Source organism: Mesoplodon bidens, assembly GCF_964165515.1.
Source record: "Mesoplodon bidens genome assembly, chromosome: 1".
Taxonomy (NCBI): Eukaryota; Metazoa; Chordata; class Mammalia; order Artiodactyla; family Ziphiidae; genus Mesoplodon; species Mesoplodon bidens.
The window spans coordinates 28,874,207-29,016,741 of NC_138176.1; the positions used below are offsets into that span (position 1 = coordinate 28,874,207).

The following is a 142,535-nucleotide window of genomic DNA, read 5'->3' on the forward strand; positions in this document are numbered from 1 at the left end:
AGCTTTATCTGTAATATTTGCATTTTAATAAGTATGTATTACTTGTGTGATTAAAAATAAATGAATGAATGGATGGATGGATGAATTAATGAATTAATAAATAAGTAAATAAATTTTTAAAAATGTGTTTAATATCCAGAACAACCTTTGGGGTAGAAGGTCATGTATGATGTTAACCAAATACAGAGAAAAGAGCTGCTACCTATCCTTTTTCCTTCTTTCTAGAGTGTTGAGAAAAATGACTTCAAATCAGAAATAGTAGGAAAAAATTTTGATAAAAAGATCTAGGTCCAGAAAGGCGTCAAAATCACATGTGATCAGGAATCTGCTTTCAGTGATCTTTGGGGAATCATGGAGGATCAGAGAGGTGCTATGGGATGGAAATGGACAAGTACTACCAATATACTCAGCGAGAAGTAGACAGTGGATCTGGAAATTACAGATTGTCAAGATTGATACTGATTCTTGGCAAAATTCTAGAAATGATTATTATATACGGGGTGCAGCAATGCCTAACAAGGAAAACAGGTCTACCTTTTGGCAAGCCAGCATGAGTTCTTTAAGAACACATGCCAAAGAGCAGAATATCATGCTTCTTTTGTTGATAAGGACACTGAATGAGGAGTTTAGGGAAATGCTGAAGATACTGTTTTTTTGCTTTCAAAAGGGCATGAAGCAGTTTGTCATATTATCCTTGTGGATTCAATGAAGAAATGTGAGCTGAGGATGACCCTGCTTGGAGGATTCATTACTGGTGACTCACTGTACCCAAAGAGGTGTGATGAGGGTAGGGTTTATATCTTCCCAGTAGGAGGTCTTTGAATCTGTGACTCAGCCCTGGTCATGTGATGTTTCTATCAGTGGCTCAAATGAAGATGTAGGCATCCAGCTCATCACACTTCCAGATCACACAAAGAGGAGCAAGATCACTAATAGACTGGATGACAGAATTGTGATTAGAAATGAGCTTGACAGGTTGGAACAAGGATCCTACATGAACAAATGACATTTGGAGGAGGGTGGATATGGAGTCCTACAGGCAGGTTAAAAAGATCAGAGGCACAAATATAGGGCTGGGAGCCCTGGTTTAGAAATGAATCACTTGAAAAAGACATAGTTTATGTGACAGCTGTGAGTAGAGTGACCATAAAATATTACCTAAACTGGGAAAAATTTGAGAGTAAAAGAAATTGTCATTGGGACTTCCCTGGTGGCGCAATGGTTAAGACTTCACGCTCCCAATGCAGGGGGCCTGGGTTCGATCCCTGGTCAGGGAACTAGATCCCACATGCATGCCACAACTAAGAGTTCACATGCCACAACTAAGGAGCCCGAGTGCCACAACTAAGACTGGGTGCAACCAAATAAATAAATATTTTTAAAAAAGAAAGTGTTATTAACAACTGCAATGTATAATAATTCTACTTTTGAGGCATCATTGGAAGAACTGGGACGTTTTGTACTAGAAAAGAAAAAAAAAAGAATACTAATAGCCAAATTGTTGTCGTATGAGAAGGGGACTAGATTTCTATGGCCTATTCTTCTTTAAAATTATTACTTAAAAAGTAATATCTTCTCATTGAAAAAAATTCAAATATAGACAACTCTTTTCTGTCAAATGGGGACAATACTAGTATCCACCTCAGACTGTTATGAGGATTAAATGAACAGTGCATGGTGTAAGAATTTATAAGATAAAATTAAATATATAGCTGTTTAAGGGGCTTCCCTGGTGGCGCAGTGGTTGAGAGTCCGCCTGCCGATGCAGGGGACGCGGGTTCGTGTCCCGGTCCGGGAAGATCCCACATGCCGCGGAGTGGCTGGGCCCGTGAGCCATGGCCGCTGAGCCTGCGCGTCCAGAGCCTGTGCTCCGCAACGGGAGAGGCCACAACAGTGAGAGGCCCGCGTACCACACACACACACACACACACAAATATATATATATATATATATATATATATATATATATATATATATAACTGTTTAAAATTAAAAAAAGTTCTCCCTTTTCCCATTACCTTCCATCCCCTATGTCAGTCATGTGCCTCAGAGGTAGCCATATTATTAATTTGTTGTGTGTATTCTAAATATTTGTTAATTTAAAAAATTTAAACTAATATGCTTACATGAAGCAAGTGTAGCAAAATCTTGATATTGGCTAGCTCTGAGTGATTAGAATATGGGAATTCATTGTAGTATTCTATTTTCATGTATCTTTGACATTTCCATGAAAGATAGTTATTTATGTAACTCAAAAATTATACTAATGCAAAGTTATAGCTTTCCCCTATTAGCTCCCCATAGGCTACCATTTTAAAACTGTTTAGCTACATCTTCTGATATTTGCTTCCCGATTTCTATTAAAATATCATGTTTATCTTGCTTTTTTGACTTTTCATTTTTTAGATACTTTTATTGACAGTCTATTATGGAAGATGAGAACTGGGCTCTCTTATACCACCATCTATATTCATTTTATCTTTGTTCATTCTCTCAATATACTTACATCACAATTTGGAGTAAAATCAATATTTTGTGTTTATGCATATAAATGTGTAAATATTTCTTGCCTTTCTTTTTTATAAACAGCTGAGTCAGGTTGTGACTTTCATTACATTTTATTTCTTGCATAAGTTTTTGTTTTTTCTGGAGTTAATAATAGCCTCGGGGGCTTCCCTGGTGGCACAGTAGTTGAGAGTCTGCCTGTCAATGCAGGGGACACGGGTTCGAGCCCTGGTCTGGGAAGATCCCACGTGCCACGGAGCAACTGGGCCCGTGAGCCACAACTACTGAGTCTGCGCGTCTGGAGCTTGTGCTCCGCAACAAGAGAGGCCGCGACAGTGAGAGGCCCGTGCATCGCAATGAAGAGTGGCCTCCACTCGCCGCAACTAGAGAAAGCCCTCCCACAGAAACGAAGACCCAACACAGCCATAAATAAATAAATAAATAAATAAATAAATAAATGAATAAATAAAAATAGCCTCAGGTCGTCCCCCGCCGCCCCCACCAGTTGTTTGCTGTTTCCTAGTTACTTATTCCTAATTCATGTCCAAATTCCCAGCAGAAATATAAAACATTTAATTTTTGTCAAGCATATTTTGTAATCTATTGATACCATATTTTTATTGATGGCATCCTTTTTGGGCCTACAGTTTTTCCATTCAGAGCCATCACTTACACAAATGTCCCTTACAAGTAAATTTTTTAAAAAGGCACCCCTTCTAGACAGATGGATTGTAAAAAGGAGCTTCCTGGGATGACAAATTACAGAATAGTGCTATCTTTGTGAAGATCAATTAGTAAGAGTGTGTTCTTCCTCTAGGTTTGATGCAGCCCTTCATCACGAATGTGGCTTGGCAAGCAGAGTGCAAGATGGACTTTGGTTCTCATTTATGGCCCCCAAATGAGACATCTTTTGTCAGTGAACAATTTACACAACTGTATGTGGTATACCTGTTCTAGTTCCTATCTGTACTGGTTACTCCGTGGATATGTTGTACACCTATCATTACAGATTTTTCCTTCTCTATCATTTTGGGAATTCCCCTCACTCTTCTCCTATGTTAGATCTTTTGCTTACTGAGTCCCGAGTATTCTTCTTTCTTGGTTTAGTCATTCATTTTTGATGAAGGACATTATCCAGTAATTTTTAAAGGAAGAATGCTTGGGAAATTTTGAAAAATACTTTATTTTAATCTCACAGTTGATTGATATTTTGGCTGAGTATAGAATTCTAAACTTGAAATCATTTTTTTCCTAAGAATTTTGAAGGTATTGCTCCTTTAATAGTTCCATTGTTGCTGTTGAGAAGTTTGCTGCCAATGTTATTTCCAAATTGTTGTATTTCCCCTCTTTCTCTCATTCTGGAAGCTTCTCTTTATCCTTTGGTGTTCTAAAATTTTATGATTATGTGTTTTGATGTGGGAATTTGTAAATTCTTTGTGCTGGGTATTTGATAGTCCATTTCAATCTAGAAATTCATGCCCTTCAATTTGGGAAAATTTATGGAATTATTTTTAAAATAATTTTCTCACCTTCCTTTTCTTTTCTTTTTTTTCTGGTCATGTCACCCAGCTTGTGGGATCTTAGTTCCCTGACCAGGGATTGAACCTGAGCCCTTGGCAGTGGAAGCACAGAGTTCTAACTGCTGGACCACCTTCATTTTCCTTGTCCTCTTTTTCTGAGACTTCCATTAGTCAGATGTTTATACTTTATACTGTATCTGTACTGTATACTGTATCTATCCTCTTACTTTTCTTATTTTTTTCTTTTTTAATTTTATCTCTGAGGCTATTATTCATTCTACTTTGTGGATATTTTCTCAACTTTACCTTGAAAATCTTCTATTTTTACTTTTGATATCATATTTATATCAATACATATACACATATTCATATATGCACATATACATATGTATTAGTTTCTAGGAGTTTAAAAATTATTATTATTCTCTGAATGTACCTTAAAAATACACTATCTTTGCTTCATAGATATGAGTTTCTTTTCCTATCTGAGGCTATTAATTATAGGTTTTTTGGGGCGGGATTGTTTTTAGTTTTCTTCTCTTCCCTGAATTGGCTGTGGTTCTTTCACGTTTTTTTTTCTTGTGGTAGTTAATTCTGTCCTTTATTTTTCATGTTAGAAGCTTATTTTAAACCATTAGTATCCTTTCCAGTCCATCAACACACAAAAGTAAAGCAGTAAAAGACTGGAAACTCTGAGTGCATGTTTGGGATCTGTTGATTAGTAGATATCACTGAAAAGTGGTAAGGTGGGGACCCAGACTTTTGTGGAAGACCCAACTGCCAGAATCTGGAGGTATTTTCTTTTGGGCTGGTCACTGTCTCCTTCCTGGACAGCTAAGCAATTGAATTTCTGAAAGTCAAGGTGGGGGTGATGGCGATCCCCAAAGTTAACTAGTTCATTTTAATATAACAATGGCTTAAATTTTTTATTGTTGAAAATTTCAAACATATATAAAAATATGCTACTATAACAAATCCAACTCTAGCAATGATCAATTAATAGCCAGTCTTATTTTATATAGTTCCCAACCACTCCAACCCCCAGATTATTTTATAGCAAATCGCAGACATCATATCATATAATCTATAAATATTTAAGTTTACGTTTCTAAAATAAAATCACTTTTTTAAATGATCGTAATATCACTAGCACAGCTAAAATATTTCATAATGTGCAATTAGTGTGGTATTTACATTTCCTTGGTTACCTCATAACTTCTCTTCCTGCTCCTCCTCTTCTTTTTAACTACTTACAGGATTCAATTATATTGCAGTTAGTTGATGTGATTCTTTTTTTTTTTTTTTTTTTTTTAAGCGGGGCTGTCACTGTTGTGGCCTCTCCTGCTGCGGAGCACGGGCTCCGGACGCGCAGGCTCAGTGGCCATGGCTCACAGGCCCAGCCGCTCCGCGGCATGTGGGATCTTCCCGGACCGGGGCACGGACCCGTGTTCCCTGCATCGGCAGGCGGACTCTCAACCACTGCGCCACCAGGGAAGCCCCTGATGTGTTTCTTAAGTCTCTTTTAGTCTATCCATTTTTCCCCTTTGCAATTTCTTCATTGAAGAAGCTGATTATTTGCATTAAAGTTTCTCACAATCTGTGGAAACTATACAAGCAAGAGCTTGGATCAGATTGCATCCTTGTGGTTTCTTTGTTTTTTTTTTCCTTCGGTACGCGGACCTCTCACTGCTGTGGTCTCTCCCGTTGCGGAGCACAGGCTCCGGACGCGCAGGCTCAGCGGCCATGGCTCACGGGCCCAGCCGCTCCGCGGCATGTGAGAATCCTCCCGGACCGGGGCACGAACCCGCGTCCCCTGCATCGGCAGGCGGACTCTCAACCACTGCGCCACCAGGGAAGCCCCGGTTTCTTTGTTTATAGTATTTTCTGTAAAATGGTAGTTACATCTAAAGGCTTGATCAAATTCAGGTTTGATTTTTTTTGGAAATGCTACTTTTAAGGATTTTTCGTTTTGTTTTTTGTTTCTTTGTATTTTCATCAAGAGACACATAGTTGTCTGTTGTTAGTCTTTTCGTGAAGTTAACAGCCATTGATGATCATTGCCCAGATCTATTATTCCATTAGGTGTTGCAAAATGGTGATATTCTAATTCTATCCATTCCTTATTCATTTATTAGTTGGAAGACTTCTATAAAGAGAAATGACCCTTCACCCACTATTTGATTTTCCTGAGTACAGTTCTTATAAGAAAGGCAGTAGAAATGCTTGATTCTTTTTATTTATCAGTTTTCCAAATAATGAGTTAGTTCCCTCCCTCCTCTAAAGAAGATCAAAAAGGTTTTTCTTTTAAGTATAATTATGTACTAATGATTTAGATATATTTGATGAGTTTCAATCAGTTGCAGCTATTATTCTCATTGATGCTCAATTATCTCATCATTAGTCAGTGGGAGCTTCTAATTGGCACCTAGGTCCTTTTGACGTGACCCTTGTAGTCTTTAATAGATTCCTTGCTTTCTGTTATGACAAGATTTCCAGGATCATCTTGTACATTTCCCGTTTCAAACTTGACATCTTCCATTTCCCCAAAGAGTCCTGGTTCCTTTTAGTGCAAAGTGGTATTTAAAGACCACAATCTGGGATCTAGAGGTGCTTACTGCTACCGAGTTGGTCAGTTTCTTGTCCTTTTCAGGGCACAGAGCCAGGAAATGCATTTTTTTAAAAGGTAGAATGCATCAAGAGCTACTACAAATACATCCAATTAAATCCAGGACTATAGGGATTTTGCATCTCTTCCTTGATCTTCCATCTGGTTTTGTTTGTTTCTCCCACACCAAAAAAAACTCCAAGAATATAAATATCATTACTTATTTGCTTTATCAGTGTATGCCCCACTAGGCAATGTATATATAGTCAGCTACTAGGTTTTAAATTACTTGGAATAATTTCTCTCTATGTGGTTATGATACCAGCTCAATAGAGAGTTAGGTTCATTTGTTTTTATTTTGCTTTTGCTTCTTTGGGGATTGCTTATTTATTTACTTAATTTTGTTGTGACATTATGTAAAATATTTACATGGTTCTAAAGTCAAATCTGCAATATGAGATATCAGTGATGTCAACCTTCTACCCTGTCCTCTCCATTTTGTTTCCTTCCTTCTTCAATAGATGAACTTAAAAAAAACCTTTTTTGTTTATCTTTCCATTTTGTAAAATATAAGTTAAAAGTATATGCATTCATATTCCTCCTTTCTTAGATAAATGTTTTCCTATTATACACATTTTTATCCACCTCAATATTGGTCTTTTAATAAAACATATGTCTAGGAATATGTTACATGTTTATGTTGTGACTCAGCCTGCTCCCTGTTTTGCTTCTTACCTAAGGGCATGCACTTCTTAAAGCAGATACCCAAAGTCAAGGTATGGATGTACTTTAAAAGGGAAATGGACCTGGGTTTGAATTCCACCTCTACTTGTTACTTGCTGTGTGACTTTGGGCAAATATGTTAATATGTCTTGGTCTCATTATCTTTATCTGTAAAATAGAAATAATAAAACCTTCTTAATAGGGTTATTGTGTATAATGCAGGAAGAACACTGAGCTCAGTGCCTAGTCCACACTAAAGGTTGGATAAATGTGAGTTGTTTTCAATCATGCTATTATTAGCTCTGAGTTTTCTTTCGTATTTTTGTCAACTTGATGATTCCAAGAATCTTACAATTACTGAATGTGATATACCATCCCTTTAGTTTCAGAAGAAGCAGATACCACTTGGGCCACGTGAGTACTCAGAGCACTGAATGCTGTCAGGGCTGCTCAGATACTACTCTGCAGTTAGGGGCTGACTCCTTCGGACCCCAGCCTGGGCCCCTGCATCCTGGCCAGCCTCAGAGAGCTGTGTCCTGGCCTGCAAACCCTGACAGGGGCCACTGTTTCTTGCTTCCCCAACTTCCCTTCTTGACTCAGCTCTTTCTTGTCCCAGGCTGCATCATCCCTGCAGAAGCTGCTTCCAGACCTCTGCTGTTTCCTAGGGAAGCTTCTTTTCAAGCTTAGAAAGAGCTCTCTCCCTCCATTCTCAGGGCCTTGGGCTCAGGCTAAGTGTTCCTTCCTCTTCCCTTCCACTGTCCTTGAGGCTTTATTATTGTGTGACATCATCACCATTCTGACTGTCACTGTATTAGTACACTGTTACTGAGTTAACATGATTACACTGTAAGTTTGTCATTTCATTGCTTGGTTGCATGGTTTTTACAGTCATTTCAGCCCTACGGTGTCCCTGATTACAGGGTTACCACATTACCACAATATTGCCCCATTTGTTAACCAGTAAATCGACCCATCATTTCCTGGTTGAAATTAGTAAATTATTGTATGGTTATCCTGTTTCTGGATTACACCATTACAGCCCTACCCTATCACTTATACCTGGTTACACATCTTTACTGCATTATATTATTGTAGAACCACTTTGTTTCAGTATTATACTATTACTTTGTCACAAAATTACATTGGCTCATCCAAACTAAAATACAAATTTGGAGGATAGGAGAGTGGGAGCAGGAAAGTATATCTCCCAATTCCACATCCCAAAGCCGATTCGCTCCCTATAATTCTGTCTATTGGACATCATGCCCACGTATGTTGCTCAGACGCGTACACTCAGCATACAAAGACATGCTCATTGTTTCTAGTCCCAAGGTGGCCTCTCTTCTTACCTCTGCTGATAGCCCAATCAGCCACCCAGCTTCTTGGATGCAGTCATCTTTGCCCTATCTCTCTTCCTCACCTTCAGGTCCAATTGGCAGCCAGGTCCAGATATGCCATCTCAGTGAAGCTGTCACTAGACCTTCTTGGGCTGCTTGATGGAGCCCACTCAGTTCACCTCATCCCCCTCTGTCTCTCACGGGAAACTTCTCCATCACAAACCTTCCTTCCACAGGTCAATCTCTCTTCCTCATTTCTCATAACTGCACCAGCCTCCTAAAGTTCTCCTTGCCTTAACCTTTCCCTTCAACCACTCTGTCTGGCATCCAGAATTACCTTTGCAAACAAAACTTTGCATCTGGCCATCTTAAGAAGCAACCAGTGACCCCCTTCCTCATCAAGGGCAGGAGAAAGGCCAAACTTAGCCTGGCATTCATTGCCCTTCACAAACTGGTCTCCCTTTCCTTCATCCTTTTCATCCAATCAGTATCTTCGTCCTGTCAATTCAAACTTAGGTAAATATGTCAAAATCAGTTTTGGAAAGTTCTCTCTCCAACCGTTTCTCCTTCTCCTCCACTGGTCAGCCCCATGTTTCGCATGCGCCCAACTCGCTGCACAGAGCATGCTTCTTCCAGATCCTGGGCTTTGCTCTTCTAGCAAGTCCTTCCGGTCATTCTCTCTACCATTCTAACCTCCAACTGTCTGCAGCCTCATCTGAACCCACCCAGCACAGCTGGTTTAAGTCAGTCTGCTGGGCTCACAGGTTGACTGAGTGTTCTCTGAGGGTTTCTTATCTCCCCAGCCACCCCAGCATGTCTTGGGCTGCCAGGAGAGATCTGACTCTGGGGATCTTGACCCCAGAGTCAGGCCAGGGATAGAGCCAAGACAAGATTAGGCCTTTATTCATTCATTTATTTATTCACCAAGTATTTTCTGGTATCCATTAAGTTCCAGACTCTAAGGATAAAGACACGGACTCCATTCTTGTGAAACTTAACATTTGGTGGAAAGAGAGACAATGCACAAGTAGGGTGACATGTTGATGAATGGGGAAGTTTGGGAGCTGTAAAAGCACCTCATGGGTTCAGGGAAGGCTTCCTGGAGGGAGTGACATTTAATCTGAAATCTCAAGGATGAATAGGAGTTAGTCAAATGAGTGGTGGGGGTGGCAAGGTAGAATTTTTCAGGCTTCGAGAAGAACAGCGTGTGCAGAGGCAGGAGGGGAAGGTCAGTGAGGCTGGAGCAGAGAGAGCAGGGGAAGCGTGCTGGAGGCAAGGCTGGGCTAGTGGCAGAGGTCGGGGCTTTGTGGCTTGTGAATCAGGAGTTTGGACTTGACCCCCTGCAGGCCCATGGGGGTTCCATCAAAGAGTGTTAAACTGGAAGTTAGTGTGTATGTGTATGAGTGTGGTGGGGTACATCAGGATATTATTTGTATTTTAAAAGATAACATTAGCTACAAGAAAGTGCATAAATCAGGAGAGCAGGCAGAGTCGCTGATAGTGGTGAGGGGGAGCTAGAAGCAGGTGGCCCAGATTTGCTATGTTTCCGGGAGGTTGAACTGACAGGACTTGGATTCTGATTGGCTGAGTGGGATGAGGGAGAGGGAGGGGTCAAAGACGACTTGTGGGATTCTGACTTAAGTAGTTGAGTGGGAAATGGTGCCATTCCCTCAGATTAGGATCAACGGTTGGGACAATCATGCCTTGGACTCTGCACAAAGAGCCACCCAAGATGGTTGAGGGTAATGATGGGGGGCACTGGGAGTTATGGGGCCTAACAGTCAAGGGGCCAAAGAAGCCTTCCTAATTAAGAGAGCTGATGGCAAGGCCTTGACTAAATGCGGCTGAGGGTCTAAGACATGAGGTTGGGCCTAGGGCTGGGATCTGGGGGCACCTGGAAGCTGAGGGAGCAGGATGCCTGGAGACTTGGAAGTGGACGTAGAGTGGCCAAGTCCTAGGTGACTCTAGCCTTGGTTGGTGACAGACGGCTGGGCTGGGCTGGGCTGCCCTCTCCTCCTCTGATAATTAATCCCGCACGGGGGCCGCGGGCGATGACAGGGCTGTCTAGCGTGCACTTAAGCATTAAATGACCAATTTCTGTCAGACTAACTTCCCCAGCCTCCCCGTCCCCTCCTCTGCTGCCCACCCCCCGCCTGCACCCCCTCCCTCTGCTCCCTGCACTGAGTTTTTCAGCAACTGATGGCTCCTGGTTCATTTCTGTGGAATTAATTGGTCCCTGAATGAATTCTGTTGACAGGGCAATTTATCATGTGTTTGGGCTGACAGTGCGGGTGTCGGGGGGTAGGGGGGTGGAGAGATGAATGGGGGGGCTGAGATGAAGGGGAGGAGGGGGTCTGGGCTGGGGTGAGTATTGACCATAGATAGGGACCTGAGAATTGCCAGCCCAAGGGTTTGGGGTGCCATAGAGCACCCCCAATCATGGCTGCATGCTTTGATACACATCCTTCATCCCACAAGTTTGAGAGAAAACACTAAATTGGAGAGGACCCTCCAAACTTTGTCTGACTTCTTCCCGATCCTTCAATCATCTCAAATAGGGTATCTTCATTGGGGGAATTCAGCACCACCCTACATTAACCTTCTGAAGGCTGGAATGGGGCCTGGGGCTCTGGGAGAAAATAAGGGAGTGTGTGTGTATGTGTGTGTGTGTGTGTGTATGTATGCATGTGTGTGTGCATGTTCGTGCACTCAAGGAGCAAAGGGACTGATTAGTCTGGGGGGTAAGGGGGCTGGTCCCCAGGGAGTTGGGCGCTCAGCCGGCCTGGCTAACAGGGGCCTAAGGGACTGGCTAATTAGGGTACTGGAATGGTTTGGGCAGGCGGGGGTGTTGGGAGGAGGCAGGAAATGTAGTTGGCCCCAAATAGCTGCTTCCTTTGTCTCCCTCCCATAGTCCCCTACCCTGCACCCTCAATGGTCCCCACCATTCTCCTAGAGATCTCTGGGCAGATACTGGGAAGAGAGATAGCAAAAGGAAGTACTGACTCCCAGGTGGGAGAGATGGCAACAAATTAATAAATCCATGCCTCCTTTTCTAGCTTAAAAAGTCCTCCGTCCCCTTCCCCATCTGAATGTATCCACCCCCCTTCCACAGAGCTTTCTTGAACTTCTCCGGGCCACAGAGATTGCCAGGCCACCTACCATATACAACTGCAGAAGCTTAGAATGTCAAAGTGGGAAGGAGTCCTAGAGGCTGGTTTTACCCACCATCTGGTTTTACACACGAGGAAACTGAGGCATGGATAGAGGGAGGGGCTTGTTGAAGGTCACACAGTGATCTTGTGAGCCAACTTCTGGGTCCCTTCTGCTTTCGGCTTGGAGATGCCTCCATACACACATGCTTTTTGCTCTGTTTCTAGGTTGCATCTGGAGGCTGAGAATTCCTTAGGGAGAGGGTGGCTCTTCTACAGGCCTCTTCTACCAGGAAATTGAGGTTGAGCCTGGGCACTTGGGGATGGACAGTCACAAAGATCAGACCATGGGAACGAGCCCAAGGTGCCGCTGGGGTTCAATCAAGTAGGGAGGCCACATGGAGGAGCGAGATGGGAGAGGGGAGAGCGGTGTAATGTTGGGCCCTGAACCCTGAGTCCTGAGAGGTAGAGTCAGCCAGGGTAAGGGGAGCCCTGGATCAAGGCAAGGGTCTACCACCCATGTGTGCTCTCCCTGCTGCAGCCTGGCAAAGTGCTCCTTCTGCCCTCACAGACTACCTTCTAAATCTCCCAGAAGGATTCTTCCAAAACTCTTTACCCTCCACAAGGCAGGGCCCAGCCCTGCTCCCCCCTCTCTCAGCAGATAGCAACTGTGTCTCCTGCACTCTGAGCAGCGATAGGAGCTCCTAACCCCTCATGATCTGCCTCTCCCCGCAGAATTCTCGGTTCCTCTCCACCCCTCACCCCTATGCCTCCACCCCATTCTTTCAGGCCTCTTTCCACAAGCCCCACAGTCCATCTCTGAACAACCCCTCTTCCCCCGTCCAGTTTCCACCCTCTGCTCAGCCCGCAGGCCCACGTACATAGCCTTAGCCTGAAAGGACCTTCCCTTGAGCTCACTGACTGCAGCATCTCCTGACCCTTCTTGTGTTCCCTTCCCTTCCAAACTTTTCTAAAGGATTGTTTACACTCTGCCTGCATCTACTTCCCCAGTTCTCAGCCACCCCTCCCCCTGCAGCTCTCCCTCCCCCTTCAGAAAGCACTAGCTTTCTGGTCACCAGGTGGCCCCTCTTCACCAAATCCAATGGTCTTTCCCTCAGCCATGCAACAAAAAAAGCAAAATCTAGCTTATTCATCAAACAGTTATGCTTATCTGTGTCAAGGAGCTGGTTGTCTCTTTACTGTTTTTTTTAATTTAAACTTTTTTAAAGTCAAAACTACATTAAGAAAGTGTACTCACAGAAATCTCACCCTTACCTAGTCCCCATCCACACTGTTCCCTGTTCAGAGATAACCATTTTTTATTAGATTATTAATCTTTTCAATGTTTATGTATATATAAGCAAATGTGTTAAAATCCTTATTTTCCCTCTTTCTCACACAATGTGTCCACTGTTCTGTATTTTTCTTCTTTTACTTAAAATTCTAACCTTGTTGTGTCTCCAAGTCAGTGTCCTCCCTGAGCTAATCCTTAGCATGGACCCCATCATCTCTTGCCTGGACCATTGTAGTGGGCTCGTACAGGTCTCCCCATACTCACTGTCTCTTCTTGCATCCCACTCCTCACATTGCAGACAGAGAGCTCCTCCAGAAATGCTGGTCTATTACGTCACTCTCTCTTGCTCAAAAACTTTCCATGACTCTCCTTGCCTATAGAAAAAAATTCAGAGTTCTTAAGAGGGCATCCATGCCCCCCAGAACTGTTTAAGTCAGAATTTTGGGGTTACAATTGGTAGACACTCAACACATTTGCTTAAGTGAAAAAAAAGGAGAAGGTACTGGCTAATGACCCTGGAAGTCCCAAAGTGGCCTTGCTTTAGGCCTAGCTGGCTCCAGAGGCTCGAATGATACCGCCAGAGCTCTCCTTCTGTCTCCCTTTCAGCTCTGCGTGTCCCTGCTTGACTCTGAATGTGACTGCACTGAGCTCGCAGGCAGGGACTCTCCACATGGTGGGGAGCTGTCCCTAGGGGTCCAAAGCCCTATCGTTGCAGCTCACAGACCAAAGGAAGAAGAAGCCCTCTCTCTTCCAGTCCCCAGTAAAAAGCCTTCTAAGAGGACTCTTCATAACTTGAAATCTATATGCTTTGAACCGGGATATGGGGTCCCCATTGGCCAGACATAGGTCTCCGGCCCACATCTATGGTCAGGAGCTGATGGGGCATTCTGATTGACAGTCCCATAAGAACTACACAGGATGGGGGAGGGACAGTTTCAAGTGGAAGAGGGGTGCGGAGATCTTAAGGGAAGTGGGGGAGCCAGTCATGGGGCTGCTAGGGAGAAAAGGCACATCAAGAGCAAACGTCTTGGGCATCCCTGGTGGTGCAGTTGTTAAGAATCCGCCTGCCAATGCAGGGAACACGTGTTCGAGCCCTGGTCTGGGAATATCCCACATGCTGCAGAGCAACCAAGCCCGTGCACCACAACTACTGAGCCTGCACACCACAGCTACTGAAGCCCACACGCCTAGAGCCCATGCTGCGCAACAAGAGAAGCCACTGCAATGAGAAGCCCGCGCACCACGATGAAGAGTAGCCCCTGCTTGTCACAAGTAGAGAAAGCCCCCGCACAGCAACGAAGACCCAACGCAGCCAAAAATAAATAAATAAAATAAATAAATTTATTAAAAAATAAAAATATTGAATGCTCTTTCTATTTTTTGGGGGTACGCGGGCCTGTCACCGCCGTGGCCTCTCCAGTTGTGGAGCACAGACTCCGGACGCGCAGACTCAGCGGCCATGGCTCACGGGCCTAGCCGCTCCGCGGCATGTGGGATCTTCCCGGACCGGGGCACGAACCCGTGTCCCCTGCATCGGCAGGCGGGCTCTCAACCATTGCGCCACCAGGGAAGCCCTCCAGCCACATTTTGTTTGGTATATTTCCATGCCTCCATGTCTTGGCTCCTGCTGTTCCCTCAACCCAGGACAGTTTCTAACAGTCATACTTGGTGAACCTCAGCTGGGAACTCTGTGGGAGTAGGGTGGGGGGACAGGGCTAGCAGAGTCAGAATTAGGTGAATTCTGAGGAACAACAAAGCTGGAGAATAGGCCCTGTTTGTGTTTGGGGTGGGTAAATGGGACTGCAGTTAGAACAGGCAACTGGTCAAAGATTGTAGAACATGTTTTGGGGGCCCTCAGGCTGATTCCAAGCAGAAATCAGCACCCCAGGAGCGACACAGCATGAAAGTCAGGCAGTGGTGGTTACTGTTGACAGCGGATCCTCGCTGTCCAATTTGGTATGAAGGAGACCAGAAATAGAACAGAAGGTAAGAAGTTCTGGTGGGAACCAGGTAAGAGGCCCTGGCTCCCAATCTGATGAATTGAGCAGGCCAGGGCTCCCATTCTGGGGGCACCTGGAGGCAAAACCAGGCAGTGGGGGCCAGACAGCCTGCTCTACGTGATGAACGCAGCATTGACTGGGCCAACCCAGTGCCCTGATGACCTCCAGGAATTCACTCACTGCGCACCAGGCAATAATCAGGAGTTCTGCCATGCTGGATTTCCATGGGTTCTGAGCAGGCTCTCTGAAGTGGGGTGCACATCTTCCAGGGCGAGCAAGATTAGTTATGCATGAGAAGAGAACACTGGAATTTCTATGTATTCCAATCTCATCCTTTTTCTATTTTATGTCTTATAAGATTCATAATATGTTAGTCTAGTAGTACATTTATGGAATTTGTAAACAAGTAAATATACCTATATTGCAAGTACACATTGACTTCTTTTTACTGATAGGGTGTACGATCAAAGAAGTTTGAAGACCACTCTTCTAAGAGACTGGTGATTAAAAGGAGTAGCACTGGGCAGGATGGAAGGTGGGACTGTCATTTGCTAAGATGGGAATAGGGAGGAGACACAAGTGGGGAGGGAGAAGGAAGGGGATGGACTTGATTCAGGGCTTGTTGATTTGTTGGGGGCCCCGCAGTGTCATGATGTGAGTAGGCTGGGCAAATAGGCTTGGGGAAAGACAGGCCTGTTGGAATCATGATGGAAAGGAGGTGCCTGGGAGACACTGACCACAGCCAGTGGGAAAGGTCACTCCTAGGTCTGCCTCTAGGCTCTGCTTGCAGCTGCCCAGCCACCCCTGGCAGCTCAGAGCTTCAAGAGGCTTTCAAGTGGGAGGAGACAGAGATGGAAGCTGAGCTGGGAAGGTTTCCCAGGGGCAGAGAAGGAAAGTATCCAAGGGCGGAGAACAGGTGGAGGCCGTGGCCTTTGTGGGAGGGCTGGAACTGGGAGGTTGCTGAAGGGATGGAGAGCAACCCCTTTCCAAGTATCTCAGAAGCAGCCTGGACAATCACTCCATTTCTCCCCCAAACATGAACAGAGAGACCCAGGGACAGACACTCATCCTTCACTGGACACCCGGGCACAAGAACAGTAAGGGTGTCTGAGAAAACCAACAGTTCTCCCACTTCCCCACCCTCAGACTCACACAGGGACATGTAGACCCACGCAGACCAACAGAAATGGGAGCCAGCGACAGACCAACCGACCCACAATATAGGCGCCTGTACGCCCTCAAGATACACCCGGACCGCACCAATCCTAGCAGCCGCTCGCCCAGGCCGGGACTCCGCCAGAATCAGGGGGTGCGCGAGGTCGCTTGAGCCCCCTGGTTCTTCCCTGGTCTCTGCGGGGCTGGACGCTGTCCCGGCCCGGAAATAAATGAGCAGCGAGGAAACTGGTGGCAAGCCTCTGTGGTATCTGTGCGGCCTGGGGGATAAAAATTGAGGCGCGGAGGAAGGAGACAGGACAGCAGACAACCCCCCACCCATGCGGAGAGGGCCTCCGACGTCGCGTTCTGAGAGCCTGCACCCTAAGTTTGGGTGTGGTTGGAGAGGTAGGGAGACCAAATCACTCACTCGAAGGTAGTCTCAAGTTTTGCAAAGCGAAAACTCCTCGCCCCGAGGGCGGGGTGGGGGGGCAGGCAGACTCGTCTGGGCCATTGCCGGCTTTCGGCTGCCGAGGAGAGGGTCCGCAAAGGGGTGGGAGGAGGGTCTCAGCAAAGGGGTGGCAGGGGGGTCGCAATGGAAGTGCCCTTGGGAGGATTATTGAGGGTTTATTTGAGATCGACCAGTGTGAGGGAAGGCCTGTCCCAGAGACAGGTAGAGACAAACCTGGAGCCATGGGGAGTGACATACAAAATTTTATTATTATTATTTATTATTATTATTTATTTGTCATGTGCAAAAAAAAAAAAAGAAAAAAAAGGAAAACAATCAAAACGAACCGACGCGCTGAAAGCGGCCAAGGAGACCAGAGCCATCGGGGGATCTTTCGAGGGTTCGGCTGGGTCCTGGGTCTGGGTCCCCTGTCGCGCCAGCCCCACAGGGACTGGAATGGGACGGGCCTCGGAGTTTGAACCTCGGCTCCCTCGCTGCCCGGCACGGGCCACCGGAGCCTGGCTGGGCACCGGCAGTTCCCTTAACTATTCTCTTCTCTCGTTTTCCTTTTCAAATAAAAAGGCTCGAAGGGGAGAGAGATCTGGGCGAGGACGCCAAGCCTTTTCGGATTTGTTCAAGGATTTTTATTTATTTATTTATTTATTCACTTTTATTGACTTTGTTTCTGTTATTTCGAGTCGTCACGATCCACGGGTGAGGAGACATGCAGGGCGCATCGCCGCTACCGAGAGAGCAACTACGGGGCAGGGCGGCCCGGCCGCCGGCGCCCCAGGGCGCGCGGGGCACGGCCTCGAGGGGCGAGCCTGGGGGCTGGAGCTGCCACCTCTGATCTAGTCTCAGGGGGCAAGGCAGCCAGGGCAGGGCTTGGGAGAGAGGCTGAGGGAGGGAGAGAGACAAGAGAGACGAAGACTGAGAGAGACAGAGTCAGGGGGAGAGAAGCAGAGAAGAGAGATGGAGAGGGGAAGAGATGCAGAGGAGAGAGATGAGGAGGAGAGAGCGAAAACAGGGAATCACAGAGAAATAGCCAACAAAACAGAGGCGAGAGGAGTCCACAGGACCATGTTCGTCATTTTGCATAGAGATTTTTTTTCGTAATTTTTTGTAACAGAAAAAAAAGCCCCCCTCCCCCAGGACGTGCTGTGCTTTAGTGGGCGTGTAGCTGTGTCCCCCCCTCCCCCCCCAGCGAGCGGCGACTCTCACAGTACAGACAGCGGGGCGTATTTACAGGCAGGACGGGTGGGCAACTGGGACTCTACCCGGCGGGGCGGGGCGGGGTGGGGCGGGGTGGACGGGGCGGGGTTATATACATAGGGGTTCGCCTTCACACGACACACACCGTCTTTCTAGGAAGCAGCAGCCTGTTGGGTTTTTGTTTTTGTTTTCCTCTTTTGCAAAAACCATCATATTAAATAAATGTAGACTTTTTGCGGCCCTGTTCATTTCCTGCCAGAGGAGGAGGCTGGAGGTGGGTGGGAGGGGGTGGAGTGGACAGCCCCCCACCTTCCACCCCGAGCAGCTCACACGCCAGCTCAGACCCTGCTCCCACCACCTGCAGATTGAGAGTCTGTGTCGGGGGAGTTGGGGGGGGCATCAAGCAACCGCTCGGGGAAGACCAGTGCCGCGGCCTGCGGAAACTGGTCCTGAGGCAGGCACGGAAGAGCCTTCGGCGGGGCAGCGAGTTAGGGAGGAGAAATGCAGAGCGTCGTGGGCTGGGAAAAGGACGGGCAGGAGGGGGAAGTGCGAGGTCGGCAGATGGAAGAGACGCTGAGGTAGGGGCAAGGCGGGGCTGAGAGTCTGGTCACTAGTAGGAGATGCCTGGGCCCTGGGGAACTGGGCAGTTCAGGTGGAGTAGGGAAGAGCCAAGAGTCGGGCTCCGTGGGTGCGGGCTGCTGGGGCCTGCGTGCCTTGGGTCACAACCTTGGATACCTGACAACCCAGCCGCCCCCCCACCACGCCCCCGTCCCTAGAGCCCGGCCCTCATGCCCCCATTCCATTCCACCTTCCGGGCAGGGCACAGGTGGGGGCAGTCCGGTTGGCGCCGGCGTGCGGACTTTTTCCCGAGGGCTTGGCAGGAGGCTCTTCCCCCTTCTGCAGAACATCGTTCTGTTCTTAATTTCCTTTGCCCAGCCAAGCCTCCCGGCGCCGGAGCGTCCGAGGCGGGCTGCTCCGGGGCTGGGCCGCGCTGCAGTCCGCGCTGATTGTGTGTCACAGAAACGTGTCCCCCGCGCAGCGGCGGGCCCGGCCAGAGTCCGGCGGTGTGGCTGGTCGGCTCCCGGGTCGGCTCGGGCGAGGCGGGGATGAGCTGGGTCGGGCCCTCCTCTCGCGATGCCGCGCAGTCCAGGCAGGCGGGGAGGGGCGGCGGGCGGGATTGGGGGCGGCGGGCCCGGGCCTGAGGGTCCCGCCCGCGGCTCCACCCGTCCTGTCCGGCCTTCGACGGGGTGAAGTGAAGGGCTGTAGGGGTCCTGGGATGGGGTGAGTCTGGGGCGGTGGCCGGGAGGCTTCTTGTCGCGTCGATCCTCCCTCCCTCCGGGGTGGGCGGTCAGACGGGGACGATGTGGAGGCCAAAGCTGTCGGCCTGAAGCTTGATGTGGTCCCCGCGGTAACTAGTGGCGGTCATAGGCAGCGGCAGCAGCGGCAGGGGCGGAGCCCCGGGGGGCGGCACTATAATAATAAGGGGAACCTGGAAGTTAACACAGGAGAAGAATGGGCTGGGTGAGAGGACAAACAGGAGAACAAAAAAGGAAAGAAAAGCAAAGCAAAGACCTCCCCGGGGTGGGGTCTAGCAGGGTCCGGGCAGGGAGGCATTGGCTGGGCTGCGGGGCTGGTTGCCCCCAGAAGAGCTGCATTCACCGGGTGGGAGAGGCACCCGATCGGTGTCGGGGTGTTGGCCGCCGCCCGACTGCGGACCTTCAGGGGGCCCGAGGGTGGGGGCGGCGCAGAGCCTTCCAGCGACGGGGAAGGGAGCGGAGGGGAGAGTTAGGAAGGGGCGGGAGGCGCGGGCGTCCTCTAGGGATCCCGGGGCCTCAGTGCTGCGCTAACGAGCCTGCCCGGCTGGGCACCCAAAGGGCGGGTCGCGGGGAGTCGGACCCGCGTCCGGAAGCAGCACTGCCGAGCTGGCCGGCGGGCGGACGGAAGCGCTGAGCCGCCGGCCAGCCAGGTGGCGTACTCACTTAGTAAGGCGGGGTTGCTGAATCTCCAAGCCTCGTTGTAGGCCGTGTACTGGGGATGGCTGTAAGGGTTGCCGGAGAACTCGCTCCCTGCGGGAGGGCGAGGGAGTGGGGATCAGACACGCGCAACGCCAGAGCGGACCCGACGTGCCCGGCCAGCGGCCTCCCCCGTCTCCGAGGTTCAGGTGCAGCGGGCAGGGTAATGCCCACTGCGGGCGGACGGCAGGGTAGAGGCGGAACAATCCACCTGGTCCAAATGGGGGGAGCCCACGGGGTGTGTGTGTGCGTGTGCGCGCAAAAGCACCGACCCGCCTCGCACACCGGCGTGGAGGTAACTGCGGGGCGGTGCCCGCCTGGGGCTCCCCCCGCGGAGGCGCTCCGGACCACCCAGGAAGGGTTTGTTCCGGGTCCAGGAGCGCCTACGCCGCTGCGTTGGGAGCCAGGGACTCTTTAGTGGCAACTCTGGTTCTAGGAGCCACAGCCCCACAGGGTGGAAGCGGGGGAGGGTGGCGAAGACAGGCCCTCGGGACACTTTGTCCCAGAAAGTCCTGAGAATGGCATCTCAGCATGGTGTCAGTACAAGGGGTGGGGGCTCTGCTGGGAAACACCCCCCTCCCTCCTTCCCCCTAGAGATTTGATAGGTGGGCCATGCAGCAGGGGAAGGAGGCGGCGGGAGGCAGGTGGGCTGCCCGCTGGTTCTCAAGCGGTGAGCGGAGGGCCCCGTGGGCTGGGAGCCGTCGGAAGCTGCTTCCCTCCCTTCGCGGGAGAAAGGCCAGGCCTCCGGGTTTCCCCCTCGCCCTTTCTCCTGTGTGATGACCCCAGACTGTTTACAGTGATCCCTAACCGCGGGTTAAGTAGAGGAGAAGGGGCCCCTCTCGGAGAGGGAGCTGGGGTGGGGGTGGGGGATGCAGCCACTGGAAAGCCTGTTTATTGACGAGGAGGGAAAGCATGCGTGCAGCAGGATAATGAGCTTCTGAGCTCAACTGTGACCAAGAGGAACTGAGCTATCTCCTTCCCCATCGCTAATGAAACAAGTGTAATTTCCTCATCAGCACTAGATTCTGTTTAACGACTCCCCCCTTGCCACCATGAGCTCTCTGAGGCTCCCCTCATCCCCATTCCCTTGCAGACTCCCCCCTCTCTCACCCCCGCCTCTCTAAGACCTCCTCCAGCCTCCACCTGCTCACTGCTGGAACCTTCCCTGAAGAACCTCCTGGCACCCAACGCTTCCATTCGCCCACACCAGCAGCTCTCCTTACCCAGTTCCTCCACCTCCCTTCAGCCCCTATTCTACAACACCCAGCAACAATCTCCCTCTTGGCCAGCCCCCTACATCCACCTCTGCTTACCCAGGGCTGTCCCTGAATGAACGGTCCAGGAATGGGGCCAGTCACCCTACTCTATCCTCCCCCTCCATGAGAGCTGAGCTTCAGGGAAGGGGCACACAGAGGGCAGCCAGCAGGACAGGAAGCAGGCCCAGTGAGTCTCATCCTCTTTAAGACAAGAGTTTTTTGGTGCTTCTGTGAATAGGAACTTCAACTCTCTTTGGCTTCAGGCCCAGCTCCCAATCTGGGGTGAGGGGTTGGGGAGAGCACAACCTCCAGCTGCCATCACCAGACCCCAAATATGGCCTCTGTCTCTCTGATCCACACAGCCCAAACCCAGCTCCTGTCAGATGGGGACGGGTCAGAGCCCCCAGGAGCAATGAGGGCCCAGGGCTCCTCTCAGGAGATGTGGAGGTGCTCCAGCTTGTCTCTCTCTGAAGCCAGTCTCTCTGGTTCCTGGCACAGTCTGTCTTCTGTTCCTCTTTCCTTAGGGAATAACTCCCTTCTCTCCCTGGGGTGGGGTCGGCTCTCGACACTGGTCTTCCCTGTGGGTTGGTGTGGACCAGGGTGGCTTTGTCTGAGTGACAGACATGCCCCTGGAAATGGTTCTTGGCTCCAAGTTTCCATGGAAACCAGGGCAGACTCTTCCAAGCAGTGTCAGCTGGCTGGGGGGTGGGCTGGGGCACTGAGTGTGGAGCTGAGGCTGCGTGCTCCCGGGCACAGACTGGGGTGGGTGGGCACTGCGGAGGGACCAGGACATACAGAAGGGTGCACACACTACTGCAAGCACTTCTGCAAGTTCCCTCCCTGGATTACTCATGAGGGAGGATGAGGGACCCCGGCTGCAGCCTCTAGGGCGAGAGAGGGATAGAACAGCAGTGGCTTGCAGGGGTGGAGATGCTGGGTCTCCCCCAGCCCCAGCCTCAGACTACAGACCACTCAGCAGCTCACCCACAGTTTAGCTACTCCCACCTAAATTAGGCAGCTGCAGCATTGTCACCTACCAGGCACCATTCCTGCCAGGGTGGAGGTGGGGTAGCTTCCCTGGCCAGTGGGGGGCACGTGAGGGGGGTAACCAGGCAGAGTGGTGCTCGCCATGTCACGACCTGGAAAAACACAAAGGGGAAGGGGTGAGGCCTGGAAGAGAGGGGCCTGCCTCTGCTCACACAAGGGTACTCCATGGAAAAGAAAGCGCTGAGTGCAGACATGTAGGGGCACACCTGAATGAGAAGGTCCAGGTGTGCCCTTACATGTATCTAAGCTTACCTAAATGTCCTATGATCAGCTGTGGGTATGCACCTCTGCTCTGTGTAGCTCTTCGTGTGTCCCTCTGTGTGTGTGTGTATGTGTGTTTGCCTTTGCTTGTGTCTCTTTGTAGCCCAAACCCAGATGGAGAAGGGAGGGAGATGACCTGGTTTTACTCCTCCTTCCCGGTGAGATATTCAGCTGTGGTCTATCCAGTAGCCAAATGGACCTCTATCATCTTGCTCACCTCTCCCCTCTTTAACACCCCATCTTTCCTTCAGGCTTGGAGGACACCCCACCAGCACCTGTACAGGAGCTGATGGGTATTCCTTGTCCTCTCCAAGTGAAGCTGCAGGTGCTGGGCCTGGCAGGTGTGAAGAGTGGGGGGCCAGCCAGTGGGCTATTTTGCTGCCAGTGTTCATGGCATTTAAATTATAGAAAACCATCCTTGAAGCAAACCAGGAGCTTTGAGCTAACAGTGCAAATGGATCAGATCAAGTTCCAGTGAGCAAAGTCTGCTCTCCCCACTAGCTGCTAGACTTCTGTCCCTGGAGGTGTCTATTAGCTAGAGTGTGGAGAGTGGGAGGAAGGGCTTTCCTAGTATCCTGGAGTGAAGGCAAAGCGAGCCAATCTTAGGGAGATACCCATGGTCCACAGATATCTCTGGAACACAGCTGTACCTGAACGGCCCCCCTTCCTTGCCTGCCCCCTCCATGGCCATGAAGCGGTCACCGCCTTCTTTGCAGTTTAGCATGCTCCAATCTCTAATGACAATAAATGTGTCCTCTCCCATACTTCCACGCCCTAGAGACTACTTCATCCTCTCCTGGGTCCTGGGTCCCCTTTCTCCTCTCCATATTTCCCTTACACGCCTCTACAGCCAGTGCCACTCTCCCACTCTAGTGCCTCTGTCCAACCCTGGGAAGAGGTGTGGCTGGAGGAAGGCACAGAACCAGGCATCTCTGGCCCACTTTCTTTTCGTCAGTTGCCCTAGACCTCATCCTCCCGATGGCTATTCCAAAGCGTTTCTCTCTCTCCTTGCCACTCTCCCCTTAAAGTCGACCTCACCTCCAACCTTCCCGAAACGTGTGAGTTTCCTCACCACTACCTTAACACATCTGAATGATTCAGCCTTCCCCAGGTAGACAGAGATGCAGCTCAGGCTTTTGCATTCCCAGCTGCCTGTGAACCTTTTCATTAGCTGTCCCACTGTCACCTCAACCCTGACAGGAATAAAAGAGATCACCTTCCCCCCAGTCAGTTCTACTGACCTACCTGAAGACCAGCAGACCAAAACCTCTGGCGTCGTTCTTGACATAGCACGCCCAGCTTTGCAGTCAGTCGCTGGGTGTTGTCAATTCTCCTTAGCAATATCTGTTACATCTGTCCCACCTTCATTTCCTCCACCACCTCCACAGCTCAGCGCCTAAGCACCTGCCCTTGGTCTGCCACAACAGTTTTCTTGCTTGTATTCCCTGCCTTCACATTCTTCTCCTTCAGTCTATCCCTCACAAGGCCGCTTGGCTAGCCCTCATGAGACGCTGCTTTCATCACATCACTTCCCTTGTAAGAGCCATCATGGATTCTCTGTAGTCTACAGTTTGGGTGTCTCTCTGGCAGTCTACACTCTGCCAGGCGTTCAAAGCCTCCCAGGTACTCTTCCCCACCCAGTTTTCTCAGCTCTGATTCTCACCCCTTCTGGTTTAGTGTGACTGTTTTCACTGGCTTGGATGCTGTGAAATCTCTGCTTTTGCCACGTCATTTTCTTCTCCTTGCTATAGTTTCCCTTTCCTTCCCTTATAAGCTCAAGGCTTAAAACCCCTACTATTCTACCCATCGGAGAAGTTTCTCTCTTCTAAACTTCCATAGTGTCTGTGCTCCATGGTTTACCACGTCACTACAGTTCATGAGACATCAGCCCTGTTGTTTTCCTCCTCAAACAGATCATAATCAAACGGAGGGCAGGCCCTGTCTTCTGCTCTGTCATACAGTTGAGAATATGGTAGATGCTTAATAAAAACTTATTGATTAATTCTCTATCACTCTATTGGACTTAATAGCCAATTCCAGGTGGGTTATATTGTTTTCTGTTTCATATATGTTGGTGTGCTTTGAAGAGGTAAAAGCTGGGCAAAATGTAAATGTTTGAATCTGCTTTTTTTCTACAAATAATTTGAACAATGGATCATGAATTTTTATAAGATGATGAAAGATTTATACAGGATGATGAAAGTGAGGGACTCATACGATGTGACTCAACTTTATCATACAATAGAATGATTTTCTCTCTACTTATTAATATAGCTAATATCTTACATTTTAAAACTCAAGAACAAACAACAGAGTAGAACTGTCAAACAAGAGATCATTTTGAACTCCCAGAGAGATAGCAGAGAGAATCTGTGTTTGCTCTGTGTGGGTTTTCTTTCACTGACTTCTATTGTCAACTAAATGTACAATCCTCCTGACCATCTCTCGGTGGAGAGGACTTCAAGTGGACAAGTCAGCAACATCTATCAATTCCTAGAGAGATTAATAATATGGCATTTCGTTGTCAAAAAAGACCTAAGACAGAGGAGAGTTAGTGAGGATGTAGAGGTTTTGAATAGAAAAATAGAGAAATCCAATTCTTGGTCTTATGATCCTAATGTCCACAAAGCAGTCAGGAAGAGAAGGACGCCTCTTTCTCAATAAACAGGAATTTAAATGCATCTGAATTCTGATTTTCAGCTGCATAGCTCCCTCAGCTTTTCACACACAAATTCCTTGTACTCTAAGGTTGTGTTACACAATCCCTTACTTAGCTTCAGGAGAGAAGAGGAAATGTGGGATGACTAGAAAGGTGTTGCCAGCTACCTGGAGGCACCCCTACTGCAGTGTTTATTTCCGCTGGATCTTTCTCTTGCAAATGGTCCAACTTCCAGCGTACAGAAACTTTGGCCTGCTGAAAGTCAGCCACAAAACTGTTGATTGAGAGACACATTTCCAAATTCTATTTTAAAAACTGAATCTGGGAAGTGCTATTCAAGCATTTTTTTTAAGTGCGAGAGAAGAGACCCATGATGAGGAAAAAGCATGCAAGCATACGGCTGTGATTCTGCTGCTGTGGATTCTGTAACATCAGTACAGCATCACTACCAAGAGGTGCCCGTTCAGGACCCCTGAGGCAATAAAGGTATAAGCCACTGCATACAAAGCACCCTCAATGGCTTCATTAGCACACAGGTGACACCTGAAGAACAGGAACAAATTGACCAAGCTCTTGCCAGAGCCATATATTCTTCTGGAACACCACTGTCAATAATGGACAACACACACTGCAGGAAGTGTTCAAATTACTAAGACCGTCATACCATTTGCCCAGCAGCATTCTGCGAGCAAACTTCTTTTAGTGAGTGAATATGAATGGGTAATGGAATCTGTGCAAGGAAGAATCGACAGAGCACTGGGCCTTGCATTACTACCGATGGGTAGACAAAGGGGAGCGGAGACAGACTCTAAAACTGTATGACAGGCAGATAGATAGTGGGAAGCAGCCGCAGAGCACAGGGAGATCAGCTCGGTGCTTTGTGACCGCCTGGAGGGGTGGGATGGGGAGGGTGGGAGGGAGGGAGACGCAAGCGGGAAGGGATGTGGGAACAGATGTATATGTATGACTGATTCACTTTGTTATAAAGCAGAAACTAATTAAAAAAATAAAAAAAAATAAAAATAAAAAAAAGAAGTAATAGAAACTAACACACCATTGTAAAGCAATTATACTCCAATAAAGATGTTAAAAAAATAAAAATAAATAAAAAAACTGTATGACAGCACAGCCACCTCCTTCAAGCAAACAGGCAAAAGTGCAGAAAGAGGAGAAAAATAACTTCAGAGCAGAGTACATCAGTTGTAAAATATGTGTCATCGACAGACAATAGGAAGCAGGAAAGCATTTGCTTTGCTCACTGACAGTGCCAGGAACATGAAAGCAGCACCAAGAATTACACATGGATAAAACCCCACATACTACAAGAGGATGGGCATTTCACGTTGGATAATTGCTTCCTAGGATTACAAAGTTTTAAAGATGGAAGAGTCTTCGAGATGATCAGTCTCACTTCCTTGTTTTTTTTTTTTTTTTTTTTTTTTTTTTTTTTTTTGCGGTATCCGGGCCTCTCACTGTCGTGGCCTCTCCCGTTGCGGAGCACAGACTCCGGACGCACAGGCTCAGCGGCCATGGCTCACGAGCCCAGCCGCTCCGCGGCATGTGGGATCCTCCCGGACCAGGGCACGAACCCGTGTCCCCTGCATCGGCAGGCGGACTCTCAACCACTACGCCACCAGGGAAGCCCTCACTTCCTTGTTTTAAAGTTGAGAAAATGGGGGCACAGAGGGGCTTCGTGACTTTCCTATGGCTACAGAGCTAGTAACTGACAGAGCCAAAGTGTGAAGCTAGGTCTGTACCACACTGCCTTTTAATGATAACATGAAGTCAGATACTCCCCAAAAGAGCCAAAGAAAAGGAAAAAGAAGTCATCTGACAAGCAAAATCTCATATTGTCACTGCTGTCATTAGGATGAGGCAAGAAAAACAGGACACAAAGAATAAAATATTGACACTGAAAGTCTGTAGTAAAACCCCATGGGGTGGAGTATCAATCTCTTTGGAGAGTTTTCTGAAAAACAAAGAGGCTCTTCAAGAAACAGGGGTAGTTGAGAATCTAAAGCACCCAGAAGTGTTAGAAGCACTGTATTTGATGAGGATGTCTTCTCAGTTCAACTGCAGAAGTCCCTGAAGATTCTAAAGCCAATTTCTACAGCAATCACTACATCTGAATCAGAGAGTGCCCTTTTGTCAGACATTCCTTACCAAATGGGCCAGATCAAATCAACTGTTTTGGAGAATCTAAGTGCAGTTCCTCTTACAAGTACGGAGAAAAGCAAAGTGAAAGACTTTATTAAGAAAATTTCAGTCACCGGATAACTTATGCTATTTTGTCAGGTCTTAAGATCCAAGGGCAGAGTTGTGTTTCTACTTGCACCTAGACTAGCTAGCATTCACTGAGCACCTACTATCATGCTAGGCACTGTCCTAAATATTTTCTATATATTATCTCACTTAATCCCCATATCAACCTATGATGTTGATCTGTTTTAAATCCCCATTTTATGGATGAGAAACTGAAACTCAGAGGGGTTAAGTATTATATCCAAGATTTCACAGCCAGTAGATGACAGGACCTGGACTACAGAACAAGCCGTATACTTGGGAATGGATTCTAGAATGACATTCTCAAATAATGTAGACCCAGAAAATAGGTATTTGGCCCAGGAAAGTAACCTGGGATTATGCTAAGCAAATCCTTCCTATAACAGAACATCTCGTTGCTTCTTGTTTCTTGCATGTTTCAGGTTCTTCCATTTTCTATAGCAAGTGTTTTAAACTGGGGTTCACCAATCTTGTAGGACGTCATGGATGTGCTTCAGGGAGTCCATATAAAGCTACACATGTGATGTTACAGATACATATATGTAATATCTAGATGGCTTTTTATCATGTTCTCAAAAGTATTCATGACTCAAAGATTAATAAGCAGTGTTTATAAAAGACCAAAGAACCTTTGTTTTTTGGTGTAAGAAAGACACTGATTTGTTTGAAACTATTAGAATTGGACCAATAAACCAGATCATACAAAGAATAGTAAAATAACATGTGAAGGAGTAGGGAGGCTTACCTCAAGTAAGGCAAGTGTCAGCAACCAGAAGACCAAGGAAATAATAAAAAGGAAGCTGCCAAAGCAGCAGAGATGCTTTAGTTCAGTGATGGCAAGATAACAGACTTATTAGACACAGATTTATACAGTAAAAGTTATATTCAATCAGTTTAGAGGTGCTTTCCCTCAGTATCTTTCTCTGAAAATGAGCACCTTTGCTATCCACTTGACACTATGGAGGACCCTAAGGCCAAAAAACATAACTCTTGTTTTACTATCCTAACCTCAAGTTGTGTCTGCTTCTCATAAGGTCGTGAAAATGAAGACATTAGATTGCTTCAAGGTTGGCAGTCTGTGCCTGAATTTGACACAAGCATTTATAATACTTCCAAGAATACAGTTATTAAATTTGTAATTACTGCCTAAATATACTGTATATTTACATGTATTATACCAATTATGATCACTTTATGACCAATCCAGAATACACCAAAGTAACAAACTTTAAATCTGTAAAAGATGCTTTAAAAGGAGAGGAGAAGAGCTTTCTACATATTTCATTTTATTCCTTATTTCCCGGGTTTCCAAATTCTCTAGGAGTTTTCTCCTGGGGGGCAGAGGTGCCTGTATGAGGGTCCCCGGCCCCAGGCTCTGTCTTGGCCCCAGAGCTCTGCATCCCAAGGCTGGCCTGCCCTGGGCTCCAGCAGACAGGGCTGTGCCTGCAGCTCAGGGCGGCTGCACTCCCAGCCGATCTCACTTCCCACCCACAGCTGGACCTTTAGTCCCCGGTGTGTCCTAGGCAGGGATGCTGCCCAGATCTATGTGGGCTCAGTAAGGTCTACACCTCGACAGCCAACCACCCGGACACAACCAGTCATGCTATTCCTACCCCTTCTCCCAGCACGCAGCCCTTCATGGGCCATGGTAGCCTGCTGGCCTAGGGCCCCACAAGAGGCGCTCCTTCTAACTCAGCTGGACCATGGATGGAGCTGCAGCCTCAGGATCGTGGGATAAGGATAGGGAGTGTTGGGGAGAATCACATTCTCAGGGCTGAAAGGGAATTTGACTATCCTCTAGTCTACTCCCTCATTTTACAGAGGAGGAAACAGGCTCGGAGAGAGAGGAAGACATCCCAGCCCTCTCCACGGTTCACTTCCCCAGGCTACCCTCTCTGGCTCCACCAGAAAGTGGCAGAGGAAGACTGGAGTTGGGCAGGTGCTGGCACTCTGGAGGCTGGGCCCAGGCTCACCGACGGGCTCAGAGCCCTTCGTGCTGGGTGGGCAGAGGTTAAGCCTGTTTGCACAGTCTCCCGATACTCCAGGTCTCCCAGTTCCTCTCCGGCTTTATTTTGGTCTCTGAGAGCAATGAATTGTCAGCTCTAATCCTTCCGAAAGCGCAGCGTTTTTCAGGCGCTCTGTGTAAGTGAAACCCTAATCCCAAGGAAAACGGCCACTTAAGCTGCCTGAGCATCAGGCTACTCTCCGAGCCTGCCACAGGATTTCCTCTGCCCTGCCCGCCAGCTCAGCGGCCCCCGAGAAGGAGAGGGGAGCATTCCAGGCTGAAGGCGTGCAAAGCCCTCTCTGAAGTAACAATAGTGGCAGGGCTTGCCTCCCAAAGCTCAGGGTTGAAAAAGTGCTGGCTTGTTTGTCCTGAGCAGGGCAAGGAAGGATTCTGATCACCCTGAGGAGGGTGGGAGGTCTTCCTGTCACCTTGTGGATGGCTGGCTCTCGGGGGGGAAACAGGCTTTTAGGTCTTACCTAGGTGACTCTGAGGCCACCAGGACATTTCTGAGCCCTTGGTCCCAATACATACCTGTAACATTCACTGGGACACCCCTCTTTAGGGTTTCTGGTCATCCAGAAAAGGTTGGGTTGGCTGACTTCACTTTTACTTAGCCAACCTTTTCTTTTTAGAAAGTGCCGAATAATGGAGTAAACAGGCTTAGTACTGGGGGATGCCCCCCTTTGGAGGACTCTCCTTTGGGACACCCCAAGCGTCTCTAAATATCTACAGCAGCAGAAAGTTTCTCTATAACCCAGCTATCCATGAAAACAGTGCCCAGTGTTTTCTAATAGGCAACACTTTTTTGTAGTTGACTACTACATGCATTTGAAATAAAGCTCGTTGATTTCTCAAAAATATTTTGATTCAAATTCAAACTGTCCTCTCTCCTTGATCTCTAAATGAATTAGTGAGACCATGCCGTGGGGGGCCAAGCACAGTCCATTTGGCGTGCTCAGCCTTTGGGTCTCATGGACAGAGGGAGGAAATGAAGGAAGGAGTCAAGAGGTAAGGTCCTAGGTAATGGGGCCAAAGCTGAGCTCAGCTTAGAAGACCATAGAACTACATCTTTGCTAAGATGCCCGGGTACCCTTCATACCTTCCTCCTGCTCCTCATGCCTCTCCTTCCCTCTGTAGCTCCATTAGCAGCCTCACGTGCTTCTGCCCAAGGCACCCTGCTGGGGAGGGAAGCCCGTCACTGCTGGGATGGCTGGTGGGCACAGACATGGGTGTGGAACTGGGGATGGAGATTGTGGTGACACAGCTTTTGTTCTATTCAAATTTGACCTGACTCTCCCAGTCCTAGAGTAAATTAATGTCTTTTCTTTGCAATATCTTTTCCCTCTAGGGGTGGACTGGATAAAGAAGGAAGGGAAAGAGCCCTGATCCAGTGACTCCCTAGGCTGCAGACCCAGGGCACCCACATTATCTGTCAATGTCTCATTGCTATGGAAATGCCCCTGTAATTAAATCAGAGCTGAGGTCTGGGGGCTGGCGGTCCTTGGGGATGTGGCTGGAGGCCTCAGGGATGTTTGGAGGAGGCTAGCCTCTTCCCAGTGGGCCTTCTCAGCTGAGGAGAAACCCTCTGGCTTGGTTTGGCCTCCACAGCGACAGGCTCTCCGACTTGCCGTGTGTCTGAAGTTGCCCTAGCCCTCTCCTTTCAAGGTTGGCGAGGAACTCTGATGTCTGTGCCCTAAATTCCTCAGCTAATCAGGGGCTTTGAGCTGACAGACAAGGCTAGGAGACTCCCAGCCTCCTTCAGAAACATTTCTCAGCCTTTATTGCCTTCTCCTCCCCCAAGGGGCTGGCCAAGGGCTAAGCTGTTTGTTTTATGGAGGGAAATGCAGTGCATTGGAAGGGGGTTGTTAACTACAGGAAAGAGGCACTTCCTAGAGGTCCTCAGGACTCCTAGAGCAGGAGGAGGAGGGTTTCCCAGGGTCCACACCTCTGTCTGCTAAAAGGCCACTTCACTAACCATCCTAGATGTGGGTAAGGAGTCTAAACTTCTAAGAGTCTGCAACCCTTTCTCAGAAGCCAAGCCCATACTACTCTCTCTAGGCCCCAGGGGCCAGCCCCTGCTTTTCTTTGAACTTTGCCTTACTGGCCTCCTCCACCTCTGCTCAAATTTGCCAGCTTCCAGGAGACCCCCATCTTCTGCTCTCTCTCCCCACCGTGGGCACTCCCCTTAAGGGACGCATCCACATCTCCTCCCGGATCTTAGCTACAGATTCCGGCAGAGCTGCAGTCTCCGGGCATCAAGAGAAGTTTCTCCCAAGCTCTTGAATAAAACCACCTTCTCCCCACCAGGATGCGGAAGCTGACAAGCCTTTTTTTTTCCCCCATGAGGGAGGAATGGACTGTCCCTGTTACAGTGCTCCAATGTTCAGATATTTTTCCAAAGAAAAGGGAAGACTCTCTGCTGAGACTTAGCAGTCTGGGAACCTGGATAAGCAGGGGAGAGGCTCTACTTTCAGGGCTGCCTGGGGCTCCTCTCTTTCCATGCCTCCGAGTCCCAGAACAATGCGCTATAGGTGCCTTCTTTGCCCTTTAAGATCTCCATTATCTGACGATTTGCTGAGCAGTGGTGGGGAAGGGAATGTGGGATCAAGATCTGTGATTAACACAAAACATACTTCTTGGGCTTCCCTGGTGGCGCAGCGGTTGAGAGTCCGCCTGCCGATGCAGGGGACACGGGTTCGTGCCCCGGTCCGGGAGGATCCCACATGCCGCAGAGCGGGTGGGCCCGTGAGCCATGGCCACTGAGCCTGCGCGTCCGGAGCCTGTGCTCCGCAACGGGAGAGGCCACAACAGTGAGAGGCCCGCGTACCGCAAAACAAAAACAAAACCAAACTTCTTTTTTATCTTTTTTAGAATGTTAAACATGCTTACGTTATAGTTGTTTTTGGATTGTTCTATTATCTCTAGTTCTTAGGGGTATTAACTGTCCTGTATATTGATTCTGCTAACTCTCCCTCATGATAGTTTGTATTCATATGAGGTGTGTAAGTTTTTATAGTGAGCTCATCTTTAGTGATGGATTTTTTTTTTTTTTTCCTGTGGGAGTCCCATGTGCCCTGGATTGTAGAATGTCTCTGCAAGGAAGGTTTGCCCTTGTTCCTGCTGGGGTTTCCATCCTAGACAAATTTTTATGTAAGTTCTTAGCTGGGGGTTCCTGTCACATCCTCATGGTATAAATGTGGACTCAGGGTCAGGCTTGGGGGTCTCCATTTCTCATGGAGACGTTATTTTCCCTCCCTTGCTTTCCTGAGCCCCTGGGATGAGTCTGTGTGCTTCCCATGCATAGACAGCGTTGTCCTGCTCTGTCCCTGGTTTTACTCAGGGGAATGCTGACTTCTAGTTTCCTGCTTCTTTGGGGCCCAAGGTCATCTTTTCTGTCTGGTGTGTTACAACCCCAGCCTCCCCCAATTAGGGTCTGCCTCCAGTGTGATGCCAGCAGCCTCTCACGTTGCTCTGGCCTTGGGTCTCCCTCTATTTCTTGCACCAGAGGGTGAGGTTTGGTTGTGTGGTAGCAATTCTCATTGTTATATTTATCCAGCTGTGTTTTGGTGAGTTTAGCCTGCCTTGTTTCTAAATATCAATCTCATTCCTCTATAACCCCTCCGGGACTAAAATGAGGATGGCAAGGACTACACTTGCACAAAGCTCTCGCAGTGCTCGGCAGTGAGCCTCACCAGAGGCCAGTGAAGCCTGCTCACTTGGTGCAGCAGCTCCGGGGCCTGGTGCATCCCTCGGCTTCTAGAGTGAGCATGGAGAACCGCTGTACCATCTCTGACCTCCTCCAGCGTTCCATTTGGGCTCCAGGGCAGGGAACCCGCTCTCATGATCAGGGTGGATTTTCGCCAGGTGCAGGGACTCTCAGAATTCTCAGAAGCATCTCCAAGTGACTTTGGGACTACTGAAACTAGTATTCATCTTATTCTCCCAGATCAACATCACTGCCAAGGTCCCCTCTATGGCTACAGAGCTGGCCAGGCACAGGAAGGGAGGAGTCAAGGTGAGGAGGTTATGAGGAAGGGGGGCTCTTTTCTACCAGTGACAGGCGACTTGAAGGCACCAGCACACAGTTGGAGTCAGACTCCTCACTGAAGAGGCCCTGACCCAGAGGCCTGTGGGACCACTGAGGGCTTGATGGCAGCCCACTGTGGGGTCCTTTGGAAGGGTAAGAAGGAGGTAGAAGGTACCAGCCACAGCCAGACAACCTGAGGAAGCCTGGGGCCAGAGTGCCCCCCACCCACTCTCTCATCTAGTTGGTCCCTTTTTCCTTATCACTTAGGAGAGACTCGGCTCCGTTCCAGACCAGCAGCCTAGAGCAGTGGGCTGGAGAGAAGAGATGCTGCTGAGCTAGAGCAGCCCAGCGGCGGAAGGGAAAGTGGGTGATAAATTTGAATAACCAGCTTGACTTGGCAGCTTGCTGAGTTGTGATGCAGTGAAATTAAAATCTCGGCAGAACTTGCAAACACTACTCAGAAAAATCAGTCTCTCTCCTTGGTTCCATGAGAGGAGGTGGGGAGGGGAGGCTTTTGGGCCGAGCCCCGGCCTCTGGCAGCCACCCTTGCCTGCAAAGTGATCAGCTGTGTCCTGGCCCACTGGGCCCCACTCTCCCCTCTACACAATAGTCCAGGCTCCTCTCTCCTCTCAGTCCTGACCTTGTGGAACAGCTGCATCAAGTGGCTGGTGAAGTTTGAAATCAGCCTCCAGTGCCAGGAGGTGGCAGGAATATCAATGAGGTCGGATCTTCAGGTTGGGCTAGGGCTTCCTGGGCTGGTTTCCTCAGGACTCATTCCCAAAGGTTTGCAGCCTCAGCTGCCTGTCCCTGGGGAAGAAGATGAGCTGGGGGTTTAGGATGTGGGGGATGAAGAGGGCTCCTTGAACATCTTGGCACACTCAAGCCAGGCTGTGGCCACAGGATGCCCTCCTGCTCTCTCACCTGTAGCACATACCTGGCCAGAATCACCTGCTGGAAAGTGCCTCCCCTTTTCCTCTTCCACCAAAGCCCTTCATACTCTCCAACCAAATAAGCTCTTAAAGAATCTTGGAGGGCAATTTTTACAAATACACCAAAAGCCCCTCCTATATCCCAGCTATTCTTGGAGCCCAGTTCTAGATGTCAACATCTTTCTAGAAAAGCTCACCTGAAATCCACCTCTCTGGTCTGCTCTCTACATCACTGCTCACCGCTACCTGCAAACTCCTGGCCCGAAGGCTAATGTGCTGGACCCATTCCTGAGACGATCCATGAAGCCTCTGGGCACTGCCCTGTTTCTCACCTTGCCAGTACCTCCAGCAAATTCTGTTCATCCCCATAATAAACACATCATGAATCATTCATCTTTAATAGATTATGCAAATTAGGAGGACGTAAAATCAACAAAGATCAATAACTGCAGCCATTTAATTGCCAGCAAAAACATTTTAAGAATGAGCATAATCTGTAGCCCTTTCTCGGGTAATGGCACCATTAATCCAAACATTGGATCTTGGCCTAAGTGTAGAAAAATCATTCCCTCCCCCCTCCCCCCACCCCTCCCCCACTTCTCCACACACTTCTCTCTTTTTGGTAATTTCCAGTTTCTGAGCAAGTTTCCCTGTCATTACCACTGGTGAACAGCTCCGAATGTTAATGGTTCTGCTTTTGTTACTCCTGGCTTGATTGAAATGTCGCATACAGATTGAGATGTTAGTGCTAACTTGCCACCTGGGAATGTCAAGCTGGGTCTGAAATGAACTTTTCTCACACTTGGATCCAGATGGATCAGCCGGAGATGTTCCCAGGCTGAGCTGGGACCATTCCAGGGCCATGGGGGGGAGGCGGGCGGGGGATGCTCAAGGTGGAGGCACTTTTCTGCACCAGCCTGAGTTCTCCTGCTGCAGGAACCCTACCCCAAAGATCCTTCTTTCCACCCCAGGAAGCCTCTGCCTTCTAGACTGTGGCCCTGGGCCCAGGGAAGCACAGCTGGGGTTAGAGAAAAGTCTCCTGGGCTCTGTTTTGCTGCTGCCTGGGGTGGGCCACTTTTGGGAGGTGACCACTGTAACTCTCAGCAGATCAGGAGAAACGTGGCCGGGCCCGGACCATCACTCTTTCTTGGGTCAGAATACCTACAGCTCAGAGAGCTTCCGAGCTGGGCTATGGAGGGTTCTTGATGAGGGCCAGTTGATCATAGGCTGTATCCTGACCCAGCTTATGTTGTCACTCCCAAAAGCCCATCTAGGTCTCTGACACTTCCAGAACTCAACCTCTGATTGCCTAGCCAAAGAGCTCGACTCTGTCCAGGCTGGAAACAGCTGTACCAGGACACCCCTTAGGGAGAATCTGGGAAAGCTAACAACAGGGCTCTCCCAAGCCCCCCAGGTGGAGGCCAGGTGGCCACTCGCAGCCCATCTCAGACCTGAGCCGTGCTCAGAACAGCTCCAAGTCAGAACCAGTGCGCTGTCCTCCAGTGAGGCCATGCCCGCTCCCTGTCTTTGGTGACGCTGGCTGCTGCCAGGTCCCCAGGCCGTCCCCACTCGCCTTGTCGGCAGGTAACGCCTCAGTGTCTCCCAATCGCCACCAAGACCCTTCTCAATCATTCTGTCTCCCAAGGAACAAACGGCACATTGGCTTTAGTGTCTCCAGAATAATTAGGTGAATTTTAATAACACCTCAATGTGTGTCTCTCCCACTTGGGCACTTTCCTGGCCTGGAAACCCTTCTGCAGTGCCAGCCGCCTTCCACAGCCCTCAGCTCTGTAGCCTGGAGCTTCATCAGCTGGGCTCTACGCTGTGCTGCACCTCAGCCTTCTTCCCCTCTAGCTGCCTCTGCTGCTCCTCCCTCATCCATGCCAGCACCTGGATTGGGTGCCCCCTCCTCCTGCATTTTGACTGAGGGACAGGCCGGACCCTGCCTGGCCTTGAAATCAAGCCTTGGTCTTAGTGATTTCTCTGGGAAGCTGCAGAAGGGCTGAAATAATTGAGCTTACCTATAACCACATAGCCAGATGCCACACTCTGAAGCCCAAAGCCACAGCTTTGGCACACCAGGCTGCACAGAGGAGAGGAAAGCAAGTCCCCCAGGAGCCTTGGGGACACAGGAGTGTGGAGACTCGACACTGGGCACTCATGCTCCACTCTTGCCAACCCGGCCTATTTGCCCTCATTCTCCTGCACACATCCTAACAAGAGGCTCATAATTCCGGCCACCTTGGTGGAGGCAAGAAAAAAGGCAAAGGAAGAGGCAACAGGATGGGCAGAAAGAACCAGCCGTAGCCCATCCTGGCTTTGACCTTTCCAGGCTGGAGCGTACAGAGACCCTGACCACGGTTTTTTCTCCCACATCTGCACACATCTGTTCAGGAAGCACCCTGGTTTTTTGGAGACTCACTCTCTCTACAGAGATCATGGCAGGGAGCCCACTTGTCACGCTGGGCCCCAGATGGCATGGGCTGAGGCGCCCCCCACTGAAAGCAGTTTCCCACCCTCCTGGAAGCCCCCTTACCAGTCACAACGGGGTATGTCTGCGTGCCCGACACGTTGTTGCCCAGCTCGGGGTTGGTGGATGCAGATAGACTCGACTTGACTTCATCAAGCCCAGGGGTCAGGGCTGGGAGGGAGTACTCGTTCCCCTGGGAGAAGAGAGAAAAGAGACAGCTCACTATTGACGTACACATGCGGAGAGAGGGCTTGGTGTGCAGATGGGGAGGAGGAACGGGGAGCCCTCCCAGATGGGGTGGAAGGAGATGGCCAGGCAGAGGGCGGGGAGTGTGGGAGGGACGGGCTCGATGGATGATGGAGAGTTGTGTGTGGGTGGGGGCAGACCTGACTCTGGGAAGCTGAGGTGCAGCCTGTACATTCTCGGCGGGTATCCCAGCACCCTTTACATCTCTGTAGCATCTCTTGTCTAAGAAGCCCCAAAGGCGGGGTTTAGCAGTGGGAATCCCCCTGCTGAGAGGCAAGCGGTGTTTTAAGCTCCCCCAGGTGTAGGGAATCTGGGGGAGGAGGGGCGAACCCTGACATGATGGCAGAGGCAGTAGCTGGGGGAAGGGCCTAGTGGGGCCTCCAGCCTGGCACTGCTGGGCTGGCTGACCGGGTGCTGGAGCCCCTTTTTAAAAAACAAACAAAGACTGCCTCACGGGCCCCTCGCTCTCTGCCTGTGCACTGGGGTATGAAATTGGGGAGGGGGAGAGTCCACATGGCTAACAGAAGGGTGGGAGGGGGCCAGTCATTGACTCTGAAAGGGTGTCCTGCCTGAAACACTCGGGTAATTGCCTTTTTATTGCAGCCACCGCCAAGCCAGACCCCAGAGCTGGGCTGACCAGGAGCCCGCACGAAGCAGGAAAAGTTGCTCTGATTAATATTACGTTAAATTAAAACTGATTTTCTGTTCTTTCGGGTCCGTTTTTTTTTCCCTTCCGCTTCCTGGCCCCCCCAGAGGGCCCTCTCCCCTCCCTGGCTGGACAGGATTGCCTCGTCATTTCCAATTCCTTCTCGTATTGATCTTCCTGTAGAAATCAGTTTTGTAATTAGCTGCAAATTAGGCCTTCTACTGGGGGTGAAGCTGCCCCCTGATTTATCACCAGAGTAATTCGCTGTGATCGGAGAGAAATTAAAATGAACTCAATTAGGCTTCGGATTTGCTTTATGGGCCCTGCTCCGAGTTTCAGGGGGAAAAATGACTGTGCTGGTGTTTAATAGTCTAATGAAAGTAAATAAAGGTTATTCATTGTAATACAGCCGGGGACTCGGGGAGGGTGCACCAAGCCGCCCGCCTCCGCCGGCTCCTCCTTTGTTGGTTTATGGCTCAGGGCACCTTAAAAAGACTTTTGATTTTTGTTTTATGAAGACAAACAGCTTACGGGATAAAAGGACGGGCGGGGAGAAAGGCGAATGGCTGGGAGCTGTTGGAGTCCTAGAGTGGAACTGCGCTGTGCAGTCTGTGCAGATGCGCTGGTGCGTGTGCGTGTGGGTGTGTGCCCGAGTGTGCACACATGGCAGGCTGTGCTGTGCTGAGGCTGTGGGCCTGGCCTGGGCTGTAGTGTGGGGGGATGGGTGTGTGCTCATGCGTCGGAGTGTGTGCACAGGGGGCTGTCCTGGTGTGCGCGTGGAGGCGGGCGTGGAAGTGCGCTGAGCTGGTGGTCTGTGGGGCGTGCACACCTACTGGCTGGTGGGCTGTGCTATGAGTCCTGTGGGCTGGGCGGTGGGTGGGCAGCAAGCAGGTGGGTGGCGGCGGTCTGTGAACACGTGCACACAGGTGAATGGGAGCAGTTAGGAGGTGTGTTTCTATGCTGTGTAATGTGCTGGTGTGTTGTGGGCTGCATCCCACGCTGTGTGTTCTGGGTTGCTCTTCATCTGTGGGAAGTATTGGGTCTGAGGGGTAGGCTGTCAGGAGACAGGCACAGCGGGCTCACCTCCTGACGCCCCAGGCTCACTCAGACTTTCTGTAGGACCCTAGGGGCATTTAGGCAAGGGACGTTCCTGAGTACTCTATGCCAGAAGCACAGAATGGCAGGGCTGGAAACGACCTGTCAGATCATCTGTCCAAGCCCTTCATTCTACAGACAGGGAAACAGGATAGAACTGAAACTGAAAGGGGATTAAGATTTACCTACGGCCATACTCATGCCCAGAACTCACCCTTTCTAACTACCATATACTATGACGATTTTCTTAGCTCTGCTATAACGTCCCTGTGTGAACCTGTTCACACGGCGCACCCAAAGGCAGCCCACACGATGCTGGGTGTGCGTGGGGCTGACCCACGTGTGCACGTCCTCCAGAGGCCTTGCTCTGTTCCGTCCCTTTCCACTTCTGCGAGCAGAAAGCTCCTTCCTCACCTGCTCTGATTTGATGTGCTCTGATGCCTGGAAGACGTCAGGGTAGGAAGGACGCTCAAAGACCCGATCCAAAGCTTCCAGCTGCTGCTGGGTGAAGGTGTCGGCTCGCAAGTGCTTCCGCAAACTGTCCACGCCACTCTGGGAATCTCCATTGGGGACTGAGCCCTCAGACACATCTGGAGGACACAGGGACACTCGGGGCATGAGCGCAGGTCAGCAGAGGCACACAGTGGGCAAAGGTGATGGACACCTGGCTCGGCCCCCAGGGCTTTGCACCCCTGCTGGGACCCCTTACTCCCAGTTTTCAGGCTGGAGGGGCTGGCCCAGGGGCTGGCCATGCCTCAGAGACCTGGCTGAGAGAGCCAGAGCCCCTGAATGCCCTGGGAAGAGAAAGGGAAGCTGTCACAACTCGAGGGCGTGGGAAGGACTAGGCAGAGGCGGTGGAGCCAGAGGGATTCCCAGGGGCCATCTCCCCAGGGCATGTCTCCCCTGAGCCCCTTCTGTCCCCCGGCCTGGATCGGCCTGGGGAAGGAGCTGGGTGTCTTGGGCCAGCATTACCGAGCCTGTGGAGAGTTGAACTCGGCTCTGAGATGAATTTCAGTTCCACTGACTCCAAGGGTGGAAAATCATCAAATCTCCGAGGCTGAGTGTAACATGGAGACCGGGTGAAGTAATTAACTTCACCACCGAGGGAGGAGGGACTCAGGGCCCAGCTGAGGCACTCTGCTTGCGTTGGGCCAGGCCTGAGACTGGAGCAGACATCAGGTGGCACGTGAGTCATGAAATGCAACTTGGGCAGAGACTGAAGACTGGGTCCCTGTAGATGCTGCTGTGCCCAAGCCACCCTCCTCAGCTCGTCCCTGACCTGGACTCTGGCTAGGCTCCGCCAGAGGCCAGCTCCTTGGCCGCCTGGTTCCTCCTGCAGTCTCTACAGGAAGCTGAGACTCGCCCCATGTATGAAAAGACACGGTGGTGCCACAAAGTGCCCGCTCCCTGGGGCTGCAGGCCAGTCCTGTCTGTGTACTGCTCTCCCCAGCCCTCCCACCACTCTGCTGCCCTTCCTTCCCTGGACCTGCCCTCTATCCCAGTCCACTGGGGTTTTCAGAGTTCACAGAAGGCCAAGTACCTGCCGTGTCTACGCTCCCTGACCCCCCACGCTGCAACTTCCCAGGCCCAAAGCTGGGTCCTCCCAGCCACAGCTTGGCCACTCCTTGGCTTCCCTAGCCCAAGACCAGCTGGGGAGCCTTGGGCCTGGGGCGAGCCCATGCTGTAGGCCCCAGGGTGTTCCTCTGGGACTGTTATATATATTAGTTTATAGGTGATTATACGGTATGATATAATCAATATTGCATTATATACAGTAACACCGTACAGTATCGTTCAGGAGAGCATAGAAAATATTATGTATTGATTAACCTCAACCTGCGGCCATCCTCTCTTGCTGGCCTCCCAGATGGAGCAAGGGGGTCTGCTTTCCTAATGGGACTTCCTGTCTTCACTAGATCCTGGAGGGGGTGGGAGAGCAAAGAAAGGGTGTGTGTGTGTGTGCATGTGTGTGTGTGCGCGTGTGTGTGTGTGAGAGAGAGAGAGAGAGAGAGAATGGAGACCAGGATCATGTCTGAGGTGGACAGACAGACACAGGGACAGCCTTGATGATATTTCTATGTTCCCTATGTTCCTAAGGCCACAAAACTTGTTTGTTGTGTTTTTTCTGTGTAAGCTTCTGGAATGATTTTCTGTCTTAGAGGCAGTGTATGCATCTCTCTATATGAGTTAGGGTGTGACATATTTATTTTTCCCTTTTGTGTATTTTCTATATATATGCATTTCTACACGAATAAACATCCAGATAAATAAGTGTCTAGGAATGTGTAAGTGACAGTCCAAGAACCTTTCTGAAAAGGTGCATGTGTACGTGTGTGACTGCATGGGGAGTATGAGCCTACGTTCCCCCATGTTTCTTCTGTGCCTGCTTCTCTCTCAAGGATGTGCCATCATCTTAATGCTACCCCTTGGAGCTATTTGCACGTTTTATTGTGTCTAATTCTCTCTTGCTGGAGTCCTCCTACCTTTTGGGGAGGCACTTCTGTCAGAGCAGAGGGAGACAGCAAGTGTCTTTGTGTGTGGTTACCACAGTGTCACCAATGAGTCCTGGGAAGTAAAGTGCATTTGTCTGTGAACATGGGCTCACATGTTATGTGCATGGGTGTGTGCATATATGTGGTGAAACTCATACTATGCCTCTGTGTAAATTTCTGTATATGCCTGTGTGTGGCTTGGCCCAGCCTGTGTGTGTGTGTGTGTGCGCGCGCGCGCGTGTGTGTGTGTGTGTGTGTGTGTGTGTAGGGGCTGAACTGAAGCTTTGTCCTCAGGTCACTGGCTGGAGGAGTCTCTTTTCCTTCATTTATTCAGGGGCCCTTCAGATCTTGACAAATCTGTCACTCTAAATTTGCGAGAGATTATGGTGCTCTCTCCCCAGCCCGCAGAGAGGTGATATATGATATCTGCTGCCCCTATTGATTGCCTGATCTGGTGGCAGAGGCCGGCGAAATGAACTTGAAATGAACATCATGCCTCAACTCATTGTGCGTATAATACACTACTTAATCCCACATTTTTCAGCCGCTATGGAATTCAATTGATCAATCATGTTCCACTGATAGTACTGTTTTAGGGGTTATTGCTGCTCCTCCACTCACTGACCTTTTTATTTATTTATTTATTTTTGGTATACTCAGGCCCTGGTGATAAAACAGGTTACAGAGGCAGCGATGGAAAGGGGGAGGGAGGAAGGAAAGGCAAACGGATGGCTGCTACTGGAAGAGGTGGCCGAGGGTCCGGGGAAAGGGAGGAAGAGGAGAGGGAAGGGGGGTGGGGCAAGGAAGAGACAGAAGGTGCTAGAGGAGCAGAAAAGCAAACTAGTCTGATGCAAGCAGGAGAGAACCTCCAAGGGAGGCTGCAGGAGGCTTGAGGAAACTCCTCAAAGGAGAAGGAAGGTGATAGGGAGGTGGGAAAGGCAGCAGTCATGATGAATGGCGAAGGAGCACAGAGAAAGTTCTGGGGAACAGGGAGGACAGCCACAGGGGTAGGGAGACGGCAGTGGCATTACTGGTGGGGGACAGGGAGGCAGTGTCCCCCAAATCAGCCAGAGGGCACACAGGCTCTCCCAGGCTCGCCCCAGAGGTGGTAGTGCCCTTCCCTCAGCTAGAGAAGGAAGGGAGGAGTGAAGGCAAGGAGGAAGGGCGGGAAGGGAGTGAGGGAAGGAGGCCGGGAGAAGCCTGGGTTCAGAGGTCCAAGGAGGAGAAGCTCAGGGAAGAAGGAAGCCCAGAGGCAGAGGCAGGGCAGAAAGAGAGAGAGGAAGAAAGGGAAGAAGCTTCCTACACCAGACGCCTCAGGAAGCACAGGCTGGGCTGAGGGCCCTTGCTACAGGAATAACCCGGCTGGTTCTGCTTTCCTGGAAGCCTGTGTATCCAGTGAGGAGGGTAGCCCGGGGCCTGGATGGGGGTGGGGTTGGAGGGTAGAGGCTGGAGGAGGAAAGAAGAGAGTAGAGGAAGAGCAGAAAAGAAAAAAGAACATGGAAGAAGAGCATTGAAAAGGAAGAGAAAACAAAGCTGTTGTCAGTACCACCCACTTGCAGGGACCTCCTCAGGATATGGAGAGAGAGGGCTGGGTGGGGCTTCCCAAGGTAGAGTCTCAGCGGTGGCAGCAAGGGAGAGGGATGGAGCTGGGCTATGAGATACTGCCAGGCCCAGGCACTGAAAGGGTCTCTGGCAGAGCTGGGCTAACACGGAGGAAGAGGCAGAAGCAACTCCTGATCTGGGCTGCAGAGTGAGCAGCAAGGAAAGTAATTAGAGAGCACCCACCCCCTCGTGCCAAGGAGCTAGGCTGGGAGTTCCCTGTGGGCAGGAACCATGACCGGTGCATCTCTGTAGATCCAGTGCCAGGCATGGAGCTGGACACAGACTTGATACTCAACGGATGAATGAGTGAATGAATGAATGAATGAACGAGGCTCTCCTGGGTAGCATTCAAAGCCAGACCCCTGGCAGAAGGCCGCTGGACCAGCCACCAGGACACCCAGTTACTTGTCCGGCAAGTCCCACACATCCTTAGCTGTCAGAGGATATGGGAAGACCCACGACAGGCCCCTGGGTAGACTCATGCCCCTTCTTCACCTGCCCCACTGCTTGAGACCCTTCCCACTCTCACCAACACCTTCCTGCCCACCTATGGTACGTCTACCCAAGGACAGAGCACACCGTGTTCCCAGTTAAGAGTGAAACTTAACCTTGGAGCTCCAGAACTGCTATCCAAGGCAGCTGGCAGAGGCTGCTTGAGAACTGGGCCCAGAGATGGCCCCTATGTTGGACACACCACACCACGGCCCTGGTCGCAAAGAGTAGGATAAAGTGGGTCTATCTGCTCACTTTTAGTTCCAGGGGAGGTCTTTCCTAAATGACAGAGCAGGCCCTCAGCCTTCACCTTGATGGGAAAACCAGCCCCTCCTTTGTCAGGGCTCCAAGAGGAGGGCTGGAGTATGATGCCGTATGTCTTGGACTTTCTGGAGCAGTTCTGATTTCCAATATTCTTTCCCACTCTCAGGCCACATTTTCAGATTGAGGTTGGAAAATGTGGCTGCAAAGGTTTAGTAAGACCTCCCAGAGCAAGGAAGATACCCTGTGCTCGTTGGTCCCATATGTGGAGGATTCAGTACTGTTCTGCTGTCCCCTGCCCAGCCACCATCCATTAGCAGCTCACAGTACTGTGAGCTTGTTACATGCCATTTAATCCTCCCAACAACCCTGTGAGGTAGGTGCTGTGATACCTATTTTAAAGATAAGGAAACTGAGGCAAAGAGAGGTTAAGTAGCTTATCCAAGGTCATGCAGCTGGTAAATGACAGTTGGGATTTGAATTCCGGTCTGTTTGACTCCAGAGCCTGCTCCCCACATCATTTCACTCTGCTGCCCGGGTGCCAAACCCAGGGGACCCAGTTGAGGGCCACTTGGCCCCATCCAGGACACTGCATCCCTCCCAGCATCCCCCCTTTTACTTTGCACCCTCCCTACACTGAGGCTACCGCCTATGGCCCCTGAGCTGGCCGAGCCCAGACTGCGGAGAATGATGAGGGGACACCTGGTCCAAACTCCTCATTTTAAGGTAATGAAAACTAGCAGGGTGGGTGGTGAGGTGGGGGAGGGGAGGTGACCAGTCCAAGGTCACACAACTGAGTAGTAGGACCCTCAGAACTGGAGCCCATTCCAGGTGCTTTGTCCACTATGGCATGAGCTGTAGCGTCTCTAAAGGAGAGTGAGCTACCATAAGTCCTTTTCGGAATGAAGCAGGATATAAATACATTAATTAAGTTAAACAAACTGCTGAGTTAAAACTTTGACGTAGATTATTCTTTCAAAGGGAACAAGGGTTCATATTGTCTTCTCCTCCGACCACTTCATATTTGCTTACAGTTAATAAAAGCTTTCATAGACCTTATGTTATTTGGGCTTCCTAACTACTCTCCAAGGTAGCTAGGGATTATAATCCCCTTTTTACTGGTGAGGAAACTGAGGCTCAGAGTAAATGAAGTGCAGCATAAATGAGGGTAAGTGGCTAGGTCAAGGGCATATCTACCAGGGAGCCTGGCACAGGGAAGATGCCCGTGGACAGTTGCGGCCTGAGCCCCAATGAGGAGCAGCAGCTGCCTGCCCAGCCCATGTGCAGAGCCTGGGATCCAGCAGTGGGGCCCTGATCTCCGTGCAAAAGAAGAGAATCGTAAAACCAAAGATCACCTTGACTGGAAAGAGAGCCACCCACAGGGTAACAGTGATTACTCCCTGATCATGAGCAAATTCTTTTCTTCTCATCTAAGTTTTTCTATATGATCCAGGCTTTGTACAAGAAACACATATCACTTCTAGAATCATTAATAAAAATGGCTTTTACTCCTCAACAAAAAGATGTGATTTCCTCATTCACTTAACCTTGCCACTCCCCATCCATTCCTGGGTCACCCTGGAGCAGACCCCTACCTCCCACCCCTCTGACTCCAGGCCCTCTTGCTGGCCAATCATGAATAGGGCTGTCCGGTGAGGTCTCAGCAGCTTGGGGAGGGGGACAGGCACTGAACACCACGTATTAGGGATGAGGGCTAGAGACAAGGGACAAAACAGAAGTGTTCTGTCTTCCTTGTGTGTTGACACTGTGCCTGAATCTCCAAAGCACTCCCTGCAAGGGACAAGAGAAATTCTCGTGTGCTGACTACAAGGTAGGTGGGGCTGATGTTAGTAATAGAGAGGATGAAATAATGACATTTCCTTGGTCAGAAAGCACCAAGGCTCACCAAAGTCAAAGTGGAATGAATAGGGCTGCCCACCAAACCCCAAGAAGTAGGAATTAGGCATTTGAGAGAAATTCTTTTAAAGTATAGCAAAGAACTATATTAACTTCAGTTTTCCAAGCCCAAATACACACATCTACCCATCTATGGGGAAACTGGCAATATTAGGGCTTCCACATACACTCATTAAATCCATTCACTTTTACGAGGTATTTACTATCATTCTTATCTTTCAGATGAGAGGCAAAATGATTTGTTGAACATCATCCAACTAGAAAGTAGCCAAAGGCTGGATTTGAACTCAGGAATGTCTGATTCCAAAGCCCTCTCCACTCTATCAAATTTGCCTTCCCTGTCAAAGATCATCAGCACTGTCATGTACTGAGCACTAACTATGTACCAGGCAGGCTCCAGGTTCTTTATTACACATTATCTCTAATTCCCACATAACACTTGCAGAAGAGCTACCATTAATCCAATGTTACAAAAGAAGAAACAAGCTGAGGGAGAGTGAAAAACATGTGTGTGCTTCACACAGCTAACAAGGAGCAATCCCAGGGAAAGTCAGTCTCACTTCACCTGTAGACCAAAAATGACCTGAAAAAGTGATACAGGAAGAAAAGAGAAATGCGTGGAGGAAGTGGGGACAGTAGGTGATGGACCTCAGCCTCTAGGGGGCTTCGGGGAGCAGGAGGGGTCGGGGCGCTGATCCGGGTGGGAGCTCTTTGCTGCATCCCAGTCTGACCAGTGGCCTCTGCCCCCTCTCCCTGTCTTAGCTCCTCTAACGCCACCTTCCTCCTCTGAGGGGTTCACTCCCAGGCCGCCCCCAGTCTCCCCAGCTGCCAGTTGTTGCAGTTTCAAACTCAATTGTTCTCAGTGCTGAGGCAAATGGAGTCATTAATTACCTTCTATCGGCTGGGCTGAGTTCAGAATGCGATCAATATCCCCGCTTGTCATTCAGGGCAGCCTGCCTGTGCCGCTCCGGCCCCACCCCCACGGTGGCGCAGGACCCCGAGGTCTGGGCTGCCACGCTGGCCTCCCATCTGATTGAGAATGGGGAGACAGGTCGGGGATGCTGAGGAACAGGGCTGCTTTCCGGACTGGGAGAAGAGCGAGGATTAACAAAAAGGGAGGGGAGGGGGCAGAGGGGAGCGGGAAGGAGAAAGGAAAAGGAAGGAGCGTGAGCGGGTGAGGAGAGAAGGGCAGGAGACAGGAGGAGGAGGAGGGAGGAGGAAATGGGGGAGCCATGAGCTGGGAAGAAGCTGATGCAAACACTGTCTGTCCAAGGAGGTGGTATGACATTCCCCATGGTCTCCTGTCCTTATACCGGACGATCCGTGGGACTGCCCTGGCCAGTCACCCCAAGCCACGCTCAAGAGGAGGGCATGAAGAAGTCCTTGGAAACCTGGCCCAAAGCTTTGGCTCTGAGCAAGACCAGCTTCTGCCCAGCCTTCCAGCCCTGGAGAACCTGCTAACCCTGATCAAGCCCTGCTTCTAAACACTCCATGAGTTCACGATAGGGTGGAAGGCAGGGGCGTGGCTACCTGCCTGCCTGACCTCAGTCTTACTGGGCCCATTTACACCCATGTGCCTCTGGGGACACTAACTACATTAGTGGCCCTAACGTAATACTGAACTAGGAGTATCATCTCCTGGGTTGAAATCCTAGTTTTGTCCCTCACTTGCTATGTGACCTTGGCCAAGTCCCTTGAGCTTTTCTGGACTGAGTTTCCTCAGATGAACACCAGAGGGTTGCTAGCTCCTACCTCAGCAGTATTCACTTCTCTTTTCTCTGTGTTCCAGCAGACATCTATCCAAACCGCTATTGTAGAAATAATAACTAAAATCGATCCAGCTCCTATTATGGCACCGGACACTATGCCTAACATAATCCACTGATTCAATCCTTACAATAACAGCAGCTAACATTAAGTGCTTACTGTATATTGGGCACTCATCTAAGAATTTTACATATATTAACTCGTTTAATTTTCACCAGAACTTAAGCAGGAAGCTCCTATTATTATCCCCATTTATTTTGTAGGCGAAGAAATGGAAGTGAAGAGGTTCAGGAACTTTCCTGAGGTTACAGAGCTAACACGTGATGGAGCAGTCAGAAGCAAACCCAGGCAATATGCCTCAGGCAGTTGAGCTCATAATCTGGAGAAACCAAGGGCTAGACAGGCTATGTAACTCGCCCCGAAGTACTTATTCCAGCCAGTAAGTGGCAAAGCCAAGTTTAGAATCTATATGTATTGTAGTTATTATTATCATTATTTTTTTGGCCACACGGCGCGGCTTGTGAGAGCACAGGGTCCTAACCACTGGACTGCCAGGGAATTCCCATGTCGTTATTTTTTATTTATTTATATATATTTTTTGCGGTACATGGGCCTCTCACTGTTGTGGCCTCTCCCGTTGCGGAGCACAGGCTCTGGAAGCGCAGGCTCAGTGGCCATGGCTCACGGGCCTAGCCGCTCCGCGGCATGTGGGATCTTCCCGGACCAGGGCACGAACCCATGTCCCCTGCATTGGCAGGCGGACTCTCAACCACTGCGCCACCAGGGAAGCCCCATGTCGTTATTTTTTAATGTTTGTTTTCTTCACTAAACTGTGACTATTTTAAAGGCAGGGACCCATCTTTTTCATTTATGTAAACTTAGCCCAGGGCCTGACACATAGTAGGTGGTAAAAAATGTTGGCTGATTTGTTGCATAGAATTCCAAAAGCAAAGATTGATCCATTCTTTACTTGCCTCGCAGTTTACCTTTTAGAAGGAAAAAGAAGCAGTGTAGGACATTGCCACTCTGGATTCAGTGTTATCACATTTTATAGCTAGAAAGTGTCATGGAGATAATTTAATCCGTTCCCTCTTAGAGATTTAAAAAGAAAAAAGAGGCTCAGAAAGGTTGAGTCATTTCCCCATGTCACACAGCTGGTCACCATTAGGATACAGAGGTTTCTCAGACTCGTGCCCTTTTCCGCTACTCCAGGCTGCTTAATTCTGACCAAGGAAGAAACAACTGATAAAAGGGAAGCGCTGGGGGTCTGGGGCGAAAGCACCCATGTCTAGAGGCGACAGTAGCAAAAGGAGGGGGCGTTGCACAGACTCTGACTTGAGAAAAGCAAACTGCTCTGCGTTGAGGGAAAGAATGGTTGTGCGATCCCACGGCAGGAGATGCTAGAAGGGAATGTAATTCCGTGAGGACAGGACGCTCTAAACATGAAATTCTGCTGCTACAAGCTCAAATAATCAACCTGACAAAGTAAAGGGAGTGGGACTGGGAGTGGGGGAAGGGTGGAAAGAGAGGGCATTTAAGGGAAATCATTGCTGTTGCACACGAATAAGCTTTAAAATACGATGAGTCTAGATTTTAAAAGGACATGTACATGGAACAGTGGAAGAGTATGCAGCCATTAAAAAATCATGTTTTCAAAGAATATTTAATGATATGTGAAAATGGTCCTGTAGAATGTTAAGTGAAAAAAGCGAGACCCAAGCTGTATATACAGTATCATTCCGATTTTGATAAAAATTATATATATATATATAATTATGTATACACAGGGGAAAAAAAAGGCTGTAAAGAATATGCCAAAATTCTAAATCTCATCACCAAAATTCTCTTGGTGATGAGATTATGGGTGATTTTTTTAAAAATTTACTGTATCTTCCAAATACTTTTACAATGAGCATACATTACACTTATTATCAGACAAAAGTTTTTTTTTTTTCCTCTTATAAAGGACACACACAACAGATGGAAGGAGGGGACCATAACCAGGGATGGATATGAGAGTAGCAGGAGCCTGTCAGGAAGACAAAAGCTCAGAACAAGCTGAAACAACAAAAAAGGGCCTTGGTAACTACGTCTGGAGCAAGAACAAAAAGGAAGGCAAGCTTAAGCTCAGTGCTCAGGAAAGGATGCAATACTGAGAGAGAAGGCAGAACTTCTCAGCCCCTGGCTTGACTTGGTCTTCTCCATCAAAGAAAAGAATCTTCAAAATGGGACCAGGAGGAGTTGCCCAGGTCAGGAGGAGGCCAGGCAGGTAACTCTTAACCATTTCAACTGAGTTGCCTCTCCCAGGCCCAGATAATTCGTGTATCAGAACTCAGGTGAGGCGGGGTGGTGGTTGGGGGGAGGTAGATAGCATCCTAAAGTTTTTGTTGATAATCCTTGAGTGGTCACAATGAAAGGGCAACACAGTGACAAAACCAATGCCATCGTGAAAAGGGGAGAAAGGTAAGCTTATGCAAACAACAGTCTAATACATTTAATATTAGGGTCTGGAAATCTTCTAGAAGAAATTATCATGCAGTTAATTTGTGGGCATTAGAAAAGAAAATGGTAATACTGTGGAGTCTGCATGCACTCCCCAAGAATAAGTGGTAGCACATTAACTAGTTATCAGTGCTTATGTCAAATGCCATCCCTACAAAGACTTCCTCAACTGCCCTGATGGGAAGCAACTGCCCCCCCTTCTTTACATTTATCATAGCACTTTATACCTTGATCATAGATCTATCACATTCTGCTTGTGTAATGGTGTGCACATCTATCATCTCCCTACTAGATTAGAAGCTTCTTGAGGTCAAGGACCGTGTCCTTCCTATTTACCTTTGTAAATCAGTCCTGCTATGCTTTATCCACAGCAGACATTCAATTTTCTCATCAACTTATATTGGATTTTTAAAATTGATTGATTAAGGAAACACTGTGGGTATAGTGAATGGTAACAGAGAGTTTCACAGAGAGTCTTCCTAACTTTATGGACAAGATGAAGAACAGTGAAATGGCTGATGGCTGTTGGGCTCAATGGCCCCTAAAGCACCCAGGAGGGACGTCTCCACTTGTGGGCCATGTGGCTTTCCTTTATTTTAAAGGAAAATAACTCTTTAAAAAAACTACTCGGGGGACTTCCCTGGTGGTCTGATGGTAAAGAATCCACCTTCCAATGCAGGGGACATGGGTTCGACCCCTAGTCGGGGAACTAAGATCCCTCATGCTGCAGGGCAACTAAGCCCGCGGGTCCCAACTACTGAGCCCGTGTGCCTCAACTACAGAGCCCACGTGCTCTGGAGTCTGTGTGCCACAACTAGAGAGAAGCCCATGCACCGCAACGAAGATCCCGCGCATGGAAATGAAAGATCCCCCGTGCAACAAAGAAGATCCTGTGTGCTGCAACTAAGACCAATGCAGCCACATATTAAAAATAAAAAATAAAGTAAAATAAATAAAAATAAGTTTAAAAAACGAGTAGGAGATGTCGGACAAACAAGTAAAACAAAACTACTTGGATGATGACATAGAAGACATCCTTACAATCTTAATTGGGTGGAATTAAGAGCCCAAACCAACAAGATGAAATTCAACAGGGATAAATGGAATGCCCTATGTTTAGGTTTAAAAAAAATCAATTACACAAGTGCAGAATGGGGTAGACCTGGCTTGATAGCAATTGATGTGAAAAAGATCTCAAGGTTTTAGTTGACCACGAACTCAATATGAGTTTGAGTCTGACACGGCTGCTAAAAAATCGAATGTAATCTTAGGCTACATTATGGATGTAGAATCTCCAGGTGGAGAATGGCAAGCGTTCTACTGTACTTGGCTTTGGCTAGACTGTCTCTAGAGTTTAGTGTTCATTTAAGAAGGACTTTAACTGTCAAGAATGAATTCAGAGATGGGTAACCAGGATGGCGAAGAGCCTTCCACAAGCATAGGGACCATACCATGTGACAAACTGAAATCCACCCAGGGCTCAGCCCGGTGTTAGGTGCTCAGTAAATCAGGTGGAATGAATGGAAGGGAGGGAGGGAGAGAGAAAAGAGGGGCTGTTACATGGAGATCTTTACCACCACTCTATGTGGTAAATGTTGTTATCTTATTTTAAAGATGAGGAAACAGATTCGGAGAGATTATGTAATCAGCCGAAGGTCCCAGAGCAAGCAAGGAGAGGAGATGGAGCCCAGTCCAGCCATATGGATTCCAAGTCCCATCCTCTTCCCTCAACACCACACTGGCTCAGTACAAAGGCAGTGCTGCTAACAATGACAACTGTCCATCTATGTCCTATGTCCAGGCAGGGGCTGTGACCTGTCAAATAGAACTGCTAGAGGGGAGAGTTCCACGTGAGTGGCAGATAAAACCAGATGCCCTTTAAGAATCTGACTCTGTCTTGTCACCACTCTTAGCCCAGCCACTGGCCTCCCTCCATGGGGAGATAGCCCTGGAGACAGTCTCTCCAAATCTCAGCCATTTCCAGCTTCAAGTCCCATTTCCTGCCTGCTCTTCTAGCCACTTCCCTGGATTCCTACTGAACACTCAGCCACATGGTTCAGTGTTCAATTAACAGGTTATTGTCTGGTTTGGGATAGCCTTGCCTCTCCATAGACTGTATGTTCCATGAGATCCACAACCTGGTTATTTGCTCCTCTTACACATCCTAACACAGTGGGAACTTGGGCCCACAAAGGTCCCCAGAGAGGTCAGTGTAAGTTTTCTCAATATCCCACCTGTTTACACGCTGAAGCAAAACCACAGACTCTCAGCTCTCTGAAATGGTTTATGGGAAATCAGCCCAAGGACAGAGAGATGGCCTGAATGATCATTTAGGGCCCTCATATTTTCTAACCAACCAGGGGAGAAGAGGGATATATGGGGGAGACCTAGAACCCCAGAGAATTATATCCATACTGTCACTACACCCGTTTTGAATAAGTTAGCCCCCAGTTACCTGTAGAAAAGTGGGCCATGGGCACCCACTGCCAACATGCTGCCAGCGTGGTGGTTGTGACCCCTATGTGAAGAAGTAGAAGGACGGTGAGCGGGGACAGATGGGGGAAGGGGAGCAAACAGGTAGTGGGCAGAGAGGACCGCTGCACAGAGGAAGGGGCGGGGTGAGCATTGGGTGGGTTTGGGTGAATTCCCCAGGGTGATCAACCTTCCTGGCTGAGAGCATACGCTGAGCCTTCCTGCTGGCCTGCAGGCAGAGGCTGGGGCTCTGGGCACACTGGCCGCTGGCGGGGAAGGAGGGCTGGCTGAGGGTCTGTCTGAGGGGGACCTGAGTCCTCCTTCAGCCCTGTCTGGGCTCAGGAGGGGCTGGGGCCTTCTGCCTGGGGCCGGGCCCCAGCTGGGGCCAGAACGAGTTAGAAGCCTCTCTGGAGCCAGAAGGGAAGGGGCCTTTGTTAGCTCAAAGGACACAAGCAAGGCGAAAAATTACATACCAGGCCGCTCTAAGTATGCTTGTTTAGAGAAACTGCTTGCATTTATGAAGTCTTTGGTGCGGAAAGCAGGGTTGCAAATGACTGCATCAGAGCGACAGTAAAGGCCATTAATTTCCTGTTATGTTTTCCTGTGTTGGGGGCTTTATTAATTTAATTTTACACTGTCGAACAACAGCGAGAGCTGACACTGCCACACCGCCACGGCTGGGGTTTTCTTTTTGTGTGTGTAGCAAAGCTTTGCCTGACATGCAAATCAACGCTATTACTGGAACCAATAAAGATGTGTGGAGGGAAGAGGGGAGGGATGAGGAGGGGGAGGGAGGGAAGAAGGAGGGAGGGAGGAAGAGAGAAAAGAGGAGAGAAAGGGCAAAAGCCATCCCTGGGCAGTTTCTGCCTCCCTCCATGCCTTGTGTCTCCTGGCTTCCCAGAGCATCCTCCACAATCAATTTCCAGCCATCCTTCCCCTTCCCTTGTACCCTCTCCTGCTTGACTCTCTGCCTTCAGATGACTCTACCTCTGTTTTCCTCCTCTGTCCCAGCTCCTGGAAGAACCTGAATAGGGACACGGAGTTCTCAGGAAAAGGTGGGAGGTAGGCTTCTCCCCACTGCCTGTCCCCAGCTCAGGCATGTCATGGAAGCCCCGGGGCAGGAGATGGATGTTGCCACCTTGCCCTGGGCAGAGAGAAGGCTTTCCAGTCATCTTTCTTCACACCCTCCTTTTGTCTGAAGTCAAGGATTCTGGCCCACTTACATATTATTAGTGAACACACACATGAACCCATGTGCTTGTGCACATGCAGAAGAGTCTAGAAAGGCAGTTTCTCCGCCTTGCTTATAAGTCCGTCTGAGAGCGCCCATATCCTAACCTGGTCAACTATTTAGTTCCTCTGAATTCCCAGAAAAAATACTGTCTCTGATTGTTTTTCCTTAAGAGACTCCTTAAATTTCTTCTTAAGGACTGTCTTCAGTAGCTGTGTGGTACCTGATTGGTCTAGACCGAGGTGCCAGAGAAAAATGGATCCCCAGCATCAGAAAAAAGGCAGGTTCTTGGGAGACCACATTCTGGTCCCTTTTCCTTCCTAGACCTCAAGACCACCTGCACTTCCCTTTTCCCAGAGCAGCTTCCACAAGCTGGTTGCCCCAGTGGCCCACACTGCAAAGGAGATGGAGATGGGGGTGGGGAGGTAAGAGGGAAGGGAAGCTCCTTTGGTAGAAGCTCCCTTCTACCAAACACTCATCTGCATCCCTCCATCCCAGGCTTTGCAGGCTGTTGGGGCCTAGGGAGATCTGTGTGAGCCAGTGACAGAGAGAGACAGAGAGACTGTGTGTGTATGTGTGTGTCCGTGCATCTCTCCCTCTGCCACCGGCTTGCTCGCACTCCTGCCTGCACTTTCTGCTTCAGGAGCTGTCTGGCAGGCTCCAAGAGGCTGTTGGATGGACTCCAGCTCTCCCCAGGAGGAAAGCATCAACTTCATAAACTGCATTTACTTTAATGCAGGTTCCTGGGGCTGCTTTCCTCCTGCTTTTCTTCCCTCCCCTTGTCTGCTCTGTCTCGATCACATTTTATCCCTGCCCTTGTGTGCACCTGGACACCACACACACACAGACACACACACACAGACACACACACAGAGACACACACAAACACAGACACACACACACACACACTACAGCTCTTGAAAAAGATGAAGCCTGGGCAGGAGGAGGATGGGTGGGCAAGGTGTAAAAGCTCTGTCTGAAGGAGGAAGCCTCAGCCCAGCCCTGGAAAGACCCCCGTGAGATGTCCACACGCTTGTCTCCAGCGGAGATGAGCACAAAGGGTGCTTTGAGGCAGGCCGGCGGGCACCTCAGGGAGGGAGGGATGCTGACATGTCCCTCGGACGGCCAAATGAGGAGCCACCTGGAGGCTGGGATATGGGCTCCAAGGAAGGGAGGGAGAGAAGGCGAGGCCTCCATGCAGGTTGAGGTCTGTGAGGCCTCCCTTGTCTGGTGCTGTCAAGGTCAGCAGGTTTGAGTTCACCGAAGGGTCAGGATGGTTTGAATTACTGGCTGTGCTGCAACTACTCGGCTCTGAGGCTCGTGATCCGTCTCTCAGCCCTCCCCCAACCCTCCTGGCCTTTCCACCCCCACGGGGGAGAATGGGGAGGGTCCCCCCTCCCGGCCACCGGGGCCCTGAGGAAGGCAAGCAAGGGAGGGGCCCTTCCCTGGGCTCCGGGGCCCCTCTTGTGCAGCCAGCAATGGTCGGGAGGCTGCTGGGACCCATTCCCCTGGCAGGCGGCACTCCTGAGTCTCCCCAGCTTACCTTCTCCCCGACCCTTTTTCTGAGGGGTCCTCCAGGCCCCTGCCCAGATTTCTCTCTTGGTGCCCTTGCCTGTGGGGGAAGGAGGACGATACCTACCTGCAGGGCTGGAAGGTAGTTGCCAAGTGGAAGACAAGGGGTTGAAGATGTGTTCTGACACGGTGGGTGTGCATACACGTGCACAGGAGCGCACAGATGCGGGGGTGGGGAGGACCCGAGGCCTCTGCTGAGAAAGTTATTGCTATTCCCACCCCGATTTCCAGTGGTGGAGGGTCACACACAGCCCCTCCACTGCAAGTCTGTACCTCCTCTCCTGGGGAGTGGGGTCAACCCATCCATTCTTACTTTTTGGCATTTTACGAAAAAAATATACTCTTTTGTGCTAAATCTCAACATCCTTCCTCAGACAACTAGATATAACTCTTTACCCACAACAGCATGAACTGGCTGGGAAACTAAGGTGGTTAATGACGTGGCTGCAGTCTCTGATATAAACGCAGGGATTTAGGTACAGATTCACACACCTATGTCAGCTACACACAGCCATGGCTAAACCCTGCTATCTCTCTACAGAAAAAAGTAAGTCCGAGTGTGCACAGGGCGCAAGGTAAAGGTCTCAATAAAACCTTTAAACCTAACTCTGTATAATGACATGGTTGGTGTTCAAGAGGCTCGTAGCCAACATTACCCTGAGAGTTAGGCTAAAATATGCGATCCAACTAAGATAGAAAAATTCCCCCCTCAGGTATGAACGGTCTAATTTCCCATGTTACTAGGAAGATATACTCATAACAATGAATGTGTGTTCAGCAGTGGATTTTGGGGGGGTGTGTCTTAGCAAATGCTGACCTTTGAAACTTAGTTCGCTTTTGGGCTGGAGTGGACAGTAGCCAGGGTTTGACTATTTGTTGGAAAATGAACATAGGCTGAGCTCTGTTAATACAGTTAAAGTTGGGTGCTTGTCTAGACAGATGACTACCTCCATGCAGATTTTGTTTCTGGACTTTCATAGAACCTGCCTCCTTAGGTTCAGAGTCTGTGACCTGTGCTTGGTAGTACGTAGTGTGTGTGAAATCATATAATTCTAGCAATAACCCACAGAGGTACTTTCCTTACAGAAACTCAAACTCTGCTTGGCTTCCCTCTGCCAATATAGTGTCTTCATGCAGTGCCTGGCCGGGTCCTGGAGGAGAGTAAAAGCAAAAAAGGCTCTGCGGGGCTTCCCTGGTGGCGCAGTGGTTAAGAATCTGCCTGCCAATGCAGGGGACACGGGTTCGAGCCCGGGTCCAGGAAGATCCCACATGCCACGGAGCAACTAAGCCCGTGCACCACAACTACTGAGCCTGAGCTCTAGGGCCCGCGAGCCACAACTACTGAGCCTGCGTGCTGCAACTACTGAAGCCCGTGTGCCTAGAGCCTGTGCTCTGCAACAAGAGCAGCCACTGCAATGAGAAGCCCGCGCACCACAAGGAAGAGTAACCCTCACTCTCCACAGCTAGAGAAAGCCTGCGCACAGCAATGAAGACCCAAGGCAGCCAAAAATAAATAAATAAATAAACAAACAAACAAACAAATAAATAAATAAATAAATAGGGAAAAAAAAAAAAGGCTCTGAGACATCCTTCCCACGATGTAAGCTCACTCCGGAGGTCTGAGAGCACAGCACCCCGGGTCCACGCTCCTGGATGGGTCTTCTCTAAGAAAGGAGTTGGATGGCTGGGAGTGTGTGTGTGTAGGGACTGAGTGGCAAACAGACATAACTGCGCCCAAGTGCTGGGTTTCGGTTAAGGAATCAGTGCAGCCTCCTTTTGTTTACCCAACATAGTGCAACCTCACCTTGCCTTCTGGGCCCTCCCCTGCACCCCTCCCAGCTCCTTCAGGCTGCATCCTGTCCCACTAAAATGATGTGGACTCAGCGAAACTTCCCTAAGCTCTTCCCATGCAGGGAGCGCTCAGATCCCTCTCTGCTCCTGCCAGCCCCCGGCCCCTGGACCAAAAGGCCACAGAGAACAGGCGCTGTGGGCCCCAGAGAGTCAGGCTCTGGCTCGTGCCTCTGCCTCTAAGTGTCCACCCATGCAAACCTGCCAAGGAGCGCTCACCTGCAGACTCCCCCCAGCAGCCTCCTCCAGGACCGAAGGCCCGGGCCTTGAGCACCCAGAGTCCCAGGGCCTGGCAGCTGGCCAGCAGCGGCCTCTCCTCTTTCCCAGGGTCCTCCTTGCCTGCCTTTTCTGATACCAGCACTCCTCCCGCTGCCCCTCCAGACACAGAGTAGGGAAGAGAGCCCGGTGACCAGGGCATGCCTGGTTTACATTAATGAGATACACCGAGTGTAATCCAGCCATGGAGGCAGCCTACAAAAGGAGGTGATCTTGGGCGGCCAGTAGCAGAGCTGCTCAGGTAATTGGTTTATCTATCTGGAAGCAGGGGGAGCAATCTCAGCACAGACAGACTAGCAGTAAAGTCTCTTCCTTAAGGCTATTTCCTTTGTCTTTTCAATTGCTTGCACACCCATGTGAGAGAGGGAGAGAGTGTTAAAGAGAGAGGGAGAGGGAGAAATGTTAATTTGTGAATTAATGGCTTTTCTCAGCGGAATTGTAAATTCAAATGTCACCTCACACGGTGACACCACGGCTGGTCTGCTGAAGAAGCAATGATAAGATCCCCCACCTCCCTCGGTGCCCCTCCCTCCCCAAAGATAGCTGCGGAGTGGAACATGCTACTTTTAATTTGCAATAACAACACAACAGAGGTATGCAGTAATGACTGCCTTCTTCTCCCCTCCTCCTGGCTTCCTTCCCCCAGTCCAGTTGGCTCCCCACTTCCTCCCTCCCACCCCTCTGCTCTTCTGAAGCAACACCTCACCTCACCCTGGCTGCCCCCCACCCCACCCCAACCGGGGCCTGATCACCTGGGGGGGTGCCTTTGGAATTGATGCTGCAACCCGCTCTTCTCCTTCAATAATCAGGGAATTAATGACCCTGAAGTTAAAGTGAGGCTGATACCGAGGCCCTGCCCAGCGTTGGGAAAAAGCCTTCATTGTTTTCAAGCAGGAGGCGGGCAGCAGTGAGGGAGATTCATGGATGGAGATTGAATATGCAATTTTCTTTCACCTTGCCAAGAGCTGCCCCTGGGCTGTGCCTGGCCTAAATTTTTCCTTTTACCATCTCTGCCTTATCCGGCCCTCCCACCTCCCTTCCATTCTTTCCAGAAAATTACCTTCAAAATTGATTTCCACTTTTACAAACAAATATAATGGGAACACGGGAAAAAACTTGGGCCGTGATGAATTAGGGCTGTCAGGTGTTTCCAGGTCTCCTTTGCTTTTGTTTTACTACCCGATCTGCTCTTTGTTTTTCCAAGGGCTGGAAAAAGTGTCCCCCATCCACTGAGGGCCTGACCCTCCAGGCCACGGGGCCTCAGCCCCCAAACCCAGCAGTAGCCCAAGGCGGAAGTGAGCCAGGCCCTGACACTCTGTTAGCCTCTTGGTTTCCCAGTGGAATCCTGGGCCACCTCCTCCTATTCTGCTCTCTGGCCCTTAGGAACCCACTCTCTGAAGACTCTCTAACGGCCACCCCTGGCTCTTTCCCCTGGTTCCCGCACCATGTTCCCTCTGGCCCCCATACCTCTTAAAGTCCAGACCAGATGCAAACCTCCACCTCCTCTAATGTGGGCAGGATCAGTGTATACCTCGACTAGAGCAAATAAGAGACAGACACTGAGAGATCGCGTGAAAGACAGGCAGGTTGAAGACCAGGGAGGGGGGAAAAACCCTGAGGTTGGGAGACCAGGTTCCTCTGTAAGGGTTCCCAGTCTCAGTCTCCTTTGCCTTGGGGGCCAGTCCACCCCTGGAGGCAGGATCAGGACAGCCCATCCTTTTGCCAACAGAATGCAGGGTGATGCCCTCAGGGCCCTTTGGGCAAAATTCCATACGCGAACCTATGCCTCAAGACCACGCAGCCTTAGCACACCCAGGCCTGGCTTAGAGCTCTCCCAGCTCCCTGGAGCTGCTGACAGGGACATGGACATGCACCTGCTCACATTTGAACATCTCTTCGAGTGCATACACTACCCAGAAAACTGCATGCCTGCCCAATGCAGTTCTGCATCCCCTTTTACCCAACGATCTCAGAAAGGCAGAGAACACACAATACCCACATTTGCATAACCCATGTAAAAAAGCACATGTGGCCACAAAACAAACATACATTTCCCAAGGTAAATAAATAAATTTGCATGTGGGAGCAGAAATACACAGCAATGGATAGAGGGGGGGATGCCTCCATGTTAGAGAAGAAGGGGTCCCGTATTTATTTACCCACATCTAAAATGCCTGTGGAGGCTAATAAGAGATGACATGCGGCCCAAGTGGATATAACCGCAGAGCGGATGAGCAAGCAGAGATGGACAGAGGTCCTCCCAGTCACACAGGGGAGGCTCATCTCTTTCCCCCACTGCCCTGGTCCCATCTAGGTCGGTTTATCCCAGCATCAGCTTCCCTAGGCTTCCCTACTTAAAAGGAGCTGCACCAAGATGAGAGAGGCTGTACCCCAAAAAGTTTCTTTCTGACACAACTTCATTTCCCCTTGAAACATAAACCTGCCAATTATGCCTTCCTCCCCAGACACACAGCGAGCCATCTTCCGAGATGGAGTCGGCTCAACTCCATCTCCATGATCTCGCGTAGTGCTCCCCACATCCCTGTGAAGTACCATCACCATCTCCATTTCACAGAGGAGAAGACTGAGCTGATGAAGGTTAAGTGACTTGCCCAAGGCACTAGGACTCAAACCCGGATGCGCCTCCCTCCAGACCCCTTCCCCACTGAGCCACACTGCCCATCCCTGCTGTGCTGCCGGGACTGCCTGTTGGCCTCCACCCCGAATCCTTCCTCTGCGTGGGGGTCTTTGCAGCCTTCTCTTGCCTGCAGCCCAGGCTCCTAGACAGAGCAGATGTTGCTCCTTCCCACAGCCTAATCCCCTCATTTGCTCCAAGTCAAATCTGAGCAACCCACTGGGGGACTTTTGGGGGGAAACTAAGGAAATAAACCACTTCTTGAAGTTACAGCTTCATCCAAAGCAGAAGGGAGCTATTAAAGGCAGTGACAGGTCTCGGCTGTTTGCAGCCACGCAGGCTGCCCTGCCCGCAAACGTACAACTGCACCGGGCTGGCACCACTCAACTGCACAATTCATTGTGCACCTAATTAATGGAAGGCAGAATCACGGCCCCCTGCAATCCCACACATCAAAGGATGATACCAACACACCTCCCCTCACACAGATCCAAAGACTCATACATATGACTTCATTCAGATTTTTGGACAAGTTATGTAATTGCTCTGGCCTTCAACAACACTGATGGATGGCAATGCTTTAGGCCACAGCCAAAAGCAACTGGGTGAAGGTAAAGGACTTAGGTCTTTCAGCCTAAAAAAATACAAAAGTCCCTATCCTGCAGCCACATAAGCCAGGGCACGCAACATTCGGGGAAACGGTGTTCCTTCAAAGGACCCTAATGTACTCACCCATAATTGCAGCCAAGAAGAGGGAAAGATTTTAGCAGGGTACTGAACGGGGATTTACCTTCTCAGATGGATGGACAGCCTGTCTGCCGGGTGCTTTGTGACGTAACTTCCTCATCTGTCCCTGGTCTGTCTACCTATCTCATTCTGGGACCTCCTGGACTCTTGGGGGGAGGGGAGGTCAAAGCTTCTTGACTAGCATATTTCTTAAAGGCAAGTCTGGGGATTTTTCCATTCTTCCAAAGCCCAAAGCATGAGAGGGCGTCTCAAGCAGGCTCACAGCCACTGTCAGTTTCCTTTTTCCCCAGAGTCACAGCTGATCGGCCCTTCACTAATGTCCCCACAGATCTGATTGCTGCCGATACTAATAACGCTCTCCATATTCTGAGTACCAATGCCAATAATGCTCTGGGTATTATCACTGTGAACACCAATAACTACTGCTGAGATTGTCTCCAATAATGCCAGCACACGCTGCAGTGATTGTCCTCGCTAATGCCCACCACCGTTACATTGTTAGTGCTGAAGAATAGGCCGAACTGTACCCACAGGCAGGAGCGGGAGTGGCTTCCTTGAGGACAGAGAGGCTCACAGCTCACCCCTGGGCTATGACACTTCTAGGGAGATGCCCCAGTGGGTGGGGCCAAAATCCCGCCAGCCTGGCAGGGGTACAGGGTCCACCTGGAAAGAGACCTGCCCCTCCACTCCCTCGAGGTCTAGTCCCTTGACATGTATCCCCATTCCCATCCCAGCGTCCCTCATCACCCGAGTCAGCTCTCTCTTTTGCCTGTGGTGCTGGCCCAGTAGCTGAAGGATACACCTGGGTGTCTGTGCAGCCCATGCCTGAGGCTGCCTCCTACGACTGGCCTGCCAGCTGCTGTGCTACCTTGGCCTGACTGCAGAGTTGGGCTACATCATTTTGACACATAATTATCTCCCCTATTCTTAATCATCTGAGCTGCTCCCTAATGCAAACTGGGCCTGGCTGCTTGGAGGCACCCAGAATGGGGGAAGGGGGGAATGGGCTGTGAAAGGTCTGCCTTTGCTCTAGCCTTTCCTTTCCCCTCCCTTTCCACCTGGGTCCGATGGATCAAGTGTGTGTGTGGTGGTGTGTGTTTGGGGTAGGGGGGTGGTCACGGAATACTGGCCTCCCTAATAGGCTCTGGCCGCCACCCGGGGAAGGACAGCTCCATCTGGCCTGGGGTTGGTCAGAAGGGGTGAGTCGAGGCAAAAGAACCCTCTCCCCCAAAAAAGAAGCAGGGTCTCTGATCCTTCTTGCCAACTGGCTAGGCCTGTGGGTAAGTATTTAAGCAGCAAGAGTAAACTTAGAGGCTGCCATTATCCCTCACCCAGAATTCAACTGCTTCCTGAGATGTCTCCCCACTGCCATCACCACCACTCTCCTGGAGGAGGGTCTTCCCCAGCCCAGCCCTGCTCTTGTCCCCTTCCTGCCCAGACACTTGCAGTGGCTTCTCACGTCTGCAGGAAAAAGTCCAAACTCCTTATAGGGTCCCGTCTTGGTCTCCTCTCCTGTGAGCCTAACCCCTCCGCTCAGCCTTACTGCCACGACTTCCCCTCAGGCCCTTTCATCCCAGCCAAAGCACCCCTGTGTTTTCAGCACAGTGTCTTCTGGTCACAAAGCTCAGTCTGTCCGACAGAATTTCAACTACCGTTGTCTTTGAACCGTGCCCCTTGTCCATCCCTCAGGCCCCTCCTCAAAGAGCAGCCCTTCCTGGAGGTTCACTCCCTCCCCACTTTGAGTTCCCATGGCCTGCAGCCCAGACCTCCATCACAACACAGATATCTAGATCTCTGATGGGCCTTTCTGCTCTCTGGACTCACGTGTTTTACATGCCCCACTAGACTGTAAGCTCCTTAAGGACAAGAATCATATCTTGTTCTGCTCTGGGATCCTACAGCAGCACCAAGCCTTTCTTGTGACTGATGCCCAGGAAAGGGTGACTGAATTGAATTGACTTGAAACAATGAATGTGATCAATTGCTCAGAGAGGAGAGTACTCTGTTCTGGGCCAGCCGGGCCCGACCTGCAGTGGCCGCAGCCTCAGGCCAGTGACTCTCTAACCCCAGCTCCTTTCACGGCCCACAGGAGCCCAGGAAGCAGAGGACACCCTTGGCCCCAACGGCAGACCAATAGGGGAGAGGACAAAGGGGGTCCTGTGGCCTCTCCCGGCCCCCTGGTCATCTCACAGGTGCTGGTGGTTAAAGGAGAAATCCTCAGGTTCTGAGGCAGAATCTTCCAGATCACTCAAGAGTGCCAGGGAGCTTGGCGAAGGCCTGAGTGTGGGAAACCCCCAGAGAGAACTGAAACTTAGGCCCTTTCATGCAGCCACCCCTCTGCCCATCAGTGGCTGCCGCCAAAACAACCACAATGAAATTTAGTGAGTGGCAAAGGCCGTGGCAGCCAAATGGGTTTGGATATTTTGGAAGAAGGAGAAATAGAGCCAGACAAGCTGTTTTCCTGTGAAACGAGGCCATTAGGGCTTCTGGAAGGAGGCCAGCCCCAGGTCATCACTGTCTTACCAGGCCCAGGCCTCTCCTACATGCTGTCCTTTCTGCTGGAGGCCGGGGCTCTCACACTCTCTTTTCCCTCAGCCTGGGTCTAGGGAATCTCAGCTTTGTCTCTCTTCTCTGTTCCTTACCCTCTAGAGCTGCCCCAATCAAGGGCTTGTCTGTGCTTGGGATGACAACATGATTTACTGTCCAAACAGGATATTTTTGAGAGAAAAAGGAGATGCTGACTGGCCAAGGCGTAGAGACAAAGGCATAAATTGGGACTGTCTGGACTAATGGGATATTTGGTCACCCCCCTATGTTCATATTTAGAGGGTTCTGTCTATTTCATGGGAGATACCCTTAAAATCATATGCCCTTCCTAGACCAGGAAGTTACTGCCTCCCCAGCAGGGACCGTAAGATCAGGGCAGGAAGCAGGCTCCCGACACTGGTGTTTCCCTTTGTCTGGGCCTGCCAGCCCTGCGCCCTGGCCTCATGCATCAAAAGAGAACCAGATGGTCACCAAGGGACCCTTAATGTCATAATATTTGAAAAACACCTTCTTTCAAGTTCATCTCCACCACTCTCTCCTCTGATTTCCTTTCCCTGCTCCTCCTCCTCTTCACCTCCTCACCCTTTAACTCCTTGCCTAATAGCTAGCTGTACCCGAGGAGTTACAGGGAATGAGGGGAAGGGCCAGAAAAGAGCCTGGCGGGGTGTCTCCTCCCATAGAGAAGAGCAGAGAGGGTCCATGCCCAGCTCCCCAAGTGGTCTGAATGGGCCCAGGGTCCACGTGTTACAGAGAAAGGACACTAGGGTCAGCTGCACATGACAACACTCCCCCATCTTCTGGTGGGTTGAGATCAGAGGAGGACAAGTCAGGTTGGCTTTTCATCCCCAGGTCAGAGACCAGCTGTCCCCCAACCTCCAAAACCTTCCCATGGTCCGTGGCTCATGCTTTCCCTCCTGGCATCCCACCGGGATGTTCGGGATGAATCCCAGTGGAAGGTGAGGCAGTCGGGGCTGCTGAGCAGATGGTGAAACTGATGGCCCCACCAGCAGCCTGCCTCCCTCTCTCCAGGAGCCAGCAGGGTAGTGGGGGGACCCGGGCTTTGCTACTAAAACTGATCTCACGGCAGAGCAGCTGCGAGGCTAGGCCGAAACCGGAGCTCTGAGTCCAAGGACAAAGCATGCACAGGGGAAGCCAAGCCTCTTCCCTCCTCCCTACCTTCATCACGTTTCCTCTTCTCGCCATTGGAGCGAGGGATCCCCAGGATCCCATTGATGGAGTAGGATCCCACTGGATCATTGGAGGTGCTGGAAACAGGAGGGGAGGCCGTACTGGGAACTGGACGAGAGTAAGGAGGAAATGCCATCAGGATAGCAGTTGTGATCGCAGGCCAAAGCCCCAAGGCTGGGGGCAGAGAGAAGCAGAGGAAATGAGGAGGGATGGGGAGCCCATAGTCCCCTCCTTCCTCTGAGGTTTAAGGGGGAACGCGTTGCTTCATACAGTTTAGGCTATTCACTGCTGTCCACCCTGGACTGAGTGGGGACCAGTCAACCCCAGGCCTTCTCTGCAGACCTAGAGATTTCACTCACTCCTTGAGTATGTGGGCTCAGCAAACAGCAAAAGCTGACTCAACCTAGAAAGCAAGCGACTCAGCAGTCGTGCAGAGAACACAGCTCCTAGGATGCCTCCTTGCACAGCTCATCCTATCTTATCCCCAGCCCGACAAATCATTCTAAACAAACCCCAGGCCATTGTTTCTAGTCTCCTGGGTGGAGTCTTTCCCAGTCCTGATTTAGAGTGTGGCTTTCTAAGGTCTATCTGAGTCTCTTAGAGACACAAGAATGGTCCTGATATTCCCCGGGAGTGTGGAGCTCCTCTCCCCCAGTTGCTTCTGGTCTTGAAATCGCTTGAGAAGTTCCTAATTTCTCCTTCAGGGCACAGAATAGTGAACACATTCACTCCGCAGTAATCAGCTCAGGTACAGCCTGGCCCAACCCTCCCTCCCAGCACATGCTGTAACACAGGCCTAGTAGACAGCACTCCTGCCAACTCCAGGGGGGCTGGGACCAGCGCTTTCTACTTCCTGCTGGTCAAGAGAGAGGGGACAGCTGCCAAGAGGGGCAGCAGGAGAAGTTTAACCACATCCCAGCCCCTAAAGTCCCAGACCTCATCTATGGCTTCAGCAGCACCAAGCGCCCTTGGGCCAAAGGGAAGATAGCGTGTGGGGGGGATGGGGGCCGTTAGCAGGTGTTCTGGTGGACCTGGGTCATGTCTCTGTGAGGCTGTGAGCGAGGGTCAATAAACGAGGAGGTTGGAGAGGGGCAGACAATTACTGAGCGGATGAGACAGACAAACAGATCAAGAGAGACAGGTCAAAAGGAGAGAAGCCATGAGGAGGGAGGGAGAGAGACAGAGGAACAGGTCCAGGGCCATACGGACAGAGAGGAGAGGAAGGAAGAGGAGAGAAGAAGGCAGAGGAGGGGAGAAGAGAGGAGGAGAATCTCAAAAAATGGAGTAAGCAAGTAGATATGACAGAGGAACAGGGAACAAAAGATGGAGGAGGAGGATGGGAAAGAGAAGGAAAGTTAGAGGGAATGGAGGGAGAGAGACAGACACACAGACTGATAAAGGCAAGGCAGCTCTGAGGAGACGCTCACAGGAGGCAGAGAGCAGTCCTCGTGAGCTAGTCTCCCAGGAAGATCCCGAGCCTCTAGGAGCCCAGGGAGAGCACAGGCCTTGGACCTCAGACAGGTGGGCATTTCCCACGGGCAGAGCTGCTTTTCCCAGCTCTCAGGGGGCTCAGCTTCCCCCCTTCCCTGAGCCCTCTTACCGATGGTGTGGCCAGGGGCAGTCACTCCAGTCCCAGCTCCATCCGGCGTTGGGTGGAAAGGCTGCTGAACTTTGGTCCGGATGATCCTGCAACAGCATGACAACAGCATCACACATCACATGCCCTCTCCTGCCCTGGTCACCTGCAGCCCAGTCCTGCAGAGGCACTCCCCTGAGCTCAGCTCCCTCCTCACCCATCTGCTCCCTGCACCCCTGCCCTCTCTGACTGCTGCAAGGCAGGAGCTTGCCCTCCTGTTGGCTCTGTGATCCAGCCTAGTACAGCCCTGGGCAGAGACAATCTGCATTCTGTCCTGCTGTGTGATTGGTGAATTGCAGCTTGATGTTTGGTAGCGAGGATCGGGCAGCAGAGCGAGTAGAGCACAGCATCCTTCCCGTTTCTGGGAGTGGGGGCTGCCCTGGTGACTTGCTGTCCATCCTTCCCTCCTCAACCACACACATCTCCTTCCGAGAGGAGTCTGATCATTTTGGAGCTGGCTTTCCTATTGGGACTGTATCACAGTCCTCCAGAGCCGAGGGAGGGGGTGAGATTTCCCCATTTCCTGAGCTAAAGAGGAGTAGCCAGGGAAAGGGCTGGGTCACAGGTAATCCTTTCAGCTCCAGGATTCCAACACAGTACTGGTCCCTCTGCCAGGTGTCAGGCCCTGAGCAGCTAGCTCCTTGAGCCCGCTTAGGGCTCTCAAACCTGTCAAAGCCCTGTCCCTGCCCAGCTCGCTGGCCCGCTGGCCTCCTTCTCAGAGGCCTTACTTGGATCACACCTTCTTTACCAGACTAGGTGAAAAGCCTAGTACCTTCCCTATGCACTCCGTTGGGGTGGAATGGGGGGAATCCAGATCAAACATCCCAGGGCTGGGGATTGTTAGTGATCCAAGGACGCAGGGCTCAGCAACACAAAAGACCAACCCTAGGGCCAGGACCAAGGAACACTCTCCTCCACCCACTGGTCAGTCAGGTGCCCTTGGAAGCCACTTTTCTGAAGGCGCTGCTCTCCCTGCAGAGAGGAGTGTGAGACAGCCAGCCAGGTGAGTCACAAGCCGTGCGGGGACTAGAACACTTACGTGCAGGCAACCGAGACAAGGCCCCTGCCTCCCAGGGCCAGGAATGAAGTTGGGCAGGGAAGACACATCCCCCGAGAAAGCTAAGTAACCCCAAGGGGGCCAGGCAGTAAGTGCCAGGAGGATGTGGGGGAGACGTCATCCCCCTTGCAGGTGGGGGAAATGGGAAAGAAGTCACTGAGGAGGTGGAACTTGATCCTCAAAGCAGAGTAAGGCTGAATATATATACACACACATGTATAGGAGCCAGAGGCACAGAGGATGGTGGAAAAGTCACTGGGCTTCATGGCTGAGGCCCCGAGTCTTCCATTAAGTGGCCACATAGCCTTGGCCTCATCGTTCTCCTTTTCTGGGCCTCAGTTTCTTCAGCTATAAAGTAAAGAGGTTAGACTACAGAATCTCTAAGGTCTCTTTCCCCAGTAAAAAAAAAAAACCAATATGATTCTAAGATGAACAAAGAAGTGGAGAAGAGGGCATTAGAAGCAGATGCTGGAGGAGGGTAGAAGCAAAGCACAGGAGCCGAGTGGTCACGCTGGGTTAGGGGCTAATGCCTAGGCCAGGAACGGTGGAGGGATGTAAGGGAGTAAGAGGAAATAAGGCTGAAAACTTGGAAGTAATGATGATACTAGCGATTTTCCACTTATCGAGCATCTATTATATGCCAACATTATATGCAATTTATATTACAGTATATATATACTACTGTTAATTCTCACAACAACCTCCAAAGCAATACTATTATCCTTGTTTTGCAGACTGAAAACCAAAGCTGACAGAGGTTAAAGAGCTTACTCAAGATCACATTGCCAGCTAGGGCAGAGTTGGAATTCAGTATTTAAAATGTGTGCTTTTTGTTACTTTGTCAGACTTCCCCCAGTATATAGGAACCAGGTTTACAGAATCTCAAGCCATGAGTGAATTTTTTTTTTTTTTTTTTTTTTTGCAGTACGCGGGCCTCTCACTGTTGTGGCCTCTCCCGTTGCGGAGCACAGGCTCCGGATGCACAGGCTCAGCGGCCATGGCTCACGGGCCCAGCCGCTCCACGGCATGTGGGATCTTCCCGGACCGGGGCACGAACCCGTGTCCCCTGCTTCAGCAGGCGGACTCTCAACCACTGTGCCACTAGGGAAGCCCAACCATGAGTGATTTTTAAACTAAAGGAGACATGTGCAAACCAATGCAGGTAAAGCAATAGACAGGCACAAGGCCATAGGTAGCTGGCCTCAGAAAAGAGGAGGAAGAAAAAAAAAAAGGGAATTCCCTGACAGTCCAGTGGGTAGGACTCCATGCTTTCACTGCCAAGGGCCCAGGTTCGATCCCTGCTCGGGGAACTAACATCCAACAAGCCTCGCGTCGTGGCCAAAAGAACAAAAAAAAAAAAAAGAGAAGGAAGAATTTGTAAGATGGATTTGGCAACTAAATGGCGTCAACCATGGCTCTAAAACCCCAGTTCTGTGTAACTGGGAGGCTGGTGGTTTGCCCCACTGTCAGGAAGAGGGATGCAGGGAGGTGATGGGTTGGTCCTCGACATGAACATTTGAGGAGGTAGGTGAGTGTCCAGGTGGATGGCCGTGCACCAGCTGGCAGAGTAGATATGGATTTAGGAGATTATCAAGGAAGGAAGTGTTGGTTGGGATGAGAGGACTAAAGAGCAGACCCTGGAGAACATCTACTATCAGAGGCTGAGGAAAAGAAGCTGACCTTACACAAGGGTCAGAGTTGGTCACACAGGAAACGGCAGAACCAGGATCAGGCAGTTTTAGCTAAGTCAACAGAGAAGAACATTTCCAGAAGGAGAACATAATCCACAGCATCCATGGTGACATAAAGATTGAAGGGAATTGGGAATAAGAAGAGGCACGGATTTGGGAATTTTGGTGACCACTAGTGACCTTGGGAGAGTGGCCTCAACAAAGCAACTGAGGCAGGAGCCAGATAAAAAGAGGTTAGGGAGTGGACAGCAGGAGAGGGAGGCAGTGGACATAGGCTATTGCTTCAGAAGCGTGTAGAAAAGGAGAGAAAAGTGTGGAAGCTGAGGATGGAAGTGGCAGCTAAGTGGAGGCAAGGCTGTTTAGGGGAGGAAGGACCTGGATAAGTCTGTAGGCGGAGGAGAAAGAACTGGTGAAGAGGGAGAGGATGGAGTTGCCTGAGAGAATGTGGACGATTGCCAGACAAGGCAGAACAAGGGGAGAACGGAATGGCGGCCACAGGGACGAGGCAGCAAGAGATGGCACATGGTGAGGTGGCCCAAAGCTTCTGGGTCTGGAGCATGATCACAATGGGAAAGACCTGAGTCGCTAAGGGCAGTGTAGACTGGTCTACACGAAAAGTCTAGAAGGAGGCTGAGCAGCTCAGAGCAGCTGCTCCTAATTCATTGCAGCAAAAGGCTTCTGGGATCTCAGTGGGCCTGTGGGTGGCTCTGACATGAGGGCTGGTGGACTCTGGGCTCTGGACTGAGGGAACCCCAAGACTGAGGCTGGGTGAGACAGACAACTGGATGGCCTTGTGGAGCTGCTGTCTTTGTTACCCACAGCCTCTGACCCCTGGGGCGCTGGTGCAGTTTTAGCTGAGGCAGCAAGTGATGGAAAATCACTACTCCCTGACAGCAGCTTGGTGGTGCATGGGAGAGGAGCTGGGCAGGGTGCCTGCTGTGAGTTACTAATGCTCTTGGTGCCCGTCCATGCCCCCCAGGAGGTGGACACTCACCAGTCCCCAACGGTGATCTCAGGGAATTTAAGAACCGGGATTGTGGAAATGTTATGGTCATCCATTGCCCTCCTGTGTCCCATACACAAACCCAATGACTAACAGGAATATCACTAAGGGTTAAAAGGATAAAGAGGTTGCTTTGTGTGACTGCCTGATTCTATTGGCCCCTGTTCCTCCTCCTCTTTCTCTAATTCTTTTTCATTCTTGGCCCCAAAAGACAGCCAGACACATCTGTGGCCACCATGGCCCCCAACAGTTTTGGCCTGGAGAGTCAAGTTCCCACACATGCATCCTTGCGGGGCTACAGTCAGGAGCCCTGGGCCCATTTACCGGGGGTTGGGAGGTGCCATTTCCCATTTCCACAGAAAGACTGCCCTGCGAGCGTGCCTGCTGCCCACTTCTCCTTCCAGCGTGCTTTCCTTGACAGGGATGCTCTTTCTGCCCCTCACCTTTCCAGAGAAACTCCTAGGCTTTGCCTTGCAGGCACTTAGAATCTCACACTCATAGGAGTATGAGAAGAGCAAAGGGAAAAAGGGGATGGGCTCTGGGCTCAGCCTGCCTGAGTCTGAGCCCCAGCTCTGATACTTTTTTTTAACGTCTTTATTGGAGTATAATTGCTTTACAATGGTGTGTTAGTTTCTGCTTTATAACAAAGTGAATAAGTTATACATATACATATATCCCCATATCCCCTCCCGCTTGCGTCTCCCTCCCACCCTCCCTATCCCACTCCTCCAGGTGGTCACAGAACACCGAGCTGATCTCCCTGTGCTGTGCGGCTGCTTCCCACTAGCTATTTTACATTTGGTAGTGTATATATGTCCATGCCACTCTCTCACTTTGTCCCAGTTTACCCTTCCCCCTCCCCCTATCCTCAAGTCCATTCTCTAGTAGGTCTGCGTCTTTATTCCTGTCTTGCCCCTAGGTTCTTCATGACCAATTTTTTTTTTGTAGGACTGTTGTGAGGATTAAATAGGATAATTCATGTAAAATGATTAGTATGATGCTTGGCTCAATAAATGCTAGCTATAATAATAACTACTAGTATTATTATTCCTATGGGTGATCCCCAGGACTGGCTGCATTCTATGGAGGGGCTGTGCCAGGTGCAGACAAGGCGGCCTCTCAGGCCAATATGCCCCAGCCTGGTCAATGCAGCGGCTTCAGGGACCCTGGGAAGAGCACTGAGAAGACAGGAAACAGCAGCAGCAGGTGTCATAACCTGACCCCAAAAGAGATGCATCAGAGACTCTTGGCAAGACAGACTGGGGATCTCTGCCTGGGGGCGCTGGGAAGGATCCATAGACAGTATGAGCAGCAGCTCCCTCAGGACCCCAGAGATGCCAGGGGGCTGTGGCAGAGCTTTAGAGTAAAGGATGACAAGGCAGGTGAAGTCACTCCCTCTTTGGTTAAATTCCCCGGAGGTCTCCACTCCCCACCATGTTGGAGATCAAAATAGTCTCATCAGCTCTGTGAGTTAGCATGAAAGCATGTAATGAGTCTCCTATTAACAATTTGTTAAACTCATGAAGAAACTGAGACTCTCAATTCTAAGCAAGCGCTGGGGTGAGTCTTCACTCCTCTTCTGGTTTCCCCCCCTCCCACCCCCCTCCTCTCCTTTCTCCTCCTCTTCCTCTCATCCTTCCTCTGTGTTTCATTCTCTCTCTCCCCTTCCTGTCTGTCTCTGCCCCTCTCCCTGTCTCCCTTCCCTTTGTCTGTCTGTCTCTTTGCACCCTGAAGTCCCACTGTGGCTGTGTGAGCTTATTGATTCCTGGGAGCTGGGGGAAAGTGGGAGGCAGGGCTGGGGTGCAGGCTCGGGGATGGAAATAGAAGGCTATAAATTATTTGTGACAGGAAAGCAATAGTGGCAGAGTGCTGAGCACAAGTCCTGTGTCACTATTAGATTCCTTTTAGCCTGATGACACTGTAAAAAAGGTTAAGTGTCTGCTGGAATCGTACACCTGGGGGGCCGGGGCAGCCTGGGAGCAGAACAAGCCACTGAGAGCAGGTATATCAATTCTCCAGGCCAATAATATTCCTCTCATTGATCGCCACGCAAAGTTCAAAAATCTCATTACAGCCAGGCAGACCGGGAACTTTTTACAAATCAATAGAATGATATAATGTATGTATACTTAGTACAAATGTATCTATTCATCTATCCATCCATCCACTGTCCGCCTCAGGGTTTCCAGGTTAACCTACCCATCATATTATGTTATGCTATGTATGATATTATATTGCACTATATTATAATAAATGGTGTGCAAAAACTCCCCGAGGTGGAGACAAGAAGAGGTCCTATGAGCATTGAGGTGACCTCAGACAGCTCGCCTTGGAGGGAGTCAGGTGGCAGCATTTCCAGGCCTAGGCTGGTCAGGATTTCTAGAAGCAGTGCTTCCTTAGCGGAGGCTCCAGTAATAAAAAACTATTGTCTACTGAGTACTTACTATGAGCTAGGCGATGTCCTAAGTGCTTCAAGTAGTTCATTTAATCCTCCCAATGACACATTTTGCAGATAAAACATATGATAAATTGCCTAAAGTCACCCATTTAAGAAACGGACAATCTGGGGTTTGAATTCAGGCAGACTAATCCTAGGGCCCATACCCTTAACCAGGAAACCACACTGCCTCCAGGAGAGAGATACCCAAAAGCCCAGAATCCAAACTCCAAGATTCTATGGTTCTATTCTCTTGCTCTGTTGTGTTCTGAGAAACAAAGGATAAGGGGCTCCCTGAGCTTCAGCATTCCCCTCTATAAAATGGGAGTATACCACCTGCTGGAACCAGCTGCTGACAGTGTGATATCCACATGGGATCTCCAAGCATGTCCCCATGAAATCCTGTCCAGCTGCCTAGAACAGACTGCCTTCTCCACTTTGGAATTACTTCCTAGCAGGCTGGCCTCAGGCCCAGTCATATCACTGGTTTGCTCGAAGAGTCTTTGGGGCAAGAAGTCAAGTATTAACATACATGTGTTGTATACATGTATAAATCAGTTTAAATTGCCTACTTCTAGAGTCTTTGCAGAAAATACTGAATCTCTGGTATGGGGAAAGTTTTTTTTTTTTAAATTTATTTACTTTTGGCTGCATTGGGTCTTCATTGCTGCACAAGGGCTTTCTCTAGTTGAGGCGAGCGGGGGGCTACTCTTCATTGCGGTGCTTGGGCTTCACATTGCGGTGGCTTCTTGTTGCGGACGGAGCACGGGTTCTAGGGACACGGCCTTCAGTAGTTGTCTTGCACAGGCTTAGTTGCTCCGAGGCATGTGGGATCTTCCCGGGCCAGGGCTCAAACCCGTGTCCCCTGCATTGGCAGGCGGATTCTTAACCACTGCGCCACCGGGGAAGTCCAGGAAAGTCTTTCTTGATTGAGAAAATCAAAGGAACTCCAAGGTGAAGAATGTTTCAGACTAGCTGGCCCCACTGCCCATTAAACAAGATGATGGTGGGAGGGGCCTCTGCCAGTGACTTCAGGCTGCCTGGGTATTATATTATAGGCTGGATCATTCAAGAGGACAAAATGATATTTGCCTCAGCAAAGGATATTTTACACAAGAATGCAGGTAATTGCTTTAACTCAGGCCTTTGAGAGCTGCCTAGTCAGGCACGTGTCCCTGGCTCTGCCCTGAGGCAAATCAGAGCTACAAAAACAGCTGGAGACTTCATGGCAGAACCTCAAGTGAGATCTCATAGATTATTCAGGAAAATTTTCCTTCTTCCCAAAATGGTTCCTACCTCTCCCTACTCCTGAGAACTCTAAGGAACTGAAATCTCCCCTCTGTGCATCCCAAGGACTGAAGAACAGAAATTTACCACCTCCTCCTCACAGGAACCAAAAGGAAGCAACAGCCACCCAGCCTTCCCCCCTGGCAGCCCGGAAGTGATTCACATGCACTCTGTTTTCCTAGGCCCCTGCTCTATGTTTTGTGCAGTTTAGAGTTGTTTGCCCACACCCACTCACGGGTTTCAGTTTGGACAACTGACCATATGGCAGGCAGGGTTCTGTGCATGAGAATGGCTGCCGATGAGGGGAGGCTATGGGCAGGACCTTCCCTTCTGGCTGTAGCAGGATATAACTGGAATACACAGGTTCCGAGGTTACCAGGGTTCCCCTCAAACATGTCAAGAGTTTCTGTCTCTTTTGTTGCTTCTCAGAGGTCATAACTGAGCTCTAAGAGATGACCGTCCTACCTAAAAGTTTACAGAAAGGTGTCCTCAAACTACTGTCCTTGAGCCACTTGCATTAGAATCCCCTGGGGTGCATGCTAACATGCAAAGCCCCGGAGCCCCCTTCAGACCTTCTACATTAGAATTTTTAATGGTGGTGGGGCCCAGGAATCTGTAGTTAAGCAAACTCTACAGATTACTCTTAAACTCTCTAATATTTGAGAAAACTAGCTTAAGCCAGGGGGTAAGAAAACCATCCTTGAGAGAGTTGGGAGAATGTCTTGGTGAGTTACAGAAGATTCCTTCCTCGTATTCTATCAACCCACACCCCCCGTCTGCTAACCCTGACTCCATCGGACACAGTTACCAAAATTCAAGAGGCTCTCAGTTCCTCTGTGGAAACTAAACTATAAGCCACAAATAAAAATAATTTCAAAATAGTTTTTGGTAGCTTCCAGGCTGACAGATTTCCAGTGGGTTCCTTAGATACCAGGAATACTTTCTGCATCAATTTCGCCTTCTAAGACTGGCACTGAGGATGATAATCCTTCTACCACGTGTCCCTGGGAGCCCAGGCCAGATACAATTTACCAGGCTAGATGGGCCATGGGGCTGGCCCAAGGGGGCAATAGCGATGGTTTATATGATGAATGGTAAGCATATGGATTGATTTAAATTCAAGATATGCATAGGTTTAAAAATTAAGGGGCAATGTGTTTAACTAACCATTTGGAAACCAGTCTGCGGTGCATGCCAAGCCCAGAGCGTGACCGGACTAGCTCCTCTCGCCACCAGTCCTGCCCTCATCTGTCAGGGCTTCTGGGCTAGAGCTGGGGTCTACCAGCTGTCCACCCCATGGTCCAGAGGCTAGAAGACTGCCTAAGATGATGGGGAAAGGGGTACTGCTATAGACTCATTGCTGGGACAAGTCGTCCCTGTCCATTCTCCCCTTCCCTCCACAGGCACATCTCCCTCTGCAAGCAGAAGGGAGCCTAGAGGGAAGGGGTCCTCAGCAGCAGCCAAGCTGGGGCCTGCTAGGGGCTGCCTGGCCTCCCTGCCTCTGGCCCCTCCCACCTCCCACCTTCTTGCTCCAGTATTCAAAAACAATCCATTCGTCTCTGTGTGTCTGTTCCTGAAAGAATGTGATGTGGCTAAAGCCTACAATTGCTTCCTATTACCTACAGGATAAATTCAAAATTCCTCAGCCTGGCCTTCAGAACCTTTCTCAATCTGGCTCCGCCCTGGCTTTCCAATCTATTTCTCTCTGTTCCCCTCTTCCACTTACAGTCCAGCACAGAGCAGAAACCTGTTTTCTTGCTTACTCAATTCACAGTGAGTCCTCCCCTGGACTCTGAGCTCTGCAAGTGCACATGTCATGGTTATTTTTCTCACCATTGTATTTCCTGCACCTAGCAACAGTGCCTGGCATAATATAAGTACTTAAAAACAACTTGTTGAATAGCAAATCAATGTTATTACTATTAATAATAACAATAACAATCTTAAGGGACATAGTGAACTAATATATGTTCACTATGTGCCAAGGCACTCTGCAAAGTGCTTTACATGGATTATTTATTTTTCACAACTTCTTATGAAGACTATTATCCCTGTTCTACAGAAGTGGAAGCTGAGGCTCAGAGAAGTTGAGTAACTTGCCTAAGGTCACACAGCTGTTAAGTATCAGAACCAGGATTTAAACCTAGGAGCCTGACTCAAGAACCCATGTTGCTAACCACTGGGTAGAATAAGTCAGTCGTAACAAGAACAGATGGTAGAATCTATGAGAAACGGGGTCTGAATAGAAGAGTTGCATGTAAAAATAGTAAAAGTAATAACTATCATTTATTTCATATTCATTCTATGACAGGTGTTATAATAAATGCATTTTCTCATCCAAATCCTAACTACAACTCTATCAGATAGGGGTGTTCTCTATTTTACTAAGGAGAAAACAGAGAGGCTAAGCAACTTGTCCAAGGTCATGTGCTTAATAGCACTGGAGCCAGACTATGGGTCTGTGACTCCAATGTCTGTAGGCTGAACCATGTTACCTCTCCTGGAAATTTCTATATTAATATTTCTTTATGTTTATTAACTATTTGGGCATAAACATTTTTTTTCAGTCTTTTCACATCCATGATCTGGACAACTGTGCAAATGTATATGTAGACAATGAACAGAGATTGCATGTAGCTGTGATTCTAAACATGCCTGCCCTCTCCTGTGCACGTGCCGTCGCTGTATTTGATAAGGATCATGTCTGTGTTAACCTCAATTTTAGGTTAAGGGACTAAGGTTTCACTGTATTTTATATACATTGGTAGGTTTGGGGGATAGATTTTCTAAATTCTCTATATCTATCTATCTACTTTCCAAATCGTGTACATGATTGTATGGCAATACTGAATACAGATGTGTTTCTCAGTTTCTAGAAACTATTTCTATGACTAGTGTATCTTTATATTCATGTCTGCTCTAATGCATTGATTCAAGATTTATAATACTGGATATATTTATCAAAAATTCCCTCATGAATTTCTGCCCAGTTATGCCTTTCAAATCTGTAAGCCACAGTCATACATGACTCCACACTCATCACTGTTCCCTTCCCAAGGTGTTTCAGACGCTCACATCACAACTGCATTTCTATATTGGTCCGTGCACCAATATTGATGAACATAAATGTGCATTTGTATACCTGTGTATCTTTCTGTCTATGGCCAGGATGGGGTGGGGGTGGGGGACTGTGGAAATGAGAGAATTATTAAATGCCAAGTAGATGTGCGATAAATCCCATTGATTTTATAAACTCCAACTTGTCTTCAGTCTCCTTCCATTCTTTATCCTGGGGGCATTGCAACAAAAACCTATTTTAAATACCTTTACTCCCCCTCCCCAAAAAAGTGTCAATATTTTATTTGGATTTTTAACTTCGCTCCATAACGGTTGTTTGACCTCCTGACTCGTGCGAGTCACATAAATTCTGGGACTTTATTCAGGAGCCATGTTCCTGCTATTGAATAAGCAATTTGGGAGGGTGAATTAATGACTTGTGCTGTTGCTGGAAAGTCCCTGAAGAAATATTAAAATTGCTTGCAGACTGAATCGATACTCAGTGAACACCCAGCAAGAGGGCTTCAGCTCTGGAATGGCCACAGAAGGCAGTGCTTGGTGGAGGAAGGGGAATTCCTGCACCCAGCTTGGTGAGCCCCCTCCCAGGCCACCCCAGCCCCCCTTGCCCTCCATCCCTGGAGCACTGTCATTTTCAGTAATGGCGAAGTCTTACTAAACCCCAAGCAGGAAAGGGCTGATTTGTCCTGTCTCAGGAAGCAGGCTCAGGGGACAGTTTACTCTCTTACTAGCACCGAGAGCCCACAGGCTTTATTGGAGGTGATGGTCTGGACACATCCACCTGCTGGAGAGATGGGATGGCGCTGCTGCTTTCTGGCAGGCTGCACTGTGCTGGGGACCAGGAGAGCACTGGGTTTGGGGAGGCTGTGGCAGTGATCCTTTTCTGCTGGGTATGCAGGAGGGCTGGGTGTTGCACTGCTGGCTCCATCTCCGTGGATGCCTGACCAGTGTTTACTCTCGCTCAGGAGGCCACATGATTTCAGCCTTTGGGCATGGGTGTGCCTGTGGGATGGAGCACTTGAATTGTGTTGTGTGGTACCATGTATTGCTGACACATTCCAGCAGCTGGCTTAAGGTCTGTTACCTGGTGTTTTGTGGTATTGTATCAAGGTGACTGCACTTTGTGTAACACTGAGTTGGAGGAATTTGAGTATTGTTTGGTGGCAATGTCTGTGTTTCTGCTTTGAATTATTGTGTTCGTTGATCATATCAGCATCTTTCTTTTTCGTAATGTATGTCTCAGAGATTAGGTTAATGGGTGTCTCCTTGGTGATGTGGGTTGAGTAATGATGTTGGATCTGGGTGGTGGTGTATGATTCGGTAATTGCTTTCTTGATGTGGCTGTGTGTGAGAAGACCCATCCTTTAGCGTTTTTAGCTTGCTCTGGCTTGGTCGTTTGCACTGCTTCTTCCCAGAAGGAGGATTCTAGAGATGGAGGACCAATCTCTTCTTGATGACCATTCGCACAGTTCTATTGTTCTTGGAAGCAAGCTGCCCCTGCTCTTCGGAACAGATCTGACCTTACCACAGTGACACAGGTTCTGGTGCCACCCTCCCTATATCTGCCTAATTTGGAGAGTTAAGCCCCAGGGCCAAACCCAATCCTGTTAAAAGTCTAGCTCCCTGGTGGGACTACGGGAGGATGGATGGGGCTAAACTCCCCAATCCCAATGGGAATAACATGAACTCTAGTTCTGAGAATCCCCAGTTAACTCTACTCTGTGGCTCTGGCCATCGGCATCTTCTTCCTTCCCAGCATCCCCAGATGATGTGGCTCAGCTGTGGCTTGTACTCACAGGGCCACACACACGCACCAGGAAGAGTACAGAAGCTTGTACTAGGCATGACTTTCTACTAGGTGCAGTGTCTCAGTTCTGAGCTTGTAAGTACACGTATAAATACGTGTACTCCCTGGCATGAGACTTCAAAATATACAAAGTTGCTCAAGAGATCACACATGCCTGCACTTCCTTTGATCCAAAGTTGATATGAAGTATGGAGTAGTGGAAAAGCACATGAGTTTTAGAGCCAGTACTGCAGGAGTTCAAATCCTAGTTGTGCTACTTCGCCTGTGACCTGAATGAGTTATTCAACTTCTCTGTACTCCAGTTACCTTATCTATAAACAATCCTATAAAGCCCTATGGGGTTGTTTATGAGGCTTAAATCAATTAATATACTTAACATGCTTATAACAGTTCCTACTGCAGTAAGCACTTGTTAGCTATTATTGTTATGAACATAAGGACTTGCCAAGTAAAGTGGCCATAAGATTGGCCTATGTGTGTGTATAACCTCATGTGTTAATGTGAATAAAATCTAAGAAGAATCAAGTTGTGTGTGTGTATGTGTGTGATTTAAGCAGAGAAGTGCAAAAATTGCAGTCAGGTAGCATGAAGGCAGGGGGTAGTTTTCTCCTTGGGCTTCTGTCCATGTGGACAGTGTTGGGGGGGTTGGGGGTTGATAAGAATCCACCACTACCCATCTCCATACAGAGGGCTATACCCAGCACTGTGGTAATGAATAGGCAGAAAGAAACATGGTGGCCCTTATACATTTGCAATTACAAAAAAATATTTAAGGATGATTGAGCTGTCAGGATTCAAATTTAACTCATTAAAATCATTTACTTTCTAATTTTAAAAATCAGGACCTTTACCAGCTAATAGGTGTCAATGAGAAGTAAAAGAATCTAGGCATTAAACTGAGAACTAAGGAAGAGATAAGAAAGGAATAGGAGTGAATGTTAAGGCATTTGGTGTGGACCTTACAGAAGTCCATTGGGCTGGACTTGGTTACATTAACTAGGCCCAAGGGGCAGGGAGAACTTGGGGCCTCAGCCTTATTCCACAAGCTTTCCCATAAAGATGGTGAACCAGAATATATTGTCAGTTTAGGAAACATCCATTTTCATCTTTGCTCATGGGCACAGATTAAATAGGAGAATTCACAGAGCTCAGTTACTTTGAGCCATTACACTGAAGAAGTGAATTTTTCTCCTGAATTTTTAAAAAAATCTTTTATCCTTTAGCAATGGAATAACTGCAATGACGATCAATCTCCCATGCTTCCCTGGAATATCCAGATATGCGGGGCCACAGTAGACAGATCTGGTTTGAATCTGTCAAATATTTGCTCACTTGCTCCTCTCCTCTTTCTTCATCCTTTACCCTATCTCCATTTTCTCTCCTCTTTTCCCCTCCTCTTTCTGTTTACCTCCCTGTCCTCTCCCCTCTATGACATTTAAGCATCAGAGGAACCCTTCAAACCCATCAAATAAGGATTTTTTTCCCATTACCATTTCATTTTATCTTTTTAAAAAACCACAAAATGCAAAGCACCACAACGCATGAAAATGCCATGAAGCCCAGAAAATGCCAACCTTCAACTCCTCAAGCAATCATAGCCTTATCCCAGAGAAGGAGTGTGCAGTCATAAGAAGTATACATGCACACACGCACACACACACACACACACACAGAGGCTGGGCTCTCAAAAAGAGTGGACAGGGGGCTTCCCTGGTGGTGCAGTGGTTGAGAGTCCACCTGCCGATGCAGGGGACCCGGGTTCGTGCCCGGGTCCGGGAAGATCCCACATGCCGTGGAGCGGCTGGGCCCATGAGCCATGGCCGCTGAGCCTGCGCGTCTGGAGCCTGTGCTCCGCAACGGGAGAGGCCACAACAGTGAGAGGCCCGCGTACCGCAACAACAACAAAAAAAGTGGACAAGGGGGGCAATTATCTAATTCTGTTCAATGGTCATATAACTGAGTCATAAAGGTTCCTTTTTTTTTTTTTTTTTCTGGAAGTACAAAGAGCAGGCGCCCTTCCTAAAACCAGCTGGGCTCACAGTGGACCATAATTCTCACTGGCATTCATGATACACAGTTCTGTTCACAGAGTATTCTTTTGGCTCCTCGAGCTTTCTTATTTAAAAGATTTCAGTGTTTATGCACGCACAAGCCAGAACTCACGTACACTGGCAGACACATAACTTGATTATTACTACTGCCATAATAATAACATTTATTGAGCACTTGATATCTGCCAGGTTTATGCAGCATAACTCATTCAACCTTCATGAGAACCTATGACAGAGCTCTAGCTACATGATTATCCCCATATTAGATCAGAACAAGGAAACTGAGGTCCAGAGAAGATATGAGATTTACTCACAACCACATAGCCAGTGAGTGGGGAAGCTAGATTCAAACTCCGGCAATCACTTCCCAGAGCCCACTTTCTCATGTTTTCTATGCCACACAGGTTTATGTCTGGCACATAGTAGGTGCTCAGCAAAGGTTTTCTGAATGGATGAATGGAAGAATAAATGAAGGACAGACCATATCTATTAAGAACACTGATACTTCCTTAAGATAGCAAAGTGGGTTCCCTTATGAAGCCAGGCCTATCGGATAGCTTTCTTTGGACAAAGTGATTTGCCCTCCCAACCAACTTTCCGGGGAAAGAGTATCAGCCATGCTTGCTCAGATACTAAGTGCTCCCAACCACCAGCTCTCCATTTGACTTTCAGGCCAAGCCCAGCCTCCCTTTAAACCAGAAATGAGACTCAAATACATCAAAGATGCTTCCTAACCACAACATTTTGTTTCCTAGAATATTTCCCTCTGAAAACGGGTGTCTCCCAATGAAATGAAACACCAATGAAATGAAAACAGGAGTTGGTTTTGTGCCTGGATAAAAACTAAGGAATTCAATCAATAATGTGGACATCTCTAAATCCCCAGATATTTGGCATCATATTGATAATCTTTAGAGATGATTGACTGAAGGTTTGGGTTTTCATCCAGATGTTTGGGAGTTGCCACAGTCATTAACCTGTTTGTCAGCAAGTGCTCATGCATTTCCAAGAGACCTAAGTGAACACTAAAGGGGAAAAGAATAACCCAGAATGAAACAGACTAAAGAGGACAGGGGTAGCAGCTATTCGACAAAACTAGTCAAGCAGACTCCGTTCTGGGAATGGGTTGCTGCCTTGGAGATTCATTAGAACGTGGATCCAGCTCACAAGAGACTCGTGTGCTCAAAGACCTTTAAAAACCGCATAAGGCTGTATCCTTGGCTGTCTACAGAACCCTACCCCATCAGATCGCAGTGTGGAGGAGTTGATGTATCAGTCCCAGCACCCGGCACAGACAGCTCACATGGTGGTCAATCCACCCTCATACCCACATGGCCTTATCCACTCTCCAGATGCCTCACGCCTGTGTGCGTAGCATGTCTACGCACTGTCAGTCCAAGCCGTAGATTTTGCAAAGCTTGACATAAATCTGGTTTGTGACTTTGCCCATGTACCCGTTTGTGATTTAGTGCTCTGCCTTTTATCATCTCTCCTACCTCCATTTTCTTTCCCTCTCTACTTTTTAATGCTATTTACAACTTCCCTAGCCATAGGGCAGCACAGTGATCTTTCAGTTCCTCTACTGATAAACCCAAATGATTTTTCTTGCCCAGGTTCTCTCTCCACTCAGCTTAATTTACGTTTTGGTAAATAGGAACTTTAGATCGTTCCATTCAATAGCATTTAGAGTTCCCACTTTTATCAGAGGGATCAGGGCACTAAAGGACTCCCTGCAAGGGACATTTGTTTATTCTCATGAGCGACTGGCTCTCTCTACGTTCGAGAAGGCTGCGTGCGTGCGGGCGTGCATGCACAGCGTCCTCAGTTTGAGCATCTATGCTCCACTGCCCTGTGTCAATGCTGCTTGGCACTGGCAGGAAGAGCCCAGTGAAGCCATTATGTGGACAGCAGCCGACCCTCAAACTGCTGGAGATAAATCCAGGCCCTGGGTCCTCTGTGCTGATGACCACTAGGTTCTTTGAGGAGCAAGCCCACATGTGCCTGGCAGGGCTGCTTCTCCCAACTCTCCCTCCCACATCCACCCTTCTTCCCTGAACTGCAGGGGAGGCTTGTGATGACATTACTCACAAGCAAGGTCTGGGGTCCCTTCTCCTAGAGGTGGGAGTTGGCGGAGGAGGGTAGGAAGTCAGGACAATGCCTCTCTCTCTATTTCTGGGCCATCTATTGTCTTTTTCTACTTCTTTTCAATTCTTTCCACACCTTCTCCTCTATTTCTAACTCTATTTGACCTTGAACTCTGGCCTCTCCTTTCACACTAGAATGTGTCCCAAGGGGGACAGAACCTCCAAAGAAGCAGTTACCTGGCCTGACAGGCCTGGAGACCAGTAGCCAGGGGGCCAGCCCATCACTCCACTCCTGGAAATAAATCCCATTGTATTTGCATTTTAATTTTCCACATAAACAAAGGCCCAGAGTACTCGCTTGGGCAGCATCACTGGACGAATTTAATTAGAAATGAAAAGTTTATAGGGCCCTCTTTAATGCGATTAATGCTCAGTTAACATTTATCACATTCGTATGCTGGAATCGCCTTTTTAAAGCAGCCACTGGCCATGAAATGAATTTCTCTCAACTTTTTCTGTACCCAACCTGGGAGGTCATCTCCTGAGGAGTCTGCACTGCCCTCCAAGCTGTCTTCCTGAGGCCTCTTCCCCCACCCTCACTTCCCTTTAACTTGGCTTTGAAGAGACAAATGTGTGCTGGGATGGGAGGTCAGAGGGTGTGAGAGTGAGGGCGCACACGATTTCTAGGAGGGCTGTACCCTCTGCAAAGAGCTGAGTGGTCAGCCCAGCAGACTGGCTAAAAGACTTTAGAGCCTCTTCCCTAAAGAAAAAAAAGAAAAAGACACCCCTCCCCCAACCTTCCCAACACACACAGCCAGTCCATTTCTGTGGCCAAAACCAGGCCTTAGCTGGGGCTGGTTGGTGTCACACAGCTGGCTCTTGCTTCTCACCTTCTGTCTTTGGCCATCTCTTTTCTACCCTTTTTTCTCCCTCATCCTGGGCTCTCTTAGACTTTCCTTCCCAGGCCCGTGGTGACCAGGGAAAGGAGCCCAAGTCTCAAGTCTGGAGATACCTCCTTTTCTCTGGCTCTCCCAGTCCCAGCCTGTGGGAAGGCCGCCTGTCCTGGTGTCAGCTCCTCAGGGAATCAGAGCAGAGTGGGGGGAACACAATACTTCTTTTGGTCCCTAGAGGAAGGATGGCCTTCCTCATCTTAAATTCTCTTCACTCTTCCTTAATTGGCCTCCTAACCCAAACCAGCTAACCTGAGTAATGATGAAGAGGAGAGAGAGAATAGAAAGGATAAGGGATGTGGGGAGGGAGGAGAGGTATGCACTCTGCAGATGATAAGAGGAGAAAATAGCTTGACATTTGTCCCTACCTAAATGCACACTCCCTACGAGGACCTCAGCAGACACAAGCCAAGCAGCTGCTGCCAGTTTTCCTAGCAGCATGTCACACACATGCACCACCCCAGCATTGCACACAGCTCTACACCCTCACCTCTAGCAGAGCAAGTGCACATGTGCCTGCACACAGACTAAACGAATTGGGACCCTCTGTGCACCTGACAGGACCCCCACTCATCCACCCACTGGGACACTGACCATCCATTCAACCCCAGGCTTTCCAGATAACATTTGCTAGCACCCCAAACAGGCGGGCCATCCCAGTGACGGCAGAGGCTTTCATCCTGGGACCAAAAGATGCCTTCAGCCCTCTGAATGGCCAACTACCAGTTTGCCGTTGTTCGCTGGACAGGACGGACGACTTGAAAAGCTCCCTGTAGTGTCAGGGCCGTTTAGACAGCTTCCTAGGACCTGAATGCCAGGCTCAGCCAGATACCATGAGCCCACACACTCTTCCCAAAACAGAGCCACACAGAGGCTCCCAACACAGAGGCACCAACCCCTCTCGGTACCACACATAACGGGTGGGCACCATCTTGTCCTCTAGAATTACAACAAAAGGTCACAGGATAAAAGGCAGAATGGGGTCTCCTCCGTGACCATCTCTGTAACCTGTCAGGCTAGATGCCATCCACGAGGCTCCTGGTTGCCTTTGGCTTCCTTCACCAGCCCAGCAAATACCTTGGGGCCACAAGGGAGCATGTGGACCAGGGGCGGCCGCCCCAGCGCTCACTCCCATTTGTTCAAGCTCCAGGGCCCCTGCTGCTCTCCCTTCTTGCCCTCCTGCCCTCTCCAAGTCCTCTGAGTCCTTCTATTTCCTGACCTGACTGTGCCTACAAAGTGGGTACAATTCCTCTTGCAGCCTGCTGCCCTGTCTCACAGCCCTTTCTCCTCCTCCTGCCAGGAGCCGCCAGGAGCCACCTGGCACGTCCTCTGGCTTCCTCTGTTTCTGGATGGCTGCAGAGGGAGCTCACTGCAGAGGAGTGCATGGCAGGCTGAAGGCAGGCAGAGGAGGAAGTCCAGAGCAAAGTGGCCAGAGGCTGGGTGGAGGGGGCTCTAACCTGGAACACCCAGGAAGCGAGGCCCTCCCTCCCTTCCTCTTGGCCTCTCTCCCACTCTCCCTTCTGCCGGGCACCAGGCTTGAGCGGCTGCACTGCAGCAGCACCACATCCACTGCCGGCCTGCCTTGCGGTGCTCTGCCTGGTATGGGTGACCGTGGGCTGCAGGTCTTGTGACTTGACCTCTCATGCCACTTCCTTTGCTCTGCCACCTGTCTCCTCCCTGGCTGGCCTCCCCTCTTCTCCTTAATAACCTTCCGAGAGGCAGCCCCGCCAGCCTGCTGTACCAGCCGCCCAGAGCTCTGGTTCCCTGCAATCTTTTCACGTGCTCCGTTCCCAGGCAACCCGTCCCAGCTCCCAGGACTCTGCCTTTCACCTCTCAGCCTCGTCACCTCCTTCTTCACTTCCTCCTCATCCTTACTTTTGTCCTTCGCTTTCCATGTGCATCTCCCCCTCCCCTCCTCTAGCTGTGGGGAGTTACACCTCACCCCCACTTCCCTTCCTCGGGGGCTTCTGGACTCAGGGGCTCCGGAAATGTCACATCCCCTGTACCTGCACTGAGATTACTGCTCTGGTCTGAAGCAGAGAGATAAGTTATGGGCAGTTACACAGACCAGGGGCTGCAGACCGCTGGCCCATGAACTTAATCAGGCCTGGAGATGTGTTTTATTTAACCAGCACAGAGTTTTAAAAAACGAAATCTCAATGCCTCTAGGCTGGGCCTACACACTCCAGCTCCTGTTTGTTCAGTTCTCACCACCTCTGTCTCAGCATTGTAGGTTCTCCTGCTAACCTTCCCCGCCGGGGTCCTGGAGGCCTCTGTGCTCACGACCCCCTGCAGCCACACGGCAGCTCCACTAACACATTCTCGCCAGTCTGGACTTTGGGGCACTACTTTTCTCCCCTTACAGCCCACAACAAACCCGAACCTCTCCAGAATGCCAACGACCCTGCCTCTCTCTCTCTCACATGAAAAACACAAAATATCTTCTTATCATATTATCTCTCAAAAACTGAAAGAAAGAGTCCCGTTATTTTTGTGGTTGGTGAGGATGAGCTACAAGAGGAGCCTGGCTCCATGGCCTCTCCCGTCTCCCTCCTACATGACTTCCCCTCCTACCTGAGAGTTCCCAGGTCTACACAGGGCCTTGCTTCTTCTTTTCCAGTCCCAGGTCATCCTCTTCTGGTTTCCTACACCCTCAACAGCTCCCCTATGCCCAGCCCTCCCCAGGAGACCGCAGGCATCTGCCTCTGCCATCATGCTCTACTTGGTCTGGTGTCCAAGCCTTCTCTAGTTCCCAGTTATGTGTTCCTTGCACTCAGCTTCTTCCTTATTTCCCTGGCACCTGGATTATTGGGGAAGGATTTGGAGGCTGAGCCTGGGGCCTGGCCGTTGGGAGAGCTCTGACAATGACCGTGTCCCAGTGCTGCTGACATGCCTCCTGCTGGGGGACCCGCAGGTCACTTGGTGGGCCACTGCACCGTAACTCTGAAGGAAGGGGGTGCACCAGGAAGGGCATCTTCTTGGCTGCTTATGCAGTTGGTCCCTAACTAGTTCTGCCAACGGGGCTGGGACTCAACTGTTGAACTGAAGATGGACAGTGGATCACACAGCTCTCTATCACAAAGGCAGCATCGCTGCAGCAAAGCCCCTCTAACTGGGGCCTAACTAGACTATGGAGTGTTCCAGTGCAAATAAAAATTGAAGAAAAATTTGGCCCCAATTTTCCCAAATTATGAAATGAGAAATCTTCAACCCAGCCTTATTATTGCTGCCCAAGGGCCCAATGACTGCCTCACTGATTGACTGGATGGTCCCAAGGACAAGGTGTCCAGCCTTTGTCTGTGACTGCAGGTCTTCCTCTTTTTCCTCCTCTTGGCCTCAGAGCCCATTTACCTAAGAGCAGACACAGGTAGGCACAAACACACACAAATCCACACACCCTGAAGATATCAATCTCTATGCCCACAAACCATCATGAATACATTCAAGCTGCACCTTTAGAGTACCAAAACAAATAACTTGCTCAACAGGAGAAAAACATTTCAACCCAGTAGTTTAGTGGTAGACAGATAAACCCACAGCGATTTAATTTTCCACCCATTTAATATTTTACTTGTCGTTAGGGCATTGGTTGTGAGACACTGTTGCCCACTCCTCAGATTTATCAGGGCCCCTTCTCTCTTCTCTAGGCTCACCCACGTGGCTGGGTGAGCAGCACTGGGCATAGCTTCCCCTGCATGAATCTGAACTCTGAAAGCAAGAAACTTGCCCTTCGAGAATCTGACCTGGGGGTGGGGGTGCTGAGATGAAACAGCAGGGATTCAGAGAAGTGGCAGGCCATGTTCACACCCTTTACTGCATTCTTTTAAAGAACAGGAAGTGAGAAAGGAATTCTTTCCAGCATACAGTTTCCTCTTAATATAAGAATTCCAACTCCAGGCGGCAACAAGGAAGGGCCAAGGACGGACCTGAACTTTAAGAGGCAAAGTTGCAGAGTAGCTGGAGCTGAAGATCTAGGGAGCTGGGGGCAGACAATGGAGCCCTGGTTTAAGGCGCTCCTTTGTGGGCTCAGAGGGAGTCCCCTTTTCAGCTTGCAGGCTCTGGTGTAGGGGGGTTTGGTTCATCTTCTGCACCAGTTACTACTATCGCTATTCTTTCTAAGGAGGCATAATATTCTTGTCCACAACACACACCATCACACATACAACCACACTATCCCATGCGTACTGGAACAAGCCCACTTCCCAACTGCTCCTTACCACCCCAACTTCCAACGGTGCCTCTGGTCCCCTGAATCTACTTTGCACAATAATCCCCACCTTGTGCCAATATGCACACAAAGCCATTGCCCCATCTCCCCCCTCCCCAATATTCTCTTCTCCAGGCACCCCGTTTCCCTTCTCTAGGGGCTGCTCCTGCCTGGTCCCATCTCCACTTGGTTAATTCCCCCCGTGGCCCCTGTATTGAACTGTTGTGTTGTCCATTTCCCTGTGACAAGGGCTCTGGTTACAGAGTTATTGATTGGTTTTCATGCAGACAAATGGGCCCTTCCCGAGCTCCCATCGAAATCCCTGGCTGTATGGGCTGATTGTTGCCTCTCGGGGTGTAGGATTGCACTGAAGACCACCCTCTACGCAACCTCCTTTGCCCAGACTGTGGACGGTAATAAATGGAGGCAGCCTGAGCGATAATAAAAGCAATTGAGTAGGTTACCTGTGCAGATACAAGATTTATGCCTCTTCATATTTGATGTGATTTTTTTATTGAGTTCTCAGAATAGTTGGTCACACTTTATTTATTTATTTAGGGTTTTCCCCTCTTGTTTCCTCTTTGCATCACCCTCCAAAACCCACCTGGAGCTTTCATTAGGGACAACCCCTCCTGCCTTCCTCTTTCCTAGAGTTGCTAGTGGAGGTGAGAACTCAGGGCAACCAGCCATTGCTCTCACCTGAAAGCCATTTTGTGGCCTGCCCACCCACTCGGAGCCTGCCCGCAGGGGAACAGACCGATAAAATTGCTGGCCAAGAAGTCTAAAATAACTAAGGGAACAAAAATGGCTTTTCAGGGGGACAACTCCAGCTCATTTTAAGAAATAAGAAGGCCAGCAGTCATGACTATTTCACACATTGTTCTAACGACGGGCAGCCTCAGCAGCAGGAGATGCTCTCTGGGGAAGGACAGGTGAGCAAGGCTTTTCAGACAGAAACTGGCATGTCTGTCCACTATAGGTGGCGTGATCCAGTAGGCCCAGGGCCACAGAAAGCAAGTTCTCTATCCTTACTTTTCCCTTTCCTCTGTGGGGAGAAGTCTTCTTCTTAACCTACCAACTTGCCTTGGCTCTTTGCCACTAGACCAACAGCCCTGACCACCAAACAACTGCAAGGGTATGGAGATGGGCAAGCAGTGCTGCCTCTCTGGCCCAGCTTTGTGCCCAGCCAGGTCCAAGAGTCAAATGTGCAATGTTCTAGAACCTGTGTCTGAGAAAGGGACACAGACTCCTGCCGTGAACATGTCTTCAGCATTCCCTTGGCTGGGATGAGTGGCTCCCAGCTTACTTGGAAAGGCCTTTGAATGAACAGCTAGGCCACTGTCACCCCAGTGCCAGATTTCCAACGAAGACCTGCAGATGACACGAGACGGAACTGTTTAACAGCCCTGGGGCTGGCGCCTTCTTGAAGCCAGTGCTGCCACTGCTAGGAGAGTAAATATGCTCACTTAGAGCCCAACAGGCTAAGAGAGAGTGTGGGTAGCAGGTGATCGGGGGGAAATTGACTCTGCGAGGGTCCACTCCAAGGATCTAGGAGCAGAGAGTGCCTTGATCCCAAAGAGTATAGGGCAGGCTGAAAAAGTTAAGAGAGCGAGGGCCTCCTTGTCAGCTCAGTCCAAGACAGTGCCCTCAGGGGATCTTCAGTAACCCTAGACTGTATCTGGAGTTTGCGCCTGTGCCTTCAAAGAAGCTATATTCCCTGCCCAGAGCAAGAGCCAAACCTGAAGACTCTGGCATATAATCAGGAAAATCCTTCCTGCCCAGCCAATTGCTCAGCAACGTAACTAGGTGGCTGTTTCCCTTTCAGCAGCTTGGATCTCCCTGCATCTCCTCCCCACTCCGGGCCATTTCCCACACCAGGTTTCAATCTCAAGTCACCTGTTTATAAACACCCGCCCTCTACAGCAGTGGTGTACAAGCTGAAGAGCTGGCAACTCCACGCTCAGCGATCAGTAACCCAATATTGAGAGTCATTCAAATAAATGCCACATGCTAAGCAATCTAGTCAACCCTCCGGATTTTTGACGGTGGTCTCTGGGGGTGAGGGTGAGGTTGGGAGGCCTCTTTGACCTACTCCATTGGCTCAGAGAGGTACTTCTATGAGGATTTGCCAGTGGAGAATGGGGGCTGGATGTCCAAGCCTTTATCGCGACAGGATCAGAAAAAGCCCAAACCATTTTTAAAGCATGAAAAGCAATTTAGTTTATAACCATAACAGTATATTTCAAGTGTGGCAACAGCAACTGTTTTGGGGAGGAGAAGATGAAAACCCTCATGATTTGGCTCAGGTGGATAAGCATGTGTGGATTTCCTTTCTTGCCAACGGCCAGCACGGGCACATTCTTACCGTGAGGGTTATAAAGTACCCAACACAAGTGGGCACCTAACCAACAGTAAAGCGCTAAACTCAAGAACCACCCGGTCCCCAATGCGTCACACTTTCTACACAGAGGAAAATCTGTAGGCTCTTCCTTACCGCAAGTGAGATTTCACAAAGTTCCTGGCATCAGCAGCGCCAGCAGAAATCCCGCTTTTAGCAGGTTTGGGGTTGAAGCAACGCATCTCAGATAAACCCTCCCTTTCAGAGCAAAGCACCTCGAGGGATGACACTAAGGGCATGGGCCCAGGTGCATGCCTCCAGTCCTGACTCGGCAGCACACTGGGAAGCCCCCAGAATTCTTTCCCAAGTATGAGTCACGGTAGGATTCTGTCCCAAAGCAAAAGCAAGAATACCCTGACTGTGCCTTGTTGACAAAGCAAGCCAGGAAGCCTAGCTGCAGACCCAGGGCTGGCTGCCCACGCTGCCGGTGGCTTCCCCGTTCTTCTCCTCCCACTCCCTTGCCATCTCCAGCAACACCTGTCCACAGATGGCTATTTTCCCACACCCAAAGGTAGCCTCCGTGCCCCTCAGGTGATAGGGCTCCGTGTTGAGCAAATTCTGCGGCTGTCAGAGCTGTCAAGCTGAAGCCGTTCCTTCTCCCACTCTCATCCCACTAGCAGCTGACTCTTCTACTTTCTCTCAGTTCTGGTGAGAGCACCTCAAGGCCTCTGGAGCTTGATCCTGGGGTCATATGTCCCCTGCTCTCTGTGGCTTTTCAGGATGAGAGTATTCCCAAACTTTTGTATAAGCCAGCTGCCCAAAACATCTCGGCCAGTGAGGGGTGTATGTTGGGGAGAGGGGGGAGAAGGGGTGCTAGACAGAGTGCTAGGCAAGGGGTGCTGCGACCACACCTGCCTTGATTGCTCCAATCCTCCACACATCAAGAGAAGCACATTGCCTTGACCAAACACATCTTGGGTTCCTCCACCGGCTTGCAGATCCTATCACAACAACAAGATTTCTACCAAATGTTCTCCAGAACACCAGCACCCAGTCCCAGCAACATTGCTCCTCAGCAGGGCTGCTCTCCTCCCAAGACCTCGGTTCCAACTCACTCCCAAGACCAGCAGCCAGCCTAGAGGCTGAGAGGAGACGACGCTTTGGCCCCTTCCCATCTCTCACCGCCACTCCTGCCCCAGCCCCAAAGCTTCCCCAGCTTCCTCCTCTGGCTTTGAAATGCAACAGACTCATTCCTCTCCCAAACCACCAGGAGAATTTCTCCAGCTCCTTTGGAAGGTATCTGAATGTCAAACCACTATGCTCTCAATACCTAGCTGAGCCAGGCCCAGGGAGCTAGAGAATTTTCGGAGGGTGTATAATTAGCTGATCAGTATTATGTTACCCTGTTCATAACTGAATAACCATTTTAATACAGATGGCACACACTGGGATAATTTCTGGGGTCGCCTCACAGTACGTTACAGCACAAGTGTGGCAGAGGGAATCTTCTTTAGCCAAGGTACATTCTACCAGCTAATTTTACCTGCTGTTTTCAGGATGATTTGGGATAATTCCATTTCATTTGCAAAATATTAAAAAAAAACCCTTGATACGTGATGCCAGTTTCAGAAAAAGGCACCAGCTGAATTATTAGTTGTCCTGATAATGAGCCTACGAAGAGTGTAAAGAAAAACCAGGGTATGAAACCCTCAGCCTTCTTCTCATTTGGGGTGTTGCCCTACAATGCGTGGGGCGGGGGTAGAAAAGCTGGCCAAGGCTGTCTGGAATTTGCACAGGGTCTCCGCTGACATCGGGTTGTACAGTTCCGTGATGGGAAAGCCATCTTGGGTTCCCATGTCCAGTGTTCTTGTTATGTGCTGTACCTGCCACATGTGTACACTGGCCGGGGGCGGGGGGTACATACATGGAGTGTGCACGGGTCCCAGAGGGCACACTGGAGTGGCTCAGAGATTGGGAGACTGACTATCTTGTGCTACTATATGTCGAGCTGAATCCAGCCTGAGTTGTCCCCCTGTGCCTGAGCCTGTCATCAGCACAGGCTTAGGCCTGGACATAGGTACTCTAGGTGGTTGGAGGCATCTCCTAAGGCTCAGTCTCAGGGTCCAGAGTCTCCCTCCTGACCCGGCATCCCACTCCTGGTCTAGCTCCTCTCCTCCCTGCCAGTGGCTGGCTGATGGTTGGCGTTTGCTCTGCAGGCCTGGATACGGGTGGTAATAGGCCGGAAATTTGTGAGGAGCTGGCTAGCAAGGCCTGGGCTCCCGGGAGGCCAGCTTTGTGGGAGTCAGCAGGGATGGCGGGGGAGCCAGGACAGGCGGCTGCCCCTGCGGAAGGGAGCATGCCTTTAGAAAGGGAAGTCTGTTTGGAGGCGATGAATAGACACTGGTCATTTTAAAGGCTTCGGCTGTGGGCTGTGATTGTCTCTAGATACCGAGGCGCGTAATCTTGGAGTCTTAATTACCACAAACACTTGGATTCATTTCCAGGACGCCAGTGGGAGAAGCCTGGCAGGGAATACCCAGCCCTGAGCTGGAGACAGCCTTGTCTGTCTGTCTATCTCTCTGCCTTCCAGGTCCCCTCTCCCTGCCCAAAGGACCTGGGAGCTGGGAGCAGGAGCAAGGGCAGGCAGAGGCCGAAGAAAGAACGGAGACCGGTGCTGGGGAAAGCCCTGGTGGGTAGGAGCTGGGAGCTGGAGCCCCACCCTGCAGCCCGCCGTGGCTTGCTCACCTGTTGATGGAAGAGACGCTGGGCACTGTGTCGTTGTCACAGATGCCCTCCGCCAGGAGCCGGTCCCGGATCTCCCAGGCGAACATAGTCGGGTTCTGTCGCTTGTATTCGGCAATCTTGTCCACAACTTTGGGTGTTGCCACTTTGGGCTTGGAGCCGCCGATCACTCCGGGCTTGATGCTGCCGGTCTCGTAGTACCTGCGCCGGGAAGACCGGCGGGGTCAGCGAGAAGCCAGTGGTGGCAGGGACAGGGCGCTGCAGGCGCCGGAGCCGCTGAGCCACTCTCCCGCCTGAGGCAGTGGCACGGAGGGAAAAGGCCCAGAGTGTCTGAACCGGCTTCCAGAGTCCACTTGGCTAGGGCAGGGACGCAGTGGAGGATGAGGGGAGGGACACCAGGGACGCTCCCTCCCTGGAGGTGGCCATACCAAAGGCTGCACGCACAGCAGCTGGAATCAATGCCCCTGGGAGTGGAAGCCCGGCCCCTCATTTGGGAAGAGCGGGAGGAACAGCACTTGGAGGCCTCCAGACCTTTCCCACAGAGCACAGGGACCCTATGGGAACCAGGGCCAACCTTCTACCTCCCCAAGCTGATTTTTCTCTTCTCAGGGACCCATTTTTACCTTCCACCCTATTCCTGCAACCCTCCCTTCCAAAGGGAAGAGCTGTCCTTCCGTTTCTGAAGACTGGAATCAGGCTATCTCCCACTGAGGTCCCTGGAGCGGGGCAGGTGCTGGATGGCCCTGCTCCACCCTCTCTTCTGGGGCCACAGTCACCACCTGAGTGCCCTCTCCAAAAGGAGCAGCTCTCCAGATAGCCCCAGTCAGGGGCCTCCCTCTCCCACTGGCGACCTCGACTTTTAGCCAAGCCCTCGGCTGGAGACCCAGGGCTTTCCAAACAGGAAAGGAGACAGGGCATCTCCCAGGGGTAGCTCCGAGGCCCTCACCTGCCCAGGATTTTGCTGACACAGCCGTGGCTGACCCGCAGCTGCCGGGAGATGTCGCAGGGCCGCACACCCTGGTGGGCCAGCTCCACGATGCGCTGCCTCACCACGTCGGGCAGGGGCCTGCCATTCACAAACACCCCCCCAAGCTGGTTCACACCCCCGTGCCCTGCTGGGGAGAGACAAGAAAAAAAAACAACACCCCACACACAGCAGGGACCGGCCATTAGTCAGGGTCCGCGACCCAGGACGTGCAAAGGGAGCAGGCAGGGCGGAAGGGCATGTTCCCGGACTCGCGGGAGAACGAAGGCCGCCGACCACAATGCAGAGGATTAGGGACTGGAATCTGCGGAGCTGCAGAAACGCGGAAGCGCAGATGCTGGGCGGAGGGCTGGGAAAGAACGCGGCTCTAAGACCGGTGCGACGCCAGGGAGAAAGTGACGGAAGGAATGGGGAAGCGGGGCGAGAGGGAAAAAAAGGGAAGAGGGGGAGAAAAACAGCACAGTGGGAATTAATGCCAGCAGTAAAGAATGTAGGGAAGAGAGGACAGGAAGGGCCGGGCGGAGGAAGGAACCGGAGCGGTGCGGAATCCCGCCTGAGCCGCAGGCAAGAGGGAGTTGTAGGAGCCTGCTTGGAGGCGGATGATTCTGGGGTGTTTGGGTCCGGTTGACTCTGTACATAAGGACTCCAAGCACAGAGAGGGCCTAAGTCCCTGACATCCCCCCTTTTGCTCCCTACCTCTTTTCTTGTATTTATTTTTAATTGGAGTTAGAGTTTTCCTGCCTCTTTTCCTGTGTTTTTGTTTTGTTTTGCTTTCTGATGGGGAGCTTTTCTTTCCTTTATGTTTTCTATCTTTAGATATTTGGGGAGCCATATTTCCCCTTCGCCTCTGTAGTGTTTAAAGTTCAAAGAAAGCCAAGTGGAGGAGGGAAGGCTGAAGAGGCAGGGGCCCAGAATCTGCTGCGCTCGGAGACGGGGAGGCAGCGGAGAGCGGCAAGGTGCCGGGGTAGCAGCCACAGAACGCAGACTGCTTGGGTTCGTCCGCCTGCCGCGCTGCGCTAGGCTTGGGGCCCACGGCCTCGCTCAGGACGCATGGTACAGGTAGCCCAGGCGGGCTGAAGGCACACGGGGCACCCTGTGCAGCCAGCCCGAGCCAGCTCGTGTCCATCTGACCTTTTAGACCTCCGCAGCCACTCAGGAAACCGGGCAGCAACGGCGTTTGCTCTCCTGGGCAAGAGGAGGGTGCTGGGTCTCCAACCAGACTCCGGCGCAGGCTCCCAACCTCGGAGCCGAGGTGGTCGCCGGATGCCAGGCCTGAGGACGCTGCCTGGCGCCCCATTCTCCCTGGCTGACAGCAGTCTAGAAATCCTGCACCCAAAGCCATCAACCTGCAGCCGCAGTTACTGAGCAATCCAACCGCAGAGAGTTCTAGCGGCAGAGTCCGACCTGACCAGGCCAGCAACCTGCAGTCCCTGTCCTGCTAGCCTCAGGCGACTTTCGGAGAAAGCGGGGACATTTGCACCCGACTCGCTTCTCTCCCGTTCCCTTCTGGGGGACCGAGAATAGGGGCCGGCGAAACCCCTGGGGAGAGGCCTCTGATCTAGAGGCGGGAGGGAGGCCGGAGCCTCTTATTCTACCCCTCATCCGTGCTAGGCTCCCTACCTCTAGCCCCGCTCCTCACCCCTCCCCTCCCTCCAAACCCAACCATCAATAATTTAGGCCCCGGGAGAACTCGCGTTACCGGTATGAAAAGGCGGCAGCTGCGGGCAGATTAAAGATGAATAATTCAGCCTCCCCGGGCTCCGGGCCCAGCCCCTCGACCCCAATCTAAGGGGTGGGTAAAGGAAGGGGGCACGGCGGGAGTCCAGGGCTGGGGCCGAGAACCTGCGCTGAGTCGGGCCTGGAATGCGCCACTGCCGCCGGCGCCGACTCGGGCTGCCGCTGCTGGCCGGCCAGCCCGCCCGCGCCGCGATATCTCCCTTCCTCCGACCACCTTCGGCTCGCCTTGCTACCCTTTCGGTTTCAAAGTGGCACCCACTGGGCGGCCAGGACTCGGCAGATCCCCCGCGGAATCGGCAAAAGAGGAGAGGCAGCGGGGCCAGGAGGCCGGCGGGCTGGGCGAAGACGGCGTGGTACCCCGTTCCACTCCCTCCGAAAAGGAGTCAGGATTTCAGTCTCGGCTCCCAGAAACCCGCGGCAGCCGGAGGCCCCTGGCTCGGATTTCCTGTGCTTGGAAATTATTTAGGGAAATATATTTTGTCACAGGAGTATTTTTTAAAGCATATATATAGATATATATAGATATATATATATAGATATATATAGATATATATAGATATATATAGATATATACGCTAAATATATGCTTAGAGAAAAATACAGCTCTCCCTCCTAGGCTCTCTTGTCCCAAGCACAGATCCAAGCCAGGTCTAAAAAGTTTCCCTGTGAAAAGTTACAAATCATCCTTGATTATTAACCTACAGAGGAGGGAAAGTTTTCTATTCAGAATCTATTTATCTTTAAAAAAAGAAGGCGGCAAAACAAAACAAAACAAACAAAAAATACCTCTGAACAAAAAATACCTCTGAATTGTTTTCCAAGCTAAAGACATATGACAAGAATTAGATAAATTCAAATTTCATTAAAATAATTCTCTTTTCCTAGTTTTAAATGTCTTTTCTCCCCTTCTCCTTTTTCCTGTAACACTTTTTTCTGTTTTCTGGCTCTTCTTTCCTCCCCCTTGTTTTGATTTCTCTCTCCTTTCTCCCCAGCTTTGGCATTTGCCTTCCTTTTGTTCTTCCCCCCTCCTTTTCTCCCTCTTTTCCTATCCCCTGGCCAGGTTACTGGCTGGCCCATCCTTACCAGGTAGTGGGAGCCCAGCAAGGAGCCTCCAGAACTAGAAGCTAAGCTTTGCTCTACCCAGGGATCGCCTGGAAGGCTCTTCTACATGATCTCTCACAGACTTCGATTGCTCCTTGGAATCCCTCTTTGTTTTTAGAGCATCTCCCAGGGAGAGGCAGAGAAAGATGACCACCACGTCCTGCCAATCTCAGACTCCCAACTCCAGGACAAGAGGGGAAGGAGTAGGATGGAAGGTAGGAAAAAAAAGAAGAGGAAGGAAGTATTTCAAACCAGCCCACAAGAAGCCTTGGCTGGGCTGGCAGGGCCAGGAGGTGCTGGGAGCTGAGGGTCAGAAGGGGGCACCCCACCCCCACACTCTTCAGCCTGATTGTCCTGACACTGAGGCTGCCCTTGCTGGGAGTCTCCTCCTGGACCACCACACTCTAAGTTCCAGAAAGGTAGAGATGAGGGGAGGGAGGAGGGGGAGGCCGAGAGAGAGAAAGAGAGAAGATAAAGAAAACACAACACAACACAAAACCCTGAAAACTGCCTGTCCATTAGTCCCCCAGCTCCAGTCAAGAGGGTGGCCAGGGAGTAGAGTGGTTGGAGCCAGGGTCAGGGGCTGTGGATCCACTACCTAAGAAAAAGCAGGTGGAAGGAAGGAGGGTGATGGGCACCAGGGAGGTAGGAAGGCAGGTAGAAGAAGTATGAGCGACAAGGCAGAAGGGAGAGAAACTGGGGGCTTTAGAAACACCGGGAAATGAGGAAGAACGAAAGGGGTGACCAGAAGAAGCCAGGGTGGCCTCCAAAATGGGACCTGAGCGCGTGGGGAGCCAGGGCCGCGCAGGACGGGACCGGGTGGGACGGGGAGCCCCGAGCTGGGGCAGGAGCCGGGCGCCGGTACTCACGGTGCATCGCGGAGAAGGGGTCTGCTTTGCAGTGCATATCCATGGGGAGACAGAGGAGCGGGAGCAGCGCGGCCGCCGCCGCCGTGTCGCCTCTCAAACTCAACTTCAGGACTTGAGGAAAAAAGGGAGGGACGGTGGGGGCGGGGGGTGAGCTCCCGGCTGCGGCGGAGCGCTCGGGGGCGGGGGGGCGCCGCGCTGCGCTCCCCGCGGGGACTCCTCCCGGGCCTGCCGGAGCTTGCAACCGCAGCGCCCGGAACTTCCCACCGTCGGGGCGCGGGGCTGGGCGGTCAGCAGAACGGCCCCGGGGTGGCAAGCCGGGCCGGAGGGACCTGGGGGCGCATGGCGCGCGCGGCAGCTGCGGCCAGGGCTGAGGCTGGGCGGGGGAGACGGCTCGCTCAGCTCCCCTGGAACCCGTTCATCCAGAGGCGGCGGTCGGAGTAGCCGAGGAGCAGGGGCGGCCCGAGGGCGCCGGGCGGGGAGCCGGGCCGCTCCAAGTGCCGGTGAGTTGGCGAAGTTGGCAAAGAAGTAGCAATCCTCGGGATGTCCGAGCGGGCGCCTTCGGGAGGGGAGAGCGCGAGCCGGGCCCCCGCCCCCGGAAAAGGCTGGCGCGCTCCGCCGCGGCCGAAGAGCCGGGAGGGAGGGAAGAAAGGAGGGAGCCGAGGGACGCCGGCAGCACTGGACTGGCCCCAGGTGGGTTGCGTTTGCGAGAAGACTCGGCCGGAGACTGGAGCCTCGGCTCCCGGTGTATGTCTCTCTAAAAGCTGCAAAGCCCCCTCCAGACCCCCTCCCTCTCCCCGCGCTGGGAGATGGATGACTTGTCAGACAAAGGCAATAGATTCCACCACTCTGTGATTCGCCAGCGCCGGAGCCCCGAGCTTCGGCGAGGAGGGCCCCGCGCCTGTCACTCCGGTGCCGGCGAGGGGAGGGCAGGGGAGGGGGAAACGGGAGGGAGAGAGGGAGGGAGGGAGGAGAGGGTGAAGGGGGAGGGGGAGGGAGGGGGAGGGCAGGGCAGGGGAGCGGCCCAGGGGGAGGGGGAGGGGAGCCTGGGATTAAAACTACATTGAGAAACGAAACTCGCCGATAAGATAAACGTTAGATAAGGATAAAGAGCGGCCAGTCTAATGAATATTCAGGCAACGACTGAGGGTCGCAGAACGCGACACGCTCGGAAGCCGGCTCGAAGTCCCAACTCACCCAGCCCTGCCATCCACTGGCCAGTGCCCGCATGAGCCACGGGGCCCCGAGCTCGGTCCGCAACCCTACTCCTATCTCCCCTACTCTCAGCTCTCAGTTCCCTTCCGTTCCTCCTGGTTCTTCCTTCCTCTCTCTGGTCCTTCCCTTTCGCCTGTCCCTCCTGAGGTAACTCCCCACCCACATATCCCCAATTCTCATTCCGGGGCAAAGTGTCCGGCAGTTTTTCCTCTCTCGTCCCACGCACGGCTGCGCGCAGGGCTTCCCTCGTCCCCTTGCCTAACGGGGTCTGGACAGCCCAGAACGCTCGGTTTAGAATCGAGCTGGAGACCTCCGGCGGGAACCCACCTGCCTCAGTGGGACCCAACGGACGGTGCGAGAGCCCGGGGACTTGGCTCCTGGACCCTCGGGTGGCCGGGGAGGGGGCTTGGGGAGACAGTGCAGAACGACTAGTCGCTGACGGCTGAGGACGCGGGAGACCGAGGCTCGGCTCGCTCTCCCCGGCTGGGGAGAAGAAGCTGTGAACGAGGCTGAGCGCCGCCCGCTGCCAGCTCGGCGGATCCAGAGCAAGCGCAGGAGGCGCAGCGCGCTCGGCCCGGACCCGCTCCTGCCGGGGCAGCTGGTCCAGCCTCTGCAGCCCTCCTCCGCACTCGCTCCCTCGCTCGCTCAGGTCCGCTCGCACGCACCAGGCAGGAGAAGCCCTTTGTCTCCTAACTGGTTAAGTACAGAATATCCGGGAGATCTTTATGAAATATTTTCCCTCGTCTCATAAATCATCTTGGCACTTCAGCTGATGTTTTAACTCTCCCTCCTTCGCTCCCTCCTCCTCCCCTTTCTGGGTCTGCGAAAGGGCGGCTCAGGGAAGCCGGCGCTGCGCTCTTGCAGCCGGTACTCGAGGCGACTCTAGCCCCTGCCTGCCGACCCTGGCGCCCGCAGAAGCGCCGCGGACTCGCGCCGCTGTCCCTCTGGCCGGCGCCCAGGCGGCAGCTAGGTTGGGGGCCGAACCCGCCCAACTCAGGCAGGAGGAAACTCCTACAGGGCCTCTTGCACCTGGGTTTTCAGAGCGCCCTTCATCCTCGGGCGGGGTTCGGGCCAGGTTCAGCCCGACCGGGTTCCGAGCTTCCCACTCTTTAGGAGGCCGGATCCGCTGGGATCCTGTCATTTGCTCTCCTTCCTGGATCCTCCAGAGCCCAATCCGCTTAATCCACCTGCGAAGTAACTTCTGGGAGGAAAAATCCCCTCCCGCCTGCCCCCTCCCTCCCAGCCCTCACCCCCACTTCCTTTGGGCGGCCAAGCTGGTTCCCTCGGGCTGGAGGTGGAAGGCGCAGGGTCCAGCCCCAAAGGTCAGCCTCTTCCTCTCGAGACCTGCAGATGGCGCTCCCGGGTTTGCTTTGGCCTCACAACCCCACGAACACGCACTAACTTGGTGTGGGGAGCGAAAAAGGAAAACAGTTCCGGGCAGCCTAAAGGAAAAGGCTCCCGGGCCTGGGAGCAAAGGGCTCTCAGGTGTTATTAGCTGGTACAGCCTTGGGCTTCTTTCAGGGAGGTAATTAACCCAGAATTAGGATGAGGGGGCCACTTCGAGGAAGGGTCCTTACTGAGAGGAGCTCAGAACGGAAGGAGCCCTTTGCCGCAGGTCTCCCTATGTTGGTCTAGGAAGTTGTCTTAGGGAGTCTGAACTCTTGGAAAAACTGGACTGTGGGCAGGACCCCTCTCCACACACAGACAGATTTTTCTAGAATCAGCTAGACATGTCCCTAGGTTACACATACTACGAAGAAGTGTGGGTGCAGACAACAGGCATTTTTACATACTAAGCAAGAGGGATTTTCATGTTTTGTAAAGAAGAGGACTTAGTGCACAAAGTGTGCTGGAAGTTGCACTCACACACCTATACTACACATGTACCCCATGAGGAGTGAAGACACTTCTATGATAGTCCAATTCTCAGGTAGCCCGTGAGATTCCAGAATTCCAGATTCCCCTGCTCCTGGGACACTTTCCTCAGCACTGCATTACCTGGACATCCACCCTCCCACAAAGCCAGCCCCTGACAGCTTCCTCCTTGGCTCCAGCCTGTTCGAGTGTCTAGAAAATCAAAGAGCAAGACTCCCCGATGATTAGAAACCCTTTTAGCCAAGACTCAGCCTTCTCCCAGGGCTCCAGGCTGAAGGGCTGGCCTACAGATTTCTCTCCAGAGGTGCTGGCCTCTCCCTCTGATGCTCCCTTTCCTGTTCTTCCCTTTTTTCTCCTATAGTCTTAGTGGAGGAGAAAAAAGCCAGAAAGGAAAAAAGGAAAGAAGAAAGAAGAGGAAAGAGGAAAAGAAAGAGAAAGAAAGAAAACAACCCAACCCCAAACACAACCCGGGCTCCAACCTGTCAGGGTTGGTTGCTTTTCCCGTCTGCTTCTAAATGAACCTTTTCTCTCTGGTGTTTTCAAAGCAGCCCTTCCACCCCCCAACCTAGGGGCATTTACACTTCAAACAAGGCGCCCGCCTCGCTGCGGAAATTTAAAGGCAAATAAACTTTTGGGGAGTTGCTCTGATACCCATCTCGGGATTTGCTTCATTAGCTGCCTCTGTGCATCTGATCTGCCCAATAAATCTTCCTTGTGGATCTCCGCTCCTTCACCTTCTCCGCTCCCTTCCCTGCCAGGCTTGCCTGGCGCCGGACACCCCCGCCCTTGCCTCCTTCCTCTCTGACGATCTCCGGCCACCAGGCTCTCCAGTTGTCTCCCGTCTGCTTTGTCGGGTGTAGGTGTCCGGGAGGCCTTGGTCGCCATTGAGCTTCTCTCTCCTCCCCCACAGTATACACACGCAAAGGCACCCCAAGCAAGCCAAGAGCGACTAGCACCCTGAGCTCCCAAATGCATTTCTGGGCAGACTGTGCATGAAGTGCTTGGTTAAACCCTTTCCGGTGCCCCCGATTGCACCCTCTCCCTGCCCGACCCTTCTGCTCCTTTTCCGTTTTCCCATTCCCTGGCCCAGTGCTTTCTACCCTGGCGAGGAAAAGCTGAGGCTTGGCTGCCTACCCTGTGCAGGCAGGGCCCTGACCTGGGGCCCCAGGCGCCTGACCTGGAGCAGTTGAGGAAGGCGGCTGGGCTGCGAAGGGGTGGGGGAGGGGGGGCGCCTGGTGGGGGCCCGGGGAGCATCCCAGCCAAGCCCCTCCCTGGTGGCCTGGGCCAGCCTTCCCCCTTGCACTCCTTCCACCTCCCAGGGAGCGGCAAGGGGAGCCAGGGCCGGGGCTCTGAGGGAGGGGATTAAAAATTCCGAAATTAAATGTATCTCCCTAGGAAATGCTCCCCACAGTGCGGACCAAATTAAACGCATTAAAGTTCAGGGCGGGGAAAGCTGTTTAGAACCAAGGGGGGAAAAACAAGTCCAAAGGGAAGAAAAGCAGAAACGGAGGAAGGAGGAGCTGAGGGTAGAGCGGAGCAGCGGCTCCATAGCCAAGCTTTTTTTCAGAATTATTCCCAGTTTTGGAAGTCACCACCACCAGAAAAAAAAGAAAAAGAAAAAAAAGTTTGTCTGACAATCCAAGTCCGGGACAGCTGCGGCCCACTCGCCCCAGGGTCCCAGCGTGCACCCCGGGGCGCATTCTCTCGGCGACCAGGTCCCAAGCAGCCGGCGCATGCACGCTGGCCCCTCTCCAGCTCGCCCTGACCAGCTCCAGCCCGGCCGGCCCTTTCCCCTCCTCCTCCCCATTCTCTCCCCGCCCCTCCCCCTTCCTAGCCCTCTGGTCACGTTGGAGGATGGTTTTTTTTTTTTTTTTTTGGAAGAGCTTCTGGTACAATATGGAGCACCATGGGCTGCAATTTCACACTCCACGGCACATTCCCCCTAAAGCTACTTTCTTTTTTTTTCATCTAAGACCCCCTAATTTCTGCTTCCTCGCTCCCTCCCTCGCTCCCTCCCTCGCTCCCTCCCGCTCTCACTCTTCTTTTCCCGCTTTTGTTCCCAATATTTGGGCTCCCTGCGTGAAGCCCGGGGGGCCTAACTCCCGGCTGGCCCCGCCCGCTCTGTCTGTTGGTCCTGAGGAGGCCGGGCGCACGTGCTGCGCCTTCATTTCCCCCGGCCCCTCCTCCTTTAACCCGGCTTCTCCTCACATGAGGTCCTAGCGACCTGCCGGCCCTTCACAGCTCCTTTGAGGGGAAACGACAATGCAAGCCACTTGGCCACCAAAGCGGCCTCTTAGCCGCACGGGCCTGCCAGGTGGCTGCCACCGGTGGGCCACCCGACTGGGGAGCAGAAAAAAATGGTCAAGCCAGGAGAAACTGGGCCAGCAATCTATAGGGTAGGAGTGGACGGCTCTGTCCAACAGAGAAAAAGCTAGAAGGAGGTGAGGGGGGCGCAAGAGGCCCGGTGAGGCTCTGGTACTCCTGGACACAGCCTCCCCCCACGCACACTTATGGACCTCTGCACAGCTAAAGGGGCCACTCACTCCAAAGCCCAGGGAAGGAGAAATAGCCCCCACATGCACAGTCCCTTTGCCTCTCTGAGCTTCAATTTTCTTACCTGTGAAATAGTGATAATTACACCTGTCTTGCCTCTCCGTGGAGCTAGCCAATAGGAAAGCATTTTAAAAACCAAACATTTCTATAGTAGATAAAGGAATAAGTGCCTAACTTTCTGAACCCCTAACCATCCACAAAGAGGGAAGGGAGGGATTTGGGCACTTAGGCGGGGCAGGGGGTGGTTTTTTCCATTCAACTTCTACCCTATAAAGGTAACTAGAGGATTCCTCACTGCCTTCCTTTCTGTGTTCCTCCCTTTCAGACTTCTTTTCTTTCCACTGTCGATACCACACCCTGTCCATGTTCATCACTCTGCTCTCTGTCTCTTTCCTGCCACTCTTCCACTCCCACTTCTTGCACCCCTTGTCCCACTGCACCACCGCAACTGCTAGAGAATCAGTTAAATACCACCCCGCCCCCTGCGACACCCGGGTTAATTGTGGCCTCAGGCGCGGTCGCCTTTGGGCCAGTAGGCCAAAACCGTTGGGAGGAGCTGGCCCGCTGGTGGAGACTTGGGGAAGGAAATCCCATCCAGTTCGGCTCCAAACAAAGAAAGTTGGTCCTCCCAGGACCTGCAGTCAACCTGCCAAAGCCAGAGCGCAGATGAGACGGCGGGGAGAGGCCTGACCAAGGGGAGGTGTGGAAGAGGGAAGAGAGGAGGAAAAGAAAGGGATGTGAAAGGCGCTGCGGGACCGGAGAAGGCACTTGTCTCTGGAAGGACCAAAGAGGCTGGTTTAGGCCAAGCCGAGGTCCCCACCTGGCTAACTGCCCCCTCCCTTCCTCCCCAAGGGTGAGAGAGTCCCAGTGAGGCTGAGGGTCCGTGCAAGTAATAATTAACCCTCTTCTCAGCCAGGCCCTGAGCCCTGACTGAGCCTGACCTGGCCGGTGAAGGGAGACAGTGCCGGCGGGCCTCCAACGTCCCCAGCTCTACCCTCCACCGCCACCGCGAAGAAGGGGGCTGTGGAGGAAGGGGGCAGACCGAAACGGAACGAAGTGCAGGGCAGAGGGAGCGCAACTTCAGATGCTGGGCAGACCAGGGGAAGCAAGATAGCCACCGTCAATGTACAAGGAAAGGAAAGGGCCAAACGCGGGAGAGGGCGCGCGGCTCTGCGTCGCTGAGGAATAGTTGTAGGGGGCGGGCTGAGTTTTCCCGGAGTTGCGAGCAAGCACCAAATCTACTCTCTCGGATCCGTCCGCGGCGCGCCCGCCCTCCCTGCCTCCTCTCCCAGCTGCTGTGCGGACGTGAGGAGCAGGCGGAGAACGCGCCAGAGCCGGGAGCGGGTAAGGAAGGCAGGGGGAGCCCCGCCAGCCAAACAGGGAAGCGAGGGGCAGGGCCGCCCAGGCGGGGGCCAGGCTGTTCGGCGCCGCGAATTGGCCGGAGACAAAGGACCGGAGCGGAGGGGAGAGGGGATCACGGGGGGGAGGGGAGAGGGGCTGATGAGACAGGGAGAGAACCAAGGAAGAGGGGTCTCTCTGGGGAGCGGCCGAGGTTCGTCTACTCCTGCCGCCTCCGCCCACCTCGGCCTGGAGCCGGGACGTCCCGGGGGCTCACTATCGCTTGGGTTGCTGGCCGGAGGGCCTGTGGCCTGAGATCCGGGCAGAGGGGTGTTGCTGTGGCTCTGGGGCCGTGTGTGTCTGTGTGTGCGCGCGCGCGCGACAAGGTTTAGGGAAGAGGGGGAGGGGAGGGCCTTCGCTTTTGGGTTAGACCCCTGCCCCACGCTGCTGCAAGCCTCCGCCCTCCACTTTCCTCGGTCCAGAGCCGTCCATCCCCCGAACTTGAAACAAAAGGGCTTAACCTAATCTCTCAGGAGTCAGGGCACGGGCTCTTTCTGGAAAAAATGCTTTGGTTTGAGACTTTAAGAGTTACCCGCATCCAGGATTATTTTTTAACTTTCTGCAACTGTTCCTGGGGTGGGGTGGGGGAGATGCAAAGTAAATCTCGGACAGAGAAAAAGCTCAGGTCCCAGCAGGTCGCTCTGCTCTCTCTGAGCAGGCCGGTCGTGAGGTCTAGACCCGCGGATAACGAATATAGTGAAGAGAATGAACGATGGAGGGAGGAAGCCTCTTTCAATTTCTAAATCGATCAAGGAGAATTTCTGATGTGTCTCCTTGGGGGCTGAACGCCGCTTGGTGAAGGGATCGTGTGAGTGTGTGAGTGTTGTGAGGGTGTGTAAAGGTGTGTGTGAGCGGGGTGGAGTGAGTGTCTAGGCTGTGTCCCAGGCGGGGCTGAGATAGGAGTTCAGGACCTATATCCACACCTCCCCCTCCCCTCTCCGCCCTCAGCCGAGGCTGCACCGAGGCCAAGGCCTCCACAGCCTCTTCCAGCGGGGCCGCCAATCAATCCTGCAGGTCAACACAGCAATTAATAACGGGGTGAGGAGGCCTGGCAAAAGAGGGAGGGGAGGCGTAGGGCTGTGTCTCCCCCAGGCCCTGAGGACCCGGCGGCAAGACAAGGGAATAGGGAGGGGTCTCTGAGGGCATAAAGATCCCTGGGAACTCAGTGTGGGCCCAGGACCCCAGGAGGGAGAGGCAGGGGACCGGCGACAGGGAAGCAGAGAGCCAGCTGGGACAGGCCAGTGGAGTAAAAGGAAGGTCATCAAATAAAGGGCTTATTTTTATGGTGCTGGGAGTAGAGGCGTCGATGGCCAAAGACCATAACTGACCTGGTAGCCGACTCTCTTCTCTTACCCTTTCCCTCGCCTTTTCCTGGTCTTCGCTGTTCCCCAACGGGCTCAGCGAGACTAAATAAAACCCGCATCCTTCGCAAACCCGGCTGCGGAAGTTGCACCAGGGCGTCCGCGAGGCACGCACGCTCGCTCGCGCGTGCGTGTCATTGTCATTTTGAACCAGCTGGATGGGTATAAAAGGGGCGCGGGGGCCCTCTGGGGCACGCAGGGTCCCCGGGGGAGCTGTGCCCCGGCCAGAAGTGTGTAAGAAAGAGGTGAGGGCCGAGGGGCCGGAGGGGGGCCGTGAAAAATGATAGAAGGCGGCTTGGAAGGGAACGGAGGTTTCCTTCTCTCAGACCCAGCCCTGCCCAGTTCCACAGCTCCTCCCCACACTTCCTCAAGCCCCGGCTGGGCTAGCGGGAGTTTGATCCCCGCAAAAGCGGGGAAAAGAGGGAAAGGAAACGGACTGGGGTACGCAGCTGCTCTTCCCGGCCGCCCGGCCAAGCGCGCCGGGAGAGCAGCTCCCCGGGCAGACGCAGGTAGGCGCAGGCGCCCCTGGGTAAGCGCCCTCGTCCCTTGTGGAGTATCCCGAGCGCCAGGAAACTTGGGATGAGAGCCCGGACAGGTGCTCAAGGATGCCCCCATCGCTCTTCCTTCTCTTTCCCGAGGCGCTGGGGAGAGGGCCTGGCTGCGTCTTCCGGGAGATTTGCAGAGACTGGGAACAATGTTCACACACCTCAGCCCTGCGAAGCAGTGAGAGCCGCCTTCCAAGAGGGAAAATGGCAAAGTGGGAGTGTCGGGAGCCTGAGCAGACAGGACGGGGAAGGAAGGAGGGGTGGGGTCAGGAGGCGGCAGGAGTCAAAATAAATAGATCCAGGCAGAGCGAGGGAGAGAGAAGCCCTGTGCAGGAGAGGAAGAAAGGGGGAAAGAGGTTCCCAGGAAGGCCCAGCCATTAGGTCTGTCCTTGGGCTGCATATTTATACGGTCGAGGGGGTGCACAGATGGGCTCTCAATTGAATTCCATCTTCAACACCATCAGAGATTGATTTTGTACTCGCTTTTAATTTTGCCATAATTAATTAGATCATTACAACTGTTTGCTATTGATCTCCCTACTTAAACCTCTGATGCGGAGGGGTGGCCCAGATCCCTAAAAGCCCAGGAGGTGACAGTTGACACTCCTGGAGGCCTAGATTCCCCAGTGAGGACAAGGCCCCCAAGGGGGAATGGAGGCAGCCGAGGGACTAGGCCAGGAAGCTACAGGAAGGGCAGTGCTGAGGGTGGAAACTGGATTATCAGTGGAAAGAACTAGAGCCTGAGCTGGTAGGGGATGGGGGGAGGAGGGAGAGGAGGAAGGCTATTTGGAGAAGGAGAGGAGTGAGGCAAAAGGGGCCTGGAGTTAGTCCTTGACCTCTGTGGTATTATTTGAAAAACTCTTGGAAACCTGATCCGACCCTCTCCCTCCCCAGCAATCCAAAACTAAACTTGGGTCTCTGGCTTCCCACCCCTGTGCTACACCAGGACACCTAGTGGGCAGATGGAGTGGAGTTGGCAGGCCTGAGGGAGGGGTGGAGGGGAAAAAAAGAGAGAGAGAGGAGCCCTCCACTCCCTTAGCAGCTTCAAATTCTCCTCCCCACTCGGGTCTCCTGGGGCCTGCCATCCCTCCTCTTGCCCCAGGCCTCCCTTGAGTCGTTTATTTGGGGAGCAGCCTTCTCTCCACTTTCATTATCTACATCAGTGCTTACACTTTGGTTCATACTCAAATACACAAGGCCGTCACACATATGGACACAGACTTGTGCACACAGCCTGTCCCCACCCACTGGCACACATGCACACGCATCCATACTCCATCCCCACTAGAAACTAAGGCCTTCCCAATGCTCCCAGCTTGGAGGAAGTCAGGCAAAATATTTTTACACTGAAGGAAAGTGGAAAGATAAAGTCCTAAACGCACAACAGAGAGCAAAGCCCAGGTTCTGCAAAGTGACCAAGAGAAGTTGTAAAACTCACGTTTTCTGGGTGGAAAGTTTTCAGTTGATTCAGAGGACACTGGGACGGAAGGCCCGGAGGCCTCAGCGGTGAGAAGAGGCCATAGAGCCCCAGTCCCCAGCCCCGCCGCCAGGCAAGCACAGAAAGAAAGAGGAGTGGGGTCCCTCGACTTGGCCGCTCCCATGCCTCTCGGTCACCCGCACCCCCCTTGCCTGTGGCGCCGACGGGTCCTCCTCTCTCTTACCTGCCCGGCCCGAGAGCTGTTCCATGCTTTACTCCCCGCCGCTGCCGTCTGGGCCTGGGTTTCGCTTCTCGGCTCCTCCGCGGCCCGACAGCGCGTCTCGCCTTTGCCGCCGCCGCCTCGAGATCTGGGCGCAGTCACCCAAGACCGAGCGGCTCAGATAACCCGGGCTGTCCGCCGCCTCGGCTGTGCGTTCCGCTCGCGCCCGCGCTCACCCAGCCGGCAGCGCTGAGGCACAGCCACGCGTCCAGGAGCCCCGGGCTCTCCGCCCCGCGCACACGCGCGCACACGCACCCCGGCCCCGAGCCCGCCACAGGCAAGCCGCCGCCGCGCTGCCGCAGGCACCCAGAGACCGAATCCCCAGCCTAGACGCCGGCGCACCCTCTCACCCCACCCCCTCTTCCTCACTGTCACTCTCTCCCTTCAGTCGACAGCTTCACAAGCAGGGGCGTCTTCACTCTCATGCTCTCCCCAACTTTGTGCGTTCCCCTTCCCCACGACTCTCAGCGCTCGCCCCCTGCTACTTTCTCCACCAGCACTTGCTCCACAGCCTGACACACACGCCCGGATCTCAGCCCATGTTTTCAAGATTCCTACAGACGCACCCCAACTTTCTTGGGCAACACAGGCATTCCCTGTCGCCAATACATTGTGGAACTGCTCACTAAACCCCTCACAAGCCTCTGCTGCTCCAAATTCTTTCCTTTTCTTTTCTCTTCTTTCCCTTCCTCCCTCCCTCCCTTCCTTCCTTCCTTCCTTTTTTAAGAATTCAGAATAAAAGGAAAAAGTCCTGGCTTCCTTGCCTTAAGGAGATGACACAGGCCCTGAGGAAAGGGAGAATTACCAGACCCCTCCCCGGCTCTGGCCATGCTGAGAGGCCCACCCATTTGAACCACACCATTCCACAATATTCTGGTCCTCTCACTCCAAGTCTCTTGGACCCTTAGATTCACACCTCCTCCAAGCACACTCACGCTTTCATCCCTGATCAAAGGCTCACTTGAGCTTTGTCCCCCATCGTGCTCTCCCAATCTGGAATTTACACCTCTCACCTTTGTCACAAGTTCTCCCTCAAACCTCTCATGCACCACTTTGCTCATACCCACCTTCTTGTACTACTCCTTCTTACACACTCACACACCTCTCAAGCACAACTGCTCCCACTTCTACCCACCCCCCCACGTACCCCTTTCTCAGCTGCCCCACTTTACACTCCCACTCACTTGCTTTGAGCCTCCCACTCTCATGCAGCCTTGCTCCCACATGCTGAGTAACACTGAGAGGCCCTCAAGGAAAGTACTGGGTAAGCCCCAGTGTGCAGGCAGGGGTCTGTGGCTAGCCCCATCTCCTGCACATACACCTCTAGGCCTCAGGCAGAAAGGCACCAAAGCAAGGGTCAACGCCCAGGTCCACAGGGCCTACTGAGCTAGCTTAGGTTAGGAATGGAAGCTCTTCACTGGGAGTCTCAGACACTTCAGCTGAAGTTCCTTCAGATAAATTGTGCAACTCAGGACTGGAGAGGCACAGGCACCCAGAGGCAAAACCCTTATCATGGTTCCCCAACTTAAATTATTTCTTTTTGGCCACGTGCATCTTGCAGGATCTTAGTTTTCCCAACCAGGGATCGAACCAGGGCCCTCGGCAGTGAAAGCTTGGAGTCCTAACCACTGGACTTCCAGGAAATTCCCTTCCCCAACTTAAATTTTTAAAATCTTCCCACAGGAACATGAATCTCTACTCTTTCAGGGAAATCATGGCCAAATTACTGTCTTACCAGTATGTGATTTAAAACATCAGACTTTGCTCCTGTTTCTTTGCTTTTTTACTCTTTTTAAAAATCAAACAATGATTTTCCAATGTAAGAGTACGGAAACTTAAAAGTAAAAAAAAAAAAGTTTTTGCATTTTGTTATACACAGAACACCATTCCCAAGGACAAGGATGGGAGAGCAATGTGCATAAATGAAACTCTAGTCACACACACACACACATACACACGCCACATTCTCATGTGGTTATTCCATTACATACACCACGTGAGATGTTCACCCACATAGTTAGCCTCTCTGTCACCTACTCAGAACCACACACATGGGCCATGACCTGCTGAGTCACACCTCCACTGCAGGGCTCTTTGTGCCTTTGTTACCACTGCTCTAAAATAGTGGTTATAATCCTTGCCCTTCTCACAGGTTTCTCTTGAGAAATTTGGGTGGAAGTGATTGATAAAATGTGAAGTGCGACCACAGACATATTCATTGCTCTTGTTCCTGTTTTCAGAAACAGGAGTTGAGACCCAGCATTCCCCCCCCCCACACACACACAGCAGGGAGGCACCCACTGGGGAACCAGGTGTTTTGAACTGGGGACACTCACAGACTCAGCTCAGTGTCCGTGCTGCTCCTGAGCCAACTTGTCACAGTTACCTGAACACAGGGCCCAGGGTTGGGGCAGTGCCAGGGCTGGGGCCTAGGCCCAGGGGAAGGCAGCTGAGGCCATTGTGCTAAGCAGCCTGTCGAATACCAGTGGGACCAAGAGGAGGAAGGAGCTTTCTTAGCTCTTGGCTCTGATACTTTTGGAGCCTTGGGGACTCTGGAAACCTGCAAAGTGATGCCAGTCAAAGGGCAGGCCCTGCACCTCAGCCTCCCTCCAGCCTCCTCCCTTAGTCTGTGCTTCTCTTTGTCTCCCAGCCCTCACCCTTGTCCCACACTGCCTCTCAGGGCCCTTCTGCTCATTGCCCACCCCATTGATTGAAAGTCTCTCTCAGGTTCTCCAAGGAGTCCCAGGAAAAATGATCCGCCAGCCTATTGATTCTTCATTAGAATTACATTTTCACGTGTGCTAAATTGGTTTTAAAAGGTTTTTCTGTTGTTATTGTCTTGTCAGACCCTGCGGTCCAGGGCAAACCAAGTTAAAACGTTGTGGCTTCCTAGGGAAAAAAAAATCACCGGGGCCAGGTCTGTGATTACTCGCTTTCCTGCCGTATTGTTGTCATGATGACAATTGTGATTTTGTTTAAGTATCTTTAGGAAAAGGACTCTGCAGGAGGCCACTCAGGTCAGGCTGGGGCTGGCTGGCAAGGTGGATGTGCGTGAAGAGGGCTCTGAAGCCCCTGGAGGAAGGACACCAGAGTAGTTTTTCTTTCCTTGAAAATTAAATTTAGCACTCGAACCTGTATTAATTGCTTCTGGGACAAGAGGAGAGGTGAAAGTTTTAAAAATCACTTTTATTTTCTCCATCCCCTTCCAGATTGAATAGAGGAGAAATAGGAAACACAACCTCACTTATTCTAGCTCCCTCCCCTCTCCCCTAAATAACTGGGGAGGGGGTTTCAGTCTTTCACAAAGTGCTGAGGGAGAGGTTGCAGCCTCCTGCTTTGTAGCAGGTCAGAAGCCCAGTCACAAGGATGCTTTTAGTCATTACACTTTGTGCTGCGGGAGGAATGAATGCAAATGAGGGTGGAGAAGTGGGAAGAGAGAGGTAGGGACTCCCATAGAGAAAGGGGGGTTGGGGGGCCAGACTATCAGAGACAGAGACAGACAGACAGACAGACACACACACACACACAACGTGGAGTCAGTCTGATGGGCTGTTCTTTGCAGAGAAGCAGAGGACAGAGAAGAATGCAAGGGAGAAAGAAAGAAGAAGAAAGAAAGAAGGGGAAAAAGAAGAGGGACTGAGAAAAAGAAATGTACAGAGGAAGGGAAAGAGAAAGAAAGAGAGAAAGAGCGCAAGGTAGGCAGAGGAGCAAGCCCCCGGGAGCTGGCAGCCCCTCAAGCCCCCGCCCTCCTCCTGGCCTGGCAGCTGGCGGGCAGTGCTGGGGAGTGGGCACAGGGCAGCTGTGGAGCCCAGGCAGGAGAGCTGAATGTCTCCGTGATGTGTTTATCCCCTAATCAGTTCATTAGTTATAAACAACATGACATTAGAAGTTAGGAGGCAGTTGATATTAATTTTTATTTAACTAGTTGATGTTTAATCCGTCACGCCAGGCTGGGTAGCAGCGAGAAAGATCTTCCTGACACAAAACCAGTTAGAACTTCATAAGGCGCAATCAGTGTCCCCGCGATGAAACAAACAAGAGAGACAGAGACAGAGAGATAGGGAGAGACAGAGGCAGCCTGGCCAGAGATGGAGCCGGCAAGGCGGGCGGGGGAGAGAGCTAACCCGGGGCGAGAGCTGGAGGGAAGTAAGCTAGAAAGGCTGAGAGTGCAGAGGACGGCTCGGCGAGCGGCAGGCAGCACTGAACCGGGGCCTCCAAAACCAGCGCGGCCCGCAGTAGTGAGGGGCCGGGCCCGGAGCCCCGGAAGGCCCGGCCCGGGCAGCGGCGGGGCTATCTGCCAGGGCCCTGCCAAGCCTCGCGAAGCCTGGCCGCGGCAATCACCAGCCTTCCGCCGTGGAGCGCTTTGGGTGTCCGGCGGCCTGGCGGGCGGTCAGGGGCTAACGTCCCATCCAGGCGAGGCCTGGACTTTCCCAAACTGTCCTCGCCCAAGTCCGGAGGCCCAGAAATTCCTCCTGTCCTGCTTCAAGAAGAGCCGGACGGGCAAGAGGAAAGGAGGAAAAGGCGAGGACTCTGTGCCCAGCGGCTCAAGTTTGACAAAGTTTGCAGCGATCACAAGCCAGAGCAGGGTGTGTGTGTGTTGGGGATTCTCGGCAGTGGCAAAGGGGGAGGAACTGAGGGAGAGTCTGGAAGTTCTGCAGGCGGTAAAGGGCTTTCCCCCGAGTTTGCCAAACCCTCCAAGGGCGTCCCCGCGTGCTGGGACCAGGCTGTGTTGGTCGCGGGATCCTCGGGTGGCCGTGCCCAGTTAAGCTCCCCCCTCAACCCCGCCCCCAAGAACGAGCCGCTCGGCTTTTTCCACCTTCACCCCGGGCACCGGCCGGGCAGTGGCTCGGTCAAGGCTTCGTGCCCAGGTACGGGCGGGGGAGTGGGGTGGCTCCGCTGTAGTTTTCCGCCGTCGCGAAGGACACTGCTTGGAGGGGCAGAGGCATCCTCACCCGCGCGCAGAGTCAAGCCGAGCATCTCACCATTTGCATGTTAATCTGCCTCCACCGCGAAAAGGAAATCGCTGAAATTCCGAAGAAAATTGCCTCTCGCCGGCGGTTAATAGTTAACTCAGACGGGAAAGTTCCCAGGGAAAGGCGAATGCTGGGACAAGAGGCGCAGGGGAGGCGGCCTGGGAGGGCTGCGGCCGGGCCCCGGCCTCTCCCCTCGCCCGGCGCGCTGGGCCCTGAGCGCCTCCCCTCCTCGGGCGGCGCTTCCCCCACCCCGTAATTAGCATCGTTTAGTTCACAAAACCCTTCCTGGGAGAAATCTGTTCCCTCGTTACGGGGCGCAGTTCAGCACCTGATTCCGCCGGGTGAGGCGAATAAATCACTGCGGCGGCGGCGGGGGAGCCGGACCCGAGCCCGCCAGACTGGGGCCGCCGGGAGAAAGAAAAAGTGAGCAAGAGGCGGCCGAGTCAGGAAAAATGATGCAGGAAGATGGCGCAACCCTAGCGCAGGGGCAGCGAAGGGCCCGGGAAGGGAGATCCAAAGAAAGACAGGGACTCAGAGGCAGAGAGAGGGCCAGAATAGAAGCAGGAGATACAGAAAAAGACGGAGAGAAGCGGGTCAGAGACAGTGAGAAAGAAAAGCGAACGAAAAGAAAGGGAAAAGGGAAGTTAGGGAAGAAAGAAGAGCAAGGAGGGAGACTAAGAAGGAGGGGTCAAAAGAATAAAGAAAATAAAAGGAACTCAAAAGAGCAAACTCTTTTGTTGATCTACAAAAACTCCCCTGCGAGGCTCAGCAGTGGAAGCGCGCCCCGCGGCGGCCGGGGCTCACGCTCAAGGGCGGAAGACCCGGGAGGCCCGGGCGAGGAGCGCAGTCTGCGCACTCCGCGCTCTAGGCCGTGTCGGCGCAGAACCAGACTCCAAGTTGAACTTCCAGGGCGCGAAGCGCACAGGAGTATCTGCTCCTGGAAGCAATGGACTTTTTGTGTGGGATGTCATCCTGGATCCATGGCGGGGAGGGGATGGGTAAATAAAAGGCGCACGGCTCTTTCTTGGGCGCGCACTGGGCCGCTGGAACTTCCTGCCCCAGCGCGAAGGGAGGCAAGAACCCGGGAAGGACAGGCTTTGGCTGATTAGCGCAGAGCCCTCAGCTTTCCGGTAGCTAGAACCACCACCACCACCCCGCCCCCCCCCCTTCAGCAGGGTCTCGGAGAACATCCCTCGCTTACAGGTTCCTAGCGCCCAGGCGGGCGCGCTGGGGACCAGCTGCGAGAAAAAAGTAACTCGGCGAGAACCGCGACCCGACGCCAGCGGAGGGCGCATTTCCTGAACCGCCTCCCCGCGGCGACTGAGAGGCGAGGCGCAGGTTCGGCTCGCTCTAGGGTCCAGGCGCGGCACTGGACTGCGCAGGCCAGAGGGTGGGGAGGAGGAAAAGGAAAAAGATAAAGAAGCGGGGGAGGGGACAGGAGCCGTGCAGAAGAGAAGCAGAGAGAAATGAAAAGTGGAGATGCGGACTGGAGGGAAAGGCAGAGCAAGGGTGTTAAGGAGCATCACCCCTTGGGTCTGACGAGGTCTCTGTGTGGACAAAGGTGGGAGCGCTTCCTCCCAGGTCTCACTCATTTCAAGCCCCCGTGCTCTGGCGCACCTAGGATGCTGGGCTGGAGACTGAGACCCCAAAAGGCCTCTGTGCCCGTGGGACCAAGGTTGAGGAGAGGAAGGCTTTCCTGCCCGCCAGGCAGACCCTGGGATGACAAGCGCCTGGAAAATTTCCAACCTTTGGGACTTCTGGGTCAATGTGGTCCAACCCACTTTGTTCTTCCTCCTGGCTTCTACCCCTCCCTCCTGCCTTGTTTGTCTGGCCTGGTCAGCCACAGAGCTGGACTAGAGGAGTGGGGGGTAAAATACCTACAGGAAGAAAAGGGGCAACCCAGGCAATTCCTACTTTTGCGCAGAGACAGGAGAAACTGATACCTAGACCAGAATCCTTTGGGCTGTGGAAGGCAGGGAGGCAGTGACCAAGCTGGCTCAGGTGGGAGGGCACTGGTCAGTCAGTCAGTACTCCTGGGCCTGCTCTGTGACGGACACTGGGGTTATGTTACCTAACCAAAGTTCATGGGCCCAACACACAGCGAGGCCAAACAATACCGAAATGTCAGAGTTTGGAGCAGAGAAAGGTTTATTGCAGGGCCATGCAAGGAGAAAGGGTGACTCATACCGCCCCCCCAAACCCCGAACTCCCCAAAGTGTTTCAGCAAAGCATTTTTAAAGGCCAGGTGAGGGAGGGGCGTGGCTGGTTGTTGCAAATTTCTTGGTGTTGCAATCCTTTGTTCTTGCAACTCTCCATGTAGGTCAGTTCCCTGTAAGCCTCCAACAAGAAAGGCGTTATTCTCTGTTCTGCAACTTTTTAAATCTCCATATGAATGGAAAAGTGTTATACTCTTAAAGAGCAGAGCCTTGAGAATGGGCTATCCTGTATATTTCAGGCTATAGGCAACATTCTTAACTCAAAGCAAAAGCAGTAGAATACAAAGGTTGAAGTAAAAGAAACAGATCTAATATGGAGTCAGATTTGTTCTTCCCTATTACAGTTATAGAGGTATATCTGACACTGGCCCCACTTCTAAGGAGGATATTACCTGGTGGCAAAGAGAAAGCTTTGCCAAGAAACTCCAGAAAGTGTCAAGATATGGACTGGAAGGGTGATTGAGAGCCAGGGAGTGTCAGAGAATGCTTCATAAAGAGGATGAGGTCTTGAAAGATGATGAAATGTACACTAGATGCAGGGATACCTGGGCGAAATATTCCCAGGCAGAAGGAGATCAGGAGCAAAGGCAAGGGGAGGGGGCAGCAACCCACCTAGTTGGGAAACTGCAAAGGATTCTGTGAGGCCAATATGGATGTGAGAGTTGAGGCAAGGGGAATAATGTTGGGAGGTAGGCAGGGCCTAGATCAAGGAGCACTTTTGCTAAGGAGTTTTGATTTTCTCCTTTAGGCCATGGGATGTCATTGGAGGATTTTAAGCAAGGAAGAGAAAAGATCTGATCTGGAGGGGAAAGACCACTCTGCAAGTGTAGACGGTGAGCTGGAGGTTAGAGGGAGCAGCAGAAACTGGGAAAACAGACTCAGCAAGAGAAGAGAAGAGGTCTCGGAAGAAAAACATCTAGGAGAGATAGAGAAGAGAGGGTAGATGTGAGAGATGGAGGCAGGATGGTCAGGATTCAGGCACAGATTGGAGGTGTGTGTGTGTGTGTGTGTGTGCGCGCGCGCGCGCACTGTGGGGTGAGATGATAAATTGAGGTCTGTTTAGATCTCTGGGTAACTTCAGTCTCAACTCTGACACCTCCCCTCCCCTTGCAAACTCTTCCCCATTAGCGATTACAGAAGTGGAAACCCATGTATCATGTCTGGAGGCATCTTTTTTCTCTTCATCTCATGCACCCTTACCAGGCAGCCTCATGCACACTACAGAAGAGGAAAATTTCTCACTAACCCCAAGACAAAGAAGGCAGCACCCAAGAGTAAAAAATGGAGCCAGGTGGTCCTGAGGTAGACCCACCCCCCTTTCTCTGTTCCAAAACATACCAGTTTTGTGATCTTGGGCACATCCCTTGGACTCCCTGTGCCTAAGTGTCCACATGTATAAAACAAGGATAAGAATTTTGCCTTATGGAATTATTGAGTGGTATTAAATATGGAGTATAGTAACCACTGATACATAGATGCCTACCCAGGCCCAGATGTCTCTGCATGCACTGATTGAGCATTGTCTCCTGCAGAGTCACAGGGTGTCAAGGATAGAAAGAGCAGTAATATAAAGATACTCCAGGGGGGCCTCCCTGGTGGCGCAGTGGTTGAGAGTCCGCCTGCCGATGCAGGGGATACGGGTTCGTGCCCCGGTCTGGGAGGATCCCATATGCCGCGGAGCGGCTGGGCCTGTGAGCCATGGCCTCTGGGCCTGCGCGTCCGGAGCCTGTGCTCCGCAACGGGAGAGGCCACAACAGTGAGAGGCCCGCATACCGCAAAAAGAAAAAAAAAAAAAAAAAAGATACTCCAGGGAAGTTATTGATTCATAGGGAAGGCCAGGTGCCCCATTGGAGCAAGGTTAATAATAAAAACATCTAACATGTCTGAGGGCTTACTGCATGTCAGGCATTGTTTTACATGCTTCACATATATTAATTTCATTCATTCTGCCTACTATTTATTACTAACCCCATTTTAAAGATGAGGAAACTGAGGCACAGAGTTTTAGTCACGTGTCCACAATCACACAGCGAGTCGGTGGCAAAGGTAGGATCTGTACCCAGATACTGCCTCCATAACCTACACTCCTAAGCACATGCTATGCTAAATATTCCTAGTGCCCAGAGGGGAGTCAGAGGGAAAAGAGACACTAGTTGTGGCTCAGAGGTTGAATGGGTCTGAGAGGATTCCTTCAGGGCATCCAGCTGGTGAAACCCAGAAGGCTTTCTCCCCTTTCTCTTCCAGATCCTCACACCAGTCCCCTTTCACCATCTCTACGCTCTTCCTTCTTCTCTGCTCAGGGTCTCTGAATCTGGGAACTTACATTTGGCTTCTGTGACCAGGCCAGCCAATTCTGTGAGGCTGCAAGTTCACCAACCCTCAACCAGTCTTGCAGAAAACTGGGAGCCCCACCTTAAGAGTTTTCCGATCAGGCCTTGTCCCTTCCCATGGGCTCTCAGGCTTTTCCAGCTTTCAGGCCTACAGCCTCAATATGGGGTGTGGGGCTCCCCTCCATGCCTCACCCCAGCTGGGCACAGCCTCTGATTGGGCCTCTGTGGATCCTGATCCTCAACACCAGCCACAGACAAGAATTCCCTGGACTGAACCTGATGCCCTCCCCTCACAGGCCTGACTTGGGTTGTCCCATATGGCTCCCCATCCAGGTGCCCTGAGAACTACAGAGGAGTATGGAGGGTCCTACTCATGAGCCCATCCTCTCTACTGGCTCCTCTGGGTCCACACAACAGGCCCTGTGACAGGCACCTCAGAATTGACCTCACTGTGGCCAGAGAACCACCCTCTCCTATGTGCTGGAACCACCCTACAGTCTCTCCTTTCCCTAGGCCCACAGAGGTCTGTCTTTTCCCTCTTAGGGCAGGAGTTACCTTTGCCAAAAGACAAAAGTTGAAGAAGCTCCGGAATGATTCAGGTATGTGGAAACTATCTTTAACCCATCTAGGAAGAGTGAGGCAGAAATGAATGTTGTGTGTATGGGGAGGAGGGGTCTGGGCCTTTTGTTTGGAGGGGTCTCATTTTTTACTGGAATTTAACCAATTCCCCACCTAATACACCAAATAGCCTCTTCTAAATGACCTGTGAGTTCTTTAAAATAGTCACGGTGGCCAGGCAGATATTATTCCCAATGTGCCAGCACCCATGGAGCAAAACCATTTATAGACTCCTTTTAGGTGTCTGCCTTCCCAGTTTGCAGCCTAGTCTTTTGAACATCTTCCTCCAAGATGGACAATGTATTAGGCAATATGCCAAATCACTTAGAGCAGACACTGGGGATGAAGGTGACTGGACGGATGTGAATTAGAGAGAGGAACTTTCTCTCTTGCTGCCACCTTCCTCCCCCGCCACCCTTGGTCTAGGGAAGTTGTCTGGGGAGGGGAGGAGTGCAAGGACAAATTACTCTCTAAGTCTTAGTTTCCTCCTCTGAGAAGTAGGGAGACTCATCCATTCTGCACGGGGAAATTAAAGCATTAAAGCACCCAGCACAGCTCCTGGCACACGTAGGGTCTCCCATAAATGCTATTGTTATCGTATGTCTTTAAAGGAGCCCTCACTGCGTCAGTCACAGGCACTCCTCGACACCTGTGGGAGCTGGGAGCCGGGAGGGTGCGCTTCCTGCGGCAGAGCCGCGCCTCGTGGGCCTGGGGCGGCGGACCCACTTGTCTCCCCGGCGGAGAGCCGGACGCTCGGCTGCGCAGGCGCACGGGCCAGAGCTAGAAGTTGGACCGCTGGTCGGATTGGGGGTGGAGATGAGCGGTGCGGCCTGCGCTCAGAGTCCTCTGAAGCCCCAGCCGGTGTGCGAGGTGGGCCTGGCCGCCGCCGCCGCGGAGCCCTCCGGGCTTGGAGCTGCCCCGGGAACGGCCCGTCCTCCGCTCTCAGAGCGCGCTCGCCCGCGGCCCGCCCCGCCCCGCCCGCCGAGAGCCGGCACTCGATTAATAATCATAAACCCCCTGCTCACCCTCCTCTTAAAATTAATAACTCTGTAATTAGAGTCATTTCAGAAGCCTCCTGAGCCGCCGAGGCCGGCCGGGCCGCCGGCCGCCCCGCGCCTGAGCAGGAGGGAGGAGGAGGCCGAGCGCGGTGGCCGCGGCATCTGCAGGTAGAGAATGAGAATTAAAATCGCTCTCAACAATCCAATACACTTTTTATCAGCCATCTATCTGAGAGCCGGACCCATTCATCATCCGAGGCATTCTCCCTGAAAACAAGACCCATTCAGATTTTATACAAATTATCATATTTATCATCGTCTCCAACTCCGGAGTAACATCTCCGCCAAGTGTCTGCCGTCTCCCCGGGGAGCCATGCGGCTCACAGCGCCCGAGCGCCCTCCTGGCAATTCCCCCGCCAGGCCCCCTCCCCTCGCCCCTTCTTCCCCCAACCCCCCACCCACAAAGCGGGCCCCGTCTCTGGCCTTTGATCCACTGTCTCTGCTTTCCCCCACCGCTCTTTTCTCCCCACTCCGCATCAATCTCTCTTTCTCTCATCCCTCTCTCGCTCTCTTCTCCCTCTCATCTCTCCCTCTGGCCTTTGACCACCGTCTCTCTGCTTTTCCCCTCCCCCCAGCCCACTTACGCTCTCCCTGCCCCCCCATCCACCCCGTGTCTCCCACCGGGTCTCCGGGGACTGGTCAGGTCTTCCTTCTTTTCCTATCTTTCTCTCTGTCTCCACTTCTGTCTGTTTCTCTGGGTCTTTGCTTTCTCCCCACCCAGCATCCCCATTGCCCTGAACCAAGAGGCAGGAAAGGCCGTTTGTGACAACAGCTGGAGCCTCCCCTCATGGATAGAGGAGGTGTTTCACAGTGGGGTTCCCCAGGTTGATTCCAGGGGTCAACTCAGGCCCACATCCAGGAGCGTGAGGAAGCGAAGCAGGGCTACAGGAGAGACATGCCCATGCCCATCGCACAGTACAAATACCCACACAACCCACAACACATACACAGCCACACACACTACACACACCACACACATGCACACACATAACCCCCCCAATACACACAGCCCCCTCACACCACACACACGGCCCCAATACACTCATCCCCCCACCACATACACACCACATATACACCCCCTAATACACTCAAGGCCCCTACCACACACCACAAACAGCCCCCAACACATAGCCCTCAATACACACTCCACACACAGCCTCCTAACCATACTCATGTAGCCGATCTCTCTGTACATAAAGCCCCCCTCATACCACACACAGCCCCCCAATACATACACAGCTCCCTACCACACACATGGCTCCCAATACATACAGACACACATAAGTGCAGGAATTCACACACATTCTAAACACACAGGTGTACACATTGTCCTCTCCTGTACTCTTACCCAGGTTCTCAGCCCCTGTGTTCTCTCTCCTCTCTCTCAGCACATATGTACACTGGAGGTTTAGGCAGGAACAGATCAGGCACCACAGCCCCTGGAGCACCTTCTGACTTGAGTAGGGGAGGACTCAGCTGCCTCATCTAGCTCCTGGAAGCGCTCTGCCCTGACCCCCAGGCGTTCATGAGATCTCCCCAGTTCAGGCCCACAGACACTGGGGCATTTCAGAAGGGGCTTTTAGTTAGATTCTAAGGATGGAGACCTCACCAAAAGTGACAGCAGGAATGTTTAGAACACAGGTTTCTGACTCAAATAACCACCCATGGGTGACTGCTTTCTTTCTAGGCCTCAGTCCTGGGGGTGACCCTGCTGGCCTACCTGGGAACAGCCAGGCTCCAGCATTACACTGAGGTCCCCTGTGACCTAGAGCATCCTCAGTTTCCCCTCAAAAACCTGCCTCAGTGGGGTGCTGTGGAGGAGCCTGTGGCTGTATCCCCTGTGGGCCATTGGTTGGTTCATTCATTCATTCCTCAGTCATTAATTCAACAACCATTACTGAGTGCCTTCTCTGTGTCAGCTCTGAGCTTGGCATGGGATCACAATTGTGGATAAGAGACACTCAGCCCCTGCCTCCATGGAGATTACAGTCTAGAGCAGTGCTGTCCAACAGAACTTTCTGTGATAGTGCAAATGTTCTATATCTGCACTTCAAGATGGTGGCCACTAGCCACATGTGGTAGTTGAACATTTGAAGTGTGGCAAATGTGACTGAGGAGCTGATTTTAAATTTCATTTATTTATTTAGGAAATTCCCTGGTGGTCCAGTAGTTAGGACTCCGCACTTTCACGGCAGAGGGCCCCGGTTCGATCCCTGGTTGGGGAACTAAGATCCCACAAGCCACAAGGTGCAGCCAAAAAAAACACACAAAATTCACTTTCATTTTATTTAATTATTTAATTTAAATGTGGCGAATGGCTACTGTACTGGCCAGCACAGGTCTCACAGGCAGGTTAGTCTCCATTTTGTTAAATGGAACAGGATCTATGTGAAGGAACTTCCTCCCTCCTTCCAGAGCTGTGGAAGGCCGGTGGGTGTGAGCAAGGAGCCTCTGAGCATGGCTCCTCTTCCTGTTAGGACCACCAGTTCCCCCCATGCAACAAGAAGGCCACCCACCCACACATGTGTGAATGTAAGAACCTGTGCTCCTAAGACAGGCCCATTCAAAAAAACTATAGAGGAGTAATTCCCCATGAAAGAATAACAATAGCATTTCTCGGCTACCAGACACTATTTCCATACGCCGTATCATGAGTCTTAGCAGGGATTCCTAAACACAGATGCCTGTGGGGCAGAAATGGCTGGGAAGACAGCAGGGAGGGGGGTTCTGGGGCAACTGGAGAGGGCAAAGTTCTCTCTAAAGGATAGGATTGTCATGCAAAAGTGGGGGCCAGTGATGGCTAGTTGAGTGATGGCTGAGTTTTTAAGAGTAATGAGGAATCTTGTTTTTTCTTTGAAATTCATTGGAAACTATCTAAAATTTAAAAAAAAAGCACGTGACCAGGCAGATAACCAAATGATGGATGTGTAAGGATAGTCATTGCAGTTTTGTTTGCAGATTAGAAGTAATCTAGATGTCCACTATTAGGAACCTGGTTAAATGACACATGGTACATCTGTTCAATGGAATACTACGCAGCCTTAACCAAGAATGAAGTGAGTCTTCATATATAGATAAGGAGAGATCTCCAAGGTGAACCCAATAAAAAAGTAAGGCATGGAACAATGTATAAGTTACCACTTATTGAAAGAAAAAGAGGCACACATATATACATGCACACATTGTTCCTGTACAGACTAGCTCTGGAAAGATATGCAAAAACTGGAAATAGTAGTTGCCTCAAGGAAGAGGGCAGGGGTGGAAGGAAGACTTATTTTTCCCCGTATACCCTTTGGCATGTTTTCACTTTTTCATTAACTGCATGAGCTATGTATTTACAGTGTAGGCCAAGCAAACCTAGCTAAAGGCCAGCTATGGCTTTTGGGCCACATATTTATAACTCTGATCCTCATGGGGTATCCCTCTGAGGTAGATATTACTGACCCTATTATACAGATGAAGAAGCTGAGGCTTAAAGTTGCACAGCTGGTGAAGTTTATATAAATGGTTAGCAGTGGAGTTTCGATTCTAACCAGGTCCCTCTGGCTCACAGGCCACAACACCACACCACCTCCTCCAAGAAGAGGGGAGGAATGATGATGCCAATAACATCGTCGCTGTCAACAACAGTGTTTATTGGGAACTTGTTGTTTTTTTTTGTTGTTGTTGTTGTTTGTTTTTGCGGTACGCAGGCCTCTCACTGCTGCGGCCTCTCCCACTGCGGAGCACAGGCTCCGGACGCGCAGGCTCAGCGGCCATGGCTCACGGGCCCAGCTGCTCCGCAGCACGTGGGATCTTCCCGGACCGGGGCACGAACCTGCGTCCCCTGCATCAGCAGGCAGACCCTCAACCACTGCGCCACCAGGGAAGCCCCTGGGAACTTGTTATATGCCAGGCACTGTGATAAATATTTCATGTCTCATTTAATCCTCACAACAACCTTATGAATTAGACATCATGAGGAAGCTGAGGCAGTGAGGTTAACTAAGCTCCCAGAGTTACACTGGCCAGAACTGGTGGAGCTGAGCTCCCTGCCTGAGTATTCTAACTCCAGAGTTCTGTGCTTAACCATCTCAGTGCACAAAGAGAATTCCCCATCCTATTTTTGTACCCTGGGTGGGCTCATCCCCAGAAAGCTCTGTCACACCTCCCTAGGGCCTGCCATGAGTGTACACTGACCCCTACAGTGTGGACCTATGGACACATTTGTTTGCTTAAACACATCTGCACAGCCCTGAAGCAGGTGTCCTCGGGGGACAGACTTCCTCTGTTATCTTCTGTGGTGAGAAGAAATGGATATCTAACTGCTAGCAATGGTCCTTCAGATTCCTTGTGACTTGCCCTTCCCACTTATACCTTGGCACTGCCCCGTGCCCAAGAGTGGCTGGAGTTGTCTCTTTTCTCCGGGAAAATGTCTCCAGGGCCCAGGTGCTGACAATACCAAGTGATTGTAGAGCATGTTCTCTTTCAAGTCTCTTAACATCCAGTGAGGAAGGCAGGAAAGGATTACTATTCCCTTTGTGTGGATGAGGAAACTGAGGGTCACACGTCGCAGATACACACACACATGCACATACTTGTAAGAATGAAAAAATATATTGTGGTACAAATTAATCCACTTATTCCATTATCTCATGGCAATGTCTCGAAAGTCCCTGTGCCTATCTGGGAACCATGAGAGGATCATTCCCCAGGGGCCCCAAGCTGGAGGTGGAGGAAGACAGCAAAAGAAGCAGAGAGCTAAGGGAAGAGCCATGTCCTTTGAGCAAGAACTCCCCCCATTGGTGGCTTGAGTTGTATGGCTAAAATTGTGGCCAAGTGTGACCAGCGATCTAGTGTAGCTCTCTGTGCACAAGACCATGTATATACTCCACTGGCTCTTCAGACACCGACTTCCCACACAAGTTTCCCTTCCCCCACAGCAACCCTGTCCTACCGAGATTGGTCCAAAGAGCAAGTGAATGGGAAGGTCTGAAGATTCTCAACCTGTCCCCTGAATCCCCTCAGCCACAGGCCTAAATGCATGTGCTAGCTCCACCCACAGTGCATGATAAAGGAAGAAGAAGCAGGCAGGTATTGAAGGAGAGTTCCCTCCACCTCCCAAGTTGTGTCCATGGTTATGATGGCAAAACACAGGCTCTGGCAGGATCCAGAATCTTGGAGGGTCCAGGGTAGCCAGAGGCAGCCTTAGATGTGGATGGCAAATCTGGCGACTGAGAAACTAGGCCTTGCCTAGGGCCTCAAGGATTGCCTCCAAGGAATTTATTTAACAAATACTTGTAACATACATGCTACGTACTTGGCACTTTTGTACATACTTTTACAAGCGTATTAGTTTCCTATTGCTGCTGTAACAAATTACCACAGATTTAGTGGCTTAACACAACACACTTATTAGCTTACATTTCTTGAGTTCAAAGTCTAAAATGGATCAGCAGGCTGTGTTCCTTCTGGAGGCTCTAGGGGAGAAATAGTTTCCCTACCTTTTCCAGTTTCTAGAAGTCACCCACACTCCTTAGCTCATGGCCACATCACTCTGATCTCGCCTTCTGTCCTCACATCTTCTTTGACTGATACTCCTGCTTCCCTCTTATAAGGACCCTTGTGATGACATTGGGCATACTCCAATAATCCAGGATCATCTTCTCATGTCAAGATCCTCAACATGATCACATCTTCAAAATCTCTTTTGCCATGTAAGGTAACATAATCATAAGCTTGGGGGATTAGAATTGGGGGGGGCAGCCATTATTCTGCTCACAGCGAGTATTAACTCATCTAATCCCAATAACAACTATGTGAAGTAGGTGATATCACTATTACCATTTTGCAGATGGGGAAGCTAAGGCAACTGGAAGTTAAGTTTGCCCAAGGTCATATACTTAGTACATGACAAAGCCATAATTCAGTCCCAAACAGCCTGTCTCCAAAGCCTGTGTTCTTAACCACCACACTACAAGTATTTGGGGGCCAAATAGAAGCAGATGCTCTGTGACATCCACAGACACTTCACATACTCAGACATCTCACGTAATGTCTATGTATTTTCACACACATGTAACATACACATACACATGCCCTTCACATATATGTACTCTGCTCACATACAATCACTCTATAGATACTTGAATATACAAAAAATACCTGGACACACACATTCGCAGACATCCCCTCTGCTCACATGCACTCATACTGCATACATATACACATGCCCTAAACACATACATGCACATCTATGCATACTATCCCATACAGAGCCTACTTGCTATGCTATTTGCACACACAAACATCCTGTGTTCACAACCACATAATGCCCTGTGATATATATACCTTGCATATGCATGCCCACCGAACCAAGCAAACATATATCTTCTTTAAAACACATCTTGCAAAAAGACACATTATGTGCGTGTGATAGCATACATATCCCATACATGAATACACCATGCACTCACATATACTCTGCAAATACCTATCCTGTCTAGACACATATCTTACCTGCACATAGATTCTATGCATACAAACCCTACACAGAGTCTCACTAGGCACATACACCTATTATGAACACACACACTCTGAACCCCAAAGCTCTATGCTCTGCATACCCTACCTACATACACATTTACTATCTACAGAGGCCCTGGGTACACACATCCTGCACATGCACACATAGCCCACCTGGAATGTATACATTCACGCACACGTACAATCCTTTCTTAATACATTTTATATGCACATCTTGCAGTTACAGAAATGTATGTCCTATTCAGCATGACTAAATCCACAGTGAATTGTCTGCTTTAATTAGCACTTCACACACAAAAATAACCTCACAAGTGTACAGCCCCATCAGACGTTTTGAGGTGCTTCCTTAGGCACTCCCCAACACTTGATGGGGGCTGTTATCCCCATTTTCCGGGGGAGGAGGCCAAGGCTGGGAAAGGGCGTGGCTATCCCAAGGCCGCCCCGCCCCCTCCCGCGGCTGCCGAGGTGTGATCAACCCCCAGCTCGCATGCATCAGCCCCCGTTCGTATGCGTCAGCCCCAACAGAAAAGTAGTTCCAATACCATGTTTGTTAACTAGGTTATCTAGGCTGTGGAAGATTTTAATGTTGAATTTTATAGCTTTACCACGCTCTGCCGTCCTTGTGAATATTGTAATATTGCATTTTTTACAAGTTACTCTTCTGTTAATGTTCCAGCTAGTAACTTTTATAATCCTCCTCAATGAAATTTTTTTGTATTCTTCCGCACCGTTAACCCCAATGGCGGCGCCTCGGCCCCTGGCAGGAGGCGGATACGAGATGAATTCCTCTTTAATCAGAAATAATAATAATAAAAACACACATGCGGCTCGGCTGCCTCTCACTCCGGCTTCCCTCGCCGCCGCCTCTCAGGGCCGCCCACCTGTGGGCCCTGCGGCCTAGGCCCGGGGCGGCTCCGACAGGCGGCGCCCGGCTAGGGCAGGACCGGGCTCGCGGCGGTTCGCCCCATCCCAGACCCTCGCCCCTTGGTGTCTCCCTCCCCGACGCTGCTGCTCTGGCTCCCGGAGTCCGAGTCTCCACTCTTCAGGCCCCAGCGCACCCTCCCTCTTTTCTATCCCTCTTTCTGTCTGTCCGTCTGGGCCTCTTTGGCTGCTTCTGCCAATCACTGTTTCTGCCTCTTCTATCTTTGCCTCTGTCCTCTGTTTCTAAGGCGCTCTTCTTCCGTTCTCTGTGCCCTTCTCTGCCCCTCTTCTAACAGTCGTCTAGGTTTCCTCGCAGGCTTTTCTCTTTTCCACCTCTTTGTCCTCTGCATTTCCAGTCTCCACATCCTTCCCTTTTTTCTTCTCAGAAGACCAGAAGCCATTTGGGATGGAGAGTGGGGAGATTCGGTGATGGGATGGACCGTGCTTAGTGAAACGGGGCTTTGGAGTAGGTTGGGGCTGTGTTGGGATTGGGGGTATGTTTGGAACCACTAGGGAACAGGAATATCAGAGAGGGTTACGGTGTCTGTGGTCATGCAGACAGAAGGGGTCAGCTGGGGGCAGGGAGAGGATGTCCAAGAGTCACGGGAAGGCTAAGTCAGAGGGTCCTAGCTTCTGGGGCCTGGGGAGAGAAGGCAGCTGGCCAAAGAAGCCCTAGCTTAGTGTCAGACATATCTTGCCCTGGGGTCCTCTTCTATCTAATGGGAAAGACACGCCATGGAGGTGGGGGGAAAAATGGGCTGTTTTCTAGAAAGACAAGGCCTGCAGTTTGGGAGGAGTCTCCATAGAGGGGGATTGTGTGTGCATGCATGGGGTGAAGGGCCTGTCTTCAATGATAATGGCAAAAGAAAATATTATCCAAGACTACAGCAGACCACATGAATGCCTTCATTCAGTCAGCAAATATTTATTGAGCATCCACCGTGAGCACCTACTGAGGCCCAGTACTAGACCGAGGGAACACAATAAGTAAAAACACAGTCCTTGGCCTCATGGAACTTATGGGCCACTGGAAGTCACAGATATTAATCAAATAATCGCACAACTTGCAAACTGGGGTCACTGCTAAGGATTTCTGAGCTGGAGGCAGAGTAACATTCCTGTGGCTTTCGGTGATTCTTTAGAAGCTGGCGGGAGCGAATTGGCCTCGGGGCTTGATAAGGACTCCAGAGCTTCTCATCTTCCTCCTCCTGCTCAAGATCCCAAGAAGCGGGAGAGCCTCCTACTCCCATTTGACAGAGGGCACTACTCCCCCAACTGATATGAGGTTTTTTCAGCTGGTCTTCAAGAAGCCACCCTGTCAGATTTCCCTAGGGACTCCCAGATCGGACCACGAGGTAGTCTCCTTCCTCATCATGCAGAGGGGAGCACGGTCCCACACGTGAAAACAGAGATGCCCAACATCTGGAAATAGCCCCAGCGCAGCCGAACATCTGGAGCGCCAATCGCAGGAGCCGCGAGCGGCCCCGGAGGTGGGGTTGGGGAATGGGACTGGAGGTGGGAGAGCTCAGCCAGCAGGGCACTCGATGCCCCGCTCCTCGCGCCCCCAATTTGGACCTGGTGGGGAATTCGCCTCAACGCAATACTGAAGGCCGCCCCTCCCCGCCAGTGCCCCTGCGTCACCAGCGGAGCCCCAGCTCCTCTAGCAAGGGTTAACGGCCTTGCACCCCGTTCCCAGCTCCACCTCTGACCAGGAGCATGTAGGTGAGGGAATATCTTTTAACCACGATCTGGGGGGTAGGGGGAGGGGAAGAGGGACCGGAGGGGGAGGGGTGTGAGCTGGCAAGGCGAAGAGGGGCGGGGGCGCCCCGCGCGCCTGTGCGGAGCGCGGAAGCTGAGAGCGCCGGCGACAGTAAAACATCTGTAATGTGCCATTCGCCGCTGCTCGCTGATTGCTCATGGATTAAAGATTAAAATCTCGGCTTTGGCAGATGGGGAGAGAGAGGAAACTCTTACGAGCACGTTTTGCATCTGCATTTCATTCTGCTCGGTTCCCTGCGCCACGCCTGGTGGCGCCCGCCCTACCCCGCCCACTCCGCTCCCGGGTCCCCAGGGGCGGACCGCCTGGGCCGGACCTCTCGGACCTTCGGTCTTCTTCCCACCCTTCCTGTCGCTCCGAACCCTGGGCAGCTGGCCCCCCTCGTCTCATTCTCATCTGAGGTTCTTGCCTCTGATCCAGTGTTGGTTCCCCGGCTCCCACCCAGACTCCAGGCAGGGCAGAATGAACCTCCCTGAAAAGGGGTACGCTCCCTACCACGGGCTGGGGGCACCGCCCACACCCCCACCGTACCTGGCTGCCTACCCCTGGGAGGTAGGCAGGCCGAGGAGGGCTGGGGCGTCGAAGGTGGATCCAGTGGTGGTACTCCTGGCCCTTGGAGACGGTGAAGAGTAATTATGAAGAGTAATTGCTCAGCTGGGTGGATGTGTCCTCTCTGTTTTTCACACTGAGATGCTATGGAGGCTGGGAGTGAGACTGAAGAGACTGGGACGGGAAGACTCTTAGCAGCTCTTAGGGCCGGGAGGGCTACTTCTGGAACAGATCTGTTTTGGCTTTTGGATAATCCCTGTAAATCAGCCTGGTCCTGGACCACCAGGGATTTGAAACGTGTGCTCATGTGCTGAGGCACCTGGGGCAGATGCACTGACTTCCTCGTTTTCCTCTCTCTGGCTTCCTCATTTCCCTCTCTCTCCCAGAATGTGTCCCTGGCATTAAACTTTGTTGAGGAGGGAAATCCAGGCAGAGAGAACTAGAGACAAAGGGCTGTCAGAAAGACAGACAGGTATTAGAGAAATAGAAAAAGGAACAAAAGCTGCAGAGTAGGAGGGCAGATGTGAGCGCCTGCATCTGGTGGTGGGGGCAGAAGGCTGGGGAGATGGTGGGAGGGGCCCTGCCTGGGTTCTCAGGCCCCAGCTGGGAGGAGGAGTTTGGTTCAGGGTGAGCAGAAGAAAAGCTGAAGAAGGATGAACGAGAGGAGTGTCGGTGTGGCAGATGTAATTAATTACTGCATATTAAAATGTTTGTTTACAGAGATGAACAGCGGCCGGAGGTCTGATGGTAATTAATTCACAGCATTTTCCAGCCTTCTTTCAACCCAAACCCCTCTGGGGGCCTGGGGGTGGACCAGGGTGGGTAAGATGCTGGCTGGTTCTTGCCCTCCTGTCCCCAGGGACTGGAGCCCAGATTGCGGACACTGCAGGGAACCTGAGACAGCACCTACACAAGCCCCATCCCGCTCCACGCAATTGGGGAAACCCAAGCCAGAGTAAATTTCTGACTAGTGATTTGCTCAAGGCCACAAGCTAGTCAGTGATGGGACCAAGACTGTAGTCCTTGTTTTCTTGCTCCTGGAAATGTGTTCAAGGAACACTGAGGAGATGGTTATCTTGGGCAGAGATTATATAACAGAGAGGGCAGAAAGGGGAATTAGGACCGAAGAAAGGGCTTGGGAAGAAGGAGATAGACTTAGCGCCCATGGTGGAGAGGGGACCAGAGGCCCCCTCATTCTGGAGAGGTTGGGTGGGGCATCATGGTTATCAGAAAGCAGCTCCAGCCCCTGCCACTGCACTAGCCTGGGCCGTGAGGAAGGAGGTAGGCACAGCTAGTATCCTTGGCCTTACAGTCTGCCACTCCCAGCCTTGTGACCTTTCAGAAATAATGTAACCTCTCTGAGCCTCTGATTCTTTATAAAATGGACACCTCCCAGGTAGGGTGGTTGGGAGGAGTGCAGTGGTTGTTCGTACTTGAGCAGAGGGATCAGGCAGTGGCACTTACCCCATGTAGCTGCCTCTGCTCCCACCTCCTCTTCATTCACACACAGTCACACTCAACACCAAGACAAGCCATGTTCACCAACATCCTTTAACTCATTCATTCGTTCATCAAGGAATACGGCTGAGGGACTGCTAGGCAGGTGTGTGGGGTAAGGGGATGCAAGATGAAGTCAGGATCTGCCCCTGTTTTGTAGGAGCTCACAGGATTCACAACCATGAAGAGAGAATCAAAGGTGAAGGCGCAAAAGGAATGTCACCTGAGTGAGGGGTAAAGTCAGGGGATAGGAGTCCCAGGGGGAGCCAGTCTTCAGGAGGGGAGGCTTCCGGGGAATCTGGGCCCCAGGCTAGGCCACAAAGGATGGGTAGGAGTGAGGTGGGGGGAGTAGGAGTGGAGGAGGAGGAAGGCTCTGTGGTGGGGCTGGGCAGGTCATCATTTCATAGGTGGAAGGCAGGAGGGGCCTTGCAGCTCAGCACCAAGAAGTAAGAGCTTAGGCGAAGAGAGAGGAGAGCCCGATGGTGGGGGGAAGGTTGGGTTGAGGTAAGCAGCAAAACAGCTGGAGAAGGATGAATGAGGGCGTTTGAAGTGAACGAGGCCTTCACTCCCTGAAGGGTCTGAGCTGGAGGAAGGATGTGGGCAGGAGGCCATGACTGGGTCGTGTTTGGCGGGGGGGCTGAGGGGCAGGCTGAGTGTGTGAGTACAGCAGGGCCACAGGTGCTCCTGTGAGCGCCTACCTGTCCATGAGTGCATTCTTGGGTGTGTGGCCATGACTGCACGGATATGTTTATACATGTGTGAATGCATGTGTGAGTGTGTGTGGGTGTGTGCCAGCATGTCAGCATACCCCTGAGTGTCCCTGAGTGTCCATGTGTGAGGAAATGCTGAGAGACTACTTTTGTACATCTGGGCCTGTCTCCCGCAGCCAGCGCCCCTCCCCACATACCCTCAGCCTCTGCAGGGAAAGTGGGAGGAGGGGCAGGATCCCCCAGTGAGGGGTCATTCACCCACAGCCCTTCCAGAATGCACTAGCCTCCCTCCCTGTGGCTGAATATCAGTGCCAGGGCCTGGGGTCTGGGACAGAGCTTCCCTCCAACAACCCCTCTGCCCTGGTGTGGCTGTTATACCCCTGGGGGGAGAGTGTCACACATGATATATTTATTGCAAACACACACAGACAAAGACAAAGGAAACTCAGGAGATATAGATAAGGAAAAAGAAAGGAAAACCCACCTGTCAATTTACACCCAGGGAGACCCCCTCTGCAAGTTGGTATATTTCTTTCCAGTCTTTATGTGAACATGGTGAAAGCAGAAGTGGGGTCGTGCAATGAAAACTGTTCGGCTGCCTGCTTGGCCCCTGCCATGTGTCTCTCCCGGTCCCCTCTGGTCCCCATTCCCCTCACCCCGGGTCTGAGGCCGCAGCGAGGGAGACGCTGCTCCTCCTCCCTTTTCCCCACCCCAGGACGCACGGGAGGGCTGTGTGACGACTTGTCTGGCTGGGGTGGGGGGGGCCCGGGGGCACCTGCTGGGCTCCCCGCCGGACAGTGCTGGGCCCGCAGCGGGCGGGTGAGCGAGGCGCAGGGGAGGAGCCGCGGGAGGGAAGGGAGCGGAGGGAGGCGGGGCCGGGCTGTCGCTTCCCATCAGGCGGAGGATTGTTCCCGACACGCGCAGGCCCCGAGGCGTTTCTGTGTCAGGGAGTTTTGCCGGCGCCGTGACCCATGCGAGGGGGGTCGGGCTGCGCGCGGGGAGCGGCCAAGAGTGACCAGCGCGGCCGGCCGCATCATCACCACCTGGCCGGGTCACTGCTTCCCTCCCCTGCCGGGAGCGCTGTAGAGCGGGGACGGGGCTGGAGGATGGGGAGGGGACGGGTTTCTCGAGTGTCACTGCCCCTCCCTCCCCCTTGGGGAAGGTCGAGTGGGGGAAGCATTTCCCACGTGGAGGGAGAAGGGAGAGAAGTCACCACCCAGGGCCTCGGTTTCTTCCCTTTGGAATGGAGTGAGGTCTTTCCTGGTGCGTTGAATTAAGGTGTCATGTTCCCTGATAAGTGGATGAGGCCACTGGCTAGCGAACGCAGTGCCTGAGGGTGGGTGAGTCCCCCAAAGAGGATCGGGGAGGCTCAGCCAGGCCCAGGTTGGCCCCAGAGCCAGAGCTGCTCAAATAGGACTGGAACCTGGACTCTCAATGGAGTAAGACCCGGGACCTGGCAGGCTGGGGGTGGGGTGTCTATGCAAATAAGATGATAATGGGGGTGTGGGTGGCTGAGTTTCCAAAGCAGGGATGGAGGGTGGAGGAGGGGCTGCAGGGAGGGAGGGGCAGGCTCCTGACCTCTTTCCCCCCCACTCACTGGTCCCATCTGAAGTCTGGGGCTCCCATCTTCGGCACTTAATGATTTTGACGGGCCCCACCCGCGCACCATCGGGTGCTTTGTGTCTGCCAGACCAATGGCCCCTCTCCTGGGCCCAGCCATCAGTCACCCAGAGCTCCAGCTGTTCCCAGCCTTTGGAGCAACCTCGGCCGTCACCACTACAAATTGGCTCTCAACAGCGCTTGGAGACCCCTACTCTGCCATTGTCTCAGGACAAATGGTCCTTCCTCTGCACACCGCCCCCCAGGCCCAGCCCAGGCTGCCTGCTGCTTCTGGGAAGGGGAGGGAGAGCCCATGGAGCTATTCCAGGAAGCCTTCCTCCTTCTCTAACCCCACCAATCTAGCCAGGCTGGGCCAGCAGACAGTCCCCATTGCCCAGTTCTGGCCTAGATGCCCTGTGGCCTTTCCTTAGTCGGATCTGGGCTTCATGAGGCTGGGGACTGAAACTCCTCCTTCTGTTTCTCTCACAGCCCCGAGAGCTGGAGAAGTCTCAGTAGGACTTGTTGACTGAGGCTGAAGGGAGGGGTGAAAGGGAAGGGAGGGAAGGACTGGCGGAGGAGGGCACAGGAACTGGGAACCAGGGTCCCCAGGAGCTACCATAGCCAAACACAGAGCCAAGACAATTACATGCCTAGTTTTGCTGATTGCATTAAAATCATTAGAATGAGGGATCTGAAAATTGTACATTTAAGGAGTAGAATTAGAAAGGGCTTTAGAGACTGGCGCAGGCATCCCCAAAGTGAATCTGGTACCATTAGCTCAAATTGTGTTACACAAACCACATACAATTTCAATGACCTTCTCATGACACCACCCCAAACTCCCTTCCCTTCTTCCTTTCTGTCCCACTTGCAGGACCTCTGCTCAAACTCTTTCTCCTTACTCCTCGCTTTTTGCTTTCTTCCTCTCTCACACTACACCTTGCTCCTCCAGCTGCCCGGGTTGTATTGCACTGTAATGAGTAGATGATACAGTGGGTGGAGTCTTTGGCTTTGGGGGTGGGAGACAGACAGACCAAGACATCCTCTATGGAGCTTGCCCTTAGTCAAAATGCCCATCCTAGCATCTGTCCCAGCGTCTGTGCCAGGGTAGCAGGAGAGCTAAAATGGCCTGGGGTGGGGTGGGGAGGGGGTGGGCTTGTCTGCTGGTGTCTGTGTGAGAGGTGGCCTGAATGTCAGAGTCTGGATGAGATTGAGTCTATGGCTGCCTTTGTGAGGGTATCAGTGTGTGTGTGTGTGTGTGTGTGTGTGTGTGTGTCCTGGCTGTGCCTTAATCCGGTTGGTAGCTAGCCTTCCTCCAATGGAGGGGTGTCAGAGTTCTGGGGAAGGGAGCCAGAGTGCCTCTCTTCTGATTACATGGAGCAGCCGGCTAGGGGCTGGGCTGCCACCGCCTGGGCTCAGGCCTGGCTAGACTGGGCTGCTATGGGGAGAGTCTGTTGTAGCACTGGTGAATGGGCCTATATGGCTAGGGGAATGGTGGAGAAAGGATGGGGCGTGAGTGGGGGTGGAAAATGGAATTGCCAGCCTGGAATGAATGGATGGTGGAGTTTCTCTTTTGTAACCGGGAATAATTAAGATAGATGTGCGGATGGATTAGCTGTCCTGCAAGGTCAGGAGCGCATTGCCGGATCACTCTATTATTTCGCTACGCCACAGCTAGCCGACTAACGCCTTTTTCATGATATTTTGAACATCCGCACAGAAAAAAAACCAAGTGAGTGCACGAGAGATACAAATGGATCGTTTGGTGGAGAAATCCGTCTTCGTCACTGCAGCCAGGCTGGGATTAATGCGATGGAAGGCTCCTCCAGGCTCCGCCAGGGAGACGGGCTCAGAAAAGCAAGAGAAATTGGTTTGTACCCCTGGGAGCACGATTGATGGGCCGGGCCTGTCCGGCTGGGCTGGGCCACCTCATTCTCAGGCTGAGCTGGGGGCAGGGGAAGGGTCTGGGCCCTTGCCTTGGCCTAGGTGGGGCCCTGCCCTGGAGGATAGGTCTAAACAGGCTGGATCCTACAGTAGTTTGTTCCTACAGGAGGCTGTGGATGTGCTGGTGGGGAAGAGCTCAGGCTCTGATGCCCTTGGTGGGTGGAGAGGCTTTAGGGGAAGGATGGCAATGGGGTGGGCTGATCCCCATTGACACCCCTCTTCCTGGAGTGGCTGGGAAAGCTTCTAAAGTCTTATCAGGACGTAGGATCATGGCGGGGGTGGGGGGAGGGTCTGGACAAGGGCAATGTCCGTTTACTCTCAGAGCAAATATTTACTGAGCCCCAAACCATGTGGCAGGCACTGTGCTAGGTGTGATAAGCACAGCATGGTTCCTGTCCTCAGGGAGCTTGTGCTCTGAGAAGGGAAACACTGAACAAGTCATGCTGACCAAGTGTGATGGGGCTTGTGACAATGTTTAATCTCCTTGACTAAGAGATTAGGGAGGTTTTCCTCTAGGGGTGATATGAAAGCTGAGTCTTGAAGGATGGGTAGGAGCTACCAAGACAGGGGAGGGAGCAGTATTTTATAGGCAGAAGGGACAGACTGTTTGAAAATCTGGAAGTTAGGGGGCTGATGGAGAACACGTCACCTGGCTGATAGAGGAGACAGAACTTACCCTTGGAGAGGTCCAGTGACTTGTCCAAGGTTACACAGCTAGTGAATGGCAGAGCCAGGGCTAGAATGAAAGTCCTTGGCCTTCAAGTGACTGCAGATTCCTGCTCTTCTGGTGGAAGAGACAAGGTCTTCCATCTCTGAAAATGGTCCATGTGTGAGCCTCATTTGGGAGGTCCCCATCAGAAGAGGGGAGCAGGGCACACCTGTGTCTCCAGGAGGTACACACACACCTTCACATAATAGAGTGAAGATGGGCTCGGGGGATGATCAGAAAAAGTCTGGAAAATTTTGTTTTTGTTTTTGTTTTTTTACTTACTAAAGGCATGGGTATGGTAAAAAGATAAACATTATATGTGGATATAAGGCGAAAATTATGTCCCTTCTTACCTTTCAATTCCTATATTCTCCTTTCCAGAAGTAACTACTGGTGTCGTTTTTGTGTGTGGAAATATTGTACATACACATTGTAGAAATATTTTCTACATTCACAAATGATAGCAAACTATACACATTGTTCCACATCTTAGTTTTTTAATTTAAAAAATTATTTTAGAGATTATTCCAGAGTAATACATGAAGATCTCCCCTGTTCTTCAGAACAACAGCATAGTGTCCCATTGTGAAGATATACTGTTACTTGTTAAACCAGTATTGATGTTCATTTAGTTTGTTACTGGTCTTCTACCACTGTACAAAGTGACTATCCTTCAAGTGGAATTGCTGGATTAAAGGGACGGTGTCAGAGGGAGTTTGGCTTTGGGTTTCAAGGGAGTAAGCTCTGATATAAGAGGAATAGGAGGAGATGGAGAGGGAGACAGGCTGGGAGGGATGGTGAGAGCAAGGGGAGGCTGGAGGCTGGTCTCCTCATCTTGGTTCTGTTTTTACCATTTCTGTGGGATCTTGAGCAAGTTTTTGAACTTGTCTGAACTTTTTTTAAAAAAATGAGATTGATTTGTGTGAGGTTTAAACATTTACCATGATTATGTATGGGAAAAGAATAGACATACTCTATAATAGAAGTGGCAATTATCATGGGGAGTGGTATTTGAAATGTTTTTAGTTTTTTCTTTTATATTTTCTGCATTATCTACATTATCTAAAAGGTCTACAATGTGCACACATTATTTTCACAATCAGAAAGAAGTCATACCAACTTAGATGCTTGTGGTGGGGCAGGGGGAGGAATGGAGGTGGAAGCCACTGCAGGCTCACATGTTGGGCAAGATTAGTTGGCAGAGTCTGCCAGGGGTGGGTTGAATTTATAGAAAACAGAGTTGGCAAGAAAGCATGTCAAGTGTAGTGACATGAGTGAGCAGAGGCATGGAGACGAGAAAGGCATCTGTGGGAAAAGCAATCCAGTTGAGCAGATTGTACTCGTTTCTTTCATTCATTCCTTTAACATGCATTTACAGAGGCCAGATTCTGGACTGGGCACTCTGCTCTGCTCTTTGGACATGGTGGTGATCAGAAACAGAAACAGCCCGAGTCCTTGTGGCGTGGAAATAAGTACAGTGAAGAGCTATGTTACCTTTTTTTTTTTTTTTTTTTTAATGAGAAGGTCTACAAAAGAGCAGACCTTTGCAGCTTCTACTAGAGAGGTTTGGACTCACCAGAGAGGTCAGGGAAGGCTTTGTAGAGGAAATTCCCACTGACCTGTGGATTGGAAGGACAAATAGGTGTCAACTAGGCAAAGAGGGAAGAGAAGAGTGTTCCAGGAAGAGGGAAGAGCAAGAGGTGGGTGGCCCAGGGTTAGCAGGAGCCTGGTGAGTATGAGGGACAGGTACAGAAAGCAAGGGAAGGGACCTGGAGATGTTGGCAGGCCAGGCTGTCCAGGGCCTTCCCAGTTGTGGGAAGAATTTTAGACTTTATATTGAGAGCAATGAGGAGCCATGGAAGGATTTAAACCTGCAAGTGAAATAGTCAGGCTTGTGTTTTCAGCAGTCCCTGCTGACTGCAGAGAATGGAGGTCTGTGAATATGAGGAGACCACTCAGAATAGAAGGTGATAATGTGATGAAGGGGAGTGGTGATGAAGATGGAGGGGAAAGTATGGGACTAACAGAAGAGGAGTGGGAGAAAAGGCTGGAGAGATTGTGTGTGTGTGTGTGTGTAACCTATGGGGTGTGAATGTAAGGCCAAGATGAAAAGTTTAATCGGTTGGCCACCTGGAGTCTTTGATAGTCTTTGATTCATAGAGTGGAGTGCCTACTTTTTTTTTTTTGCGGTACGGGGGCCTCTCACTGTTGTGGCCTCTCCCGTTGCGGGGCGCAGGCTCCGGACGCGCAGGCTCAGTGGCCACGGCTCACGGGCCCAGCCGCTCCACGGCATGTGGGATCTTCCCGGACCGGGGCACGAACCCGCGTCCCCTGCATCGGCAGGCAGACTCTCAACCACTGCGCCACCAGGGAAGCCCCTGGAGTGCCTACTTTTGCTGGGCCATGCATAACTATTTTTCGCATGCATATCTCATTTAATCCTTGCAACTACCCTGTGAGGATGGTGCCCTCACTCCCAAGTTGTGGATGAGGTTGAGCAATTTGATCTGGATTACCTGCTACTTAGAGGCAGAGCTGGGCTTTATACCCTGCATTCTGGTTTTCAGAGTGTAACCAACAAGCTACACTGTCGTGGAAGCTTTTTGAGCAAAAGAAGGATGTGATCAGGGTTGTGACTTTGGAATCCGTTGGCAGTGAGTTGGATGGATGGGTTGGGGAGAGAGGCCCAGAGATTAATATTTCAGTCGGGCAGCAGTGAGGTCAGAGAGTCTGAGCCATAGTGGGACCAAAGTAATGGGAAGGAAGGGATGACGACAAAGGCTGCCTTTGAATAGACGGGATTTAAGATAGGTATTAGTTCTCTATTGCTGCTGTAGCAATTTACTGCAAACTTAGTGGCTTAAAAGACAACCATTTTAAGATCTCATAGTTCTATTGGTCAAAGTCTGAGTGGGCTGGATTGGTTTCCTTTTTGAGCTCTGACAAAGCTAGTCAGCTAGTCTGGGCTCTTATCTGGAGGCTCTGGGAAAGAATCTACTTCCATGCTCATTCATGTTGTCAGAATTCAGTTCCTTGTGGTTGTAGGACTTAGGTTCCTATTTTCTTACTGGCTGTTAGCTGGGACTCACTCTTAGTTCCTAAAACACTCACCAGTCCTTGCATGTATCCCCTCCATCTTCAAAGGCAGCAATAGTGCATCGTTCTTGTGCTTTGAATAGCTCTGACTTCCTCTTCTGCCAGTAGCCAGAGAAAGTTCCCTGAGTTTAAAGAGCTCTGTGGTTAGATTAGCATCCCCCACACACTTAATCTCCCTTTTGCCCTATAATGTAAACACAGGAGTAACACCAGTGGGTGAAAGTCATGGGGGCATCTTAAAATTCTGTATAACCATGGGACCACTTGTGTTTATGTGTCTTGGAAAGCTGGGTGAGGCAGAATAGAAGAAGGGGTGGTGTGAGGACGAGATGGCTCTGAGGTTTGGAAACTAAATAATTGGAAGCATAGTGCTGACAACACTAGGAATGGGAATCAGGAAGAGAGCTGATTTGGGAGGCTGGGGAAGATCATGAGGTGGACATCTAGGTGGACACACAAAGCAGTTAGAAATTAGGAATTCCCTCTCAGGAGAGTGGTGGTATTAACAATTTTTCACTTTTTATTGAGCTATACTACACATACAATAAAGAACATTAATCCTAAGCTTACAGCTCAGTGAGCTTTTAGTATGCAGATACATGTGCTACCACCACTCAGATCAAGATTTCTAGCCCCTACGAGTTCCCTTGTGCTCCTTCCCAGTCACTGTCTCCCCACAGGCAACCACTATTCTGACATTAATCACCATAGATTCATTCTGCCTGCTCTTGAGCTTCATATTAAGAGAATCGTACGGTATATACCCCCATCAAATAATTTTCTGGGTGCCTGCTGGGTGCCAGGCACTGTGCCAAGCCCTGGAGATGCAACAGTGACAGGACAAAGTCCCAGCCCTCGTGCAACTTAAATTCTGCTCAGAAGGAAGAGATCGATACTGTGGGAGGCACAGTCTGACCAAGGGGGAGAGTGTGGACAAAGAAGAAAGAGGATGAAGATGAAACCGTGAGAAATGCTTAAAATGGGTTGGTGGGAAGGTGGAGTGGTCAGAGGATTGAGAGAAGCCGGAGCAAGCAGCAGCACAGAAGCCTGAGAACAAACACTTCAAGGGGGGGGGGAATGATCCACAGTGTCACATGCTGCTGAGACGTTAATCTACACATATTTATGGAGCACCTGCTTCGTACAAGGTTAGGCACGGAGTGGAATAGAGAGTGGCATAAAACTCCCTGTAATGATGATCTCTAACACGTCTATAGAGATAAGGGAAAGGCCCTGGCAGGGCCAGGGGAAAAACACCATAAAATTCAAATATCATGTGAATTTGATCATGTCACTGCTCTGCTTAAAATCTTCCTATGGCTTCCCATTGCCATTGGGATTAAGATCAAAACCTTACCATGGCCTCTTGGGCCCTTATGGTCTGACCCTATGGACTCCTCTAGCTTCAGCTCTCTCTCCCTGTCACTCTTACTCTTCTCCAGGCATCCTGGCCTTCTTTTCCCCCTTGTTCTGCTCCCTCCTGCCCCAGGGACTTTGCACACACCATTTCTTCAGCCTAAAACACTTTTCTCCTTCCCTCTACCTCTAGAAAGACCTTAGTTAACTCTACTCACCATTATTCACATCCCTGCTTGATAGTTGCCTCTTCAGAGAAGCTTTCCCTGGTTTTCCAGTTTAAAATAGTTCCCTGTATTTTGCCCTTCCACAGCTCACTTTATGGAACTTTCTTTTCTAGCACTTATCGGGGTGAGTGATTATATATCTGTGTGATTATTGCATAAGTGTTTATCTCTCTCACAAATCGGAGGCCCCTGTGAGAGCAGAGACCTTATCTGCTTATGACTGTCAGTGATTCCCAGCACCTAGCTCAGTGCTGGGCCCATAATGAGGGCTTGATAGGTACTTGCTGAATGAATGAGCTTATGAATTTGAAGTCAGAAGACTGTCTTTAAGCCCTGGCTATGTGACTTTGGATAAGTGACTTTCTTCCTTTTCTCAGGTCTCAGTTTCATCATCCATAAAATGAAGGGATAGACTCTCTAAAGGCCTCTCCAGGCTTATGTCCTCAGACTCAATGACTCACGCTCGTAAAAATGTCACTGGGCTGCTCGCCAACACATTAGCACTGATATTAGTGCTGAGTGAGAAGGTGCAAAACATCAAGTGCTATAGAGTTAGGACAGAGCAGTGTGATCCAGGATGGTCAGAGAAGACTTCCTGGAAGAAGTGGGTAAAAATGAATTAAATAGATGGGGAGAAAAGAGATATTCAAGAACCAGAGAAGAACAGAAGCATGAAACATGACAGGAGACCATAAGGAGACTGGTCTGGCTGGAGCCTATGGGAGGGATCCAGCTCCCTTAAAATAGGGGAGGCCCCCTGTACTAGTTTCCTATGCTACTTAGTGGCTTAAAACAACACATTTTATTATCTTACAGTTCTGGAGGTCAGAAGTCCAAAATGGGTCTCACTGGGCTAATGTCAAGGTGTTGACAGAGCTGGTTCCCCCTGGATGCTCTAGGGGAGAGTCTCCTTCCTTGCCTTTTCCAGCTTCTAAAGGCTGTCCTCATTCCTTGGTTCATGCGCTTGCCTCCCCTCCCCTTTCTCTCTGACTTTGACCCTGTTGCCTCCCTCTTATGAGGGTCCTTGTGTTTACACTGGGCCCACCCAGATAATCCAGGATAATCTCCTGATCGCAAAACCATTAACATAATCGCATCTGTAAAGGCCCTTTTACCCTGTGAGGTAACATGTTCACAGGTTCCAGGGATTAGGATGAGGACTCCTTTGAGGGGCCCTTTTCCAGTTTATCACACCCTAGTGGTTATTCAGTGTGGTCTCTGGAGCCAGAGTGCCTCATCTCAATCCTTGGCTTTGTCACTCATTAGTGGCTTAATCCTAGATGATTTATTTAACCCCTCTCTGCCTCATTTTTCTCATTCGTAAAATAAGGAAACAGAAGTACACACCTTATTTGTTTCAGCTATCTATTGCTATATGACAAACCACCCCAGATCTTAGTGGCTATAAACAACAATGATTTAAAAAAATATTTTTTTCCATGATGGGAGGTTCTTCTGCTCTCCATGGTGCTGGCTATGTTCACTCTTGCAGCTGCATTCATCTGGAAACTCAGCTGGGATCACAGCATCTAAGTTGGCCTCACTGACATGTCTGATGCTTGATGCTGACGATTGGCTGGAAAGCCATAGTTCTCCTCCAGGCGGCCTCTCATCCTGCAGGGCCTCCCTCCCTTCACTGGCCTCTCTAGCAGGATAGTTCAGACTTCTTTACACGGTAGCTGACTTCCAAAGAGGTAATTATGGAAGCTGCAAGACTCCTTAAGGCCTAAGCCCAGAGGTCACAAGGTGTCACTTCTGTCAAAGTCTATTGGTCAAATAAATCAGATGGCCAGCCCAGACTCAAAGGGAGAGGAAATAGACTCCACCTCTTGTGAAAGTCACATTGTACAAGTCTTGTGAGATATACTATTTACCATGATAATTGTGAGGATTCTATGAATTAAAACATGTGAAAGGACTTAAAACAGTGGCTGGGGGCTTCCCTGGTGGCGCAGTGGTTGAGAATCTGCCTGCCAATGCAGGGGACACAGGTTCGAGCCCTGGTCTGGGAAGATCCCACATGCCGCAGAGCAACTGGGCCCGTGAGCCACAATTACTGAGCCTGCACGTGCGATGAAGAGTGGCCCACGCTTGCCACAAGTAGAGAAAGCCCTTGCACAGAAACGAAGACCCAATACAGCCATAAATAAATCAAAAAAAAAAAAAAAAAAAAACAGTGGCTGGTACCTAGTGAGTGCTCAGTATGTCCAAAAAAAAAAAAAAAAAAAAAGGCAGGATCTAGTGTTCAGCTGCCTAGATTCAAAACCCAATTCCACAGCTTATGGTTTTGTGACCTTTG

The 142,535-nt window shown here is 51.2% G+C and overlaps 1 protein-coding gene across 5 annotated transcripts; it reads right to left on the reverse strand.

The window, feature by feature from the left end:
* Window positions 1–17,048: 17,048 nt before the first annotated feature.
* On the reverse strand, window positions 17,049–98,764 carry PAX2 (paired box 2). 5 transcript variants are annotated; one of them, XM_081225141.1, is made up of 11 exons: window positions 98,685–98,764; window positions 97,491–97,601; window positions 93,745–93,910; window positions 92,802–92,999; window positions 66,034–66,119; window positions 64,422–64,541; window positions 39,299–39,474; window positions 36,964–37,090; window positions 22,254–22,355; window positions 19,928–20,014; window positions 17,049–19,418 (listed from the first exon to the last, which is right to left on the reverse strand). In XM_081225141.1, exons 1-11 carry the CDS (start codon window positions 98,695–98,697, stop codon window positions 19,297–19,299), a joined length of 1,308 nt encoding a protein of 435 aa, XP_081081267.1. In that variant the 5' UTR covers window positions 98,698–98,764; the 3' UTR covers window positions 17,049–19,296. The 5 variants fall into 5 exon arrangements, with proteins under 5 accessions (XP_081081267.1, XP_081081266.1, XP_081081270.1 ...); XM_081225140.1 differs by having other exon boundaries at window positions 93,745–93,913; XM_081225143.1 differs by having other exon boundaries at window positions 19,292–19,437.
* Window positions 98,765–142,535: the final 43,771 nt, after the last annotated feature.

Bases quoted from the DNA above. Each gene is read 5' to 3' on its own strand.
- PAX2 (XM_081225140.1), bottom strand. The intron at 93,914-97,490 runs GTGAGTACCGGC...GTCTCTCCCCAG, and splicing joins CCCCTTCTCCGCGATGCACC to CAGGGCACGGGGGTGTGAAC. The intron at 22,356-36,963 runs GTAAGGGGGCTT...GTGTTTTTCCAG, and splicing joins GACATACCCCGTTGTGACTG to GTCGTGACATGGCGAGCACC.